The following is a 109,601-nucleotide window of genomic DNA, read 5'->3' as shown; positions in this document are numbered from 1 at the left end:
GGGCTTAAGGCCCCCTTAACGACGACTCGTCTCTTTGTTTTAAGAATGATGAAAAGTTAGATGGAGATAATTTGCAAGAGGGTGACTGCTAATTTTTGGCTTTGGAACAGTTCTTGAGTTTTTGGGAAGAAAATCGGCGGTAGAGTCCAAAAAAAAAAAAAAAAAAAACCCCAAAGAAGATGGCTTTCCATGAAAAATACAATAAAGGTTAAGCACCCCTTCAGATTTTCATCCAGTCACTAAAATGGTAAGAAAGGGGAAAAAGTGGGAGAGCAGGAGAAAGAGAGGGGGAGAAAAAGTGTCAGGGAAGAGAGAGAGAGATGGCGTCTCAGACAGACTGTCTGGCTGCAGCAGGATCTTCAGCACTCAGCGTCATATGATTCTGGGGTCAGAGGTTATCCCCACTGATGAATATCGGGCCGAAGCCTCTTCTCCCTCACAAAAGAAAGGGAGTTGTTTTCACTCCCTGAGTCTGGAAAGTTTATTTCAGGAATCCATCCTGCCAGCTCGAGACTGTAAACCTGTCTCAAGTCAGAAGAGTTACGTCCCCAAATATTACACTCTTTTTTTTTTTTTTTTACGATTTCATTGGCCTGCCAAAACATCAAGAGATGCTCTTTCCCATTGAAATGCATTTGGTGTGTAATCACAGTGCAGAGAAAGGTATGTACACACGGTGTGAGTGTGTATTTCCGCATGAAAAATTCATTCCTGGGATTTTGACAGGATTTGGATGATTATAGTTTGCAGACTGTGAGCTGTGTGAAAGTACACTTGTGTTTTGTGTTTATCCTTTCAGACTGAGCGTCTAGTTCAAAACGCCATCTCATTATATCCCTCCGTCTTAAAGGGGGTAATACAGCAGCTTTATTGGCAATGAGGATGACAGCCTCATTGCCTCAGGAATAGACAACACACATCTTATTATTTCCTTATAAAGAACATACAAGTTATTTTTCATCCAAAAAGCTGTCCTATGTGTGCACATCTTTACAAATCTTCCCACAAATGTGCAGACTTGTGATAATGAATAATAACAGGGCATTTCAAATAACACTGTCAGCAGGATTTCTACTAAAAGCTTCTGGGAGATTATAGCTGCCCAGGAGTGACAAGTGTGATATATGAGATCACACGTGAACAAACGGATTGTATTTATGAGCCTACCCGAACAGTCTGCCCCCGGATATACACAATCGTTTGACAGGCTTGATTTGAGTAATGAAAAACCACACAGGCTCTCCATGCAGACTGAGAAAAGGTCGGTCTGAAGGGTCAAGCTGCAAAAAAAATAAAAGGAAGGCAGGAAGGGTTCAGATGAAGATAAATCTGTAGGTTCCCCAAAAACTGTAGGTAAATTGGTTTTGCTCTGGTGGGTGTTAAAGAGGCAGGGTGCGGCCAGGTATGAGGTTTACAGATCATTAACAAGCTGACAACAAGATGAGTGAGCGCTGGAATTTGTTGGGATATAAAAAAGATCGAGTTTGAGGCTCCTGCAAGAGATTTTAGACTTGAACATCTCTCTCCACCGCACCGTCTTTATAATTAACAAGGATAAGCATCTTAAGACCCGCCGTGGCTTAAAAACGTCCGGACGATTCTTTGAATTATTTCAACTCTTCGGTCGTGCACAGAGAGAAATAAACACAGAATTAGAAAGAATAGAAAAGACCGCTCTCCTCCGGCGACACACCTTCAACCCCCCTCTCCTTGCGTTTGCACGAACAAATGGAGATAACAAATGTAACGCAGCAAAATTAAGCACCCATAAGCACTCACACTCATGTTCCATACCGTGATTAGATTCTCCCCCCTCCTTATAACCCCGCTGGGCTGCACTCACACCGGACCTGAGCTCGGTTATCTCTTGTATGTAAGGTCTTAACCCGTTTTTGTTTGTTTTCATCAGGGAAGGATGGAGAAGACGATGTGGACTACAGGAGGTGCTGTAGTCAGATCAAGAAAAAGAGCAACTGTCAGATTCTCAATGTCGGAGCAGAAATCCTCCTCTGGCCTCGTTTTTCATAATCAGTGCCTCAACTGCCCCTTTATCCCTGGCAGGCCTTATCTTATCCACACCATCGACCTGAGACACGATGAGCTACGGAGCCACTACCATACCAGCTCTGTTGTTTTAATTCCCAGGAGACCCCCCCCCCCACACACACACACACACAGACACACACACACACAAACACACACTCTGCCTTTTGCTATCACTGTGGAAAACATAATGAGGGATACTTTCCCTTATTAGTGACAATAGCGCTATTTAAGGCCCAATCATCTGTCATACAGAGACGCATGCTGTTGCTGTTTGATTATTAGACCTGTTTTCCAACACATCATGTAGCTTCCACAGTTTCTTTACCTTAAAGCCATTTCTACTAAAACATGTATTAAAGTAAAGCTTCTTTGGATACACATTCTGATTCTGATACGTCACAAGTAGTTTAAATAAGAACAAAAACGATGAAGTATTTTTAGATTTGTTTTCCGGCTTGTTCTTCCCAAGGCTGTCATTACATCCAACATATTTTTTGCACAGCAGTTGATAGAACTATAAAGTATTTTTAAAAAGGCATCTTTGTCTCAGTGTTTTACTTTGATCCGAAATTAAACAAAGTGATAAAAACTACAAGTCACACAAAACTAAGCTAGGTGTTTGCCCTTGTCTCCAGTAGTTTGCCGAGCTTAGCTAAACATCCCCAGTGTTGTATTTAACCCACAGGCACAAGAGTTGCAGCAATCTATTCATCAAAATGTCAACAAAAAAAGCAAATAAACGTACTCCGCAAAATGCAAAACCATTTCTGTAACACGTAAAAACACCCAGACACAAACAAAGTAATGAGGCTTTAAAGAAGTCAGACAAAACAGGGACCAAATGAGCACAATAGGTCTTGGGTCTGCATGTGCAATTGTCCCTAATTATGACTATGATTCAAGGGAGCTCCACATTCCAGTGCCTCTTATGGTTTTGCTGCTATGTATCTTGGAGCCTGTGGAGCCATTAACACGATACCAATCTCACCAATGGCTCCAGTTTGGGCCTCCCATGGGCTCCTGAATGCAACCTGTCCAACTCGAGGGGATCCAAACATCCACCTCCCCTCCTGACTCACACACAGGAGGTGGGCATCAGAACAAACAATCAATGCCACTGACAGATCCACGTCAGACAGAACCTAATTATGGGAACGGCGCTCTGAGAGATATTTTGTCATTAAAACCCACCGTCTCTACTCCAAACCAGATTCTTTCCTGCTGCCTGTCCATGCTGTGAAGTGCATTTTCATGTGTGTGTGTGTGTATCAACCCTTGTCCTCATGTCACTCTTTGTGGTGCAATCAGATCACTCTTATCCTGAACAGGTTGTTAAGTGAACCTGCAAAGATACATGGACGCAGACAAAAGAGAGACATGACAAACAACATTTTTAAAGGCCATGTCTGACTGAGGGAGGCCTCAAAAAGTCCTCACAGCCGCAATCTGAGAACTAAATGACTGAAAATACTTACATAGCTGCTGTCTGATTTTGAAACCATTCTCACCCAGACACCATAAATGCAATTGTTTACTCAGAGGAAGATATGACACATTCAGTTTGCAAAGACTGCAGAAAAGTGGTCTTGGCACTCAAATTGGACAGGTATATCAGGTTAATGACCTGCAGGCATTGTACAAAGACGTGATCTGTGTTTGTGTTTCTTGTCTTCTGCGAGGCAGTATTAGAGAAGCTGAGCCAAACTACAAATCATGTCAGCCTGGAGGCAAAACAAAGCTGAGCTACAGATAAATGTCAATAATCAATTGTCAATCAATAATAATTACCTATCTATTTCAATTTAAAGTCCTGTGATAGATTGGTGAGATGGCAGCTGAGCAACTAAAACACAGCATGAATCACAGGCTAACACTGGCTGTAGGCTAGGTAAGCTATTTTCCTATTTGCAGACAGATTGTTCGCCTCAGGCAAATGTTTCTGCCATTTAGCCAAAATACGGTAACTGAAAACTTGAAATTAAAGTTCAGATTTGCCTTTGATCACACCTTAAAACACAACAACTTTAAGAAACAGAAAAACAATCTACAATCCCCCCCCCCCACCTCCAAGCAGTTTGCCTTCACACATGCAGCTTCCCCCCAGAACATTTCTGGAAGTTTTTAGGAGTTTTGTGTGAAACCCTCAAATGTGAACGATTTGTGTTCGGTAGCAACAAGTTGACTGACTAAACATCAAAAAAGACTAAAATAAATACGACCATTCATTTTGGAGTTGTCTTTCTTGATGCCTGATAAATGTAAATCCAATATTTGATTTCTTTTAGCTCTGTTTTTGGTCCCCTCCATCTTCTGAAGAACAAATTTAGCCAATACTGTCTTTGCTATAGCTTGTTGCTATATCTGATGGCCTTTTGTTTTTTTGTGCGATGTAGTGTTTTTTTCAGAGGTTTTCCTTTTCTTTTTTTTTAAAGTGTATGCTGTAGCCATAAACAAGAATATGAGAGGGTTGAGTGAGAACCAAAACTGTAAACCTGTGGGCCAGAAAACCAAAACCCTGATCTGTAAACACTAGACAGCACAGTACAACTTTATACTATCAGAAGTTTATTTTCAGCAGGCTCATCACTATAAGGAGCCTGACACACTTTGACACGCAAATATTTATTTAATCTATACTCAAATGTAATTTTGAATAAGTTATCTAAAAAGCAAGTTGGGCACAAGTTCTTAAAAATTTGACTTTTCCAGGTTTTTCTTTACAATGGATTAAAAGTTCAATAAACACTAGTAAAGATTTGTTTAAAATTAACGAACTCTTTTTATTTTAATCCTTTAGAATTTATTGGAAAGATTATCAGGAAAACAAGTACAATCGTGCAAAGATCAGCAAGGAACAAACTCCCCTGCATTGCATTTTCTCTTTCATCTTCTTCCCTGCTTGGTGAACACAGGGGACGGTATCGCAGCAACAGATTTGTTTGGGGGCAGCCTCGGTATCAGCAGGACACGGACTGCTCGGCTCTGTTTGGAGTAACTTAGGCTGCTGTGAAAAAATCCATGGCATGCTAAAAACATAATATACAGGAGCCTGGCATCCCTAAGAGAGAGTCAGAATGTCTGTCCCTCTCTGCAGGTAGCCATGTTTGGAAGTGCTGACAAACAGAGAAGAAAGACAGAATGCACAGAGGCTGGACACTCTCCAAAATGTCACCTCCTCCTCATATTTGGGCTCCTACTATGGTAACAATAGTCATAACCATGCTTGATTGTTGAGCTTGTATTCAGCACTTTTATTAAGAACTGGAAAACCTCTGATAAACTTACTGCTTTATATGAATTTTCCCATTTAAGTAAATTACATAATGTTTGGTTTTAGCTGGATCCATCTCAGAATACTCAAAAATGTTCCCAGACTACACGTTTAAAGTATTTCAAGTTGTTGCCATTTTTTTTTACAACATCCCTTACTTAAGTGGAAGCTTTTGGCTGGATAGTGAGCTGGAGTTAGCTAAACTTGCAGCTCCCAAAGTCCTAAATAAAGCAACGATTTTAAAAAGTTTTTTTTTTTCTAAATAAAAAACTACTTCTTTTTTTTATAATTTAATGGTGCACAGAAGACTTCTGTGTATGAGTCAATTGACAGCAGAAACCATAACTCTACAGAAATCTTATAAGCTAATACGCTAAAAAAAAATCATGCAGTTCCTTGGGTGTCCACTTGAGTCTCACGACCTGGAAGACACGTACACACTCATATTAAAGTGCCCATCGTGACAGCAAAAGAAAAAAAGTGTCTACAGCCTGGATTAAGAGATGAAGTCGTTCTGAAAAGCTCAAAAGTTTGTTTACCAGCACACAGTGCAGGGGGGTGAATGTTTTTGGACTTTAAAAAGAAGACAGGCGAGCATGTTGTAGCTGTTTGTCTCAGCTCCACCTCTTAGTCTGCTACCAGGTTGACTCAAAGTTAGTTTTATTTCCAAAATTTCGACAACCACCCATTGATGGGTGTCAACAGTCTGCTTCAGATATTGGTGTCTGACATCACTGAGACTTTGTCCATGTTTTATACAGTCTACTGTTTACAGGATAACATTCGTCAAGACGTCACCAAATGACTCAGTCACTAAGGTAGAGGAATCTCATAATTAAGGCCTCATTAGATAGATAGATAGATAGATAGATACTTTATTGATCCCGAGGGAAATTCAAGCAACATTAAAGCTACATATACAAACTATGTTGGTTTACAGGGCAGACAGGGCTCTTGGATTCACAATGAGGCCATTCATGATACCTCACTTCTCTGAAGGAAAAGAGAAAGAGCAGTTGGGCTCTTAGCATTTGGGCAGATGTAATTGCAATCACTCAGCTTGTCTGATGCTGATAATGGGGTGATGGGAAATTCCTGTCAGTCATGGCGCAGGGTGGTTTCACAACCACTTTGGCAGGCTCCGTGTTCCACTGCAGGGCAGCGAATGCGTTACGGCATGCTCACATAGCTGTCATTAAACACATTTTGGAGAAAATAAAACACACAAGGCAATCAAAACTTGTAAGTGTGTACCAGTCTGTCCTGCTTCTTTAGCAATACAAAGGCAAATATTATGTAAACGTATATCGTCTGTCAGCTCTGCACTGTTACACACGTTGAAAGAGTAAAGAAAATAAGAAAAGTAAATGTGCTTCTGTAGTCCCACTCACCTTATATACATTATCCTGGTCGAGCTATTTTAAACATCTTTATTTTCATTTGTCATTCTCAAAACATTTTTCTTTACTGGAAGTTTATGTGAAAATGAACCTGTGGGGAAATAAGAACATATATTAACTGCTGCCTATAAATGCCGGGAAGTTCATTTTAAATTAAACAATGTTTGTTTTCAAAATTTTGGGCGTGCTTTCCAACAAGCTGTCCATTCCTGTCTGAATGTGTGCTGCAGTAGGTGGCTGAAATAGCACGTGGGTGCAACGTTCTTGTGGTTGGTCCTCGGGTACAGTATGTGACACTTGGCATCCCAGCAATGCTTCCATGAGAAGCCTCTATTATAAGGCACTCATGCAATGATGCTAACAAGCTCATTTTACTGTCTGGACAAGCATTTGTGCAATAATGTCCGAGAGCTTCTTATTACTGCCTTCAGAGACCACCCAAGGTTAGAATTGGTGGTATTGCAGATTTTCTAATAATCTCTAAAGAGTTGCAATGAAGTCCCTTTTTATACTGACCTTTAGTTTGTTGTGATGGGCAACAGCTATTCGGCTTCAATCACAAGTAAAAAAAAAAAAAGAGCTCTGGACACATGATCCTGAATGACGTGCATGTTATTGTTTCTTACAGATTAGTTCTTGATATATTCAACAAGTAGATAGATAGTAGATGGAACTGCAGCCATGAATTCACCTGGCAGACTGCCAGTGTTTGCAAAGGTATTTGAGGTATTTTATGATTCAAATGATGCCACAAAGAAATCCTAAGTATTCATGAACTCCAGATGATGCTTTCATACACAGGGCAGATACTAAAAAACTGGGGGGGAAAAAGGTAGAAATTGAAATAAAGTTGTACAAGTGTTGTTTCTTTCCCTTGAGCTATTCATAATACAGTATTAAATAATTAAACATCACTATGATTTAAATCATCATGTGCAGAGACCAAGTGACACCATTTAATAAAAGGTTTAATTTCAAAATACAGCATAGTATTGTAAAGAGAAAAAATATATATACTTTTTGCATAATGTGGGGTTTTGAGTTCAAAACATTGGAGTGAATCATATAAATTCTCAAACATAAATATCAAAACATCAATGCTCTCCAATGTTATTGGTGTATCAGATATGATAAATTACAAACATCTGTATGTCCAAAGTTTTATTTTTATTTAACCAGAAGAAAAACGTGTTAAGTTCTCCTTTTCAAGAGTGTCCTGACCGAGACAGGCAGCAGCACAGATACCAACGTTTCGGTCAGACAATGAGCAGCTATACATACACACAAACCTAATATAAGGTACATGGACACATTAAAGAAGTAAAGCAGCAAATATTTGTCAAAAGGGATATAATACAGTAAAACAAGACAGTCAAAATGATACCAGGATACTTTAAAAAAAACTCTGAAATAGAAACTTACTGTTAGCAACATGTAGCATATAGCTAAAGCCATGTGTGTTGCCGAGAGCGAGGGTATCATAAATACTGTGCTGACCAATGCAAACCACTCAGCACAAGATCTTTGTTTTTCATACTCATAGTCTACATCAATGCTAGTGGCTGTTCTGTTCTTTGTGCTAAATAGCTTGCTAACAATGACAATGCTAATATATAAATCTTTTGCATTTCAAATGTTTAACATGTTTTCAACTTCTGTTGCATGTTAGCATATTTACACTGGTGACAATTCTTCCTGAGGGGAGCATGAATGTGTGTACCAAATGCCATTGTCTTCATTCAATAGATGTTGCAACTATTCAGCCAAAAACCCCAAAGGTCAACCTCGTGGCGGTGCTGGATGAAAAATCCAGTGGGATTGCAGAAAGTTGGGAGAACTTTTTAGTTAGTGAACCACAAAACTGTTATTGGAATCCATTAAAAAAAAATGATATTTCTATCTCAGAAGCAGTGGACCAAAAGAACCACGTTGTGCTGAGCCATTAGCATTGTTGGAAAGGCAATTATAGCTGTTACAAAACAGGTAGTTTACAAATCATTTTTACAAGATCTTTTGAAATTATTTCTGTACTTTGAGCATGTGTCCAATGTCCAGTGTACTCACAGTCTATGTACCATATAACAAATATAAATGTGATATTAAATCCAGGATAAAAAATAACTATAGTTCATGACTGTGTACATTATAGAGCATATTGACAAAAAAAAAAAAACATAAACATGTCAGTGTACATTGAACATACAAATGTACGATTAAACATCAACAACATTGATATTTGGTTTTCTGCCAATGCCTTCGACAACCACGAAACAGTTACTGAAACGAACGTGTTCACTGCTTTGTTTTCAGGTTATTTTATTGGTGAGGAGACAGTCATCAAAGTTCCTTGAGGAAGTGGCAGTGCACTGCGAAAAACAAACTCCGTCCTTGAGTTCTTCACACTGTCCTTTCATCGTCTGACAAACAGTCAAGTCAAAGTTACTTCCTTCAAACCTTCCTGTGGTTTGGTTCTGTGTTGTGGTGCGAATTAGCAGTCCTTTGCAGAAACAGGAAAAAGGCAGCCGTGGATGGCTTGGATGATGCCCTTTTCATGTTTGAGGCTATACACCGAGCAGCATGCCCATAAAATCTGAACCGTTCTGTATCGTAATGGAAGCGCCTGCTGCATTATCCACAAATATGGACGTATACTGCCCGGCCTGCAGAGGAAAATAAAAAACACAGATGAAAAATATCTCAAAAATTCCACATTAACCATGTGTGTATGTCTGTGTGCTGCTTACCTGTAGCTCAAGCAACCCCTGCACACTGACAGTGAATATCTTGCTGTTACTTTCTAATCCAACAATCATCTCCAGTGATCTGCAGTCAGATGTAAAAAGAAAATTTCTGATTAAATGTTGTGTTTTTTCAGCAATCCAAATTTGCATTTTTAAGACCACATTAAAAGGAAACGTTTAAAATGTCTTCAAAATAAAAGCTCTGCATTTTTAGAAGTATTTCAAAACTCTAAGGCTATTACAACCAGAAACTTAGCACAAAGACATAAACTAGTTGCCAGGATGTGTCTCTAGGAAGAAGCATCAATTAAGCTCCCAAATGAACGTGCTGTATCTAATGAGAATCATACATAGTGCGTAGGGAGAGTAGAGCAACTTCACCATCTGTGAATCTACTAAAGATTTATTGAACTGACAAAGCGGCCAATTAGTCTTAAAAATATGGACGTAAACCACGGGAACAAATTTGGTTTCGCTTCAGTGAGACCAACGGAGGAAAAGCTGAATGAAAGTTTGCATTGACTAACAGCAGCTTGTGGAAGAGAGACAAGTGGAAGATTAAGACTTTGGCTCTCCACTTCTCGGACAGCCACGCCAGCTGCTCCTTCCTGTTTCCAGTCTTTCGGCTAAGCTAAAGAAACAGAGTAATGGTGTGTTCGTACAACCTCTAAAAAGCATCCAAGCCATTAAGAAATTCTAAAACATTTCTAAAAGCCATTTTCAAAGGAAGCTGGCAACATAGAACTACACGCTTTGACATGAAGGCTATTGGTTGAGCTTTGCTCCAATTGTGCAGAGAGGCATCAACCAATCATATGGTTTTGTTTCAATTCAATCCATGCCTGTTCATCTTGAGCAAAGGCCTTGGTCTATCCCATGTAAGAATGGGTGGAAAACATATTCTCCACCCAATTTTTGTGCACATTCAACAGCAGTTCCCAGTCAGCATCCCCTTCCAGTACTGAGTGCCTCCTTCGACGGGGTTTAAAAACCAACCCTCCGCCAGTGTTCAATCCCAAGAATGAGCTACAAAGCTAACAGCTAACAAGCTAACACAACTCTATCCTACACATTTTTGGCTTACTGGGGGAACAAATTCAGAACAGCCCTAGTTGCGACAGGCTGTGCAAAAGGCTGCTCGTAACAGTTAGTGGTCGCTTTCCCAGAGTTTGCAGAGGACATCAGAGGGGGAACCAGAGAATATTTTCTCCATAAAATTATATCCAGTTTCAGTGAAAACAGTTATTAAGTTGTGGTTTTGCACAGCAGTCAGTGAAGGCAAGACCCCAGAAAACACTCTGCTTCACATCCAAAAATCCCATGACAACATTAGCATGTTAAAAACCTTTGAGTAGCACCATCTGTACCAATAAAGCTGGCCAGGCTTGGCTGTTTTGTACCTTTGTCACTTGTTGTGGGAACGGTTAGTATAAAATCCCAAATGTCAAACTCCCAAAACACTGAGTGCTCTCAGGGTCTGTATAGATGGTTATAACATGACTACAGGCTTATAACCACACAGTGCGAGCACTGGCTCCTGTTAAGTGGAAAATGCTTCATTTTTATGGCAAATCAATCATGTTTGTCTTCACTCCGACTGCCATCACAATGAGCCTCATTGCACATTCTCTGCATTTTCATGTGTGGGAGCGAGACTGGCTGGGGGTTTGGCTCGAAAAAGCAAGAGTCAAGGACTCATTTGGGTTAGGTAACCCGTCATAATAATATTATTTATCCGTTCCCCTCATTGTACCACGCTCGAAGAGAGGCTGTGGACCAAGGACAAGTCTGGGAGAGACTTCAGGGAGCAATTCATATCAGACATTTTCACGGACTTTATGTAAACAGAAGTTTAGAAATATTCGATAGCATGGCTTCCCAACTGAATTTCTATTTTTCCGCAATGTTGATGAATGAGTTACTTCATGATGTGTCTCTCTCATCCCAAAGAAGGACATTTCACTGCAGTGCCACTGAATAAAACAAGCTGTCTGCAGAGTCAAAGGTGATTCTATAAAGATTAGTTAGGCGGCCGGGCTCTTAGTGAGAGGACATTTCCTTTAAAGACCTGCTCTGCTTTTACACAGGAAATGCCACACTGGTTCCACACAAAGTGTAACAGACAACCACTTTAACAGCTCTTAAATTCTGGTGAAATTTAAGGTACCATTTAACACCAAGAACATATCGCTTTTACATGGAAAATTAGAATTTCAATAATACTAGTATGGTTGTAATCGGCTTATCTGATCAATGTGAATGATGGCCATGATAAATAAAAACCACAAGCATTCAATCAAAGTGCCAGTGAGCACTGACTGTTATTTCAACGTTGACATGTGGTTTAAAACAGGGTGGTACATCCCAGAACTCTTTTCAACAATTTTTCATCCGTCTCAAATCAAGTCATAACATCAACGTGTCATGCGTCATGTGACCATTTTGCAGCAGTTTGAAAAAAATCTCATCGATGCAACGATATCATTCAAATGAACGCTTTACGGGCTGTGTGGTTTTTAACAGGAAGGTTCAAAGACATGATAAGGGATCCGTTTTCAACGTTCCCCACAGAAGAAGATAAAAGAGAATACTCAGGAACTTAAGCTTTGACGCTCTTTGTACCCCGACAGACAGCCCCATGGATGTTGACGAAGTTATTTGATTCCAGACGAGAAGAGTTGAGAAGAGTGCGGGACTTGAATACAAGCAATGTGGTTTATATATAAGCATTTAATAATGCTTCAAATAATGGGTGATTATGTTTTATAAGTCGTTTCACAGGACGCCGTAGCTGACTTTAAAGCCCCCTCAGAAGAAAAATGATCCCGGGGAAAGGTAAGGTACTAAGATTCCTCCAGCACATTTGACTATTGCTGTGTTTATAATGTGTATTTTTGTTGTGCTCAAGTTTTTTGAGTGTCCCAGTTATGTGGTGTGAAAAGGCGGGGTGCCGGTGGACGAGTGGTTAGCTCGAGCTTCTCATGTGAAGAGGATGACGTCTTGGAAAGCAGGGATTCCCAGTTCGAGTCTGAACTGTGGCTCCTGTCCTCCATGTCATTCCCCACTCTCTCTTTCTCTCTCTCTCCACGATTTTTGACTCTAGCTACTGTTTTGTCTTTAAATAACTGCATGAGAAAAAAAACTATTAAAGACTAAATATTGGGATACAGGTGTGCATGTAGACACACTCAAAGGTTCAGAATACCTACGTGTATCTGTGACAGAGCGATTCGATGCAGATCAGCACACGGACATTGTCCCTGGCCTTCAGCTGACTCTTGCTCCTCTTCACCTCATTGTGGTCTGTAAAGATTTAAAACAATCACATGAGGATACAGCTTCACCCTCAGTTCAGAAAAAGAGATAAAAAAAGAATAGAAAGTAAATTCCCTTGAAGTGGCTGCTCGTTAAAAGCCCACAAAGCTGATCGTCTTATCCAATCACAGGAAATGTAAGCAGGCCTGTCACGCTCGGTATACACGGAGCCTCAATAAGAAAGATGCTCTGTTCATGAAGAGTTCTGTAGTGGTGTGTACTTAAGTCTTTCCAAAACCAAGAACACAAAAGAAAACACTGCAAGGAGCGGATCCTACTGTGTCTCTCTGTTAACGATTTAGGACTCTTAAGCTTTGTTGTTTACATTTTATTTAATAACTTATTGATGATTTTATTTACCTTCTTCCTTCTAGTTTTAATATTATATAATGGGTTTTTTTGGTTGCTGCTATTTTTTCCGACAATTTGGGGATATTTAAATTTACAGGTCTTTCTTTTGCCTTATGTCAATCTCTCTCTTTGTGCAGCACTTCAGCCTGCATGCTCGTGTGTAACAAAGGTAGAAAATGCATACTGTTGAGTTGAGCTGAGCTGAGCTGAGCTGAATATAATACACCATATAAGATATTTAGTTTGATTTACCGATGTGGACATTAGCAGAGAACTGGTAGATCCCGGTGATCGGAGCCGTGAATCGTCCAGTAGACTGGTCCATCCCCGTCCCTCTGAGGAAAGCTCCTTTAGCTGGAGGCTGAAAGCAAACAACATTTGTATTTAATGTGCTGATTAACCTGTTGATAAGAAGTCAAACTAAGGATCAGATAGAAAAGTACATTGTGTTTTGCTTAAGAGCACTTCAGCAGAGCTTCTGAAAAAACAGTCCTGCCAGCATTTCAAATGAGAAAATAAATCTACTCCTTTGTGTTGAACGCGGAGCTAAACTTTGCTGATACTAAAGCTTTAAATTTGTTCAGAGTCAATAGAGACATGTTGAAAAAATATAGCGCAGGTCCAAAACGTGGAAGCGCTCATTCGCTGTGTTGCACAATCCACCCTTCTTTGTTGGAGTAATACATTTTAAAACTTTAAAAACTCAAGCGATGGTTAGCCCGTCGCTGGACTTAGACTCTTAAATAGATTTAGTGATCGCACGTCCAATCAGTGACATGGAGAAAAATCACCTACGGTTGAAAGTTTGCAAGCTTTCAGACAATCTTTTCCCCTGTTTCTCATTCTATTATGAATGAAAGTATTAACAATCAAGTGAACAAAGTAAAAGACAAAACATAAAATTAGAAGAACCCTGCAGAAAGATATTTTGACTGACGAGGGCTAGCTTGGCCGGCTAGCTTGTTAGCTGTTAGCTTTCAACTTCAAGTCGTTCATGTATGAAGACGCACGTTTTGAAATATGTGCAAAAAAATGTCACCACTTCTGCTGTTACCAGGAGTATTGTTCTTTAAAGACCTTTGACCTTGTGTTGTCCATTGTCTCTTCTTAACCTCTAACTTTACAAAACATGTAGCATTTCAAAAGCCTTGGTGACATGTATTTTACAATTTTACACAAAGTGTGCTGTGTTAGCATGTTAAATAATTTAGCAAAGATTTATTCTCTCTCCTCCAGCCCTGTCAGCCCATCCCAACAAGGCATAGTTCTTCCACTACAGCATGCCGTTTTAAACAGTGTCTATTTCTGTCCTCTCCACACTTTATTCCAAGTCAGAAACAGAGTGCCTTTTGTATGCCGCCCAGAGACTAATGTGTAGAATTGAAAAAGTGGGTATTTTTGACCAAAGAGCCAGCTTGAGTCTCAGAGTGGCAGTGCATGCTTTGCCAGTGCCAGTTACCAGAGAGGGGATGATCCTCTTATAATACCCCCACATGCAAACCAAGCGATGATTACCAAACACTCCCTCTTTCAAACACAGTTAACACAGAGAAGCAAATGGGTCAGAAACAAAGCGTGTAACCATGCAGAGGAGGATAAGCCAAACCTTTTTTCTTTTTTTTTTCTTCAAGCATGCACAGGCACCAAAGCTGAACCAGTTCATAAACATTTACTTGGTTTCAAACAAACATACTGTCTGAAAGTTTTGGAGCTCCACCAGCGTCTTCTTGTCGACCAGCACCGGTCCCTTGAGTTTGCAGTGGAACGCCTCTTCAATCCGCCGGTAGGATGTCATCCCTTCCAGGGTGAGGAGAGCCGTAGGGAGCTGGCTGGGGCTGGTTGTTCTGTCCAGTGCTGCTGCTCTTCTCTCTGTAGCCTCTGACAGAAATGAATCCATGTTGTTATCGTGTAGAAATGGGTTCAAACACACGTAATTTGATCAGAAAGATTTCACATCAAATTGCACATTTGAACTGAGAAATAAAATGAAAGAACAACCTCTCAGCTCTGTGAGGAGATGTGATGTGTTTAGAGGTTTCTACCTTTGATCAAGTCTTTAAACTCCTGCAGAAGAACTTCCTGGGTCACTTCAGCACCAGGAGAGCCAGGAGGTCCCTGTGGGCCAGGAGGACCGGGAGGACCAGGTGGGCCTGGCTAGGGGAAAAAAGATGAACAAAACACTGTAATGCAAAGACTTGATGTGGAGTTATTTTTGAGCTACTTCAATTGCAGTAAATACTACAACGAACCAATCATCATTAAGACTGGAATGAAAAAAAGGAAGGCACACAGTCCATATATTGGGTTTACCAGGGGTCGTTTGCGCTTGCGACATTTTCCAGGGAAGTTGCCAACAGGTCTTTTTACAAAGTCCATCCATGATCCCAGCGGATCCACTCTCGTGTTGTCAGGAGTCTACAGAAGAAGAAAACACAGACAGAGAGAAAGAAAATGTTCAGTCATGAATTCCCCATAGGTCATTGAAAATAACACAAAAACAGAGAGACGTCGTTGTCTTCGCTTTACCTAACAATAGTTTTATCAATGAGAGATTTTGGGAATCAACTGTATACAATGAAATCCCTAGTTCAGTAATTTTGTTTTTAACTAGTCTCCACCAGTCTTCACAGAGTGCTGAAACCCCCGTCTTCTCTTCAGAAAGACCCGGCCTTTTTTTTATCCCCAATTATGTTACCAACCTGCTACTACAAACGTATTGACTGTGAGATGTTCCACCAGGTGTTTTCTTTTTCTTTTAAGATGAATTTGGGCTGCCTATGCCTTTACTATAAACACAGGACTATTGGACAGAGTTGGAAATCAGTGAGAGAGTAATAATGTAGAATGACGAGTGGGAAAAGAGCCACAGGTCGGATATGGACCCGGGTTATCCACTTTGAGGATGATAGCCTCTGTACATGGGGCATTATTGTAAAATAATCAGGGATTTTAAAAAGCAGTATTTAACACATGAATGTTGCGATTGTTTAAAAATCATTTCACCCAACAAAAAGAAAAAGAATAATGCAAAAGAAGGTGAAGTCGAGGAATCCTTATTTCTTCCTTAAAACCATCGCTGGAAAATATTTTCCGAAGATACATTTACAGATACACATTGGCAGACACAGAGGAAGGTCACACAGGGAAGGCCTCTTTCTCTCTCGATTTAAATTCCCAGTGGAGTCTTTTCAGTAAACTCTCTAAAAGTAGTCATCATTCTCCTCAAACAGTCAACCTCATGCTTATTTTTTCATTCCCATATAATTCACTCAGGTGCCACGTCGGTTCTTATTTGCTCAATAGACTTGGATGAATGTAAACAAACTGTGTCAAGCAATTCCTTTTTTCAGCACATTAAAATTTCCATGAGCACTGTGGTGAAAAATGAGTCTGCTCACGTTGGTGTGATGTAGATTCTGTGGATTGCAGACCTCAATGACTGTATTTTAGAACAACATGTCAAAGAGGCTGACACGTTCTCCCTCTGCAGAACACATAACAGGATTCTCTTTTATTAATGTAAAGTTATGATGGAACATTTAAGAAACAAGATAACACATGGATACATGGTATGTGCAGTAGACTAGGGTTGGTATGCATGATTTAAGATTGTTAGTCTGTTTCCTTATCATGTGTATGCTCCATCTTCTTATCTGAAACAACATATGTATAATAAATCACTGGAGAGGAGACTGGGATCTGCTATGGAGATATGAAGAATACTCCAAGAAGTTTCTCTGGAAGCAACATTTTTATGTTACAACTGGCATGTTTTCATTTCAGTAAAATGTGAGGCTGAATGAATTCCAATTAGAGAAAGCCTGAATCTAACCCCCGACCATTCTCCAAAATGTCAAGTGCCCTCAGTTGAGATAGAAGAGGAGATAAAGACGAGCCATGGAGGTGAGCTGCCTGAAAAGGAATTTGTTTAGGTTTTGGCAGCGGGACATGGATCACTTATCTGCAAAACCAACATGCCCCTTTCTTCACTGTCAAAGACTCGCCTCTTGTTCCACCGCAACAAAGTGACTCCTTGTTTGTCTTCGCAATATACTGAAATAAAAACGTTCTTTATATTTGGGATTTCCAGCAGTCCCCCTCTCTCTGCGGGTCTCTCTTCTCTCTGACAGCAGACAAAATAAACAACTTAACAGGCGCTGCGCTGGCTGCGTGTTGGATCACTGTGTGTTTTTGTTGTGATTTTGAGGCTTGGAAAGAGATAAAAGTGAGGCTGATTTGGTCAAGACAAGAGCACTTTTACAGCCCTAAATGCTGTTTCCATAAGACTGGGAGTCCTCAGGATAAACTGCTTTTTCCTTTACTATGTCAATTTTTCATTCTCATAAACATGCCAGCTCTGAAAGCTTTATAGGAATATTTTAACATTTTAAAAAGGACTGATTAGTTTGGCAACTTAAGGACGGCATAAAAACAAGTGAACACACCACTGACTGATCATCACCTTTTAAATTGGTAAGATGAACAGTTACTTGTTTAGACAGAAAGCTGTTATAGATCATCATTTATTTGAAGTGATGTTTTTGGACCCCTGATGAACATATTCACAATCTGCCGTTACACATTTTAAGCTCTGTTTTGGTCTCCACCACCTTGTAATGAAAACCACAACTTTTTGACCGCAACCAAAATATATAAAGCGTTTTTTTTCTTTCTTTCTGATAACTGTGTTAAAGCTCCACTGAGGAACTTTTGGTTTGTGTGTCCCTTTTTCGAGGCCTCACATCTCTTTGCTGATTTTGTCCTGTACAGGCGTACAAAGTGTTTTCTGATTTAACATTTTATTTCTGCTGTCTCTAAACAGTCAAATCACTCATTGAGAATCTCTTAACATTTAAAGCTTAAAGTCAACCAACATATGACACCTACCACGCAGCAGTGGTTTGAGGCTTTTTGTAATAACGATATTGAAATAATAAAATTGTTGCAGATGCTCTCATTTGCTTTTTTGACTCATACAGAGGCATCGGTATTAACTTTAGTCTGTTTCATAATCAGCTAAAATAATCATCACAGGGGCTTTAAAATAAGGAGACCAGATGTCCCAGATTTTCGGGGACAGTCCCAGATTAGGCCGCCCTGTCCCCAAAAATGTCCCCAATTTGAATGGGTGAGAATTCTGGTGTCCAGAATACTCGGCTGAATTGTTTACTTTTGCTTGCTAAAGAGCGGAAGACAGAGATAGGTGACTGTGTTCAGGTAGTTGTGTAGTATGAAGCCATTTGTTTTGTAAGCTTGAACTAGACTTGGCTGTGTTCGTTAGCTGAGGTAAAATAAGGATGATTATAGTACAGTGCGCCTGTTTATCTGAATTGAAGACCTGAAGTGAAGCCACAGCGCTAACGCCAAACTGTCACTGCAGTTAGTGAGGGTGTAATCTGTGATTAGACAACTATGACAATAATATTATTTTATGTTGCTCTGTCTTAGAATAAGACAGTGTAAAGACAGAGGGATGAGTGAGGGGGAGAGAAGAAAAGAGCAGAAAAGTGTAAAGGAAGCAAACTGAGTAAAGGCAGGAGCTTTTGTTTGAAAAGTACAAAAATTCCAAAGAGTGGTTCATAAATCCATCAGCTAAATAATAGATAAGTTAAATAAGATAAGAATCAGTTTTTTTTGTTTTATCTCTGTTTTTTAACAACTCTAATGTCAAATGCTGCAGTGCAGATAAACAACTCACGCAGCCTTAACAAAGGTGGCTATACTTTCATTTTAGTACTACAAAACTACAACTACTAACTACTGAGGCTACTGAAACTCCTTATTGGCTACTCATGTGCTTTAAAACACATTAAAAATACCAGAATATATTGACACCAGTGGTTTTGTAAGGGGGGGACACTAATAAAATTCTCCTCATATACTTTTAAAGCCAGGTAATAACACAGCCCGCCTCATTTCCTAGTTTAAAAAAAATCAAGCTTAAAAATGAAATATGGTTGTTTTAGAGATTTACAGAGGTTATGTGTGGGATTATTTCTTGGTTAGAGACACACTGACTTCCTGTATGCCTTGCTGTTCAGGAGTGTTGTTGCTGCTGCAGGAAAGGGCTGCATAATATCAAAATAATTTTGCTAGTTTAAACAGATATTTGCAAGCTGACCACTGGTTTAGGTATTAATCGATACCTGTGAATCATCATCATCACATCAGGCATTTTGAGCTCGTCAGCGCTTTGACCAATAAACCCAGACCTTGGCATTTGTTCTTGTGTTTATAAAAGTGCCATAGATCATCAGCTTTCTTTTCCAGAGATAGAAAACACTGCAAGTTGGACCACACATGTGACTTATAATTAGTCTTTCCTTACATCATCATAAAAAAAAGACAGCATATCATTGCCAGGAAATCAGCCTCACTCTGAACTTGTTATTCTCTATAACACACGCCATTATAATTAAACCATTAAATCTCTACCCTCAAGGATTTTCTGTGCTTAAGGTAGAAGGGCTACCACCGAGGTAATTATCACCTCCATGATCACTGGATAAAAAAAACTTAATAATTAGCTTTAGGAGTTCTCAAAATGTTCTATTAAAACCCACTGCACTGTAGTTTTAAGACTCTACATGGTCTGAGCATAACATACTCTACATAAACATGACAGCTGGGATGGCTCACACAACTTGCCAGAAAGTATTCTGATTCATTGTAACCAGGTGAGGTTCTGTCTCGACTGAAAACATCAAAGACTCCACACATGCACATGAAAACCATATTGCTCGATGGCGAAGAAACGCCTGTCAGAGTCATTCAATCTATCACATGCTCCTTTTGACTGCAACATAAAGTAAACTATAGATGCCCAGTATCAGCACATACAGCTCATGAACAAAGTGTGGAGGGAGCACATCCAGCTATCAGTCTGTGAGAAGATGAAGAATTGCAGGACTCTGGCTTTGATCATCACTGATGTGTGAGTGCCTCAAAGTGGGCTCGTCTGTCATCAGGCGTGAGCGTACGCTTTTCAAGCGAGAACCGACAGAGAACATGTCAGGTATTCTGTCAAAAGGTGAGAAACTTTAAATCTTCCAGACAGTGTTTATCCTGGTTGATGGGGCTTTAAATCATGACACATTACCGAGGCTCTGGTCTAAAGAATGGGATGCATTGTCTGCAGGGTTTCGAAAAGGTATTCAGACCCGTAACTTGGAGTCCCATCACAACAGCGTGGGAGATTTTCCATTACAAGAGAAGTCCAGAGTCTGGAGTTTTACATTGAAAAAGTACAACGTCGTATCATCAGCAAAATGGTACTATAGCCTCCACACATGGGACGTGCGCACCAACCACTAGGCCCCCATCGCGTCAACTGTTAGATCTGTTTTTTTTGTCACATGCTACAGAGATTTCAAAGACCTGCATCAGTCTATACAATGTTTAGACTTAAGAAATAATCCTTCCTGAAAAGCCAGTCAGATAAATGGAGCCGAGCAAAAAAATTACTATACGAAGAAATGTTAAAAAGTTGAAGTAAACAGAAGCATCAAATGGAAAAAATCAATAGTGAAAATATACACACAATTATTCCGAGAGTTTTTCAGTTAGTTTACTCTCTCCGACTGATTGTGTACAGAGCAAACAATGAAAGTGAGCAGAGTTTGTTTTATCAGCCTGCAGCGAGTTTGGAGTTTTTGGATCAATTAGTGGATCAGTTCTAATCATTGCTGAGATTTCACAGAGGCCTTATGAGATTTTATGACCCAGGAAAGAAGGATTTGGGTCTGCATGAATAATCTTCTATGTGCACTGCTTTAAGTGTGTTTGTCATGTAGTTTAGGGAAAATTAGGTTGAATTTATTTGCAGCAATAAAAAAGCAAAATATTTCCCTGGGGCGGCGTGCCACCAAAAACACAAACACAACTGTTAAAACACGTCTCTGGGGCCTCGAGCAGATACTGAAACTCTACTCCATCGCAGGCAGCTCCTGAATTCTTCCATGTGCACCACTGAACTTATCTTGTTTTCTTTTACGCCTTATCGGGTTTTCTACCTGTCTTTAAACACCAGCAACATGAAACTTTTTGCTGCTGATAAAAAAAAAAATGTTGCACAGGCAGGTTTAAGGTTTAGACAGGATGACGGAGGGCTTTCTTTAATCCCTTGTTTTTACATCCCAGCACTGCTCCCTGTGCAGTCATCCATGCATGGGTGGACAGGCCTAACGCCGGGCTACTCCCATCCCACGAGGTAGGGATCCCTGGGCTGAGTGGGACGAGGGGATCCTGGTAACCTGCGTGCATCCCAGTCGTCATGCATCCACCCCGTGTTCCCCACCGCTGCGCTTCATGGACACACACCGCCTCCAGGACTTAACACCGCAGAACTAAACACTGTTAGGCATGCAATGTTGACTCTGTTCTCTTCTCACTGTTATTACTCAATTGGCAGGCGGTGTGTGCACAACATAATTACTCTACCACACTCTGAGGATGTTGCTATTAGGTCAACAAATGTAGATGTGGCACCATTTTTAAGTGCAAATGGAACATTGTTGCTATATAATGACATAGCTGAACATGCTTCTTATCAGTGTCCTGATTTTAACTTCACTGTTGTCCCAACAAAGGTGCACTGTATGCATTCATTAAGTGCGAGAGAAAGTGAATAAATTTGTGTTTATGCCTAAGAAATCACTGGAGACAATCTTGGCTTCCTCTTGATATAAAAGGGCAATATAAGCTGAAGCAAACCTCGAGCGCCGTGTAACATCTGTTTTGTGTACGAATTATAGCTTTGAAATTGGAGTGAGTGCTCATTTTCCTTGTGGTAGGTAAAATGAGCTGTTGAAAAGCGCCAGTGATCCCGATCCATCTCAGGTAGACAGGTTTGTGCCGTGATTTGACTGTAGGCATATTAGATCCTCCTCCTTCTATGTGATTCATTCTGCACTCTGTTACATAAATACACAATGTCAATATCTCATTTTTATTTTCCTGCTATAATTACGCAACTAATTGGCCCCTTGTGTTTGGCTTATTGAAGTTATGAAAGCTGAAGAGACTAAACAACTGCAAAAACTACAATCTTTTTTTTTAAAGGAACAGTACATTCTTTCACAGTCTGCTGTGTGCACTGCTCTGCACCTACATGAGGTGCGTATCACCACCTCCTTTTTCTAAAGGACTAGTTTGACTGTTTTAGATTAATGCAGAATTTGGTTCATAAAAAAAGATTCATAAAATATCACTTTGACTCCACTTTTCAAAATACGAGCAGTAATCAGCTTTTTTGAAGCTTGCTTCACACTTTGCTTGTTTATATGTTGGTTAAGATCAAGCAGCAACTTCCAGTCTTGAAAAATGAAGGCAAAGCAGAAGTGCAAAACCCTGCAGTTTCATCGACTGTCTGCTTGAAGCTGGCTCCTGGGAGTAACATAAACATGACAGTAAAGAAGCTGTTTTTACAGCATAAATAAACAATCAACATTAAACGGCTCTGTTCTGAATTTGAAAATGATGTGTGTAGCTGATATGATTGACAGGTGGGCGGGATGTAACGGTTTGTCAAGAGGCTTAACACCCACCTCAGCTCTCAGCCTGTTGTGAGGAAAGAGAGGCTGAGACAGCATTTCCATCATGGCTGCTGCCGATGAGCCTCCAGAGCCCCCGGCCATAACAGATGGGTGACATCACATAGGCTTCGTCCGTTAATATTTAAAGTATAAGGATTATAAATTATTTTTACAAAATCTCCTGTCATAGCAATAGCAAAAAAAAAAAAAAAACCACAAAGAAAAATCTGGTGTTTGTTGACATTGTAAAACATTGCAATCTGAATGCTAAGCTAAGCTAACCATCTTCTTGTAGCCGCTTCAATTTTACCATACAGCTCTTCATCGTAAACGCGAGGAGAAATCTCTATTGACAGACTAATATGTGCTTTATCTTCAATTTCAACTTCTCCACAGAAACACTAAATATGTCAACAATCACTAAAAGAGTTTTATTTCATTTTCCTGCATATATGACTGCACATTATAAATCACATTAAACTGCAGGAATGTTATGTTGTCTCGTCAGCGTCGGACTTGTTTTCACTTGAAGCCACAGTCACCAATGTACTGTTAAGAGCAGCTATAATTTCAGGAACATGACCAGCACATGATAAGAATCAGGCAAGATTAAGGGATTTCTATAAATCTGGCATCAATCTGTAGCTATTATAAATGAAACGTAATCCAAATAAAACAGTCCCTCTCTGTCTGTGAGCTCAAAAGACAACACTGAGGTTTATTTTACTTGCAGATTTTCAGATGTAACGACCAAAGACTGTTTATTATTTGTTTCCCTTTCGGATGACTTCATTAGTTAATTAAAATGTTAAATAAGCGTGACCCTTTGAGTCGTCTGTCTTGTTGAAAGCAGAGTTCACCGTCCTGCGACACAGACTGAAGGTAGTTCACGCCATCAGCAGAGTATAAAAGGTGTGTGCTCTCACTGTGGTTCTGTTTCCTTTGGGACTCGGTCTCGTCTCCCATGTGTGGGTAGATCCAAAAGGTCCCACACGCTGCCGCATTAATCATCACTGGGGATGAGAGAGAGGAAACAAAAACCCTCGCCTGGGGATAAAACCCAGCCATTACTCAACACGCCAGGCGTTATGTTTGACTTGACTCCCTCAATTACAGCCATCACAGATCCCTCGCTGCTCTCAGCAATGACAGATTCCTCTCATCTTCAGAGTGCAGAGCAATAAGGTTTACATACGGGACATTTTGCTTTTAAAACACAAAGATCACACTTGTTTGAAATGCACCTCCGTAATCACGTCGTAAAAAAAGAAGAAAAAAAAAGAAATTCCTCTCGGCGCACAACTCCACACCTCACTATTGTGATCACTTTCAAATGGAAAAAAAAAATCTCCTGAGGAATGCAGAGTACAACTGCACAGTGCCAACAGCCCACACACGGGATTGGTGAGATAGAAAGCAAATGCCATCATCAGAACTGTTTCCACTGTTTCCATTGGGCACAGGGGAATAACATGTAAACGTGGAGTGTAAATGTTTGGCTTGTTTGAGGACACACATTTCCTGCCAAGACAGCTCCAATGGTGGTGTTGTTTTCTGTGGGAGCTCACAGATGTGTAATAGGATAAACTTACAAACTTAACCAAGAAAAGCAGCTACTTTTCACCGTGTGTGGCATGATTTTCTTTTTTTTCTTTTTTTTTCTTTTCTTCAACGCAGAAACATGGAAAACGGTGACACCTACAAATGTGTCCACTTCTTCAGATGTCAAGCTAAAAAGCTCAGGTTCTCATCATCACAGGTGACACTGTTTGGCCAAGACACGATCTGGCCCAACACAGCATCTTAAGAGTGATTATGTCATTACCCTGTGATTGTGAGAGATGAGATGAAAAGAATGTTAGAGAGAGAGGCACAGGGGGCTAATCCTCACCGAGGTGTTCTCTTTCAGGACCCTTTCTATGGGGCTTTGTGAGGGGCTTACACGGCATGCTGCCCCAGTTTTCAGGGCCGCACCGCCCCTATCGGATGTCCCAGACACAGCGGAGTCAGACTGGGGCCTGTGAATGACAGAATCAATGGGCTGGGAACAACATCGCCATAGGTCTTTAAATGTCTGCCCACCTAACTTTCCCAGGAGTTACATCATGGCAGAGGGCCCCCGTAAGGGACCTCGGAGGGAAACTGCAGAGACACCCAGCTCCCAGTGGGATGAGGCTGAGAAGTGAAATCCCAGCAGGGTGCAATATTCAGGGTTGACACAAGGTCATCCTTCATAGCCTCTGCTTTTACAAGGCGAACCAAGTCAAATAAACACCACCAGGCCACAACCACCTACAATGTGTTCTTAAAGATACAAAAGGAGACCTCACTGCTTGGACTCAGGAGGAAGGGGGGGGGAAAGGCGGCGATGGTTACAGTTAGGATTCCACAAACCGAGTGCTGGTCAGAACTGCAGGCTGGTATATAGGGCAGTGAGAGTTTTATGAGAATGCCAACATAATGGGTGGGCTGAAAGCAAAACAAATACACCGTTGGAAACATTCGCAAATATGCAACACCAGCAATAAACCAATAAATAACAGAGTCAGGGGCCAACTGTTGCTCCTGGAAATGGAATTGTACCACTGGAAAGCAGTTTTGCAAGAGGATAACAACACCGGTCTACGGTTACTGAATATATTTTGTCATGGTGAGAATTCTCTCAAGCTATCAGAAACTATAAATGTTGAATCTTTCATTCTTTGTCAGTCTGTTTATAACATCATTTCCTGCGTTTGAGAATATTTCCATCGGCTAGATATTTGAAACTTTCCCTCTGTCCTGATGTTTTCACAGCGGATGGAAAAATTTTGGTGGCAGACACCCGCAGCGCGCGCTAATTGATGCATTGATCAGCCTTTGGACATCCACATTCCTGGCATACCTCCGGAAGTCATCCATTCAGTGTTTCACACATTTTTGGTCCTCCTCACTATCTGAAGCTTGACCTGGAAGGGCACACCTGTCCTGTCGTGGCTTCTACCTTTGCCACAAGTCATTTGCCCTGCATATTGCCTGTGCTGACAAGTTAGGTTCACGTCTCGCACACAGCGCCTTTCATATTTATTCACCCCACTTAGACTTTTTCGGTTCGCCGTCATGTTACAACTTCAAATTAAAATGGATTTTTATTGTGTTGTTTGTAATGGCAAAAAAAGAGAGTGTGATATTACCCAGTTCTCAAAATAATATATGAACAAAGAAATGTAAAAAGATCTGAGCTTTTTACTGTGAAACTAAGATCAAGTGCAACAACTTCCTTCAGGTTAACTTTAGTCGATGTTTGGCTCTTTAAATGCTCGGGTAAAAAGACAACTATAAAATCTTTTTGAATTCCAGTTTAGAATGATGTCTAATGTTGAAAGTCCAATGTGGGGGGAATTGATACCATCCTAACGGCATATAAAGCTTAAATATATGAAGAAAAAAAAAAGTGATTCCAACATAAACTTTGTACATTTCATAAAAAGTTTGAGTCAGTACCTTGATGCTTCCACCGACCTCCTCACTGTTGGACAGAGTAGCGTTGAAGGATTCTGTGTGCTGCGGGGTGGCCTCCTTTGGCCTCTTTCTCTCCTTCTTGGCATCAACCCCTTCCAGAAGGACACACTGAGTCCAAAACACTGCAGCCACCACGGCCAGAGGCCCAGCCGCACACCACATCTTCACACTTATTTTCAATCAATCCCTCGCAGGAACTACCTGAATCTTCTGCAAAGGATAAGATGAGGGATGCCCACAAGGCTCAGGAGGGAGACCAGAGGAATGCAGCTTCAGGGACTCCCTGTCCAAGAGTCTGTCAGACTGGCTGCTGCAGCCGTTGCTCCCTTCCTTGATGAGCTCTCAGGCAGCACAACGTTGCAGGGGCGCTGTTAAAGCTAGCCAGAAATCTAGAGGAGACTTACTCAACTATGAAATGTGTCAAGAAGAACGGTGCAAGGGAATGACAGATCGGCGCAGATCTGACAGCAAATAAACCCATTAGTGAGATTTTTCACGCTTTCTGCTCTGTTGGGGGGTGAGGTATTGAGGAGGAGGGGATGAGGAGTGGGTTGGGGGGTAGAGGGGGCAAAAGAAGACAGGAGGAGGGGTGCGTCCAAAGCTGAGGGTGGGCTAAAGATGGATGGCAATATTCTTTTGACCCAGCTCCCACTGCTTCCTGCACTGAGATCCAGGCTGTGCAAAAGTTGGGTGGCAGCTGGAAAGGCTGCAAGATCCAAACAAAAAATCACCCCCCCCTCCCAAAAAGAAAAAAAAAGATGCAGGTCAGTGTTCAAGTCTGCAGCTTTACTCCCAAGAGGAGATGGATGAGGTCCAGTTGTGAATTGTTATCTCCTTTTAACGTTTCTTCCTCTATCACGAATCTAAACAGGTGTGATCTTCTGCTTCTGTCTGAGACAATTATCTGACACAGGTGCTTCCCTCTAACTAATCCAACAAATCATGAAGTCCAAGGCCACGTGTGAGACTGGCACGAGAGTGATTTGTTGTGCAGTTATAGCTCCTGTTTCCCTCCCTGTCCCTGTTCTCTCATCTGCTCCTTTGCTCTAACTGAGCTTACAGGAGGGCTCACAGTGGAGTTTTATCACCACCCTTTTCTCTCTCTCTCTCTCTCCCCCCTTGCTATTTCTCTCCTCCCTTGCCTCTATTGGCAACCTTACTGGCTTACTCTGCTCTGTTTTATCTCATAGATGAAATGCTGGGGCTGAAGAGGTTATTTGGCAGACGGTATTGTGTGTGTGTGTGTGTGTGTGTGTGTGACGTGTATAAAGTTGTGTATCTGCGAGTTGAGGACAGCTTGGCTCAATATTAGCAGATTCTAGCAAAGCCTTGTGTTCATATACGAACAAGAAAGAACAACCTAATTGTGTAAGGTTATTGCCAAATTATTTCATATAATCTGTTGCTTAAGTACTATGAAAGATTGATGAGTGTGTCATTTCCTGTGTGTTGATGTTCAGCAAAAGTCTAACCTTTCTGGACAGCCTAATAGAAGGTAATACATGTCCTCTAAGTTGTGTAAATTGCAGGTGTCTGTAAATACAACACAGCTGATGTGAACAAATTGGCAGTCTGGGTATTCCTACTATAAGCTAATTTGTCTAAAAAGAAGTCAGCACTCTCAGTCTCTTATTGGGATAAATAACATGTTAGCTCATGAGTACATCCCATTACAGGCTAGGACTGTTTTCCTGGTCTGTTTGCTTTAATTATATTTTAACACAGTGCCACCCAGAGGCAGCAGCTTGCAGTGCAAATATCTCACCAGTACCTTTCCAGTATGGCTCCCTGCTGGTGCCATCCTACTTCCTGATTCTGCTGACATGCCTGCAGGTGGTAGAAGCAGAGAGCAAAATCCTCGTCCATGGGAAATGGACTAAAGCCAGAATTTGTTCCTTTTCACCTTGAATTTTCTTTTTTACATTGAATTTTTTGAGACATTTTATTTATTTAAACATTGGAGAAAAAAAACAGTGCTAGAAATATCGTTGGCTTTTGAAATTCAAAGTCTTATTTAGATGCTAAAAATGCAATGTAAAAAAAATTCACAGCTAAAAATTCGAATTCAAAATTCAATGGCAGGTTTACTTCCATAGAACTCAGTTTATCGGAACACAGGTACTTCACCTGGTTGTAATCAGTGGTTTGTGATTGGACTGGGCGGGTCCCAGTATCATGGAGGAGCCACGTGTACAGGAAGTGGAGTCTGACAGCTCGCCTGACTGGAAGCGACGCAGCTCCGTTTGAATAGGAAGTCCAGCTAACATTAGCTCACTGGTGCGAGCCGTTTCCTAATTAGCAGACTCGCCTGAACTTTCCACAGTGTCATCGTCAAGACAGGTCAGTCGTTTTTTGTTTTCTCCTTGCCCTGCATATATTCAGACCTCTTACTTGTACCAAATCGCGCTTGGATCAGCGATGATGTTATATTATCCTGCGTGTGTTAGCCATTCAGTTAGCATAGTCTGTAGCAGTTTAAATCGTGTGACGTGATGCGATTCAGTTCACCTGCTAACCGTTATTTACGTCCAGAACACTCGGTTGCTATGAGACCACATAACTCACCGCTGTTGAAAAACACGAAAGTAGACAATTTGTATATAAAATGCCTGAGAGTTGCGATGTTTTGAGGCTTTGCCAGCAAAGTTATTCTGTAATATTATGTAACACGTGACATATTTCCCGTCTGTTACTACTGGCCAACATTTATTTTATTTTTTTATGTTAAATATTATTTAAATAAAGAAGCTCCAGCTGTTATCAGAAGTGTGACGTTTCCTACAGTGCGTTAGATCGCGATCTCTGTGTTAACTTCTGCTTTCACTACCTCTTGGTGTTTGTCGATGTTAAAATATTTTTTGACTTAAGTAGCTAATGCTTTTCTTTCCGAGTCATGCATTCACACATCAGTAAGTAATGTGTGAAGGGAAATGAATTTTTTAGTAAGCATGGTTTAATTTTGGAAAATCCGAATTTACCTGAACGCATCATTGAAGTTGTGCGTGATGATCTGAATCGATATTGTCTTTTTGTTCTTGCGTTTTTAGAGTTGGTTCCTCCATAACTAACTAAATAAGAGTCGGCAATACGATTAAAAAATTGATCATCATGGGCTTCTGATTAAAAAGTGTTACATTCATCCAAAAAGTTAAACATTACTTACATTATTTTAAAGAACAGCATATATAGATATATAAAGAGCAAACCTATTTCAGGATGTATCAAATCTGGAAAAAAAACAACAAATTGATGAAATGTCAGAAATGATGGCACTTCCCTCCAGCTAAAATTCTTCCTTTTTTGTTTCTTAAGACAATCATGATGCTCTGGAGAAAACTGTGGCGTAGAAACTGCCTGGCCGTGTCCATGCTTTGCTTCATCCTGCTCCACAGCATGGATGTGCATGCACGGCCAGCCAACATGTCCGCCTCGAAGGAGAAATCTCCAGCCACCAAAGACGAGAACGAGATCCTTCCCCCAGACCACCTGAACGGGGTCAAGATGGAAATGGACGGCCACCTGAATAAAGACTTCCACCAGGAGGTGTTTTTGGGCAAAGAGATGGAGGAGTTCGAAGAGGACTCGGAGCCCCGAAGGAACAGAAAGAAGCTTATTGAAATATTCTCCAAGTAAGACTGGCTTTCCACTTTTGAATCTCTGGCTGGAGTTACAGCATTCCTGAATAGCAGAGGCTGCTGATCAGGTTCTGCACGAGCCACAATCAGTAAAAAACCCAGTTCAAGTGTAGGACTTAAAACGCTGGGCGTCTGAAGAGGTGCGGCCTGTGACAAAAATCTCAAATATGCTTTGATAACTATACTTATCACTTTTATGAGAAGCTTAGGGTGTGTTCGGATTAGATATCCCCGGGTGGCTTCGTAACAAAATGATATCTTAGGAGGCAGACGAAGCAAAAAAAAGAAACACTGTCATTAGACAAAAGATTGCAATTCAGTTGGTAATATAAGCTCAGCATTGTAATGGTTAATATCTCATGTAAATGTACCCAGTGCAGAGAAATTGCCCCTGTACATTTAGAAGGAGATATTAAGAAGCATATTTCCTGTGTTGGTGGTCTGACAGCAGGAAAGGACAGTGCATTTTCAGAAGTGATCCATGTCGTAACACACGTAGCTTTTCAGGAAGAAAAATGCTTCCCAGGAAACACGTGAGTGTAAACAGTATCAGCGCTCAGGATTGGTTGTAAGCAGGACAGATGGTGCAACAAATGGGATGTTGCAGCTGATTGTTTATATAAAGCAGTGAAATGGAATAATGCCTTTTGTTAGTTTTAGTTCTAACCAATTTTTTTTTTTTTTTTTTTTTCAAACTCTCTCGTCCCAGGGTCGATTTCAACAGGGACCGGAGTGTGAGCGCCAAAGAGATGCAGCGCTGGATCATGGAGAAGACGGAGGAGCACTTTCAAGAAGCCATGGTGGAGAACAAGAACAGTTTCAGAGCTGTTGACCCAGACGGCGACGGTGAGAGAAAAGCTACTTTTAATTCTCTGTTTTTAAATCCTTCAGTCCAACAGCATGTTTGGGACATGACGCAACTCATTGTCCCTGAAATCTGTTTAGTCAAAACCCAAACATACAATTAATTTCTTGTCTGTAGGTCATGTGACGTGGGACGAATACAGAGTCAAATTCCTGGCAAGCAAAGGTTTCAATGAAAAGGAAATCGCCGAGAAGATAAAGAACAGTGAAGATTTGAAACTGGATGAGGAAAGTAAGTGTACAATTACTTGGAGTACATTTGAAAAGTGTCTCATGCTTATGTTCTTCAGATGCCGAGTTAACATCAGTATAACTGAGGTGGATTGTCTTGTTTTTGCAGCTCAGGAGGTTTTGGAAAGCTTGAAGGATCGCTGGTTTCAGGCCGATAACCCTCCAGCCGACCAGATCCTGAACGAGCAGGAGTTCCTCTCTTTCCTTCATCCCGAGCACAGTCGAGGCATGCTCAAGTACATGGTGAAGGAGATCGTGCGAGACTTAGGTACATTCAACTGATCGATCGATCGTCGTCGTAAGAATAATTTCCAGCCACCTGTAGGTCAGCGGAGACGACGTGTCACAGCCATGTAAGGCGAATGGGGAAGTTGCAAACAGAGGCTTATTGACACATCATCAGATTTGCAATATGCAAGTCAACACGGGGAAACATTTAAATGAAGGCCAATGTTTGACTCTGCTGTTATCTTTGTTTGCTTCTCCACCAATCTCCTGGGAGAAGAATGTGTCTGCTCAGCTGCTAAATGCTCCACTTTGTTTACCAGCGAGTCCCAAACATCGTCTGCCTGATGCTGGGTTCTGAGTGGGCCGTCGATTTTGAGGTGCTTTTACCTGAACACAGCTGTTTACTGCTGATGAGAGCAGAGGGAGTGAACCAAACACAGTCGACCTGCAGGCTGCTGAAACATCACCCGTTGTTTATATTACAAACCCAGCATTGGGGAAATAGGCAAAATCTTTATTTAGTGCCAGTTCATAACAGATGTTATCACAAGACACTTGACAAAATGAGCAGGTCTAGGCGCCACTCTTTGTTTCTAAAGAGTCAACATGGATCCATCATGAGCACAGCACGAGGACACATTTACCAAGTAGGAGTGGCAGTTAATAACTCAACGTAAGCTGGAGCAGAAGCAGACTCAAAGAGCTGCAGAAAGAACGAGATGAATAGAAACAAAGCAGCAACAGCAACTACGATCCTACTGCTACAACGCCTGAAATGTTGGTTAATGTGTCAAAGCGTCATAACAGAAACAGAAAATTAATGATGATCCATACTTGGTGTTTTTAGAAAAGTAACCGGCTTCCTAAAACATTGTCCTACTTCATGTGTGAGCTCGACAGGTTTTTTTTGCAGCATGATGTCAGTGCAGAGTGCAGTCTGTGTGCGACATCGTAAGAAGGAATTTTATATTTATGATATTTTTTAATTAAATGTCATACAATAGTAAAATGGAGAAAAGGCCAGCCGCTCCACAGAAGCAGTTCTGCAGTTTGAAATGAATTAGTAGAAAAGCAGGTAAAGCTGAAAGATGTGAACTTTACAGGATCAGACTCCAACACTATCCCAAAGGTTTCTGATTCATCAAATCATTACTAATGTTTCAGCCTGTTTGGCTCTGAGACAAAACCTCATTATTATGAGTCGTCATCAGAACTTGATCTGATAATATTGGCAAGTTACGGCACCTTGTGTTAGAAAGGCTCTGTGACAGATTACAGGGTGAAGACTCCGTGTGTGTGTGTGTGTGTGTTGATCTCTTTCTGCAGACCAGGATGGAGATAAGAAGCTGACCCTGTCAGAGTTCATCTCTCTCCCTGTGGGCACCGTGGAGAACCAGCAGGCTCAGGACATCGACGACGACTGGGTGAGAGAGAGGAAGAAGGAGTTTGAGGAAGTCATCGATTCAGACCACGACGGCATCGTAACCATGGATGAGCTGGAGGTCAGTCAGGAAAAGCATCTGCTTCGATTGTTCCTGTTTTTACACTTTTTCTGTGTTGTCAATGTACTGAACTCCTCGCTATTTCTCAAGATCTATGTGGCCAGACTATAAAGAGTACAATCATTTTTTTGCTGTGTCTTCCCGTGTTGCCGCAGGAGTACATGGACCCGATGAACGAGCACAACGCTCTGAACGAGGCCAAGCAGATGATCGCCGTCGCAGATGAAAACCAGAATCATAACCTGGAGCTGGACGAGATTCTCAAATACAGCGAATACTTCACAGGAAGCAAGCTGATGGACTACGCCAGAAATGTTCACGAGGAGTTCTGAAGACGTATCAGTCCTCAGGCATCCTACGTCAGCGTTAGGGACACGCCTGAGGGATGATCTAAGTGTGCAATCGTGTGTTTAAAAAGCCTAGCTTCAGCGGCCTCTTTCACCGCTGACTAAAATGAAGACATCCCCCCCTTCAGCTCCAGACCGTCTGCCTGATCAACGTCTGCCTTCTGTGTGCCACTGCTCCTTTGTTTCTTCAGTCTTGTTTTGTTTGTTTTTCCACTTTTCCACTTTGGGACTTCTTCCAGAATTTCAGGCACCTCTAAATGGCTTTGTGTGTTATGTTGTGAAATGTGTGTATATTTGGAATTTTAACTCTGACTTTGTGTTGCAGCGGTGAGAGAGACTCCAAGCTAGGCGAGATATGTGCTCTGCTGGACGTTTTTGTATAAATTAAATATGTGTAAATATTAATAGTCATGTACCAATGCCTCCATCAGAGAGAAAGATGAGAGTATAAAAACGATGCAGCTGAGAGGAAGAACCTTGACCAACAATTTCCACCGACTCCGTGGACGACGCGTTCGCTGATCGATGAGCACGCTGCAGACGCGTGTCAAGCTGGACAGAATAGAATAAGCTGGACAGGAAGTGTGAGCGTCCAGACGATTTCAAAATAAATGCAATATACGGACTCACGCTGATAGTTTCTGTCACTTGATCAACATTAGGCACCAAACGAAGTTCTCCCATCATGCGTGTACAGCTGCTCACAGCTGCGGGCGCCGAGTCGGAGTTTGTGGAAATTGGTGGTTACAGATAAATCAAACCAGTGTGAACAAAGTTCTAGGTTCTGGTTTAATTAACACTTACGTTCCCTTAATTTGAAAGGGGGATTTTGGTCATTAGTGGCTAACAACAACATCCGTCCTTCTTCTTCCAACAGGGTTATAACTTTGTAAAAAAAAAAAAAGAAAACTAGAAATAGCTTTAAAATAACTGCCTCAGTAACTTCCAGTTATCTTAGCACAGACTCTCATAAGTTATTCTCAAAGGTTTAAAGCTCATCATGTAGACAAACAGATTAATATATGATATATTGAGTGATAGAAGGTGAAGCACAGGTGTCACACGCCACTAAAAAAGTTTTTTGTTTTATTTAAACTAGCTTCACCTGTGTGTGTGTGTGTGTTAGCTCAAACGAGGCTTGTAGTCAGGGCTTACATCTTTCCTTGACTTAAAGAATGTCCAGGTCATACGTATCCTGCTTTTTCTGACTTGAGGGGCTCCAGAAGTTAATATTCTTAAAGTGAACTAAGAAGAATTTATCTATTTATTTTACAATTTGGATTTGATCATCACACAGATCTGTGCTTGTTTCTTTTTTGCCCCATCCAAACAGAGGCGGATTTGTTCTCCTCATTTTGGTTCACAAACGTCAGATCACACACTCTTATTCATGTTTACCTGTTAAATTTGAAATGGGTTACTTTATACACGTGCACCTTGTTTTAAAAAGCATGGACCAACAGTGTTTTTGTTGAAACTTCAGTGACTTGTGCTGTGTTTTTTGGATCCTGGTGCAGACGTCTCTGTCCATGGCCCTGTTTGGATTGTAAATGAAGATTTATGATGACCGAATGTGACACAACTTTATAAAAATCTATTGCAAATAAACTGGTGACAAAAATAAATATTTCTTATAAATTGAACAGGATTGTTGTATTATACTCAAAGTATCAATCATCTCCTCTACACAATGTCATTATTTAATAATAGTTGTCTCGACAGATATTGAGACAGGCTGTGGTAGCACTATGTTTTTGTTAATAACAGCCATGCTGAGCTGGAACTGCTGATAAAACACTGAAGTTTAGGACCATTAACAAGATTAACGTTTCCTAGCATAAATGTTAATTTTAGATTTAAAGCAAGCTGAGAAAACAAAAACAATGTTTATGCAAATATTCATGTAACTTTTGCTTTTAGTTGTCTGTAAACAATGCACATTAAAAAGCAGCTTTGTCCACAGACCTGAAGTTTTTAAACACAGTATAAAGACAGAAAGTCCTGTACAACAAAACTCAACACCAACATGCCGGGCATCATCTGCTGACTGTCATGTGAAAGAGAGGAGGATCTGCTTTGAGGGTCACATTTAACACAATTGTCCTCACAGGAGCAATCATTTTCACCTTTACCATAGCATGCTAGTCTGCTAGCATTTCCTAATCAGACATAGCACAAACCAGGGGTGTCCAAAGTGCGGCCCAGGGGCCATTTGTGGCCCTTGAGTGGATTGTTTGTGGCCCTTGACTTCAAATCGAAGAATCAGAAGATTTTGGCCCCAGGCCTCATCAGATGGCATATTTCGTTCTTTTTTTCTTTTTCATGTTAGCGAGGGAGACCTATAAAAGCCTGACTATTCTTTCCAAAAAATTAGAACACAACAGTTTCCCACTGCAATTAATTATTGTGTATTTACATTATTTTTTGTCAAAATACAAAAAGTTCCTTCCAATATTTAAAAAAAAACAAACCCTGTGGCCCGTGAGCGATTCTAATGCGACAATTTTGGCCCGCAAGAAAAAAAGTTTGGACACCACTGGCACAAACGATACTTACCATTAGACTAGTGCTTTTTTAAAATAGGGGTCCCGTGTGTTATTTTTTACGACATTCTTTTAATTGCTCAACAAAACTACATATATGTAGTAAATTACTCACTCTTACTTTGTTAATTCAAGATCTTGAATCTTGAATTATTGTTGGGACAGAATTTATAAAAGAGAAAAACACACATAGAAAGGAATGGACGAAATCCAAGCTGTTTAATTGTTAATAAAGTAAGGACATATAGCAGTTTATTTAATTTGGGATATTTGCAATCGTAATGTAAAATACATGTTTGGGAATCCTTTAAACTGTTATAAATTTCACAGAAATCCAAAAAACAGTTTTTGAACCACATTAACTACACTTAATCAATATTAACATTATTTAGTCTTATACATAGTCTTACCTTGAATTCCTTGTGTGTTAGACATATACATACAATCTTACATTGTTGGTGGCGATGGTGTGGCTCCAGTCTGAGGTTGAGATTTAAATTGGATGTATCTTGAATTGTGCGTCAGGTTTTCATTAAAACCAGTCAGTCTACGAATTCTGTTTGGAGAAGATTTTATTGCGTATTTAAGGGTAAAGGTTTATTGTGTGTCCCATGTAGCACGTCACAACACAGCAGGATTGTAAAAACAACGATCATTTCACCAAACCAATGATTTCAGAAGAGGTTACATACTGAACATCAATTTCTTATTCTTTTTTTTTTTTTTTAAATAAATGATATTTGTCAAGTTTTTTTTTTAAATCACAAATCAAAACACGTCACTGTGAATTGCAACCTAAACGGCTCTACTGTAAGTTTGATGGCAGCGTGACAGCCGATCAGATTTTTATGTGCACGCTTTACGTCACAAAAATCACAAGACAAAAGCTTATTTCACTTTTTTTCTTCAAATCATTTACGTGTCCGTCTTCAAGTTTTTGTAACATTTTTTTCTTAAGCGACACTAAAAAATAAGCGAAGCCCCGGTTTATGACGTTGTCCTGAATGCTACTCCGTGTCCAGACACATGCAACCTTAACAACTATTGAAGTGTCAAAAAAAAAAAACAGCAATCCTCTCTAGCACAACAGCCTAACCTTCAACAAACACAACATATAAATAGAATCTAAAACGTAAAAAAATGTACAACATGGAGAACATTTGTGACACATCCATTATACAGTACAGAGCTTACCTTCATCATCGTTTCCATAGTACAGATAAAACACACACGGTACATTCAAATAAAAACACACAACATGATCCATAGTATCACAACATCCTTACATAGTAAAGGTTCAAATAGAAGACGTTATTACTACAAATAAGTAAGGCGACTGTGAAAATGTAAATGCAACTTTAAATGATGATTTTGATACTTATAATAAATAAAGTCAGAATTAAGATGATGACTAGAACAAAGAGCAGCAGTTTCCAGATCACCAATATGTGTCAAATAAAACTATACTGCATTATTTTTGGTCCCTGAAATGTAGGGAACATAATTAAAGATGGCTGCCGTTTCTGCTCATGCTCAAGTATCTGAAAACAAAGCAGAAGTTCAGCTTTCTATCTGCATACTTGTTGTCTTTTTTAAAATGTAATTAATTGGAAAACTGAGCAAATAAGAGAGAACAAGAATGTGTCGCTGTTCAGATATTAACCGACTGCTTTTAACAAGCTGTGTTGACTGCACCATCATTCAGACCCTGATTAACTCAAACTTTTCCACAAATTAAAACAATTGATCGTGATTAAAATGAATGAAGACATTCTGTGTAACCAGAGGAGTAAGACTTGATCGGTAAGGGTAGGTTTTGGAAAAGGAGTCTGACCACAGTCGGTCGACGTGAGCTTGTGCTCCTCTCTAGTGTCGGTCTCGTTTTGGTCTTCATGCAGAGCTTCAGGCCAGTTCATCACAGGTAGGGATACTGGTTCAGTTTCCTCTGATAAGAAGCACTGGAGTGATGGAAAGGTGTCCCTCCCAGCGGCATCTGCTGCTGCTGCTGCTGCTGCTGCTGTTGTTGTTGTTGTTGGGGGTGGTTTCCGTACTGTCCCGCAGCAGACCCTCCCAGGGCCAAGCTGCTGCTCTTCTGCAGCAGAGCCAGAGAGGAGTAAGCCCCGCCCGCCCTGTTGTGACGCGATGACACGCCCTGCATCTGATCCACAGCCTGGGACACAGACGCTAGCGCTGCGGAGGCCGGGTAGGCGTAGAGGTTGGGAGTCGAGGTGAAGAGAGGGTTCTCATGAAGTCGGTAGGAGGAGTGCGAGGAGACAGGAGGCGGGTATGTGGGCTGACGCCTCAGGGAACTACCACTTCCTGTTTGGTCGTTGGATGAGGACAGTACAGACTGCTGTACCTGAAACAACAGAGAGGTCAAATGAGGGCTTGTATGAAGGTTTACTATGGACATCCTAAGTTTGTATTTAAATATGAATGAACATAATAGATCTGCTTTTAACCAGCGTCCTCTCATTAAACGGCGGTCTCAACACAAACACCAATCCAGCTGTCGGCTGCGATCCCGAGCCAGTTTCAGTCTAACTACAAGCTAAACGTGTGATTTGACTCAATAAGTATGTGAGGTTTCAGATAATAGAGAGAGGGCGCTAAATCGGCCAAACAAGCCGGATTTGAGGGGAGACACAGTGACCTTGGTTATCGTAGTCACAGCCAATCATATCACTTAATGTCACTACATGTACAGAGATAGAGAAAGCACATAAACGAATATTAACCCCAGAGTAAGGATGCTCGTATCGCATTGTTTTTCTTTCACGCTGAGATGAACAGCCCAAAAGCTTCCCGATGAGCTCATGTGTTGCCATAGCAACAGAATCAGGCTCTGTGTGTTGACTTTGGCAAGCAGAGATCAGCAACATGACAAAGCCGTTACCTGACTCAGGTTCAGAGGCTGAGACCTGCTGGATGCAGCTCGTTGATGCCGATCAGTGCTGGACTCTCCCGATCGACTGGGCTGCTGACCTGACCCCTTCTTGGACTTTCCAGAGCCACTTGTAGGTGGATCTACTGCTGTAAAACCAGGCAGAATACTGTCAGATTATCTGTGATAGACTGGTATGATAGATGAAATGGATCCGTGTCTTTTCAGCTATCAAACTGAGTTCACCATCAAAACACATCGTGTCAAATCAAATGAGAATTCAAAAGAGTAGAAATGGAGATGAATGCAAACACGTGGGCTGCGGACCTGGAGCTGCCGGGGCTTTGTGTGTTGTGCTCTCCCCCGGCTGGCTCTTCACAGAGGGCATGATGACAGCCAGAGCCTTGGCGGGCTGTGAGGCGGTCTTTGGGCTCAGCGGGCTGCTGGTGGACGAGTCTGAGTCATGAGAGTCGTGCACGGTCACACAGCTGATCACGTTGGGCCTCTGGCTTGTTCCAGAGCTGCAGGACAGAAATGTGAATAACCATTTCAGCAACAAACATTTTACTAGCAGTGTGGGGAAAAAAAAGAAAGCTTTTATAGAGGAGAAGTGAGCCCACCATGCAGCGGGGAACTTCCTGTCGTCTTCGTCCTCTGAGTCGCTGTGGATGGTGATGATGCTGACGGCAGGACTGGGCGTGTCGGAGATGACGATGGGCTGCGACTGATCACCAGCATACGCAGATGTGTTGTGGACCACAGTGGACGACACAGGCCTGAAGGACAAAGATGAAAACAAAAATCCATATCTCATTTTTATCTCTGACTCTTATATTGAAGCTCCTGTTGGGGAACTTTCAGCATGTGTCGACCTCTTATATATTTGCCCAAGAGAAGTCACTTAAATCAAAGTGAATCAATAACTGTTTTTTCTGATGGTTTGTTTTCAAGGACGTTAGAAAAAAGTTTGTTTTCCCGTTTTAAGAGTCAGCTGTTCTGAAGTGAAAATGAAGTAAATATTATCGGATGCTTTGTTGGTTTTCAAACACTAAGTGATGATGGCAGCTCTTTGAACTTCAATCAGTTAATTCAGCTGATAGAATGAAATCAGTGTTGTTTGACTCTTTGCTTTGGAAGCTGCAGACTGAGGGTTTTATTAAAGTTGCTGCAGCCTCTCTGTCTTGCGGGCAGAAGAAGTAAAGATCAAACAAAGCGTGCTGAGATTTATGGACCAACGCGGTGTGAATAATGTGAAGGTTTGTCGCTGTGACAGGATACCTGGCTCTGCTCTCTGCGTGGCGAGCCTTTGACCTCTTTCCCTGCTGGGTTCTTGTAGAAGCGGCTCCTGAGTTGTGGTTCTGCGAGGCAGCGTGACGGCCGACTCCGGAGTCCTGCTGACTGACTGCATCGTACTGGTTTCCATGACGACCCCTGTGAAAATAAGAAACGGGTCAGAATGACATAAATCTTTTAGACACAGCAACAAAAAAAACCAAAAAAAAAAACCAGAGAGTGCTGTTAAAAAAAAAAAAAAAAGAGAAGAAAATTATTCACCTCCAGCCCGAAGCTTGTTGGCTTTCAGAGATCGGAGCACCCATGGGTGATTCGGGCACCACAGCCTGCCCCGGGTTGTGGATTGCCATGCCAGGCATCTGCTGCCATGTGGAAGGGATGAGGATCTGCTGTGTGCCAGCAGGCCAGCCCTGCTGCACGAAGGCACACACGCACAAAAAGAGCTATTTCAATTTCTAACTAAGATATAGGAGAGCACCATGCATTTGCACTTTTTATGCATTGTCCATGTTTCTTTATTAAGTATACATGACTCTTCCAGCTACCAAATGTACCTGAAGTCTTTACAGGGACATTAATGTTGTCGCTGGTGGAGTAGGAGAATATTTGGGTTACCAACCAAGGGGTCAGGACCCCTTCAGTTGGTCCCAAGATAAATGTTCAGGGTCATGACAAGATAAATGAGGAAGGAGAGAAGCAAAACAAAGTTCTGCCACACAAAAATGTGTATTAATCTTTTTGTACTTCTCTTTAAACTTGACTGCTTTTCTTTCTTCAAATGCTCATTTTTATATCATTAGACTCCAAAAGACCAAATAAATGAAATCATCTGTGAGGCAAACACAAGAAGGTGTCTTAAATAGAACTGCAAACAATTCAGAGATATCTGAAAACATGATGAGGGACTCAAACTACACAAATGTTTCAGTGATTACAAGCCAAAAAGGGCTGGAAGCATTTCAACAATGTGTGTGATCCTGATCCTGTATTTGATTGTCTACAAACCCCTCTAATTCGGCCCTGCTCAGAACAGGCTGTTTCTGTGTCTGTAGCTTTAAATATGTAAATGAGCTGTGCCTGACCACGACCCCCCCCCCCCCCCCGGAAGGGCTCGGGTGAACTCAGGCTTTCTTGCTTTATGTCCTATTGTTCACAGTGAGAAGGCAGACTCAGAGGGCAGATCAAACACCTAGCTGTGGGAGTGTCACCCACCTGGGGGAGGGGCTACTGCCCTTTGTGATGTCATGAAGGGAAAATCTCCAAATTTGCACCTGTTTGAGCACACAGGCTAAAGACAGACTGTAGACCCATATTAGTGTTAGAGAAACCTGCTGGTAAAGTGAATTCTTTTTGCATAACATATGACCTTTAACATTGGGCTCTACCTGTGTCAGCATGCTGGGCTGGATGTGAAGAGACTGGGAGGACTGGTTCTGAGGAACTAAAGGAACAGAGTTTTCCATCCTCACTGGGTAGCCAGACGGCTTACTTGATGTTTGAAGACCTTTGAGCAGAGGATGATAACTGGTGAGACTTCCATCACATATATGAAGGTTTCTACTTGTACAGTTTACAGGCTGTGTGTGAACATGACACAGACGTGTGGCGTCCTCACCCTGGATGGTCGGGGGACACACGATAAGTGTTTGCTGGAAAGGCTCGGTCTGAGTGCAGAGCTGGGTGGGTCTGGTCTGCAGGGGGACGCCCTGCTGGGTCAGGCCCGGGATGTTTATGGTGGCCTGCTGGTAGAGGCCGGGTTGGTAGTTCAGCAGAGGGACGTTACTGCTGAGGGACAGGGACTGGCCTCCGGTCGACGTCATCTGTGACACAAAATGAAAAGTTCAAGGCCTGGAAATGTGAGTCGAGTTAATCTAGGACGGCCTTTAAACAAAAATCACACACAGAAAACCGAGCATAGAAATGAAAGGAGTCTGCAGAACTTAAAATAAATGCTGATGATTCTTATCTCTTGTACATCCGATAAGAGGTGAAAATTACGGCTCATTCCCTCTGAATTGAATTTAAAAAAACACCACCATAAAAAACCATCACTGAGGACAAGGCAAGAGAGTTTTTCATTATCTGTTAGGATTTAAAACACTTCAGGAGAAATGTTGCTTGTGTTGTTTTAGTCCATGACAATGGAGATTATAGTTGGCAACATTTATATTATAAAAATACCTTGATACTATTTCCAAATACTGATCGTAGAGAATTGACTTCATGACTGCAATGTTCACACACGCGCTGAGGCCGAGATGTAGATTACAGAAGTTCTTACCTGATTGTGCTGGTTGAGTTGGCTGCTGAAGGTGACGGTGAGGTTGGTGGCTGCACTCGGGGTGTTGTTGCTGGCGAACATATTTTTCCCGTTCTCGAAGGCGCTGCATCTGCGTTTACATATGTCCATGTTCTGGAAGCAGGACTTCACACTATCAAAGACAAAAAAAAAAAAAAATCAAACAAGAACACTGATAGAATCCTGCAAAGGCAAAACTGAACCAGCAGACACAAGCGTCGTTCCTGTTGTGTCGTCTTACTGCGAGCTGTGAGGGAAGTGCAGCAGGTGTGTCATGGTGACAAACGGGTGGTTCAGCGTCTTCATGGGAGTGATTCGTTTGTCTGCGTCGAGGGTCAGCATCTTCTTCAGCAGGTCGATGAACTCTCGCCTGTCGGCTTTCTCTGCTAAAATATCGGTGCCCTCCAGGGTCGTCATGTTCACCTGCAGAGGAAAGGGGGAAAGAGGTGTTTGTTTGTGCGAGACTGCAAAGCTTCCTCGTAACGTCAACGTATCAAAACACATTTAACATTTAAAGGTCTGTGAATGCAGCAGAGGAGACTTACGCCCCTGTTAGGATTTAAAAAGACGCAGAGTCAGTAAACGTCTCCTCCCTCACCTGCATCATGTCATCGAGACAGTTGAAGATGTATTTTCTCGCCTCCTTTGACTTGATGCCCATTTCTGCCTCGTGCTCTGAAGGCGTCTGCAGGAAAACAACAACAGCGAGAGCTCAGTAGGTGTGCTTGTGCTTGTGCTTGTGACGGGCGAATCCCCGAGGAGTGACTCACTTTGAGTCTCCAGAGGGGGTAGCTGGAGTCGGGGCCCCTGTTGAAGAAGCGGCTGGTCTTTGTTCCTGCACTCAGCAGGTACTCTGCAGGAAGGCCCTGAGTCTGGGATATGTACCGAATCTGAGAGAGACGACAGAAGAATGTCAGCAGAGACAAACTCAGGGACACCTGAGGGACATTTATGTTCGCTTCTTGTTGGGTTAGACAAGTATTACATGTGACGACATTTTTGAAATTCATAAAGTGACGAAAACTAACTGACAAGGTGGCCAGACATGACCTTTTACACTCAGCATGCATTCACAACCATAAAAAAAACAACAAGTGCTTAAAACCTCCTAAAGGAGAAGTTGGACATCTAAAAATTTTGTTTCATATGTAAGAGCCCAAAGATGGTTTGAAATGTTTAGCATAGAAACTAGATGGACAGGTGGCAGTAGGGACTTGTTCTGGGAGCAGGGGGGTTGCTGGTTCAAGTTCTGGTGCAGACCAGCTGCACTCAGGGTGTTGCTGCCCTTGAGCAAGGCACTGAACCCTCAACAGCTCTGGTGCACTCCCTTTTGCATCAGCTCGAGTCTCACATCTCTCCACTAATGCATGTCCACAGCTCCTCGCGAGTATGAAGGCAGAATTCCCCCTCTGCGATTAATAAATGATTTAAAGAAGTCAAATGAAAACCTCGTATTAAAGACCCAGCCTGGTAAACACCTTTAGATGTGCTTATATCGAGAATGGTATAAACCTACTGATCCTGCTCCTGAGAATAAAATGAATAAGTGAATGAATAGATGAGTCAGTGTAGGTCCTGTTCGTGACGTGCACATAGAAGAAGCAGGATCACTATAGGGTGTATACATGCATGCTGTGCAGCTGACCTGATCGTACTCGGAGGCCCCGGGATAAAGAGGCCATCCCAGGAAGAGCTCCGCAATGACGCATCCCAGAGACCACATGTCGATGGCTTCACAGAAAGGAAGGCCCAGGATGATCTCTGGAGCTCTAGAAGCACATGGAAAGTGAGCACAGATAAAAATCAAGGATGTTTGACTTGTAACGAACACAGAAGTTATTAACCAGGTCGCACGCTCACCTGTAGTACCGTGACTGCAGGTAGGTGGAGCACACCGCTTTGGACACGTGGCTGGCAGAGCCGAAGTCGATGACTTTCACTCTGTACGGCTGCCTCAGAGGATCCACTAACATGATGTTCTCGGGCTTCAGGTCGGCGTGGATCAGGCCGAGGCTCTTCAGCTTCATCAGCGCCGTGGCCACCTGCTGCAGGATGGGCCGTATGCACTTGAGCATCAGAGGGCTGAACTTGCTGTGCTTCAGGAAGTCGTAGAGGTTCTGCTCCAGCATCTCGAACACAAGGCACGTGTGGTTCTTGTGCTGGAAACACTCGTAGGAGCGCACAAAGTTGAACTCGTCTGCGTTCTCCGTGCTCAGCCTGCTGAGGATGCTCACCTGCAGACCAGAGAGGAGGGTGGATGTGCATGCATGTGTTAATTATTATTATTACCCATACTGCTTTGGGGGATATTTCATCCCAGGCTCAACATTCCTGTCAACACAACAAACTCACCTCAATTTGACCTTGCCGGGCATAAGAGGGGTGGTTCTTCAAAATTTTAATTGCCACTATCTCGTTTGTGCCTCTCTTCCAGCATTTTGCCACCTGACCGAAGGTCCCCCGCCCCAGGAACTCCAGCACCTCGTAGCTGTTAGACATGGAGCACAGGATCTCATGCTGCACCAGCTGGTAGTCGCCCTCGCTGTGGGAGTTGCTGCTCTTGGTTGTCGAAGTGGAGTGTGCTATGGACTGAGCTGTCGTGGTTCCTCCTCCTCCTCCTCCTCCACCGGCCGTGCGGTTGGAGACGACGGGAGCAGAGAGCTCCTCCAGGATCTGGACGCTGTCGCTGCTGTCCACCTCCTCACTCTTCCTCTTCAGGCTGTACTGCTTGTGGTAGAGGTCGCACGGGTGGGAGGAGGACTCTGCATCCTTCACACGCCGACTGGAGGAGGACGAGGAGGACGAGGAGGACGGAGGTCCACGAAGGCTGCCGGTGCTGTCTGCCGCCCGCACCACCGTCTGCTCCCTGGATGCAGCTGTGGGCGGCTGCACTTGGTTGGAGTTGTAGACCTGGTTGAAGTTGGAGTCAGAAGTGGAGGGTGCAGCTGCCTGGGATGGGCTCTGCTGGTAGTAACCATTATCTCCCAGCTGGTTCGACGCATCCCAGGTGGGGTTCTCCACTTTAAGCCTCTTGGAGCGAGAGTAGGCACTGGAGGACACGGAGGGAGAGGAGAACGCCTGGAGCTGCGACGACATGTCTGCGGATAAAAGCAAACACCGTCAATAACAACTTAAGAAGAATATGTTCATTTAAAGGGCAACATTGGAGGAAAACTTTTGGAGGAAATGCATACCAGTTAAACACGACAACCAACGTAGTGTAAGCTTCCATAAAAAAGTAGAATTACCACCTTTCTAAAAATGTTGAAAAAAAAAATGCAGAAGTTTAGTAAAAGTAGAATTGATTGCCGAGCTGTTTTATTATTTATTATTAACCTTTATTTATCCAGGAAAAATCCCACTGAGATTAAAAACCTCTTTTTCAAGGGAGTCCTGGCCAAGAGGCAGCAAACATTACACAGTCAGACTCACAACATACAGACAATTAACAGAAATGAGACAAGACAATGAGTAATAAAACATTTTTAAAAACAGTTACAAGTAAAGGAGTGTGTCTCAAGTTCTCTCAGCTTGGATTTAAAAGTTTGGTCTCCTATGCATTAGATTGCATAGGTGTTGTGGCGCATTGGGGTTTATATAATAGATTTATAAACAGTATACTATTTTTAATCAAAAAAAGATTTTTAAAAAATGATGTCAAATATTGTAAAAAATGCACAAAATGTATTTGTTATAATCAATATTAAAATGAATTATGGATAAATCTTGGACCATAGCCTCAGATAAGTTAAAAACATCATTGCACAGCTGCATTGTCTGCTGGTCTGTGCACGCCTCTCCTGCAGTCTGACAGTGAAAAGCTTCACCTTTACCTGTATGTGATGAGTGAACACACCGGCGCAGATCTGACATCTAAGGCCTCTCCATCATCCTCTCTCCGGGCTCTGAGTGCTGCTGCAGCGGATCAGCAGAGCTCGTTCGCCGCCTGCTGCAGATGGAGCTCCGTGGCAGGATGAGAGGAGGGCTCAGCTAACAGCCTGCGAGCTAACTACGAGTCACCGAGTCATATCTGACTCGAATCCGCCGTCACATCTCGAGTCAAGCGAACACACGGTGCATAATGTCCCTGGAGGTGTCACACAGCATCATGATGAGACAGAGCTCCATCACCAGCACCACAGTCAGTCTGACTGTTCAGAGGACTTCCTGCTCTGTCGACGTCACGGTGTGACGTAACGAGCGTCAACAGAGAGGAGAGTTTACAGAACTTATGATCAGAAGAGTGAAGAAGACCTTTCAGTGTGGGATATCAGTCCTCTTTTCCTTTTCCCGCAAGTGCCCAAAAAACATGTTAACATCAGAGCAGACATAGATTAGAGTCTTTACTGAGCAGGTAAATTACTGAGCAATAAATTACTATATTTATAAATATAAATATATAAATAAAATGAATATAATAAATTAATAAATAATAATAAATAAATAACAATAAATAATAATAATAAATAATAATAAATAAATAACAATAAATAATAATAATAATAATAAATAAATAATAAATAATAAAATAAATATACTATAATTATAAATTACTGAGCAACACACTCTTACAAACTGTACAGGTGTGTGTGTGCACTAATAGTCCAGGAAATATGATTATATATTATACATATTTCCCTGTATGGATACACATTGAACATTTTATTTTAAGACATCCACCTGTCTTCGCCACTCAGTTCTTCTAATTATACAAATAAAACCGGTACTATGTTATTATTTTATAATGAGGAGCTAATAAAATAAAATAAGATGTAATACTTCTCATGCAGGATGCCACTAGTCTCATATACCAGCAGAGGGCGCTGTTGTAGCTGCAGAGAGGTGGATGTGGATGTTTGCTTTAGTGTAAAAAGATCTTCGACTGCACAAAGTTTAACAAGGACAATGTTTATTTTCAATCCATCGTTCATCCGCATTCCTCTTCATTCTGATATATTAACATTTGATGCTTCTACAGCATGTAAACAGTAACAGAAGTATTTCATAGTGGTACTGCAGAGTCAATTAAACAAAACACATCACAGAGACTACACCAGCATAGTCGACATTTGACAAAATAGACTGCTTATCAGGAGAAATAACACTGCCACTTCAGAATGGTTGATGGTGGTGTGACACACGGCTGGATTCAAGTTTATGTATGGAATAATAATGGGGAGTAAATGCATACAAACAGGAAAAATGTGTAACGTATTGATGAATTTCCTTCAGTAAATCAAACATGTTGATACGAATAACGGAAAATATGCAGCAAACTAATTCATTAAACACAAGATAAACTAAAGAAGTGCTTCGTATTTTATCAAAAGTTTCATCTAACATCGTACAAAAGCTTTAATTTTATATACATGTAAGAGGAAAAGACCAGCAAATCCTCATGGAAAATAAAACAGATCTAAGAACAGCACACGACTCCTAAATGCAGCTAATCTGAACACTGACTGCATCACATAAATGCAACTATTTTTCACTATGATCCACTTTAAGTTGTACATTTTTTCTGTGGAATAAGACAAAAGCGAACTGATTATATACGTTGAAATGCTTTTTTTCTACATCCAAGTGGTTCATCTTCAAAGCTTGGGTTGACTTGTGATTTTATGTTTTGACTCAATGTGTGGGGAAAAAAGGATTTTCAAGTCTTTCATTCCTTTGCTCTTCCTCGTAGACTACCTGAAGGAGTGTCTGAAGTGCACACTCCTCCGTTTCAACTTCTCCGGGTTGTGTGAGGCCATGTGGGAAAATTCCCGGAAGATGTCAAGGTATGTGGCGTCTCCTAGGGGGAAAAAAAAAAAGAAGAAAAAAAAAAAGAACAGAAAAATAAGGATGAAAATGAGTCAAAACATCTTTTGTGAAAACAAACAGTGATGAAAACAGAAAGTAGAGGAGCTCTGGGTTAGAAAGAAAAGGCCTCATGAATGCAGGCGGAGGCACCATGAAGCCTCCCTCTTTCAACTCTCCAAATTCTGAGCCTTTACTTTTCTGTGTCCATGGCAGCCGCTGAATTTTCCCGCACGACAAAAGCATTGAACTCTTTTGTGTCCCATGAGAGCTCTGAGGCTCGACTAATTAAAAAAAAAGGAGGAATGAGCGTTCCTGGTTTTTCCTGTTTCTGTCTGTGTGAGAAAAGAGACGCAGACTCAGAGATGAAGGACGACAGGGCTTCTTCTAGGGTACACTGATTTAAAAGCCCACATTCAGTCATAACAGGTTATAAATGGATTATAACCTCAGGTGGAATATGGTACTAATGTGTTCATATGTTCTTATGTCTGCTTAAAGCTCTGCTTTGTGTGATTTATCTCTTATTGATTATCATGAACAAGGAGGCCTCAGGGGGAAATAGTCATTAAAACTTGTTCTTTAAACTCAAGCGTCTACTCCCGGTGTTTAAAAATGAAGCTAATATGAAAATGGAAAATAAAAACTGCAGTTCCTTGAGTGTCCACTTGAGGCTGGCTCCAAAGCAAAGAAATCCCCTTCAAGCGGGTGTAAGGGGGGGTGGAGCCCAGGCTGCCTGCGTGAGGACTAAGGCCTCGATGCATGGATGTGCACACGCTGCCGCTCTGCCCTCATCTACCTGCATACTTATTTAAGCTAAGATTTCTGCTTACATTTACATAATGAGGGGCAGGATGGTTTGTCTGACAGATGCATCGTAGTCATTGGTCAGAAGGCTTTCGGCTCTCTGCTCTACCTCTTTAACTCGTACCAGATTGATGGAAAGTTAGGTTGAGATAGCATTTCATCACTGGGATATTTAACGCCTCTTCAGAAGCCGCTGGGTGACATCACGGAGACTACATCCATCTATGTGTAAACTATATTCATGCACACACACACACACGTGGGACAGACATTAGTAATCACAATGAAAATCTTATTATGCCATGCTTTGTAAAGGAGAGGCAGTCAGAGTGAAAGTAGAAGTTTGGTTCTGGAAAAGGAGTTAAGGAGGATGAAGAAACAAAGACTCAAAGAGAGAGGGATTAGTCACGTCTTCAGTTTATTTTCAGTACCATGTTAAGAGGACACTGGGAGGAGTTATTGAATAAAAAGTTAGCAGTGTTAATATACACAGGTACTGTTCAATCAGAGACACGTCCTCTTACAATAGCCAAAGAGATAGCACAGTTAACAGTCAGAGACAGAAAAATACAAGGAAGTTAAAAAATGCATGTTAGAAGCAAGCAGTTAAAGTGTTAATAGTTCTTTAAATTTATTTACACAACAGTCAAATAAATGACCCACTGACTGATACACAGCAGACACACATCGTACTGTACAACACATAATCCCTCCGTGGCTTGATGCGAATCATTGTTTGCTCAGTGATGACGTCAATCGTCTAGTACACCCTGCTTCATGTTCCTAAGGTTGGTGTGTAACTCTCTATCACACCCAAACTGCACAAAGTAAGAAAAGGCTGGATTTAGTGTTTTTCTTTTTTTTAAAGTGCTCGGAGTCGATCGCTGACAAGCTAGCAGGACGTGGAGAAGGAATCAATAAGCTGCTGTGTCTGTCGCTTTCTAAATATTCACCGCTCCATGAACGAGCCTTCGTGAAGTCGTACATTTTCAGGCTCTCAGAAAAGCTGTGATCTTTGGTTTAAACTAAACCCTAACAGTCTACAGCGGTGGTTCTCAACCGGTGGGTCGGGACCCAAAGGTGGGTCGTGATGCTGTTTTCAATGTGTCGCCAGGATGTGAAAGAACTGTCTGTAAAGCGCTTTTTTTCAACATGTTAGTTTTGTCGTCTTTGAGAGGCACAAAACATTTGACGGAAGCTGCAAACTGCACCGCTTTGCATTCAGTAAATGTGATTGGTTGAAAAAGAACTCGTCGTTACTTTGTCAGTGAGGAGTGGCTGAAGGGTCCCGAGAACCACAGTGAGGTCTACAGCATCTTTCAAAAGTGAGGACATCTTTGGGGGAGATTTTATTCTTTAGGCCAATCTTGCCTCAGATTAAAGGCAGCGGTCTGTTCCAGCGATTTAACAAAGACTCGTGTCCGAAACTTTCTAAATCACTGCCATTCACTGACAGCTACGAAGGGGGGGGGGGGGGGGGGGGGGTCAAATGATGTATTCATGGGACCAAACATAATCCAGAGCATTAAAAGGATCAATAAAAACGTCTTTTTGGAAGCAGCCGGGCTGCTTTGTTCATTGTCGTGAAGCTTTTCGCATCGACATCATCCAGCTCATGGAAGACAGTGAGAGGAGTGCTCAGTCTGTTTGCATTCATTTCAGTAATGAATGTCTTTTCATGCACTGTTGTCATGATTTGGCAGTATATAATACGGACATCAACGTCATTCGATAATACTTAAAATGTCAAATATTCACAGACACCGGGCACAGAAGTAAAGGAAAGCAACGGGGGGAGACCTTGGCAACAAGCCGACCATGCACTTAGCACATCATCGTGATACATTACAATAAACAAACGTTTCAATTCACGAATACTGTACACACAGTAATACAGGTTCACTTAGTGTGATTTATCAAAAATGTCCATCTTCAAAGTGATTAAATAGTATGACACTATGGAGAACTGGCTCTCTCATTGGAATAGAATACTGTCGCCGTGTGTGTGTGTGTGTGTGTGTGTGTGTGTGTGTGTGTGTGTGCGCGCGCTCAGCAAAATGAAGGCTGACAAAATATTTCCAGCTTAAAAAAATACCATCTGCATTGTTGTCAAACATAATAGAAAAGATACAGATCATCTGTAGTGACATTGTCATTGCACTATTGCTCTTCTTGTTACCTCTTCAGTGAAACAAAAAAAAAAAAGGAATGGTACCATGTTATATGATCGAGAACAACTGGGATAAAACTTCCTCTTTTGATCCATCCATCTCCTGATCAGTTCTTCTTCTATGATCTTTTTTTTTCTCTCACTCACAGTTTGTGCAGCCTCACTGTTCCACTACAGAACGATGACAGCTCCACCGTTTTTTTTTTTATCATGACGCGTGCATGGACTTCACATTCACAGTTTATTAAAAAAACTCAACTTAACTGACTCAGCATTGACTTAACCCTGTACAAGGATGTTATTTGCAGCACAAGCATGTTTAGAAAATATTGCATTTTTCCTGTTTCTCATCTTCGCTACAAATATTGTATAAAGCTGTCGAGTGCTTCTCTTTGTTATTCTCAATAAAAACACAGGACTGTGTATGTGGCTCTCTGCAGGATAATGCAGAGAGCACTTTGTTTTTTAAACATCATTTCTATTTCAATGCATGTTGAGTTGGCAGGTTTGGATTGAGGTCAGCTATAAATGCTACAACACAAGAGGCACAAACTCAACCTTCTTGTTTCTGTCACAAGAGAAGATGTTTAAGCCGAGAATTTAAAGCTCCTGTGAGGAAATCTCTCGTTTTTGTCGCCCTCATGTGGACACAGTCGTGTGTGAGTGAGTGGCATTTTGTCATGAAAAATCTCCTTCGCAGTCAAAGATGAAACATTTAAAAAAAAGTTATAATCACCTTCCCTGACAGCTGACAGGCAGCAGCATTAACAGGCATTAAAAATGAACAATTTAGAGATGAGCCCTTTAGTCACTGACGGGCTCTTTGCTTTTGTCTGTCATATAAATGCATCAGTATTATTTTAAGCCTGTTTCATAACAACCTACAAACTCCTCACAGAAGCTTTAAAAATCTGACCTCGAGTTGGAGTTGACACTGACTTTGACCTTTTGGGATGATGAACTATTAAACTAGAATATAATCATCATCAAAAAAACAACAATTCAATTCCAGGATTAAATTAAATGTAACGAGCAGCGTCAGGTCTTTGGTTCAGAGCCTCCTGTACCCTCTAAACTCCAAATAAAGTACCCATAATTCCCTGCTGATGACTGTATCAGCGTCCTGTTGATTGCTTTAAAATAGTGCTGCTGGACGTCTTCTATAAAAGTGTCCTTCCCTGGCAGTGATTGGTTTGAAGTGCACAGGACTAAGATCATCTGCAGTTAATATTTGGCAAACGTTAGGTGTGACATCGTTAAAGGAGGTTAACACTGAGTTCCTGCGTGGTCCTGAGCGAGGAGCTGGCTGCTGCTGGGGAGACGAACACTGGACTAGTCTGATGCAAAGGAGAAGTGAGTTGTGGTGGTGGAAGGTCTCTCTTTTAGAGAAGACAAGAGGAGGAATCTCAGTTTGTCTCAGTCGGTCAGTCTAATATTTAATGGCACCCCCTGCACTAACCTGGCTAGACCTCTAGTACTCTGCTATAGTGAGACAGATAAACTCCTGAATGCATTTCTTATACTGCTGCTCAGTGGGGCTGCTGATTGGGTATTGACCTGGCTGTCCAAACGGTCCCTCCGACTCCCGCATCTCCTCGTTCATCCGCGCCAGACGCAACCTGAAGAAGAACAGGAGAGGGGAATAAAACAAGAAGAGATATTCAGATATTCAACAAAGCTGAGGGAGTGAAAAAAAAAAACATATTGGAAAATTAGACTTTACATACAGTGTGACGATATCTGCATTGGCCTGCTGCACAGCTATACTCAAAGGGTCCTGTCCGTCCTCGTCGCCGTCGTTCTGCGTGGCTCCTCTTTTCAGGAACAAACACACCTGCCTGAAAATTCACCAGACAGGAGATCGCACCGCACTGATATAAATAAGACATCTTTTAATCTGACATTAGACTCTCAATAAACTCTTCGTAGTTGACGTAGCCATGAGCACTATTTAACAAAGCCCGTTTCATTGAAAGACAAACTACATGACTTGGTGTGCTCCATGTTCATCCTGCAGTGATAGCCGCTGTGACTCACCCCGTGTGTCCCAGATACGTGGCATGATGCAGCGGACCCCTCCCTCTCGCGTCTCTTTGGTTGACGTCGGCAGCGTTCTGCAGAAGGAACTCGCAGGCGATCAAGGAACCCTAAAAATGAACAACATAGAAGGTTTCTTTGAATCCATTCGAAGATGTATTGCTTGGGCTTTTTATGCCTTTATGGGAGAGACAGGACAGTGGAGAAATCGAGGGGAGGGGGTAGAGAGAACGAGCTGCGGGAAACCCCCCTAGATACTACATATCCCATAATGCAACACAAAAGGATCCCAGACTGAATCCCTTTGTGATATGGAGATAGAAACTTGAGCTTCAAGATCTTTGCTTGAAACTCTACAAGTTCAACTGAAGACAACCCTGATGACATCACTATGACATCATCGGTTGTAATTTAAACATTTTGCAAATCTCCTCCAGACTCACAGGAGATGAGGATTTCAGACTTTTTAAGTCAGATGTGACTCACCCCGATCACGGCCTGTATGAGCGGCGTTTTTCCTTCATCGTCATCGTTGACAGAGTTGACATCGGCGCCGTGGGCCAGAGCTTCTGCCATGACGGGCAGGTTGCGAGCTTTCGAGGCTTTGTAGAGCAGCGCCCCGGGATGGAGGTCTCTTATGTCCTCTGGGTCTGACGTCTCTGGCTCCGCCTCCAACTCAGCTTCCCCGCTCGAATCCTCCGACACCTCGCACTCTTGAGGACAAGAGAGGAGAAACGTGGCGTTAGAGCAGCAGAACATTTCAGCCTGTTTACGAACGTCATTTCACCTCATGCTGGAGTACAGATCGAACACATTAAAGGACGATCTGTTCCACATTATTCCGCTGCACTCACCCTCTGTGACGCTGTCCACCACCGAGCCAAACACCAGGATGTCTGTGCTGCCGTCTGTGCTGCCTCCCAACCCGCTGTCACTGCTCAGGCCTGCCGGACCAAGAGACGCCAGAACAGGGACACATTAGTTACCGCCGTCTCAGTCCGCTGACTCATCACTTTGGTTTGAAAAGAAGCAGAGCGGTGCAAACAAAGCAGCGTGCTGTGCAGAAACACGAGCGTTTGATCCACAGGATGGTTCAGAAGATACAGCTACGCGCTTGAGAAGTGAAAAAAAAAACTAGCCCCTTACTTCGCGGCCCCGATCCAGTGTCAAAGTATGAGAAGAGCGAGTCCAGCTCGTCAGGACAAAACAGCGAGTCTCGTCTGAACTTCGCAGCTGCAGGGAAAGAAAGGGTTTAAAGTTAGAGGGAGAGGGCAAGAACAATAAAGAATACATAAGAACATTAGATTCACACAGTCTGTTCCTCCGGGATGCTTTGAGATCTGCCAGCTTCAAGACTGAGCAAATTCATTAAAAACATTAGCTTGGGTTGTACAAAGCGAGTGAGGAGAAACAGTCTGTCATATCTGGCTACAATCTTCGCACAATTCTTCTCACTTTGGGTTTCTCAAAGAAAAAAGGGAAAATGCTCCGGGCTGTGCATGCATTATTAACTCGCAGAGGAACAAACTGGGGCTAAGAAGGATGAAAGTTGAGGGCGGGTTGGAAAAACACAAAATGAACTCCATCACTAGAAAGTCCAGACAGGGGAGCGGGTTGGAGCACCTGCAGAGAGGGCGGAGGGGGATGTGCTTCCAGGCTCTTGGCGGTATCTTCGCCGTGTTTTGGGTACTGTTGTCGCACTGTTATGTCTCCGGCACTTCTTCACGCTCCAACGCCGCTCTGACTTCCTCTCGCCGTTGATGAGGATTTCTGTGGAGCCGAGTTTCTTCAGGAATTTCTTCTCGACGTACTTCGCCTTAATCCAGGCCTCCTTCTCCTGCCTGTAAGTGAAAACACAAAATAAACTCGACGTATTCAAAAGTCGTAGATTTTAATTATAGGTTCAGTGCGGCTGGTTTTAAACGAGTCCTACCTGGAACTGTTGGGTAGAGGTTTTTTAAGACCTTGTTCCTGGTAGGAGCCTTCGTAGATGTGGTTGATGACACTGTTTCCGAGCTCACACATTAACTGCACAACACAAAAAAGAAACATGTCATCAACAGTCTCCACACTATCACAGTGAGTTTATGATGCAGTATATAGCTGATACAAAATTAGCTTTGTGAAAGGTCAGATTAAAGAACAATTGAACACATCTAAGGAGTTTAGCTTGATGCTATATTGTGTAAAGCTGGAAAAATAACCCGAGGATTGATGAAGTCGGCGCTGAAACCATGTTCTGCTGCAATAAATATCTTAAACAATACAAACGTCAGCTGTTTGACTGAAACGCGTCTCAGGCGGATCAGTTACAAAATGCTGCTGAGACAAACTTTACCTTTAACAACTCTGGTTCCCAGGAGTCCAGCGTGAGTGAGCGAACCTTCGAACAGTGAACCCCGAGACTCCTGCAAGAAAACAAGACCAAAGAAAAGGTTTTAAGGATGCGGTCTAAATGTCCTGCAGTTAAATAATTTAGAGTTGAAAGAAAAGGAAATATAATTTGTTAAAACTACGAGTCAACAGATGGCAGCCAAGGCGAGGAAACAGAGAGGCCTGCACGCTTTAATGTGGGAAAATGTATTTGGGACTGAATAGCTGCATGCGATCTAAAATAAGAAGAGGGAAATGAGAGACCCTGCTTCCCTAATGTCATGCAAATCACCGAGTTCCTGAATGAAACGGTCTGTTGTCCTGGCAACAGTGAAACTATGTTTCTCCTCGTTCTTGCCCCTGCATTGTAACAAGCGGCCATGTATGATCTCACAGTGAGAGAACGAGGCCAAAAGAAGGGAACATGAATATTCAACAGGTGGGAACACAAACACGGAGGAACGGGGGTTTTGGGATTACATAAGCACTTTTTCTTTATTTATCAACTTCCAAAAACACACACAAACTTTGAAGAAAGACCTGGAAATCTCCCTTTACTGTTTGATGTAACAGAACAACAGCATGCTGCGCTGGGCAGCGTGGTGAGAGGATGTGTTTATCTGCAGTGTGATACCTTCATTCAACAGCATTACATCATATCCACTTTTCAATTAAGCTCCTCAATGGCTCGTTCTGTGTGTGTGTCGCAACCCGGCAGCTGCCTTTATCTTCTCACTTCACCTCCTTCAATGAAACTCTCAATCAAAGCCGGATTCAATAAGCAGCATACGGTGCTCTAATCCCCTCAGCGAGTGTGTGTGTGTGCGTGTGCGTGTGTGTGTGTGCCTTTAACAGCTCAAAGTGAGGCCGAGGAAACGGACACATGGCAGCACTCTCAGTTTTTAGTGCCAGTATAACACACAGCACCTGGCACTGAGAGACGGACTCAGACCTTTTACGAAACTTATCTTAAAGACAGACAGAAGTTCTTGGCTCTACCTGTGGATGCCTGAGCACTCGATGCACAGCAGGATGCCCAGATTGATGGAGGCCCAGCGAGGGTCGGCCTGGCCACAATCACAGCACTGCTCGTTCCCCGGCAGACACTGGATCCTTTGCAGGATGGACTCCCCTCGAACGCTGCGCTCCCGCGGCTCACTGGCTGAATCGATACTGCTCGTGGAGGGAGATGCTGTTCTGTCCAGATGCTAAAAAAAAAAAAGCCATTATTTTTGTGATCTTTCTGCCCATGTAGCAGCATGATGACGTATGAATGAGAAATAGTCTAAAAAGTATGAATACCTCAAATGTAATACTTAAGTGCATTGCTTCATTTAGTTTCATTTTCACAAATAACATCCAGTCACAGTTTTTTTTTTTACTTGACGTACCTCTATATAGTACGTGTCTGGGCTCTCTCTGTACGCTGATGCAATGCTGGCTTGAACTGCTTGAATCCACGCTTGTCGTAGTTTCTCAGAATCAGCCTGCAGCATACAGCTCCTGTCAAAAAAAAAAAGTACAAAATAATTTCAATAACTCTTCTGCAGATCAGCTAACCCTGTATGTAAAAAAATATATAATTTTCCCTGTGCAAAGATTCATTTTTTTTAATTTTTTATTTAAAGCAACTATAACATTGAAACAATAATCTGTTCAATAACTATAGCAATGAAGGTTTACAAAACATTTGTTTTACTCAATTCGACTCAGACAGCTACAGAGGAAAACATAACAAAAGCACTAGCACCTCCACATGTATGGTTTCTTTTAGCTTAATGCTAACATTAGCATGGTTACACTCTCAAAAAGTGTTGCTTACATCATCCTTTGAGCATTGTTATCAAGTTCACCATCCAAGGTTTAATGCAAACGAGTTCATTAGCGTTAAAGAAACATGTCAGCTTACACAAAACTAGCAAGCTAATATGCTAACATGTTTCCCTCTTGCTGTCCATTGTTTGCTGTGTTGTTTTAAATGCCATCATGCTGAAGGTTAGCAGGTGTATTATTTAACAACTTGGACAACTGAGTTTAGCAGTAGGCAGGCTAGCTAATTAGCGCTAATAACGAAGGCAGCAGGGTGAGCGCTAAGTTCAGGAAGAAGTATTTTTAAATTTCACATCACAATTGTGATTCTGGAAAACTATTTGAGCAACAGAAGAATTACAAAAACATGTTGTTGTCCCCAAAAATGTAGCTCTAGTTTCCAAAACGAAAACACATCATGAGAAGGCATCAGATGAATGAAGTGAGTGAAATGTATAAAACACATTTAAACGTTTGTTTTAAATGTTACTTAGATTCACCAAACATTAGAACAGAGTCTTTTAGGGATATTTTAATTTGTTAATTTAAAATTAAATGTTTTCTTTGACCTGATGGGGGCGCCAGATGGAAAGTAAAGGGAAAATTAGACCTTTGGGTAACATGGATTTTTTTAAACTAAATCACAGAGTGATCCATGTCGTATTTCAGTCTTACTTGAAGGGGGAGACGACCTCAAAGCAGAACCTCCTTTCGATGTCCTCACACGGTTTAACAGAGCACAGCCTGAGGTCCTCCACCACCACCGTCAGAGAATCCTACAAACGCACACAAACAACCTCTCAATTCTCCGCTTATCAACAGCTCCAACACAACAACAAAAAAACATCATCCAGCTGTTCCTCTTTGATAACACATTGCATCCCGGGAGCATGTGAGTAGCTACCCATGAGATATTTAAGCTGAGTGATGCCATGCAGAGAATTGAAAATGACCTGAAAAACCAGAGTCAGCCCCAGATTGAGCACTCAGATACGAGCAGAGATCTCTTTACTCGCCGTCACTGTGTGTTGATGGATGTCAGTGAAGATCACCACACGTTAAAAGACATCCAACAGCCCCCCCGTTAAAGTGCACTTAACCTCTCAGAGCCCACTCTACCCCAGAGGAGAGCTGATACCTGGAAGAAACAGTAAGTGAACTCACCTTAAGTTTCTTCTGATAGACCAGCTGACTGTTCTGTATGGAAAACCACCGTCTAGATGAGGGAGGGAGGGAGAGAGAGAGAGAGAGAGAGGGAGGGAGGGGGAGAGAGAGAGAGAGAGAGATGAACCTGATATTAGATGGATATCCCTCTGATGCTTCAGGGTCAGCACTGTGGATAGCCATGATCACAACAGATAAAAGCATTGACTGAAATGGTTTTAGCCCCTGGCAACACAGCATCAGACGTATGTGAAATGAAAAGCAGACAAAGCAGCCAGCCAATAGGAATACAGAGAACATATTTTTATGCACGTTTATTATGTATATAATCCCATTTTGAGAATTAGGTTTGCTATATGTTGCACGCCCCGTGTACAGAGGCTATAGTCCTAAATGCAGTGGCTGGGGGTTCAAATCCGACCTTTGCCCTTTATTCATGTCATCCCCCCCATTCTCACCTTCCAACAGTTCCTGGCTGTCTCTATTCAGCTATCCTTTCCAATAAAGGCAAAACGCTCCCCCCAAACTAACAAGCATATAAAAACAGCTTCAAAATCTTTTCATAAAGTGTGTGTGCGTGTGTGTGTGTGTGTGCGTGTGTGATTGGATCTCGTACTTTGCTGTCATTTATATGAACTGTATACAAACTGATGCTTTTAGACAACTGAAGTTTGGATAAAGACAGTCGGACAGTCGGCACGCCCCCCACTCCACTCCACACTCCCTCGCCTTCTGATTTCTGACTCTACACACTGACTGTCCTATCGCATTGAAAATTCAGCCTCTACTTATATTGATGTATATCCATCTCCAATTTGATGTATATTTTATAACGTTGCATTATTTATTTAATGCAAAAGCTCTTATAGTGACTGACACCAAAGGACTATGACAACATGTCTCCCTCCAAACACACACAAACACACACACACACATCATTTGTTTACACTATGGCAACTGAGCCATTTAAAATGAAACAGCTGTGAGCAGTTTTTGTATGTTCTGATGTTCAGACAAGAAATCCTCAGATTACTAAAATACTGAAGCTAACGTAAGAAGGGTCTGAGATGCGTCTTTTTGTCTTCTATACAGAAACTGCACATGGATGTTTATTCGCCCTGTACATCTCAAACCTTTGAATATGCGTTACATGTTCAGTTTGGACGAATGTGATTGATGTGCCAGATTCTCTCAGTTCTTTTTTTATCTCTCTTTTTGTCTGTTAACTCAGAGAAGCCGGCACAATTTTCAGCGCAAAATCTGGACAAAATCAGTAATCCAGACGATGACTATACCAGCTTTCTTCCTGCAGTTTGTCTAACACATGCACGCTCCTGCTTCTGTCATCTTTCGCAGTATGAACACAAAAACACAGCATGAAACATGAACATGAGAACTAAATAACGATGAATAAATAAAGAAATGCACATCAAACAAATAAAGATACAGTCATTATTAGCTTAAATCCCAACGTGATGTAGAGTTGATAAATCTTGGATTCTTTTCTTCCATACAATAACCCTTTTTTTCCACACACACACACACACACACACACACACACACACACACACACACACACACACACACACACACACACACACACACACACACACACACACACACACACACACACACACACACACACAGTATTAAGATAATTTAACGATGTGACGTAGAGCAGGAGAAATAGATGACTCCCATCCTCATTACCTGTTCCAGGTCTTGAAGGCATTGCTGGCCCTCTTGAATAAGTAGCCCTCCATCACCACACCATTGGGAGCGTCGACGTTGAACTCCACCTTAGAGTCGTCATATGAAAAGTCCTAAAAGGAGGAAGAAGAGACCCAAGATGAAGCAGGGCTGCACAACAACAGAGCAGATGAGAGAGATGCTTTCAAAGGAGACAACACACTCAGAGCCACAGAGATGCATGTGTGCGCCGTGTTCCTGGAAAAACCCCGTAGCCGCGATGGCTGTTCACTGTACTGTACTGTACAGTCCATCAGCCAGACGAATCATTATAATGTGTGTGTGCGTGTTTATAGTGCAATCATGTAGAAGCAGTCACATGTTGGTCCATGTATGCATAGGAGTCGCATGCCATGCCAACTGTGCGGCACACAGCTACATTTCATAACTCAACAGATGTGAGTGTGACGCAAAAATATTACATAAGTGTGAATCATGTGAAATTAGCCTCCAAGCTTTGTGCGACTTCTGATTTAACACCATTTTAAAATGCTAGTGAACAGGAAGAGGTGTTTTGATATTTAACGCTGCAGGCTTCGAGTCTTTCCCAAACTGTGAGGAAGCACGAGCATCATCTTCTAAATTCAGAGTTTCAGAGGAAAGGCTAAAGTGATTCAGTGCGTCCTCAGACTTCTTGTGCGTTCAGTTTAAAGAGGAAATCTAATGTGCATCAGGAACATTGAATCATCCTCATGTGGTTTAAACTTATTGCATGCAGGCTGCTCTAAGAAATATCAGGTCGACCCAACGGACTCATTTTAGATACTGCGCTTAAAACACAGAGATCACATGAACTGAGACCAAGACCAGAGTGCTCAGAGACAAGACCAAGACCAGAGTGCTCCCAGACCGAGACACGACCAAGACCAGAGTGCTCCCAGACCGAGACAAGACCAAGACCAGAGTGCTCAGAGACTGAGACAAGACCAAGACCAGAGTGCTCCCAGACCGAGACAAGACCAAGACCAGAGTGCTCAGAGACCGAGACAAGACCAAGACCAGAGTGCTCCCAGACCGAGACAAGACCAAGACCAGAGTGCTCAGAGACAAGACCAAGACCAGAGTGCTCCCAGACCGAGACAAGACCAAGACCAGAGTGCTCCCAGACTGAGACAAGACCAAGACCAGAGTGCTCCCAGACCGAGACAAGACCAAGACCAGAGTGCTCAGAGACCGAGACAAGACCAAGACCAGAGTGCTCCCAGACCGAGACAAGACCAAGACCAGAGTGCTCAGAGACCGAGACCAGAGTGCTCAGAGACCGAGACAAGACCAAGACCAGAGTGCTCCCAGACCGAGACAAGACCAAGACCAGAGTGCTCAGAGACCGAGACCAGAGTGCTCAGAGACCGAGACAAGACCAAGACCAGAGTGCTCCCAGACCGAGACAAGACCAAGACCAGAGTGCTCAGAGACCGAGACCAGAGTGCTCAGAGACCGAGACAAGACCAAGACCAGAGTGCTCCCAGACCGAGACAAGACCAAGACCAGAGTGCTCAGAGACCGAGACCAGAGTGCTCAGAGACCGAGACAAGACGGTTTAGAGGTTGAGAACGAGTCAAGACCATAAAAATGAAATGAAGTGAAGTAATACCTCCTTTTAGGAATAATCACAGTGATGATCTGAGATAACAGCCTGTCCCTGGTGGTCTTGATTTAGAGTCCACCCCGACCCCGAGACAGGACCGATTCAAAAGGTCTTTCGATTCATACAGAAACACATCTTCACTGACTGACACCGAGTGTGAAAACATACAGCAGCTCTCGGCTCACCATCGACGACTTCTTGCACATTTGAATATTACAAAGACTCACTGCTGTCCTGAAAATAACAGGTGAAAAAAGAGAGGGTGTGTTGAAGCACACAAGGACACGGCGTCTGGTTCACACGCCTTCATACCGCCTCAGACGTGGAAGTCGACAAAGTTTGTAGCAAAATAGAATCGTCATAAGTCATTTATAAAATCAATCAGAGAGGAGAAATTAATCTGACACAAAAACACACCAATCACTGATTAAACGTCCTTAACACAAGAGCAAAACATCTTTTTATAAATCATTCAATCAAAAAAAAAACCCAGAGAAGAAAAGATGATCTTTTTTAACTATTAATGACTCAAAGGGTGACGCAAACCAAGTGCAAAACTGTCTTTAAAAAAAGCCAACAAAAGGCTAAGAGTCATGACACAATTCTCCTCATCTTTAAAACCTTCAAAATAACAATCCAACATGCATCGCTGCAAAAAATGATGAAAGTATCAAGTTTGTAGTCACAGACGACAAAAACTATCAAGTCAGTATCATCAAATACAGAGAGAGAGAGAGAGAGAGAGAGAGAGAAAGAGAGAGAGAGAGACAGAGAAAGAGAGAGAAAGAGAGAGCACACACACACCTGCTATATGAAACCTTCAACAATCAAGAACATGTCAGAGATCATAAAAACAAGTTTGGTGACAATAAGAGAATATGCACCACAGTGGAAAACATCCAAACCATACCAAGCTGTGGTCCCAGTGGCACAGGATCTTCATTTTCAAACGTTTCGAGCGTTCCAGCAACATCGAGAAGAAAAAAAATAATCAAACAGTATGAAAAAAAAAATCCAGATCTGTCAGAGGAGTAGCATCCTCACTCACACACGGTACGGCTGCAGTTAGCACTCTGTGTAATTCCAACACTGACATGTGTGTAAGCAGCCTGCTGCCCTGTGAGCCTCGGAGGATTAGCACTGATTAGCATACAGCTGCCAAAGTTTCCACCAGCAGGGTTTCTGTGGAAGAGCACAGGACTACACTAACACAGTGCTGAAGACAAGCAGAGCTGCTTTGACACCCTGGTGACTGAGTCTGTTTGAGTTTTGCAGCCCCCCCCCCCCCCCCCCCCCCAAACACACACACACACACCTCCCCTCGCTGGAGGAGGTGGGAGTTTTCAGTCCCCTATTGACTCAGAAGGAATCTATCTGGCAGGCTGCCCGGAGCGCCAAACAAATACAACTCAGAGATTTATTCCCCGTCTACACAGCGATAAAACTAACAACTGCAATCACTGCAAATGCAACTATTTCAGCTGTCAGAGGTCGACGCAGCTTACCTTTTAACTGTCAGACGCCTTATCTTCTCGGAAACACAACATCACCTCCTAAAGAGTCGACACTGAACGAGAGGAGCGCCGCTCTCTCTCAAGAAGCCCACAACAAAGATCATCAATTTTTAATGATGCAACGTCACTCCGAACATCGGTGAATTATTGAACAAGCTGGGAAACAGAGACTTTCAAATGTTTTCAGCAAATAAGAAAAAATGTTCCTGCAGCAGGGAGGAACGGTGGATGATGCAGAGAAAACATGGCAGGAAGCGCAGCCACCTGCTGCATTGGCTCGAACGCCGAGATCTGACCCCAAATGGTGACTGGTCACTGATTACTTAATCTGCTGCATTACGTTAGCTTAGCTTTCTGTGTCTCATAATTACTCCTAGCTTTCATCCTTTACAGAAACAGGCTTTGTACCTTCATCCTGTTTTCAATGACGTACGTACGCACGCAGCTCACTGACAGCTGCTTCCGGTAATCCTCAGCAGACCGGGTCACCTGCATTACAAAGTTACAGAAGCCTGATATCACAACTATCCAAAAACAATCCTGACAAGAAGCTCTGATCATCAATACAGCAAGCACACACACCTCTGCTGGTCAGACAGGCTCACGTTCAAACTTCAGTCATTAAACAGGATTCAGAAAAGTTGTTGGGAGTATCACACTCTCCTTTTATTGACTATTATTCAGTTATTAAATGGTAAAGAGACTTTCACACTTCACATCACACTTATTCAAACCCTGAGGTTGCGATGTCAGACTGTCAGAAGTAACTAAACCCCGTCATGAACATTCAAACGCCGGCGACAAAGCAGCGGGAGCCATTCGGTGTCTTGCTGAAGGACACGTCGGACATGACGCTGCAGGAGCTGGGCATCGAACCCTCGACCTTCCAGTTGAGAGACGACCCTTATCAAAAGGTGTAATGATGTAAAATGCCGCAAAGTCGACAACATTTTCAGGCTAGCAAAGCCAAACAGAAGTCAGCCGCTAAACATGACAGTGTTTGTTTGTCTGACTCAGTATTATAACTAATGCAGAACAATAATCAGTTTTTTTTCCCGCTGTTTGTAAATGAAACAAGTGATGTCATCAATGCACCGTCATGTGACGAGATCATTCTGAAATGTTTCAGCATTTAGTCCTGTCCTGTTTCCAACACGTTTATTTTAATGCGGTGCACTGTAACTTTTACACAGATTCTAGCTTCTATTTTTTCTTATTCTATTTGAATTAATCTAATTATAATCAATGATTAAAACATGTTTATATTTCATCTTGTCTGTGACTAATTGCATCTTTTATTTGATTTTAAAGTAAAATTGAAATGCTCTTTATTTTATTCCTGCAATGAGAAATTGTTATTTTGAGTATATTAAATATAATGTTTAGATCGTATTAAAAACAGGTTTATATGTACTTACACTGTGCATATGAACTCTATGTGTATTAAATGTCTCTGCTCTCATGTTGTTTTGATTGTGTTCTATGTTTCCTAATGTTGAATATTAAGAATTAAAAGCGCCATACAACCAAAAACATCCGCTCTCTTTCTTCACTGCGTGTATTCGGAGTAAAAATAAACCCAGTGACGCACAGAGGCAGCATGCAGCAGCAGCGCCGCCGCCGCCGCGCTCCTGATGCAGATGAAGAAATATAGAGGAGCAGGAGGAGCCTGCAGCCTTGGACAGGACTTCTCCATTAAACCTGCGGTTAAAAATGAATGTCTGTGGCATTCAGAAGCTTTCGCTCTGCACTGTGTGCCCCGGCCAGTAATAGTGACAGTCCGTCGTTCGGAGCACTTTAAATCGCTTTCTGCTCTCCTGCTTTTACCGCTTGTACTGAGTAAAGCCCTCTCCCCCCCTTTTGTTCTGTGTAAGTTTACACAAGGCTTATTGCAAATGCTTTATGCAGAGAAGAGGACAAGAAACAAGAGAGGGAAAATGTCTGTGACAAAGTAGGGCAGAGTGTTTGTGAAGCAGTGGAGTTAAAGGAAGAGGATTAGCTTCCTGCAGCTCTGTGCACCAACACATCTCTTAGATCTGATTTTATATTTGAAGATGCAGGAAGATCCTGTATGTGGAGGGAGAAAATGACCCAAGAAGGTCAATAAGGAGAGTAAAAATGTGTGGTAGGAGACTCTGGTCAGCCCTTTGCAGAAGGTGATATAACAGACGGTTTGAATACAAGCTGTCAAACTCACTTTGGTGCTTTTAATTGTTTTGTATAAATGATTCAGGATGCACTCCAGCTCACCCTCAAGGCTTCAGGAGTCTGAAGCCCCGCCGACCCCCCCCCTAAACACTCGACCAAACATGTCGTTTTTTTCACATTCAAGTTGAACTTCTGAGGGGAAAAGAAAGGCGTACTCACCTGCAGGAGCGTCTGAGAGGAGGCAGCGTCACGGGGAGCATGTGAAGAGAAGAGGAAGAAGAAGCAGAGTCAGACAAATTGAGGTGGAGATTATACAATCATCTTTTCAGGTTCAGTGCACCTCAGATTATCTTGGTGACTCATCCAAATTCAATAACGACAAAAAAAAAACCCCCATCACCAACCTGCAGCTACACAACAATATTTTCATGCCATGCTCATTTTTCACGGCTTCAACTCCTAACCTCGTTGATTAACTTCATTAAGTGTCCTGCAACGAAGCTTAGCGGCTAACAGCTTTGGCAAAAACAGATCAATAACCGGCTCCACATGTGACCCGGCCCTCCCTCTGCAGGGCAGACCGCAGCGCCTGGAGGGAGAGCGCTGACCGGAGCGGCCTGACAGATGGTCACTGATCCGGGGTACAGTGGAGCCAGACACTGGGCCCCGCGAGAAGAAAAAAAAAGAAAAAAAAGAGGGCTCTCTGAATTATTAAATAACAACAAGATGCCAGAGAGAGAGAGAGAGAGAGAGAGAGAGAGCACCCTATATTAATGGGCTCCATTAACGGGGCAGAGAATAAACTCCGTGTATTTATAGAGACCATTTAAATGTGAATAGGAATAAAATGTGTTCAATGTGCTCATTACCACAGCTACGAAAAATAGTCTTTATTATTTAGACTGAAGCGGGTAACTTACCTTTTTATTAAATTTCAATCTGGAATCATCCAAGAAGTTTAAACATTTTACGAAGAAACAGACACTCAAACACATGTAGTGTGCGAAAGAGGAGAAGTAAAGTCAACGTAGAAGTGCCCAAAACCTGCAGTCCCTTCAAAGGCCAGCAGGGGGCAACGTTACCGTTTACAAAAAGACAACTTAACTTGTTCATAACAATGCAGGGTGCGCAAAGTCGGAGTGCTGAGGGTGCTGCAGCACCCGCTGACATCAGGAGACGATTTAAACTATCAGCTATTTAAACTATGACCCCGTTTGATGTGATGTGTGGATGTAGTAGCCTGCAACTTATTTACCTTAGTTACCTCCTAAAGAGCGTCCGACTCTCAGCTGTTTGTTTTTGATCTCTGCTTGGTACCCAAGATTTATAAACATGCTGAATATTTTTTTTTAGATCCTGTAGAACAACTTGTGACAGAGCGGAACAACTGCACAACTCCCCTTCGTAAAAAGACTCCATACAGCGCCGCTGCTCCCCTGTTGTCATGTAAAACTGCACATCAGGTTTATTTACCCGTGGAAACATTATGTCAACATTTGCTCGTAGCGCTAACCCGCTTTTTGACATCATTAAAAATAAATGTTTCTCTCAGCCGCCTAAAACTGAAACTGACTTCTAGTGTCCTCGTAAAAATGTGACACGACGACCATCATTTTCATGTTTTTTTGTTTTTGTCAATGAACATTTCCCTAATGTCTGATGTCACGGCGGCTACATGGATTTTTTTCTACATTGTATACTGTATGTGAATCACATGGTGGTGCTTAAGAGACAGAAGATTACCAGAGTCGTCCTGTTCAACGTTACTGATACACACATTTGGCAACAAGTGAGCGTGCTTGTAAATTCCCAGTAAAACTCGACATCCGCACTTTATGGACTCAGAGGATCCTGATGATGCATCAGCACAAACTGCAGTTCAAGTGCTGAGCGTCTCAAGCAGACACCAGTTGGATAAATAGGTCTTAGCTCCACCTGAATTAGTGCTTAAATCGATGCCTGGACGTTGTTAGGGGGATTAATCAAACACTTCCCAGCTGCTCAGGTCTAATCCCCGCACAGTCACAACAGATGTACGGGGAGAAGTGGCAGACTGGAGCCTGGAGGTGAGACGTGAGACGTGCACATTCACACCCCCCCCCTGCTTCGCTCTCACAACAGCGAAGAGGGCCAGCACGTGAAAGGATGACACTCCTCGATCGAGTAACGTCAGGTGTTTGTAGCCAAAATGAGCAGGCAGACTTTTCACTCCTGTTTTTAACACATCTCCATGTTTACTCTGAAGACCAAAACAGAACTCACCCTCTGCTGAATCGTCGCATGTTTGTGCTCCATCTCCCTCTTCTCCATGGCCGAATCAATCACCAGCTGGTCCAGCTAAAGGTCCATCACACACACAGTAACAAAAGAGTACAGTGATTTAAAAAAAAAAAAAAAAAAAAAAAAAAAAAAAAAAAGTGGGGGGGGAGGGGGGGGATCATGTGACACTCTTCATTTTGCAGTGAAATAATTCAAAGATATGTGAAGGTAGAAGAAGACTCAGAGCGGCAGACTGCTCAGGGTAGACCTCCAATGACATGTTAGGTCAGAGTGTTTGGTAATGCAGCATTGATTCAGCAGCAGTTCACCCGCTGTGACCACACAAGTGACCTCACAATGACACGCGAGTAAAACAATGAACTCTTTTTGAGGGGGGGGGGGGGGGGTGAAGAGAGGAGACTTTTGACTATCGGTCTACCTATAAAGAAATGAAATGAAAGTCTTACACACAAGAACATTTAAATCGACAGGCCGAAGTTCAAATGATACATTAGGCAACTGCTTCTTGTCAATAGTTCACATGGGGACGAAAACAATGCCAGTCAAGACAGAGTGCCTGAGGACGTGACACGGCTCGGCTGCGTAACCATGACGATATTTTTTTCGCTCACCTCAGCAGCCAGTTTCTTCATGTACGGGTCGATCTCATCCAGCAGGTTGTAGCCCTGCTGGAACAGAGAGTACTGGGCGTGCATGAACGACAGCATCTGGGTGGAGACGGAGGGAGGTTTTTGGGGTCAATGACAGCAGAGCGGCAATCAGGAAGTGAACGACGCGACTCAGCGCGTTGGTGCGTTTGCATTTTACTTACAGCATCCAGGATCTCAAATTTCTTCTTGGCCTGGAGGACGTTGATCTGGTGGAGGAGAGAAAGACAGACGGCGGGTTTGTAAATGGCTAAAACACTAACGGACTTTGAAAAGCTAAAAAGGAGGAGAGAGAGAGAGAGGGGCGTGACAGCAAGCAGCAAAGGGCTGAGGTCGGATTCGAACCAGCGGCCGCTGCTTTGGGGACTACTACCTCACACAACAGAACCACTAGGCCATCCAGCAGCTTGTCATGAAGCAGATATGCCGACTATAAGAAGGATTGACGATTAGAGCATCACTTTGTTTTTAACTACTGGTATCCGTTTCCATAGAAACCGAACAAAGAGCCTCCTTTGAAGTGTTTCAGGGGTAACGCCCTCGAGTGGTCACATTTTCCCTTATTTGAATATATCAAGATCAACTTGAAGTGGAGTTCAGCCTGACAAAGGCAGACCACAAGAAGTCCTTTTTATGAGAGAGCAGCTCAAGAGGAAAACTTAACACATTAACTGTGAGATAGAAAAACACGGCCCCGGAGGCGCTTCCTCAGTTAAAGCCTTCACATTGTGTATCCTAAGTGACGCTAACCTAAATGACATTTTGTGCTGCATTTAAGAGGTCACTCGTACGTACAGGGAATCCTTCCCTGCAGCTTTAACCTCGTCTGCCTTGAGACACTTTCAATTAAGGCTCAAAAGACGTCTGAGAGCGGAGAAAGAGGCAGACCAGAACCAAAGAGTGGGGAAAAGAGGGCACGGCCGTGACGGCGCTCGCACTCAATCAGCGTCTTTGTTCCTGCAGGCGGCATGTGTAGGAAGAGACTAAATAAAGCCACGCTGCAGACGGACGGAGAAGAGAATGTGTCCGAAAGCGGAGAGAGGGGGGGAGGGCACAGAGGACGCTGCTACGTCACAGAGATTCCCCCCCCGACTCTGCAGGCAGGATTTGTCCTTTAAGTGGGAAATTTATATGAAACTGCATCAAAGATTATTTGAGTGTAACACGTCAAACTGTTTCTTCTCAGTCAAATTCAAACACATAAAGGTCAAGCACAGTTCAAATCAGTCGGGCCCGACCCGTATGATTCTGTTGGTACCATGAATACATGCGATAAAACCAGGCGTTGGCATAAAAGGACAAATAGTCATTGTTGTGTCAGACTCTGCTGCTTTGTCTGTCAGCTTGGATTTTTTTTTTAACTTTAACTTTATTTGTAAAAGGACCATGTACAATATTAAACATATATGTTGCCATTTGATGTCGCTTTCTTACGTAGTTTCTTTTCACGGGAACATTTAGAGGACAGCGTGTCCTGAATATTTCCAGTAATTGTGCATGTGTGAAAACAGCTCAGATCGGACGAGACATCACACAAAACATTTCTAAAGTCTAAAAGTAATCCACCTGATTCTTGACCCTCCTGTGCAAACAGTAACTTCCACCAACCAAAGAGTAAAACATGCCTCGAACACGTGTGCGGCGCCTCACCTGGAGCACGTAGTCCAGGGCCAGGTGTCTGAAACACTTCCGGGTGATGCTGAGCGTGCCGGCCGCCTCTTCCACCTCGTGAGGTTTGTTCCTCGGCGCCTGAGCGTTCTTCACCTGCGCTATCTCCATGTCCTCTCGCACTCTGTCGAAGTGCTTCTTTGTGTCCTTGAACTTCCGAACGTCCCTGAGAGACGCAGGTGAGCAGAGGTGAAGTGAGACCAGATCAGCAGAGTTCGGCAGAATTTAAGGCTCCGGAAAACTCCAAAGAAAAGTCAAAAGTGAGGTTACAGGTCATCTACTTTGTCGACATTGTTCACACTTTGTCTGTGAGGTTGTTCTCCGTTTAATATTTCAGGACACAAAAAAGGGTTTTAAAGGGGTGACGAGGGTAAGTCTTCCCTTTAAGAGGTTGTGCACTTTGGCTTTTTTGTCTACCTGTGCTGAATCATTTATACATCCTACGTTCTGCACAGAGACCTGACCGAAGCATTACCAACGCTCGGGTTACTCACTCTTTCACAAAGTTGTGCAACTGCTGCTTCACCGAGCGCTGAGCTTGATCAAACAGGATCTGTGAGAGAAGAAGACAAGAAGAAAGTGATGTATGAATGAATCACTGAATGGTTTTTGTTTTTTTAATAACACGTAAAGATTTTTAAACAGAGGAAGTGGACTGGACGAAACCACAGGATTGTACTTTGGGAAACTGAGCTGGAACTTTCAGATCATTTGGATATACAAATTAACCTATTATTATATATTATATTATATACCAGCTTTACAAATATCAAAATGTGACAGTGATATTCTTTGGTCCTTGTGATAGAATTTTTTATAAATTTGATGGTTGGTTAAAAAAACAAAAAAAGCAATTTGAAGAAATCCTCGTTAAGCACCTCCTCATCACTGGGATGAGAAATGGCGAAATGCATGATGAAGAATTTTGGAGGGAAAACGGCAACTTGTTACTGTCATATATGTTTATGACCAACAGAGGGCGATAAAGCACAGCTTTTCCTCACACAACGCAGGCAAACAATGCAAATCAGGCCCCTTATCGCCTGTTGGAGTGAATGGTGGAGGAATGTCACTCTGAGTCAAACACACCCGCTCTAACACAATAACACTGCGCCTTTGGTTTGGTGTTTTACATTCAACATCGCTCCTCCTCTGTTTCAGCCTCTGAGCACATCGTCTGTGATCGCTGCTGCTGCTGCTGCTGCTGCTGCTGCTGCTAAATAGGTCACTCGGGCAGAGAGGGAGGGAGGAAGTGAGAGAGGAGAGGAGAGGTTTTTTGGTAGTGTGACACCGCAGAGGCAACGCAGGGTGCACAAACCTGCACTGACAAATTGTCAGAGCACATGTGCTGTCAGCATGACTGAGCAGCGAGATCGGTTAAAGGGTTCGCAATCCTCATCCTGTCTGAATAATTGGATGTAGGACCGTGTGGGGATTAGTTGATTTTAAAGGCTGTTTAAAACTAGGCTTACTCAGGGATTACAGACATAATGATGAGGAGTAAGACACTTTTCTGTTTGCTGCCGCTGAGGCGATGGAACGGCTAAAAGAAGCACAGGTGACTTCGAGTCGCCCAGACGTAAAAACAGAAAAAGGTGAAAAAAGGTGAAAAAGGTGAAAGGCCTCTGCTTCGGCCCTGAAAAAGGTGGCAGATGTGGAAGAGGTCAGCACCTGCTGTCAGCTGGACATCGGCTGCTGGCTCAGTTTTAAAAAAACCCAAAACATATTTACATAGATAAAGTATTATTGTCACATGACATTTGGAAAGACAGAGATAAGCTGAGCTAATACAGCAGCAGCTCAGCTCACAGCCTCCCGAGACAAACAGCTCGTGGTGTCGTGTCCTTTAATGTATGTCGTCCACTTTTAAAGAAACAGATTAGAAAGCTTAAAGGGCGTCATTTCAATGGTTGTGTTTTTATCTGCATGCATCCGACTCTCTTTGAAGATGATATGCACAACAAACACTGCAGGAACAAGCCAGCAGCAGCTCTGCCGGATGCCTCTCCTGAGTGTTTCAAAAATACACTTTTATTAAAGCTGAAATGAGTGGAGTCCGTGTTTTGACGGGTTTAAAACTCTGTTTCTCTGTTTGATGTTTGGGAGAAAAGCAGACCTGTGATAATTCGTCTCGCAGTGAAAACCTTTTGTCATTCTGAGACATTAAACTTTACAGCCCAACATGCCTCTGCTTCGGCCCTGATGACAAACTGAAGCGCACATTTTCTTGGCTTGGAATTCTCTCTCTTTGAAGTGTGGCGACCTTCTTGTATTTGTTATCTGACTGAAGCCATGTGCTCAAACTCTGCAGTAACACACTCATCAGGTGAGTCTAGTAAAGTAAATAAAAGTCTTTGTGTTCAAAGTCCGCTCTGTTTTCACTGTGGATCACCAGGATTTGATTGGTCACGTGTGGTCAATCTGTTTTTCTGGCTGCTGTTTAACGAGCTCCTAGAAAAGCACAAGTGAGCGACGCGGAGGACTTCCACAAACATGCAGGGACCCGAAACCGGACCGGCAGCCATAAAACACGAGGGTGTAAGATTAGGTTTGGGCAGCACGCCGTGCTCGGAGGCTCTGTGTAAACCACAACCTCTGAAAGAAGTCAACAACAGGCCCAGCTCGGTGTTTGTGAGGAGCTCGAGTGCTGGTGCTGTGAAACTCTGTGGGTAGTTGAGCCCGGAGCATTCCTGAGCTGCTTTGTGGCAAGTTGACACCCTGCTTTGATTGGACGACATGCAGGCAGGTTGTGTCTGTTGGACATCTCAAAAAAAAAAAAAAAGACTTAAAAGAGAGAATACATAAACAACATGCAAATCTGTCAGTCAAACAGGTTGTAAACTATCAGAATGCAAAAATGAGCACATTTATAGTCCGTGGATCCACTAACCAGACTGTAGCACCAACAACAACTTTTGCTGTCGGTGGCCTAGTGGTTTGCACGCCCCAGTGACCTGTGGCCACCCTACTGCCTCTCTCTCTCTCTCTCTCTCTCACACACACACACATCAATAAAGGCATAAGGAGCTAAAAAAGATTTTTTTTGTAGTTTTGAATGCTATCATAGAAAGAAAACTAATACTGACAACAGCGCCTGACTGTCTTACGCTGCAGTTAAGTGATGTATTTCCAATATTTGTATCCATGGGGTCCATAAGAAAGAAGAGGAGGAGGAGGGAGGAATACTCCAACAAACAGGTTCATTGTCCTGCTGTGTTTGACATGATGAGGGTTGGTTGCTGTTATTCTAACCTTTAAGCTGCTAACTGTAACTGTTCATCCTTTCATGCTAGCTTACCGAAGAGGCTCCTTTATTGCTCAGACAGATCTTCAGGTGTGTCTCTTAATTACGACTAAAACCCTTGAAAATCTCCTCAGCAATTATCGACTATCACAACATTTAATGCTGGTGGTTGACAGACTCATCGAGACACAGGAATGCGTTGAAACAAAGGAGCGAGTGAGAGATACCTGGCACATCATCCGTGACCTGATATCAGCGCAGAGGAACGTGACAGCATTAAGACCCATAACAATGAGCCACTATGCCCACTATACGTTGGCCTACTTCGCTCTTATTCCATCAACATGTTGGGACAGAAAACTAATCTCGGTGGATCAGGGAAGTCATTATCTGGAGCTGTTGAATCACATTCAAGCTCGTCTTTTGTCAAGCTAGTGTTGATGTTGAACTCACCTGTATTATATTTACAGGTGTTTCCAATCTTTAACCCACAGAAGGACAAATTACCTTTACCACTGTTAAATTTAACCTCAATTATAAACTCACACAGCTATCTATCTATCGATCGATCCCGTCTATCTAAGTCATGCACCTTACCATGTTGAACAGTTCGGACAGATTTTCTCTGTCTGCGCTGCAGGGCCTGTGTTTGGTTTGTGACATCATCATAGATGGACGTCATAGATTTTAACACAATGAAGATCTCTTTATCCTGCTTTGTTTTGAACAACACCGCACAGCGACGTTTGTCTAAACGTGTCTCTGTCAACTGATGAGGTTGTTTGTTTGTTTTTTTTCCCTGTCATTGTAGTGATACGTAAACCTGCCAAGTGAGTTCAGATGGGAATCTTCCTTTGGATACAGTCTGGCATGTTTATGGTCATTAATGTTCAGGCTCTATTTTAAAGAAATAAAAAAAATGCACTAAACAGAAAATGCTGTTGTTTTATAACGGCACAAATCCTTCCAGATGTTTGTTGATGTTGTTTCTTTAAAGTGTAAGAAGTGAAGAATAACTTGTTTTATAGAAGTAAATGAGCCTGTCTATGCATCGTCATAAACAAATACATTAAAATAGATTTGAATGTTGTCATCCTCAAGACTTTTTCCGTTTACGACGTTTAAAAAAATCACCAGCTTGTCATGTATTTTAAAACGTGTTGAGGCACAAACAGGAGTGTAAAGGGTTAATTTCTCTGAGAATCTCCTTCTCTCCTTTAAGGAGGCAGAAATTCACACATTTTCAGTTTTCAAACAAAAGGATGCGGTCACAGTTTCAATGGAATAAGAACGACTGCAGTGGCAGACGGAGAAGCCTTCCTGCTGCGTCTTTCTTTGTTTTCCAGTTTCCAAATATAACCGCGAGACGGCGGCGTTAGCATACCACATGGGAACACACGGTCCTTCAGTACGTGCAGCACAATGCACAAACATCGCTCTATTTTCAGCACAAAACAATTATGTTTTATTCTCTTCTCTTAGTGTTGGTTTAAATGGTATTGGGGAACCGGTTGGTTTTCTGCTCATCTTAATAAAAAGATTTTACATTTTAGCTGTATAGCTTTTTATTTCCAATTGTTTTTCTCTCCTCTGTTCGAGCCTTTGGCCTCTTGAACTCTCCCGATTCATTTTCATATTTTGGATTCCATGCTTGCTTGGTGTGCAATTATGAAAAAAATCATGAATTCATAATGAGCATCTTATGCTGCATGCATTTTACTGAAAGTAATATGTGGGTATGACCTAAATTCTTCCATCCATACATGTTTCCTCTCCCCATACTGTAAATCACATCATCTACGTATAATCCTTTCTGTGAGGGCTGTTTTCAATTCTTTAAGACTTGGCTGCTGAGCTGTTCGTCTCTCTTTCAAGCTCCACTCATTGCTAATGGATGTTCAGCGAGTCAAACGTGAGTCAATAATTCATTGAGTATTCATGTGGAGTTTCATGCCTGAATTAAACAGAGAGTGTTAAAAAAAAACTAAAAAAAAACTGTGGCCTGATTCTGTTCAAGGCTTCAGCGCCACACGAGAAAGAAAAATCTGTTGTGAAATCTTTGGAAAGAGAGAAAGGTTACGGAGCTGGAGTGAAAAAGAGCTCAACTTGGCTTGGCTTTGACATTCATACAAACAGAGCCTGCTTGTTCTGTTGTGTGCCGGTACCAGACTGGCAAAAAGAGTCAGGATATCAGGAAATGGAGGGAAGAGCGGGCCAAGACTCTTTTCTACTTGTCTTGGATCTGCTTGTTTGCATGTCTGACTTTACGTCTACGTGTCTGCTCGAACACGTGGTGCTGTCTGTGATTATTTCATGTAGAGCTGACTGAGGATTTCCAACAGTGGTTTTAGGGGGGGAAAAAAAATCACAACCATGGCAACAGAGAAAGGGAATAAAGAGAGAAAATAGACTGTTCTCTGATATGACTGAAGGTTTAGAGGTCCTAATAAGGATTCAGTGTAAAAACATCCATCCAGGCATGTTTGAATACTGTCCTTTTGTCCGTTTGGACAATAAACACAAAACAATGTCTCTTTTAAAAGCTAATGATCTGCAGTTTCAGAATACGCAAGAGTACTTCCAAAAATCAAAACAACTTTCGTCCTACTGTTGAATAAAGACAGGGCTTTGACACAGACTACATGTCTCAGTCACTGGCTGCAAGAAGCGTCAGTGATCGGCAGAGTCCGTAGCAATTGGCTGAGTGTAGATGCATCAGAACGTGGACCCGGTATTGTCTTTCTACTCAGGCTCTCAATGGTTATTAAAGGGTGGGAGCAGTGAATGGAAGGCCGTTATTGGCAAATTGAGGTTTTAATCCAATGGTCAGAGTTTGGCTGCTATTTTGATGTATTTCAAGTGAAAAAATAACAACATGAAATACTGTGGTTAAACTGGAACAGGTAGCAAATTTGAAGCAACTGTTCAGATCCAAATCAGATTTGCATCATGTTTAATTCTGCTCTAAAATGTACATTTTAACATGGAGTGTGTGTGTGAATTCTGGAGCTTTCACCGCCAACCCCAAGTGGACACTTGAGGAACTGCATTTTTTTGTGCACTTTTACATCGGCTTCATTTTTTTTTCAACACCAGAGGTTGTCGCTTGATTAGAAGGCATTCAAGCACAGCTGCAACACGGTTCGCTGGCACTCTGTGGTCCCACTTGCACCGTCTCATTTCATATTCTTGAATGTCTGCTGTGTGGAGTGAGCACAGTGGCAGCTGTACAGCAGAGCGTGCACACAGAGGGACGTCCGTCATGAGGAGCAGATATAACCGTCATCATTTCTTATTTATCGGAGCACTGCCGGGGTCCCTCAGCTGAATGAGCGCTGCACACTTTAATGCACATGGTGTCGTTTCTGATTAAAAGACCAACATGGAAAAGATGTCAGCAGAAAATGGAACTTCGGAACTTCACCACCAAGTGTTTAATACCAGCTCTTACAAGGCTCTACTTTCTGTGTTACGTTCACACTATGGCAAATATTATCTGTGTGAAATCGTTCATCTCAAGGGATTCCCTTTTACAACTTCAGTCTCACACTGCTCACACATCTCCTCCGTCCTCAGGTCGTTGTTCTGCTGTTACATGAACGCCACGCAGAAACCCTTCGAGAGACAGTCACATTCACGTCCAGTCACAGTCTTGGCTCTAACAGACTGAAGGGGGATGAGAAGGGGGCTAAAAAACCCAGCTGAGCCATCAACGGGCGGGGGCCAGCTGGTCCGGGGCCAGACCGCGCTCTCTTACAGTCTCTAACGTGTGACATATTGAACCTGACAAACAGAGAATCTGTCAGTCGGACAGAAACCCTGAGAGGCTAATGGAGAGGAGGACTGGGGAGCGTTGGAAGGAGAAAGAAGCATGCTGTCCGAAAAGCTGCCAAAGCTGTGATATGAAAACAAAGAAGCAGCAGAACAAAAGGAAAGTTCTGCCAGCATAATGCATTCCACTAAAACATTTTAGTCTGCAGCCTCGGGGAAAAAAAAAAAAAAAACTCACTGAATCCGCACTTTTCTAAGAGTGTAAAACTCACGTGAGTGCAGATTCCTACGTTTCCTCTGCTTTTATTTTGAAATACTGTACCATCTAAAACTGAGACTACTTTTTAAAATTGAACCCTGGTTTTATTTTGAAAGAAAAAAAGGAAATGTTCCATATCATTGGGTGGATATTACTTTGGACTCTGAGAGGTGTTTTTTTTAAAGTGGTATGGTATTGTATCCCATGGTATAGCATTGCACCTGACATGAACGAGAGAGCTAGGTAATAATTATCTGCTTTCTCTGACGCATGCGTGGTTCATCAATGGATCATTGATTATTTAAACAGAGTGATAATTAACTGATTTGAGTACAAGAACAAAGAAGAGAAGTTTCTAAACTGGAACGATGACAAACGCTGACTGTCCTGCTCTCCTTCATGTCTTTTATGTGTTGGGACACTGCTCTGAGTTTGTCCACCACGGACCGTCTCCATCCCCCACAAACACACAGGTCACTGTTGTATATACATACTGCACACTGGTCTGGCCATATGTTAACACGCTGTGACATGTCAAGGTTACTACTGTCTAACAGCTAATGCTAACCACGACTCGACCATTAGCCCTCCATTTGTGAGGCTGACCTCTCTCACTCTCCCTGCCTATAGACTGTGTGTGTGTGTGTGTGTGTGTGTGTGTGTGTGTGTGTGTGTGTGTGTGTGGAGAGTGACCAGCAGCGAGCAGCTGATTTGCAACGACACGCCTTTGTTGAAGTTTCAGGCAGGAATGTGATCGACACACGTGCTCAGAACATTACAGCGTCATTAAGCACGCGACGGGTCAGAGGGCAAACGACATCAAGCATCAACTCTGAAACTAAACTGTAACGAAGTGAAAGTACAGTGAGAGAGCTGGGAATGAGAGGCATATATCCGAGATGTTGTTTTTCAAGGTTGTAAATGTCAGGAATGTTATCAGTGTTCAGATTGATCAAACACCCGATGTGTTGAAACATCATCAGATAAAAGAAAAGTGAGATAACTGTTCGGGGCTCCGGGGTCGATAACACGGTCTAGACTGTGAGGGCAGGTTTTCTACAGGATACTGTGGGTGTTTTTTATGTGTACGTTTCCCGGGCAGCTCGTGTTTTAGACACCTGAAGCACATTTCTGTTTTGCAGGACTGCTGTAAACTACAATAAAAAACAAAAATACTTTTTAGAATAAAGCTTTTTTTTTTTTTTTTTGGGTGAAAAAAATGTTTAGAATTGGATAAATTCAGCAGATAAAGTTGTTTGTTGCAAAAACCACTAACCAGGTATCACGTCATTCTGTGGGAAACATTAAAAAAAGCCTGTTTTGTGCATCTTATTTTTCCAAGGATGCAAAACTTGGTCAGAAGTGTGAGACGTGCTACAGCTCTGACTGACAGGTACTGATCGTTACACAAGGACTGACGGACAGATGTAATGATGTGTGAAAGAGGAACACGTCCACGGGGGAATCGGTTCCAACACAGCTCAGCTTGACCTTCTGCTTGTTCTGAAGGGAATAAAAAAACCCTTTGTGAGGCCTTTAAATGCTGTGATGTGATGACATCAGCGTGCCGTCTGTGGATCACGTGGGGACTGTCTGAAACACTCACCATGTGGTAGTTGATGATTTCCTGAAGACTTTCACCGCACTTTTCCAGGCACTCCTGCAAAAAAAAAAAAAAAAAGAAGAAAAAAAAAGCACATCATGACTCCCATCTTTTCCTTTATGATATAAAAAAAAATCCCCAAACGGCTGCTGCTGTATTTGCATTAGAAAGCAAGAGATGCCAGTGAAGGCTTTTCAAACTAAAACCACATTTATTTGATTTCTTAATGGAGGAGAATAAAAAGTTCCACGATGCTTGAATGAAGTCAAAGCTGGTTCATGTCACTGAGGTGCTCCGGTGGATTTTTCCCCCTGAACTTTGTACGGGGAAAAAGGAACTTTAATTGAACAGCTAATCCGATCCTTTTTTCTTTTTTACAATGGAAAGTACAAAAATGAACAAGACTTTAATAAGAAACACACAATTAGTCGTACAGCCGAAGCCAAGAAGGCTTTTAATAGCACTTAATGTCAGCAGCAGTGAAAGCACTCCGAGACGCTGCTGCTGCACGAGGAGCCAGGAGGAAGTTTCCAGACGGGATCTGATCCTCGTCGAGCCACGCAGGAAAAAAAAAAAACACCCAAACACGCCCATCAGCCCCGAGAGACACTTCAATAACGACATGACACATTCAAAGCAGAACCGAGGCTTCATCGGTTCAACGTCAGGCCTGATGAAAACATCTGGACCTCACCGAGATCATCTCGTCCTTCTTGCACTGCTGAGACAGGTCGCGGATGCCGTTGACGAAGAGCTTGTTGGCGCTGACGTACGCCTTCCCTGCTTCGATCATCCCGCTGCATAGCTTCACCAGCTGAGGAGGAGAGAGAGAGAGAAGCACACACACAGGAGATAAATGATGGTTTCACTTTCACCACACATTAACGTCAGTGAAGCTGTTATTATTCAATGAAGCTCTTTTTTTTCCATCTCTTTAATTAAAGGGGTTTGGATTGTGCTGCTGGTCAGAATTTCAGAGGCGGGACTTAAAAAGCTAAATATGTGATAACGGTTAATCGCAATAGTTCACATGGCAACTTTTATACTGGAAAAGTAGTGAAAGGTGATTTTTAATGAAGTGTAGAAACAGCAAAACAATGAGAACCAAACTGATGATACAAACTACACGAACAAAGCAAAGGTCAAAACATTCATACAATTCATTCAAGAAGCAGTCACAGATTTTGTAATCTGTAAGTTTAGTTTGGGATTTCCATCACTTTTCTGTGACGTAAAAATGAAAAGCCTGAGCTCGTGATTTTCTCCTGTGAGAATCGGCTGTGATCCTGTAGTCAGGAAGAAAAATGAAAGGATGTAAAATGAGTCCTTTAGGTGGGTCCCAAAGAATTCATCTAAAGAAACGAGTCAGGTAAAACTAATGGTGAAGGACGGTGAGTGGGGCCGACCGTGGATCAGTGCTCGAGTCGGTCTTTTCTCTCTTCCAGAAGGTCAGGGGTTCGATCCCCAGCTCCTGCAGACACATGTCCACCGTGTCCTTCGGAGAGACATTTAACCCAAAGTTGTTCCTGCTGCTTCTTCGGCAGCGTATAAAGGAGATAAGATAAAACTGATGGACAACACTCAAGCTGGAATGAGGCGACTTCACATCATGCGCTCAAACGTCTGTTTTCCACAACAAAAAACGCCGACTTCTGAAGCACAAAACCACATGAAGATGACCGAGATGTATGTCTCACAGCTGAATGTTTGTTGTCAACTCATCAGCCGTGGTAACGTACAGAAGAAGCTGCATTCTCATGTGTGGTCCATATGTTAACTCAACACACGCTGGAGAAGCTACAGAGGCTTAATGTCATCCCGGAGCAGCCTGATGACTCAGTGTGTAGCTTCACTGTGATCCCGGACACGTTCATTCTCACTGTGATATCAGACATGAAGTCTGATGCCAGGGTTGACTCTCTCTTTGCATCGATTGGAGGGTTTTAGCAGCTTCCCTGCTCCAGGGACGTTTCCACTTCCTCTCAGCTGCTGACCTCAAACTTTGTTTAAGTTCAGAAAATACAGACTCCTTGTATGAAAAAAAAAAAATAAAAAAAAAAGAAAGAAAGAAATGAATCCCAGAACTCCAGATGTTGATTCTGACGCTGTAAAGTTAAAGTCACTGACCGGTCTTCATCGGGTGATTGATATGCGATATGCCAAAACCAAAACCTTCAAAGTATTGAAAGGAAAGTAACTCGATAATTGAAAGTGAAATATTCCAATAAACAGTGAAACATGTTCTTTTAACTGGAGCATGAACGTAGTTGGGGGTTTCCAACACTGACGGTGGTAAAAGTCAACACCAGCCCCTCCTGACTAACCCTGACTCTCACCGACTCACACACAGTCACTCGGTGTCAGACGCAGCAGATGGAGCGTTAACAGGCCAAGCATCTGGACGCCTTGTTACAAGGAAACTGGAGGCTTTGATGCAGTCATGATGTTTTCAGCGAGGCCAAAGCTCGAGCTGCTGACACGTCACGTTTCAGCCAACCCCGGCTGAACCGGTGAGCCGGCCCAGGAAACATGACTGACGGGAGAGTCGTCAAGACGCGGTTAGCAGCGTTAGCACTTTGAGTTTTTTAATGATGCTGGAAGAGAAACAGGCGAGCTGGCTTTTAATGTCTGCTGAATGAAGATACACTGCAAAGGAATGTGGAGAAAAACATACCAAACATTACTCCTTTATTGAAGCAAATTCTACCACTATTCAGTACGCTAGAGTTGGTTCCCAAGCACTGGTATAAAAGCTGAAAACAACAAGACCTGCCCATTTCGTACTGGGACGAAACAAGTCCAGAGGTGGCAGCAACTTTTGGAAATGAAGGCTAAAGCTTCAGGACGGAGGGTTCTGTGAGCCTGCTTAAGAGGGCGTGGGAAATCAATAACGACTGCACATAAACATCACTGATGAATCAAGATTAGAAGGGACACACTCATTAATATTCTGAACTGATATTTAAAAAAGTACCGCAGAGATTTAAAGATGCTAGCTGAGCTGAGAGAAGAGCGGGGAAAGCCTTTAAACGCTGTTTGTTTAAAGACTGCTGGAGGTCTTTTGATTGGAGCTTCTGGTTGGACGAGCTGCCGGGGTGGACATGTCCTACGACTTGGTTGGCCAAGTCTCGTCAAGTTCTTCATGAGGTTTCATTTAACGCAGCAGGAAACCAGGTCCAATGATAACGCTTCCGACTGTGTATGTTGTGTTTAAAAAAATTAATGTGGCCAACATTCAGTACTGACAAACTCTAACATTATCTATCTGAATATGGATCAGCGTCATACGTCTAACCGTCGACTACAATTTGGTTGATTTAGAAATCTTACTTTCAAAAGAGAAGTTACAAACTCTTTTACAAAATGAAGACAAAATAAAAGTCTTCAGATCAAAAGAACGCCAAAGTCAAAAAATAAAGGGTGTTCTTTCAAAGATCGTCTTCAAACCTGTTTGCAGTGGTTTGGTTTTTCTTTGACAGTCTAATTACAAGCGGAGATCAGTTCAGTGTAACATCTGCCGCCTGTCAGACAACTGAAGTGGTTTTTTGCTCCGCTTCCTTCTATACAACATATGGCATCCAAAGAAGCAGAGACTTGGAGGATCAGCTTCGACGTCCAGGGTCGAGGAGTAGCAAGAAGAACAACTTGAAAGTTTCAAGCACAAAACAAAAAAGTGAACGATAAAACGGTATCATATGTCTTACCTTATCTAGCTTCGCTTCGATCTCCACAACGTCATTCTCCACCTCATCGATGTTTGCCCTGGAAACACAAAAAGAAGGTGAAGTTGTTAAAGCATATGCAGCCACTTGTTACTGTGCCACTGAAATGAATTCCATAAAGCTCATATATCTTATTGGAAAGCAGCCGTTTCCCACGCTCTCCGAATGCACCAGGACACTCCATAAATCTTTGTGCGTGATGGATAGCTTTCTGCAGAGCCAAACCCCCGGACATGATTCAGCAGCAAGACGGCGAGACGTTGGGGCGTGCTTTTAAGTGAGCGAGACGCCGTCCAGGGAGCAGTTTGAGCTCTGTCAAAACAAAGTGACAGACCGCCTCTGCACAGTGAGGAGAACACGGCCGTCTGTACGCCGCCACAAAAGCCCAAATCCCCCTTACCGATTGTCAACACCAGCACCGCTAATGCCACACCCGAACGCACCACTGAGAGAGGTGTGATTTACACCCACAGGCTAACAGCCGCAGGATGGAGCCCCTGAAGACACCACTCCCAAGATGATCCATTTAGAGAAAAGAGCCCATTTACTTGGTTTTCGCTTCATGGGCCATCAGATAACAAGAAGTAGCAAGAAGACATGAAACATGTATATCAAGCAACCCAAATGCAGACGTGGTCTCGGACAGGTTTGACCACCTTGAAACATGTCTGCCGTGCTAAATGTCATCCTTTCTTGTAGCGTACTGCACAAGACCTTCGGAAATCTTAAAAACCTGTACATGTTTAAATTCTTATAACTTTTGATTTTTTTTTTAGTAGGGAAGTTGAATAGATCCGGTGCTGCTGTTGGCTCTCTAAAAAGAAAAACAATGAGATTAGAAAATGCTTTATTGATCTATAGACGACGGCTACAACAAATATGTTGAATTTATTTCTGAGAAGTAATCCGGGTTGCTCTTCATGGACAGACACGTACGTCCCTCTCCTCCTAAACGCTTTCCAGCACCTACCGGGGGGATCCCAAGGCGTTCCCCCAGACCAGATGGGATATATAATCCCTCCAGCATGCTCTGGGTCTACCCCAGTGTCTCCACCCAGTTCAGAGTGCCAGGAAAAAGGCTCCAAAAGGAAGGCGTCAAGGAGGATTACTAATCAGATGCCTGAATCACCTCGATGCGTAGAAGTGGCATCTCGACTCTGAAATCCCCCCCCCAGATGTCTGAGCGTATCTCCGAGGCTCGGCCCAGAAGGAAATTCATTGCAGCCGCTTGCGTCAGTGATCTCACTCTCTCCGTCACTACCCAAAGCTCGTGGCTACAAGTGAGGCTTGGAACAAAAACCCACCGGTAAACTGAAAGCTCTCAGCTCCCTCTTCATCACGACGGGACAGTATCACTGCAACAATCCCTCCGTCGACTCTTCAAGTCCATTTTACCTTCACTTGTTGACAAGACCCAGAGACACTTAAAGACTTTCTCAAGCACAACACACAAATGTTCTTCAGGCTTTATAACATGTAAACTCTTTTTAAGTGTCAAGCTTTACATTTTGAACAGCATCTCGGAAATCTCGTTCAGATGCGAAGACCACTTAAACCGTTTCTCAAACAACTGATAAACAGGGACTGTGTTGAGTTTTTAACCGGCGGGTTTGTTCAGCTCTTTATGCCATGATCTGTTTCCTGCTGCACGCTGTCGTTTCATTGGAGGATCTGCTCGATAAACGGGCGCTTCGTTTAATCACAGCTCTGCAGCCCTCAAGCTGGTTTCCCCATTTTTAGCCACCGTAGCTTCGCGGCTCCAGGGATGGAAATGTCGGTCAATGTGTCAGTTCATAGCTCTTCATCTACACTCATGTATCGCAACAAATGTTTGATTAATACCATACAGTTAGATTTCTGCAGGAATCAACGTTTCCCCAAGGATGAGTATTAACAGTCATTTTAAGTCATTTCTGTATGTACAAGCTCGCTGTCACGGTGGAGAACAGGTTGTTTTTCTGGCACGTTTGCTCGCCCCTTTCTCCTCTTTCTTTTCACATCAAGGAGATTGTGTAAAGAGTGACAGGGCTAAAAAACAAACAGCAGCTCCGTGATGAGAGTATCTGTGGCATATTTCGGCCACGTCTGGCAGGGTATAAAACTTGTAGCTCCGTCTCATCTTCTCCTCTCCTCTGGGGTGGATCAGCTTGCTTGGCCCCGAGTGCCCGGGGACGAAAGATGGCACGTGTCCTCCTCTTCCTCCTCCTCCTCCTCCTCCTCTTCCCCCACAGCTTTTTCCTCTCACCATCTCCTCTCGCTCATGATCTGAGGAAGTATGGTGGAGGAGGGGGGGATAAAGTCTCCAGGGAGGAAATATCTGTCAGGAAGCTAAGTCCTATACAAAATTAAATATAAAGCTTAAATAATCAATACCATATTATTTCACATGTGGACGCGTGTTATCGTAACCTCAGCTGATCTCTTGCAGAACGGCCTTCAGCCAACCACACCCCGGGATAATCTCTCTGTGAGCAAAGCTGTTTTCACTGCTGATGTCATTCCTGAAACTGCCCTTTTTATGAGTTGATGCAGAGCTTATCCAGCTCTCGCTTTCCAGGAGGCTTGATCGTCCTCACGCCTCGCAGCCACGGTCGACTGATCCTGAAACTATATAAATCAAATGTTTATGGACCTCTTTAAATTAACAACGGGCAGAAGCACTGCAACATTTCTGCACAACACCGAGCCGCTTTTTTCACATTAACATCCATGAAAAAAAAACGAGCATCATAAAAAGTATTACAATGAGGAAAATCTCTTTTAAATAAGCTATCAGTTCATTTGTCCAATACTGTAGTAGTTTCCAAAGCATGTTAACACCTTCCAGCTGTCACTTCATCTAAATATGGCATTAATGGTCATTTACAGAGACTTCAGTGATGCTGGAGCCTGCACACCTAAAGCACCACAGATAAATTAAGTTTTCTTGATGTGTGGTCATGAAAATGCTTCCTGGTAAGTTAGTAAACTGTATACTTTAAATGTACCCATGTGGCAATAAGACTCAACAACACACACAGGAAAATAGCTCAGAGTTCGTTGACAACCTGTTACAAGCGTAGGAATAGCCCAGCTATAAAAAGTCACAAGAATTATAGGAAGAAAAAAAAAATGAAATTTGAGTTGTGTTGGTCTATAAAAAGGGGAACAGATGGGTTTGGTCATGAACTTCCTCCACGGGCTCCACTGTTTGAATCTGAAGCAGCACGACTCCTCAGAGTGACAGCTTGGCCAGCTGCTGCAGATGTGCACTGGGGACAGCTGCTCCCACTGAAGAACCCTCCAGGCTGTAACCCCCGTCCACCCCCCGACTCACTGCACATGACTCCCATAATGGATGCACATGTTGCCCAGGGCCTGTCGCCACGGCAACCACCTCCTAAGTGGGCTGCAGAGGTCCCTCCCCCGACGTTACTCAGGAGTTGACCCTTATTCACGCCACGGGGGGAGTGGAGCGGCCGAGTGGAGAATAATAAAAATGACTCACAACAAGGCTACTGTGATTAGAGATGACCACTGAGACCATTCAGAGCTCATCAGCACGTCATTAAACTGCAGTTAGAGTGCTTCTCCTGTCGGCTGCCAACAAAGACACTCACTTTTATCATCTCACTTTTCTTAACCGCTGCCTTGATGTGCTTTTTTACCAGGTGCTTTGTTTATGTATTTTATGTTTAAGTACTTGTACTATTTTGTCACCATGTAACATGTTTTTGAAAGGTGCTATTTAATTACGTTTGTATTATTTTATTGTTCAAATATAAAGAAAGTTAAGTTTGTGTATATTTTTTTAATTTATGTGCCTTTGTCGTGAGAGACTGTTCAGATATCTCCTATGTTGGTGTTGGTTTTTGTTTCATTTACGTGTGTGTGTGTGTGTGTGTGTGTGTGTGTGTGTGTGTGTGTGTGTGTGTGTGTGTGTGTGTGTTTGGGTCCAGCATCTTTAATCTCACAATTTAGCCGTTTTTTTTTTCTCCCTTTTTTTGTCACTTTCATCAAATTCAGTTTCTCTCAATCAAAATTCCCTTCCTGAATCCTGGTATTTAGGGCACACTGTGAGGAAATCTAAAGCTTGTGTGTTACAGTGAGAGCAGAATCTATGATTGGTTTAGAGCCTGATTAGAACTGCTTAGTAACAACACAATACGTTTATACCGTCTGGGCAAACTGAAGTTGCACACCCCTGTTTGTGTGCAGGATTAGTCTGGGATCATTTATCTGACTTAGAACAGAGCACTTAAGCAGTGGTGTTAAAAAAACCCAAAACATAATAAACACAGATTGTGCTGAGTTAGCTGCAGCTCTGGTGGTTTCTGGCTGGTGACATGCTGACAAAGCGTCCAGAAGAACGTCTGAGAAGCCGTTTGGTAGCCCGAAGTCGTGAAACACCTCTGTTTTTCTTTACATCATCTGAAGCCACGCAGATGTTAGAACGTAGAATAATGATCCTTAACATGTCTTGAAGAGCTTAATATAAGCACAACCTCAGCTAAAATGTTTCACTCATACCATTAAACACCACTGGGAGAAATGCTCAGACCCCTTCTACTCAGAATGTCACTTCCTTTAACCGGGCTCAATAAAAACTATGACAAAAAGATGTCGTTTGATAATGTTGAAGTAGAGCAAGCGCTGGGAGTTTTTCCATTCAGAACATTTTACGTTCATAAATATACCTTAATTAAAGGTTTCAAATGTTACTTTTGCAAAAGTGGATAACTGCAAACAAAAACAGGGAAAATAACTCTGAAATGGAAGATGGACACTTAATGTTTACGTTAACATCCGGCACCAGACTGACCAACACATCACTAGATAGAGGATTTCAAGTTAAGTGAGTAAGTGCAGCTGGGCATGGATGCCCCTGAGATTTGTGTTTGGAAGGAGGAATTAAAGCGGGTCGCCCTGGTGTTCTCTATTTAGAAAAAGCAGGTGGGATGCACGCGAGCCAACACTTGGTCCAGGTAGTGACCCCTAAAGTACAGCTTTAGCCCTCAAAATGAACTGCCAGCTGGGGCCCACCGACTGAATCTACAGACAGCAATCCATCGGGGACAGTGAACGAGCCAATGAGAGACGCACGGAAGTCTCTGCGCCAGCATACAAATGAGCAGCTGTAGAGCAGACGACATAGCTAGCTTCAAATGATCCTCAGGAATCAGCTCAATGTTTGATATCAGTCCCTTTCATATACTCTTCAGCATCTTTCATCTCTTCTTTTAATCTCAATTCAAAGTCGGGTTCATCTTGGGAGTATCTCAGAGAGGACAGGATGGAGGAGGGGAACCAAGGGGTTGGAGACGGGGCGGTCCTGTCTGTCTGAGGGCCCCATTGTCACAAACTAGCCACGTCCTGTTTTGTCCTGTTTGAAGAAATGGCAGCATTTTGTGGTGATATTGATTGCTTTAGTGTCCTAATTGAGGCTGGGCAGCAGGGCTGACTGGGAGTGGGATATTTGAGTATATTCCCTACAGCTACGTTGAACAGCAGCTCGGGTTATTCTTAGCAGTGTGGCTCCAAATGCCCTGAACCCAACCCAACCCCTCCCCCTATTGACCACATTATGAGCTAATGCAGGGTCAAAGAGGCACCCCTGGCTATGCATTGTCACGAACTTAAAAACAACCTGCACTACACTATGCACACTGTAGCGACACCAGTAACATAAAGATATCTCTTTCCTCCTCACGTGTTGCTACGTGGTTAACCCACAAAAGAAAAAGAGCTCAACAACTTCAGGCAGAGCTCCCCTGATTTATTTTCATGACATTCAAAGACTTTAAACAGTAGAGTTTTTGCCCAGCCTTAGCTAATTTATAAACATAATAGCTTAAGGACTGTTTAAAACCATGTCTCTTTCTGTAGTTGTTAGCATATCAAGCTAACAACCTATTGTATTTAAACAAATATTTTAATATTAAGTCCTGTGAACACCTCACCTGTCCACCTTCCTGCATAGTCTTCTTCATGGACAATTAGCTGGTTAGCTTTTGAATTATTCAGCATGGCATTTAAGCTAATCTTTGAGCATCAATATGAAGTAGGAGGTCCCACTTTTCATATTTAAATCATTTTAAGTTAAGAAATTTTTTGCAGACCATTAAAACGTCACACATGAAACATCGTTTAGGGCTAACATGAATCCAAGCTAAATAAGCTAGCCTGGTCAAATCGACACGCTGTATTTGTGTCATATCTTCAATCAACCATCGAAATCTTAATATTCTGCGTTTGTTGTCCACAACACATAACCCCTCAACCCCTTAGACTGGCAAGTTTCTAAGAAGAAATTTTGGGCGTTTCTTTTTTAAATTCAAAACTAAAAAAAAAAAAGAGTGTCAACCTAAAACAGTAAATCCCACATTGTTGTCATTGTAGCTAAGTAAATACGCAGTAGGAATACAAAGATCTGAACATGCATTGCAACACTAACTAAGAAGGGTGGGGCTCCATTTAACCTCTTCACAATGAAACAGTCAATTTTGCCATCCTTAACCTTTTGCCCTCTGAAGAATGCTTTGCACTCATCCAGTTGGCGTCACACTCCCATCACCATGCTAACAATCTAAGAACTACAATTCCCTATAATCTGTCGAAACACAATCCTAATGCATTTAAGGCGCACAGGGAGTTCAGATGTCTCCAGTAATACCCTCACTGACATATGTTCAAAAGCCTTTACTATTGTTTCATACGCCTGGGCTTTTATTTCCACTTGAAAGCTTAGATGCATTCCTCATACTTAAACAGGCCTGCTTTCAGCCACTCTGTAAACACCGCTCATATTTCTGCACCAGACTGCATCGAGTGCACTCGTCTGTCACTGAATTAACCTCAAACCCTCTTAAACAACACATATCTGCACCAATGGCTTCCCTGAAATGACATGTCTGCTGCAGAAATAATTACTCATTTATGCTTCGATTACAACACGCTGCGGGTCCCAGCGTCAGGCCCAAGCATCAGGCCAGCGGTGGATGCGCAGCTTTGGTATCCATCATGAGGTTAAGATGTATATCTGAGGACAGGTGCTCATATCGGTTATGTCAGTATGGCTTGGATGCACTTCTTTAAGTGGACGTTAACCACCAACCCCTCTCCGGCTGTCAAATACTTGTGTGCTGCAAAAACAGCTGAGTGAAAGATATTCACCAAGCTGTGTTTCTACAGCAACATCATCTACCCAACCCTGACAGACCACCCACTCATTCTGTGGACTCAGTACTGAGACCACCAACACTCCCACCAAACCATTTCCTCACATTGGCCTCGTGTGCGTCTGATCTCCAAGGGTCTGTGAAGGCATCGTCTGGTGTTGGGTACAGATGAGTCCAGGTCCTCAGAAGCTGATAATCATGCTGAATCGGTAAATTTAATAAATCAGAGACACTGACCAAATGATTTCAACATTTAATCAGAATCCTAATGATGAATTTCTGCATGAAGAAGTCTATTGGACAAAAGTAAGAAGCTGAACTAGTTACGTCGGGCCCTTAGAAACTTGAATTGTTGAAATAGATTTATGAAATGTGCCATCACTATAACAGCCCTGACGCTGTAATAAGAACAGTAATTGTACAGCACAGCACAGAAAAATGCAGAATTAATAAACAGTTTTATATTTTACTAATAGTCAATAAATGCTGAAAATAGTGCAAAGAATAATAAATGTTCACAATATTGATAATATAAAATGTTGGTAAACTTGCTGATTAATTAGTTTGTCCTTCAAATGAAAGAAAAAACACAATCTTCTTTACTTCCTCTGTCAGTATAAAAAGAGCATGTGCATCATCTAAATCTGTCAGGATGAAATCCGAATGTCGCTCTGTCCTGAGGCTCTCAGTGAAGCAGTGACATGTCGACACTGACTTGTCTAACTGCCACCTGAACGACGATGTCCTTGTGTAAAAAAGCCTGAAAAAATAAACTGGGGTCTATTTTAGCAGAAGGACGCGTTTGTCCCCTCCGTCAGAACAACCCTCATAAATCACTGACAAGGCCAGAGCACATGAGACGAGGAGCAGAGCAGCTATATCTGCAAGAAGAGTTATTAAAACACCAAACAGAACCTTTATATAGCAGCCAGACATTCAGAATCTACAAAGAGGCATGCCTTTGATATAACAGATGTATTATAATGAACTCTATTAAAAGAGTTGCATGCAATGAGAAGCTTCTGAAATGTAAATTAGATTAGACAGGGTATCCAGTATTTTTTGTCGACACTGCGATTCCTTCAGAAGGAACTTCGTACATCAGAAAACCAGCTGAGCTCCCTGTATCGCTGTCACGACATCTGTCATTGTAAGAGTTGTCTGGATGGGAAATAAGAAGAAAACAGAGAACAAAAAAAAAAAAAAAAAAGGTCAAAGAGCAGGAAAAGGGAGAACCTGAGTCTGAGAATTCATTATTCCTCTCTGTTCTGACTGCACACCACCTGTCTGTTCCCTCTTCCTCCTCTTCAGTCCTGCCACGCCCCTTCTTCTCTCAACTCAACTCAACTTTATTTATAAAGCGCTTTAAACAGCCGTAGCTGTGACAAAGTGCTGTACATCCATGAAGAGCACAAACGTAAAACATAAGTAAAACACTAACAGGGTTAAAACAATAAAAACAATAAAAACAATAAAACACTAAAACAAGAACAGAGTCTCATGCTGGGTTAAAAGCCAAAGAATAAAAATGTGTTTTAAGATGAGTTTTAAAAATGGACAGTGAGGGGGCGATCATTGTGCAATAGGAGATCATTCCAGAGTTTGGGACCGGCAGTAGAAAAAGCTATCTTCTCTATCTTCCTGATTTACAGCTCTATCCACTGTCGTATCTCTCCAAAAAACCTTTAAAAAAAAAAAGAATTTAAAATCTGTTTTCCGCAACCTTTTAGTCCCAAAGCTCAAATCAAGATAACCGTGATGACATCACTAGTATCACCAGACTCTTAAAAAGCACTCAGAGGACATCACAGGGCTTCTTTCACTGGCTGAGTAGTGCTCCTTGTGATGGGGAAACGGGATCTTAATGTGGAAAATTGGTGGAATGTGCCTTTATGAAAAAAACACTCCCATGAAAACAAAGTGCATCTGTCTCTTCAAACTGTTAGTCACATATTTTTCAGCCCATCCAGGAGCAGAACGAAACGTTCAGATATAATCAAATATTCTTTGTGCTGTTACAAATCCTGTATCAGACTGTTTGTGTAATGCTGGACCTTGAACAACACGTGTGCATATTTTCAGTCCCTCCCTTGGCGAGAAGCGTTACTTCTGGCTCTGTCCAACAACCAACAGTTCACAGGCGGTCCCTGAGCTGAGGATAACATCTCAGTTTCAATTCTAAAAAAAAAGGAATCAACTTCTAAAAAGGGAACAAAGGCCAAAAAACAGAGAAATGTTCATCTGCAGAAACGTTCAAATCAAACAAGACTCCTGCAGCCAAGTGTCACGAAAAAACTCTGCCAGCTCAACTCGTTGATTATTCCAGGTAAAAATCAGATTCAGTTTTCTTTACAACATGACAAAATGAAGTGAAATCTATTAAATAAAAGAAATTGTATGCAGAAAGAAGGATGAATACACAACACCTGCCTTCCCGCCTTACACTTAGCTACAGCGAGCAGACAGCTAGCTTAGCCCACACGCCGACAAGAAGAATTAGGCTAGCCTAGGTCTGTTAGAGGTCCGAAACTCAACAACCAGCACGTCTAAAGCCTCCTTTTGTCTTCAGATAAATCAGAAGACTGACAGATTGACAGAGATGTAAATTACATAAATCTACAGCCAGCAGTCAGTTAGCTTAACTTAGCTGAAACACTGCTAACAGAATGAGAAGCTAGCCTGCATTACGCTATCTAAGTTTCATAGGTCTCCATCCTGCACTTCAAAAGCTTGTTTTTTTAAGTTTAAATAACCACATAAAGATATCACATGTTAAGTAATCTGTTTTTGTTTTTTTAGCTTTTCCCCACATTTTTGTCTTATCCCTAAGCTAACAATCTGGAGTCCATATAATAGTTGATCGACAACACGAAACAAAGATCTCGCCATTTCTAAAACAGTTCAAAGACAGATGGTTCAACTCTCTCAAACCCCTGCACTTTATTCATAGCCAAAACTTCAAGTACCAGCTGGTCTACGACACCTTGCTTTCTTAAGCACACAGACACAGACAGTAGACGTTAGCTGCCAAAACCCTGAATCCTGAACGCGCACTGACCCTGGAAGGGTGAGCAGGACCCTGGGGAGCGAGCAGCTGCCCTCAGCCCCAACTCACATACAAGAAGTGAGTAAGCCTGCCAAAAGAAATAAAACGTCCACCCCCTGTTTGCTTTACAACCGCAGAAATATTTGACAAAGAGAGAGAAAGGCACGCTGACCAACTGCAACAGCTGGAGTGGCCTTTCCCGCTCTTTTTGAAAATCCGAAGCACTGACAAAGATCCACAGTATTTAAGCACATAAACATCCTTACAATGGTAATAAAAAAAACAATCTTTTCAATGTTAACAGGTATAGGCTTCTTTATTCTTAATAAAGACGTCCACTTGTTTTCTTTCATGCCTTAAAATAATGAACACTGTTTCCGTTTATAACTCGTCTGGCTCTTGGATTTGAGCAGCAGACAAACGGCGAAACGTCTGGATCATCTAAATTTAGCTTGTACTCAGACAGATTGATTTAAGGGGTTCATGATGTTATTAGTTGAATATTAAAGCAGAACTCTGTCTGCTTGAATCAAAAAATGTGGACAGACACGAGTCAAAGCACATGCCTGAGACTCCACAATTATTTGAAACCAAAAGGCCCCTGTAATGTGGCAAGAAGTGGCTCTCCTGCTTCGACTGGAAGGGCTTTTTTTTCTTTCCTGTGTCAGCCTTTCCACTAATATTTCAGAGCTTTAACTACAGGTCAGCTGTGGAACAGACATCTTCTGCCACAGTATCGTCTTTCGTTCTCTCGTCAGACAGCTGGATACAGTTCAATAACGAAGACGCTCTAATGAAAAGTGTTAGAAAGAAGCTTCACATATTACTGAGTCTTAGAAGTTAAAAAGAAAACGTTCACAAAAAAAAAATGGCAGTTGATCCTTTTTGTTGAACTTTCAATGTGCACATTTTCATCTTAAACTGCACTGAAGCTGGAGATTCAAATGAGTGCGACGCTGAAAAAGCAGCTTCAACAGAACGTTTAATTTGGTCTCCAATTCTGAGAGATAAAACCGATCCACGCCAAGAACAAGAACTCAAGAGCAGTGAGCATCCACACTGATGAATGATGATGCTCTATGAATAGTGGCAGGAGCGTTACAGCTGAGCAAAAATGAACATTAATGACTTCTTACTAAAATATCACAGAGATCAAAAAAAGTTGTCAAAGTGCGCAGAATCAGGTTGGTGACGCTCCCAGGTCTGTTTGCTCCCTTTGGCTGCTTTGGGTATCCTGTCGGAGGAAGTCCGACCAGGAATCATAAAAACCAAACATGTTTGATAATTACGATTCCAGATCGAGGAGGCTCCGACTTCATTGGAAGCAGTAAAATAATCGTAGTGACACCACACACTTGAGGATTATTTGGACCAAAAAAATTGAAAGCAACAACCCTCCAATTGGGCTCCATAAATTTCATGTGTTTTTGTTTTTTTGTTTTTTCACAAACCATTCATGTTTCTAAAAACCTTTGGAGCTTTGTGGTCAGAGCTTTATTATCGACTAATCCATCTCTACTCTGTACCGAACTCTACGACCACAAAACACAAGATAATACAGAGATCAACGAGGGATGATACTCTGTCCAGATAAAAATAGCTAAATCTGCTGTGTCTAAAACGATGCAGATTGACGCAGAGCTTTCTGAAGACTGAACGCAGATGTCCATTTCAGCATTCAGAATTTACGTGTGTGAATTTTGGAGCTGCCGTGCGTCTCTCTCCCCTCGTGAACTTCCCGTTCGGCGCTCCGTTCTTGGAAGCGGAACTGGAATTCAGCAGAAAAAAGGAAACAATGAAGGAGAACGCAGCCAGAGAGGAGTGTCCCGCCGGCGACCTTGACTTGTTGTGGGGTCAACGATGAAGTCATTCTGGAAATTCCATAAACAACCACTCCCACTATGATCATATCAACAGGAAGAAACAACAAACCTGCTTTCACTCTCACTGCATCAGTGTGAAAAGAAAAAAGCACTGCGGCTGTGATGCAACCATCCGTAACTGCACTTGACCTAAAATCACATTTAGATGAGTTTCTTCTTGAGCAATGGTTGGACGCAGTCTTGGAAGAGGTATGGGGTCATTTAAGTCAAATATGGACGTTTACTAAGATCAGCTAAATGCACAGCAGATATCAAAAGTACAAGTGGTAAGGTGTTGTGTTGTGTTTTTCACACTAATAAATAAGTTTAAGATTCATGTTAGTGCTAAAGAAAGGTGCATGTCTCATAATACTGCAACCTGTGAAAAGATGAGCTGGTTCAAGCGTCAGTATATTCCATATAAGTTCCTGATGTTTTCACAATCACTGCCACGTCAAGAAGAAAGTCTCTCTTAAATGTCTGCTTTTCACGAGGTCAGAAAAAAACAGCCCCGTTTTCATTTTTGTAAAAATGCACTTTTCAAGTAATCCAAGCAAGGACTTTAATAGTTATTTAGCCTAATAAGAACAGGAATTTTCTAACCCCCCCCTTAAAAACATGCTTAATCCTGCGGTGGATCAGAAAAACAGCAACATGAACGGATTATGAAAAGGAGGTGTATAAGGTATAAAGTCACTTCAGAATACTGACGTGACTGAAAAACCAAACAAAGAGCTGATTTGCTCTTGCAAATGTCAGTTTTGTTTATCTGACGCATGAAATTAAACTTTGGGTTGGAAAATGTCCACATACTTTGAAAACAACTACGTCCAGTCTCCAGGGTGAAACTATCTGTATGTGGAAGCAGACTGGTGATAGAAAAGAAGGGCAGTGAGATGACGACAGTGTGACACCGGGAAGAGTCATTTGGCTGCTCAGAAACTCTCTGCTTGTATTGTGACTGCAGTGCAAGTCGGATCAAACTCTTCTAGATGGGGCTTTGACGTCATCCATTAACTGAACTGTAGTGAAACATGGTGAAAAGTCAGGTTAGTGTTAATGGCCTCTGTCTTCTGGAGACCATGAATCTGCACCGAATTCCACAGTAATTCATCCATCCAACCTTCTCGTGGCGCTGAATGGAAAAATCAGAAGATGATCAAATCCAGTCGGGTTCATCCTCTGGGACCAGGAATGGACAGATTTCTTATTTAATGGTTTTCTTAGACAGTTCAGCAGTCTTTGGCTCGAGTCCAGATTATTTCCTGTTGTTCGTGTTTAACAATCAGGACGGAGAGGACCTCTCTCTCTCTCGCTACACAATTGACAAATTTGGCACTCAGTTGGGAAAAGGTCCATAATATCGGCTGCAATTAGGCTTTTTGACAAACCAGCTGAGTGTAGCCACCATGCATAATCCAATGCCAGCTCCGTCCATCCCCCCCATCAGCTATTTATGGTGGTGGTGGGGTTGAGGGGGTTGTACAATTAGGCCACCACAGCCCACGGGGAAATGGCACTTCAGACCTGGAGCCAACAAAGACTTCATGCAGAGGAAATGTGACACAGATTAACCCTTTCAGCACAACGACCACACCTCTGACAGGAGCTGAATGGGCCGCCGGGGCGTCCTGTGCACCCTCGCAAGGGAAGCGCACATGAATGGACAGTCTCAACTTGTGTGTTTGTTATGAAATGGGATGCAAGAGGATGTGTTCGATGTCAACAACAAGTATTGTAAGAGTGGCTGGGTGGAGGGACGATGTTGATGTTGAGAATGTCAGAGACAGAGAGAGGCCTGGACGTCTGGCAGCGCAGGTTTATATTAACTCAGGGTGGTCCGAGATGACTACAGCACACAGAAACGTCACTCCAGATATCGTGGATGTTCTTAAGAAAGAACACACACACACACACACACACACACACACACACACAGAGGAGGATCCAGAAGAGGCCTAGACTGTGAGAACCGGTCTGGACAATGTCCCATTGAAGGGAGGAAGACAATAAAGCCTACAGACGTGGTGCTTCTCGAAGCCTTTTTCCGGGGTGCAGAAAAGAGCGCCAATCGGACATTGTTACACCCTGACATTTAGTTGAAATAGCTGAATTCCCTCGGTGAAAATCCCCACACGCACACACAGGGATGATGTGTCCGGCGGTGGTAGGGCTGAGCCGGGAGTCTTTCTCGGCATTTTTGTGGGCTAAACACGCAGCTTGGCTTGCACTAGAAAGGCATACCAGACGTGTGAAGCATTCAGCTCCTTCCTGTCTGAAGCCTGAGAGACGTTTGTGCACAGAAACAACACGCAGCTTCAACATGAATTACGCTGAAACATCCGAAGAGGCTCGAGTGGATGTCTGCTGTTTGACATTTAGTCCAGAGATGAAAACATCTCTTGGAGGAATACATCGAAAAAAAACAGATTCATTGTTTAGTTTAGCTTCTTGAGTTAGTATATGTTCACATTCTCTTTAACATGTGGACTCTGGGTGATCTAGACCAGTGGTCTTTCAAAGCGAGGCTCAGGAGCCACCAAGAGGGGGGTTGTGAGATGCCAAAAGCTCTAATACTGTACTAATGTTAAACAATTTAAAATTGTATATTTTAACATTTATTGTAAAAAAAAAAAGAAAGAAAGAAAAAGTTTGATATCAAATAAAAGCACATCGATTGATGGAAACCACCTCATAGCCTTCTGCTAGCTGATGAGCGTTTTGGCTAATTCTGGCATTTTCACCCATCGTGTGTTTTATTAATATGCACTGTCTCCTTCCTAAATAAACCGAGTGAACAGGTGGCATGTCAGGCTCAGAGGCAACAAAAGAAAAGAGGATAAAGTACCGTAAATTCCGGACTATAAGCCGCTACTTTTTTCTCACACTTCGAGCACTGCGGCTTCTACTCCGGTGCGGCTAATGCATGGATTTTTTATGGGGGACAATGAGCTTCTGCCGCAAAAACATTTGACTTCGTCACGTCGGATCTTAATATCAGTCATTTTGCGCTTCATGCACGCACCCTCATCATGGAAAACACACGGAGAAATACATATGATGCAGCTTTCAAGTTAAAGGCGATCGACCTGGCTGTCAAAGAAGCTAACAGAGCTGCTGCACGTTAAGATGACACTGACAGCGACAACAGAGACTGAGGAAGTGAGTAATGAAGTCATTCTGAGGCAGTGAATGGATGGACTTTTTCTTGTGAAATATATTACGGTCATCTTTTTCATCAGCCGTGTTACAGACACCGTCGGCTAGGCTTCGTATTGTAACGGTTCATGTTGTAAAGTCAGTAGTTGATAATGTGTTCATAATTCCGATTATGTGGAGAGTCAGTGAATGCACCAGCGAGAACGTGTTGAGTGGCTGTATGAGAGAACGCTGGGGGAGAGAGTTGGATTGTTAGGGCAAGTTATGTGTTGCTCTCTGCTGTAAACGGCGTGGTCACGGCCGACAGTGATCGGGTTATTATTTGAACGCTCTCGTCGTCCTTTAACGTTCGTACGGACGCTACAGTATTTGCGGATGTTACCGGTAGCCTACGTCTGTGTAAATAGCTCTTGTTATAGCGTGGACACCTGCGGCTTATAATCAAGTGCGGCTTATATATGTACAAATACATTTATTTACTTATTTTTAGCCGGTGCGGCTTATATCCAGGTGCGCTCAATAGTACGGAATTTACGGTATTCACTCCCTCGCAGAAAACGTTTCAGACTATTTACCTGCTGCGTTCACACATCGGACATTTCAGACGCCGTGTACTCGGGTCACTCGCAGGTTCATGTGCTTTAAAGTCCACGTCGCCGATTTGGATATTTGCCTTCGTACATGCAGCCATCCCTGGTTCGTTTCTGTCTATTTTCCAGGAGTACAGCTCATGTGTGAAAAGGTCACAGTGTTATATCAGCAAAAAGAGAGAGAGAGAGAGCGTCAGGGACCACGGGGAAGCTGATAGATCCTGTCACTTCCTTCCCAGGTGTTTCCTCTGCTCTGACGTCACTCTCTGGCTCTCCTTCACGACCTTCGACCTCTCTCCCATCAGTCCATCAACCTGAATGTTGATGTAACTCATGTGTCAGCCAACCAGGAACTAACCGGACCCTGACACCATCACAAAGGACACACAACATGGAGAAAAGAACGAGGGAGAGTCAAGGAAAAACAGGAACGCTAAAAAGACCGACATTTCTGTTGCGTCGCTTCCGATTGAAGCGCGACATGTGGGAAGAATGAAAAGACAATAACAGCCTTTCATTGCTCATTTTCCTTTGTGAAACCTACAAATGATGCAAGAGAAATCCAACTTCACGACACAACATCAACAGCGACAATTGATGTGCACCAAACAATGAAGCTACGCATGGAGTAGCTTAACACGGCACTGAAAACGACTCTCTGGAGAACGTCAGTGTCAACAGATCTGCCAGACTCAAGAGCGAAGAAAGAAAACAGCTAAATTATACCGTTTTGTGAGAAAAATGAAGTCTAGTCACGGATCATTGGTCTTTTCACCAAACCACATTCTCCGGAGAGAACCACAACAAACGTCCACAAACAACAGCGAGAAAAAAAGAGTGAAGAGGAATGTTAAAGTCAGTCTGATCCGAGTCCAGAGAGAAGGATCCAAACTAAGGCTGAAAGTTAACACGAGTTTTTAAATTTATCTGCCGATTACCTAAAAGTTAATCCAAAGTTCAAAAGATAACTGAAATAGAAATGTGCTCAAAATCTTTCAGGGTTTGCTCCAACAGAAAGACCAAAATCCACAACAGGCGTTCAGGGACTGACACTCCCTCTTCCCCGTTATTAATCCACTGTCCAATCATTGAAGGCATAACAGCAAAAAATACACTTAAAAAGTGACTCAAATGATCACATAGAGACTTTTTTTATTTCATTTTATAGTTAAATTAATGTTCCGAGTGTCACCCAATGATCGGGCAAATCTAAGAAATGCTTCTTCCTCTAAACTCAAACCTTGTGTCTTACGTTAATGCATTCTTGTAATACCTCATTTTGTAGTTTTGTTTTTCAAACATCAGATAGCTGAGGATTATACCCATCATTTTACATAAGAACACACCTTAAGATAAGATTCTGTCAGTCAGCTAAGTGACCAAAGAGCTTAATGCTGAAGCTCTTTCATTTTTCTCAATGACATAAAATTGAAGAAAATCTCAAAAATCATCACATCTGAAAAGCAGGAAGTCTGTGGTTAATAAAACTCCTGTCAATCATTTCAGCACTTCTAAAAATACTGCCTCGTACAACCATTCAAAAACCACTAAACCATGTAGTTCAGTCGCTGGATAAAAGAATTCAATAATCTGTCTTCTTCTTGTGGTCAGCAAAGATTCCTGTTGTATTGATGCTGGAGCATCTTTAAGGGTGTTTAAGGTTCATGTTTGTGAGTCAGGGCTGGGTGTCATGAGTGTGAGAGTCAGCGACTTCCTCACACGTATCTCGTCTCTCCGGGGTTCTAGCCTTTACCCTGGGCCTGCTTTCAATATTCGAGCGGACTGACGCATTTCCTGGCCTGTCCCAAGACCCGGGTTCTGGCCCGGTGTCGAGCAGAAGCCTGCCCCCGCACCCAGAGGAAGGCAGGGAGGACGGAAAAGGGGAAGAGAGAGGAGTATGAAGCCGGGATGGAACTAATCAAAAACAGATGCTTGTACACGTGTGATTCAGCATTTCAAAACGGAGCAGAGACGGAGCGAAGGGCCCGTGGAGTCCGACGATTTCTCTCTCTCTCTCTTTCTCGTCTTCAAATGTTCATGACGGACGACAGAAAAGTCATGACAAGAACACATCTGTATGGTCAAAATCCCCACTGCTGTGCATAACATTATCCATTTTTGTGACCCCCCCCCCCCCCAAAAAAAAGATATAGCATGTCCTGATGTTGAAACACCTGGAAAATACCGAACTACTTTTCCCCCAGATATTGTCGATTTCCAAGCAGCTGGGTCATCAGGGGAGACGTTTCGGAGACACGACATTAAACCGAACAATCTGTTAGTCATGACTCTGTTTCCAGCCCTTTTTTTTTTTTATATTCGCCCTCGATGGTTTTTATTTATCCGGAATGAGACCAAATTGGGTCATTGTGTCTGCTGTTTGTGAGTCAGCTGACAAATCACACACAGCCAAAACTGAGAGACCAAACCCGATCTAACAGACGGGGAAATTTCTCACATGCTGCCCTTGACTGGAGGGCAAATCTCCTTCAGTTGAGTCTTAATTACAGCGGAGAGGTTGGCCACGAGATTGGAGAGATGCGAACGCTATCTGCTAAGAAAATTGGGAGTTCTTTCCAATGATTGTTTTACATGGAATATAAAAAGACTGCCCGTAGAAACAGTCAAGGCTAAACACAATGGCAACCCCTAACAATAAAATATACTGTATGTTAGTTTTTCACGTTAGTTCATTGATTCCCATTGCAGTTTTTCCCAACACATTTGTGCTAAGCTAAGCTAACAGACTGTAATTTCACCTTTTTAGCAATATAACGATATTTCTTAAACAAAAAGTTTCGAATCACAGTAGAAATGGAAAAAACTGCCCAGCTGTCTGTTTGCATTACCCTACTACATCGGACAGCTCTGCTTTACTGTACATATAATCCATCAGGAACATTAGCATGACTATTTACATTCACTCAGAATTACATCCATTTTCACAGAGGCGTGGCCAGCAGACCTCCTGGACGTCACGTTGCAGCTGCAGCTTAACTCCCTCCGTTCAGGGTCAGGGAGGGTTGAGGGTGAACAGATGATGACCATCAACATATATGAGCGATTCCAGCGACCCGTTGTTAGCTAGGCGTTGGCACATTTTAAACGTGTTTTCTAGATTTTTCTGGTTCTTGCTATCATGGGAGAAAACGCACCATCATGCACCGTCTCTGCAGAAAATTGGAGGCCTTCTCTTACATATCAAGGGGAAAGTGGATTTAGCCTCCCAAACGGTACAAGAAATCTGAGCTCCACAGCCAAACGAAATTGAGATCAGATGTTCCCTCTCCATTACCATAATCCAATCTGCAAGGGAAAACAAATTCTGAGTCTTGTGCAATTTTTATTCGGCCACGCTGGGAAGTAAAAAACCAACAGTGTGGGGTTATCGGGGTTTAAAATCTCCTCAGTGTGTTGCAGTGTGTGTGTGCGCGAAGCTGGCCAAAATCTTGTTTTCTAACTCCCCTGCCTCGCATTAGTCACTGCTGGTCTCATTCATCCTGGGTTGTGATAGGAATACTAATGCCAATTCACTCAACTCATCCATCATTTAAGGCTCAGGATGTTACCATAGTGCTGATTCAATGTCTGCAGCTCAGCATGCGCAACCTGTGGCAACACCGGATGGCTGCTTGGAAAGACGGACAACAGGAAGTGGTTATTAGATCCCAACACGCTTAATAAACTGTTCGCACTCTTGGCCGTTGCTGTGCGTCGACCGGTTTCAAGGTCTTTCACATCACGCAGGATGTTGGACTGAAGCAGATTAGCAGAGTGTTCAGACTAACGCACAGCTTTTAGCGAGTCTTTGTGCGATCAGTGTGTGTGTGTGTGTGTGTGTGTGTGTGTGTGTGCGTGCATGTGCGTGAAACGTCTTGCTTCTTTCATTGAAAAGAAAACGAGAGGGGAAGCCAGGACTCCTGCAGGGAGACCCGTCCCTGAACACAAAAGGCTCAGGGATGACATCATTTCTGAGTCCTGAATCATTTCAGGATTAATCTCCATTTACACAAATCATCAATTAACTTCCTGGATATGGACACAGTATAATAGCTCCTGCGTTACCACAGAAAATAATAAAAATGCTCAGTAACCTCATGGGGAAGAAGACGTGAACATTTCTGCGTTACAGGTTTGCACACATGACTGTTCTGGCCTTTTAAACGGGTTCTTTTGATTATCAGAGAGGACAAAGTGAAGTTAAGTAAGATCCATGTATGTCTGTGGCAAAATCTAGAAGTTTCTGGAAACAATAATAGACTTTGATATCACGGTCTGTTAACTTTGCCGAGTCGAGTCTTTAACGTCCTTTACGAACAAAGAACAGAACTATGAACTACCTGTGGTAGATACTGTTCTTAGACCGTAGGCTTGGAGCTCTTTGGGTGCGTCACGATTCAATTCTTGGGGTCTTGATTGGATACAGAATTTTGAATTAGTCCATACTTCAGAACCTCCTCCAGTCCAGTCGTATGTGAGACTGGCTGAATTTCTTGCCTTTCCATTTGCCATTCTCCTGAGTTAAAGAGCTAGCCTTAGCACTTAGCGGGTAGCAACTGATGAGCTGAAAAGAAAAGGTCTTTTAAAGTTATCAATCTATTGAAAATCTCAGAAGATAAAAATCTACATTTTTGATTTTGATTTTTTTCCCCACCTCTTGTTAGTGGCAGACGATTTATCAAACCAAAGCTACATCCGTAATGAAACAACAGTCTTGTCATAAATCCAAACCGCCATGAAGAAAACAATGTCCTTCAGCTCTGTTGCATTAAACTGCATTCATTTAGTACTTCAGAAAATTCCTTCTAACTCTCTCAGAAGCTCTGGTCGGTGAAAGCCCGTCATCTGGTCTCATTTTTAAAAGATGAAAGCTTTTTTTTTTCCAGCTAATGGTGCTGAGCCGCCGCAGTAGGAGGGCAACAACGATGTGATTAAGAAATCATATTGCTGTCTGCATCATTAGATCTTTTTTTTGCAGCCCCTCGCATCAGGATGACACCAATTGGGACGTTTAAGCCTCCAGGTGTGACACCTTGCCGTCCGGGGATTTGAGCGGGAGAGAATGTGGGCCAATCCCTGATTAAGACACTCTGCCTGCTGCTTTAATCCCTGTCACTTTCATTACCTGGAGCCGTTAGCGCTCGTGCTGTTAGCGCTCGCGGCTCGGGGATGGTGCTAAAACGGCCGCAGGCCAGCGCCACAGGGCTTTCTGGGTCATTAAATCAAGAACGAGGATGAGAAATTAAAATAGCAGAATTAACTCATGTGGGTGGGGGAGATGAGTAGAGCATGAGTTTAATACACCTGAAGCATTGAAGCAGAGGTCATTAAATTGATGCCAAACAGGACAAAAGCATACTGGATAAAATCTTGTTTTAGGCTCAGAGCTTAATCATTTCCACGGTGTATTAGGGCCACCATAGTTATATAAATAAATACATGAACTGAGGCAGCAGGGGAAAAGGGTTACTATTCAAAAAACTGACACTCCTAATAGGGTGAGGGTAAATGGCCATGTTTCCACCCCATTTTAATGAATTCCCATCAAACTCGAGGTAGCTATCAGCAATATTTTATTTACATTTGCCCTAATAGCCCTTCTTGATGAGCATGTGGAGAGACCAGCTGAATATGAACGAGCTGGTCAAAGTCACAGTGATGGGAGGAGCCCTGAACAGAAGGACCGCTGACACAGATTTGAAGTTGGAAGGAGGTCAGTCTGAAATAGAGCAGAAGCAACGAGACCACACAGTCGCTAGGAGAAAGGCCTTCCAGCTCCATGCAGCTGGAGAGGCAGATCTTCCAGAAACACAAGCAACATCCTCCAACGGCATCATAATTTATTTTTTTTTAATTTTTTTTTCAACTATGAACCGAGATGAACCGGATGCCTGGAATTCAACACAACTCCTCCAAACATTAAGGACTATCAAAAAACGACTTCAACGTTAAGAGTGCCTTCTTCGGTTCCTCTGAGTAAATGTGTTTAAAATATGGAGTCAGTTTAAGTAATCCTGCTATAAATTCTTTTCCCGCAGAGACAGAAACAGATGGTAGAACAAAATCAAAATCCAGAGGCGCAACAAGTCAGGTACTTTCCCGGTCATTCAAAAAAAAAAAAAACAACAACAACAACAAGCTAAAGGAGCTCAAACTGTCAGAAGTCGATTTGTTGGGACAATTTAAAAGCTTTTTATATTTAATATCCAATGCTGAGAGCCAACTTGATCAGAGTTTGTTGTTTTGCTGCATTATACGTTTATGTATTTAGCTGATATAGTTTATGACTCTTGAACGTCTGTTAGACAGTGGAAACAAGTTTCAAGACGCTGTCCACAAGAGACGTTCTAACCAAGTCAAGGTCAGTAAAGACGGCAGACTTTGGATTTTCCATCTGATGACCGAATCGTCTTGTCGTTTCGATGGCTCCTACTTCCTAGCTACTGATTGTGTTAAGAGACGATTTATAAATCAAATGTGGACACCTTGACCCCCACCTCTCGCCCAGTATTTGACAACTCACCACAACCCTACTTAGTGAGTCCTCATAGTGACGCCTCTGACATCATTCATGCTAGCGTGAATGGAAAGAAGCTAATTGGTCAAAGAAGAAATTGGCGGCTGGATAAATTAAAGACAAGACAGCGAGATAATGTCAGACAGAAGTGAAACTGACAACACAATACTCATCAATCCTGCAACTTGACCTTTTTAAGGACATTTTATATTCTTCAGTTGATCAGATTTTCTATAATTATTCTGTAATATATGAATTATTGCAGAATAGCTGCATTCTCCTGGTATTATGAGCATCGTTAGTCACCCTCTGATTCCCTACTAGCGTTTTTTTTGTAGTTTCTTCAGCCCAACCTTCTCTACATGTTCTCATCTCTTCTCAGATTTGAGTCCTCAGACGAATGCAATTTCATATTTTCTCAAATTTCCAGCAAACAGACGTAGTTAATCCATCTCGAACAAAGCGAGACATCACATTAGATGCTCTAAATTCTGCTAAACCAGTCATCTGTTGGAATTTGACACTGACCCCCCCCCCCCCCCCCCATCATCCTGTCATCTGACTTTGTGTCACAAATCTATCTTTCTACTGTTTCTCTCACAGACAACACAAGCACTGAGTCCCCACAGGTCAGCGGCCTTGGATTCCCCCGGCTTGTCGAGCCTCTCTGCTCCATGATTCAATGAGGGACACATCACCATGAAGTCCGCCTCGCCCCAACTCTCCGCCTGCAGCTGTTCACATGAGAAGAGAGGAAGTATCATCGGGGCTCTCTCTGCCCCCCGGGGGCCTTTCACACAACACGGAGAAGAATCCGTCTCTCAGAGGAAGCTCTCTGGACAATCAACATATTGGGAAGAAGGTCGGTTGGGACACATGGACGCTCCATCGAAAGGGTAAAACACAACAAGAGGAGAAAGTTCTTGTAAAGTGTAACACCTGACTCATTTAAAGTGTCTCATGTAGGATCCCTTTAAACAAGACATGCGAAAGTGCATCCTGACCGGCCAACTCAGAAGCAACTCCTAAATTAAACAGGTTAAATCCAAACCTTATAATTTATGGTCTGGGGGAAATTCAAAAATCTTTATAGAACTAAAAGAAGTTTGGTTATTCAAAAGGAAAATCTGGATCCTCTTTTGATACTCCTTAACGAGCGCTGTTCCCAACCATTTCAAAAAGCTCAAACTGCTTTGTGAGGTCGCTCGGTGTTGTCCTGTGTGTGTGCGAGCGTGACCTCAGATTAGCACGTCAGCGTGGAGAGAGGAAAAAAAAAAAAGCTCAAACGTCAATGTTGTGCCGGAGCAAACACAAACACACGAGTTCCTGCGGCCGTGTTACCATCACACAGCACTTTCTCAAAAACAGATGTTGGAGCGATGAATCACTGAGCTGCAATCTCACATCTGTCCGAGTCGAAGTATCCATAGAGACCAAACACAGAACAGTTTGTTCAGAGAGACCTCAAACTGGACTGCTGATTCATTGTTTAGCTGGCATGCGAGTGCTTGAACTGCGGATTTTAAAGGCCCAGAAGAAGAGGCTCTCCTGTTGTTGTGTTGATGTCCCATGCTTTGTTCTAACAGGCAGAAAAGCATCAGACATGCGAGGTAAACGCAGGACTGATTTCCTCTCTGATTCGACGTCGGAAGCGAAGAGCGTCACGCCGAACCTCATAAAGAAAAGCCTTGATTCTGTTTGCGCTCTGCGCCTGTCGCTTCCTTCCACTCGTCCACCTCCAGAGTTCTTACATAACATCACACAGCGCTGCTTTTAGCCCCACAAAAGGAGGCATCTGAATGCTCCGTGAAAAACGCGGCTAACAGGCCTCGCTGTGGCTGCAAGAACATGCATTTACTCTGCCCTCTTTTCTGGTCATTTGAACGCCTCCGGAGTCTTCACACAAAGTGCAGGAGAGCTTGCAATGAGCGACCTTGACGCTCGTACTGCAAGCGTTTGATCAAAGGGAAAAGAACGAAAGTATAAGTTTGTGATGTGATGTATTTGTTCGAGATCATCTTCTCTCATTTGTTCACAATTAATCAGAGTCCATTTCTTCACATTTTTGATCACGAGACATTTTATAGACTAAAAGATTAAGCACGGGTAATATAACAGACTAATTGATGACGGAGAGAATTATTCATTTCCACCCTGTATTAAGAGCAGAAGTGATCCTTTTAGAGAAATATGTGTGTTCAGTACATATGCAGAGGAGGATGAGGAGGAGGACGCTTGTTTTCATTCCACATTCACAGCTCCAGTCCGTTGAGAGATCACTTCATCAAACTGTTCAAAGCGACTTCACAGCGAGGAATCTCCGAGCTCCAAATAATGAGCTGGGTCACTCCTGGGCATTCTGTGGCCTTCCTGTTCAGCATTATGAGACGAGGAAGGGAGCTGGCCGGTCAAAAAAGAAATGTGAAGTCAGCGCTTCCTGAGACGTTCCTGTCTCCAGGTGTCTGTCATTAAGGACGCTGCTGCCAAGTCAGGAAGACTTTGATTCGGGAACAGAGATGTTTATCTCCAGCAGGAGCAGACAGGTTCAGTGACAGGAAAGTGAGTTTGAAAGTTGCAACATAACGATTACTGTCATTGCCAATAAACCGGTACGTTATTCTCCCAATCAAACAAACCTTTTAACAGTACAATTTGAGAAAATGAGGAAAAATTAAATCAGCGTCTCCCAAATCTAAAAATAAATGTACTTGTTCAACTTCTCATGTTACTAAAATGCTTATTATTATTTTATTAAGTACAGCAAATCAACACAATTGGTTATGGCAGCTCCTGTATTTTTCCTTTCTTACTGATCTTAAGTAAGTTCCTGAAAGTTTACTTGAGTAAGGGATCTCCTGATTACTCCCTTTCAGCCTGGGAGGCTCTGGGCTCTTTGGGAGCAGAGGACCGTGCAGGTTCAGATGTGGGTGTAGAAAATTCCTGCCTTATTTATGTAACCTTTGGAGCACCACGGTCAGGGGGGGCTTTGGTGCAGGCTGTGTGGGGAAGCCTTCAGTTTCCTCTGATCCAACAATTACTGGCACCATTCAAGCTGCAGCAGAGCACATACTGACTGACTGACTGACTGACTGACTGCGGAGGGCAATAACCCGAACCCTGAACCTCCGTTAACTCGGTGTCTGCTGATGAATTCACAAAGGGAGAAATGCATGGAAATGTCTGATAATCGGATATGACTTAGCTCACACTCAGCCCTTGTGACAGCTCATATGGCCGCATTGCTCATCACCATAGTGCAGCCTGAGACTTGAGTGTCTTTGAGGCTGTTAGGATGACTCAAAACTGGCTCCAATCAGTCAGTGCAATGGTACAAAGTGGACACATGGAGAAGTCGTGCATGCATTCAGTGCACAGAGGTAGCCTAATAACAGCACTGCAGAGATTGTGCAGCCTCGCACCATAAGAAGAAATGTGGCGCTCAACAGTTCAATGAGCTGGATAGTTTCATGCTCGTCTTACCTAAAGCGGGGTGAATCTTTAATGCATTCTTCAAAATCCACCGTCATCTTGGGCTGGAGTCAAGTTATCAACGAGTTTAAAAGACGGGTTTCATGTCCCGTGTCAGTAGAGTAAGAAGCGCAGATGGAACGTTAAGTATCCCGTCTCGTGCGCGCGAGGCTGCTCATTCGCTCCCTCAGTCCCGCTCTGAAGCTCACGAGCTGCTTCACCCAAACAGGACCACGTGCTGCGTTCAAGTACTCCCGCTTTAACTCGGATTTTTCAGCAACGCTCGACTTGTTGTCTTTCTTAAACTTTGTCATTTAGTAGGAAATTAGGAACGGAGTCATATAAAGTGATAACGTAAGTACGATTTAAGGTACTTGGAGATAACGGGAAACATATTCTGTCTCTATGCTACTCTTTCCACGACATTAAATGGGAACGTTGCAGACTATAATTAGTATGTTTTTCTTTTGTCATAATGCTTTTGATAAATGTGCTATATTAAAACACATGACTTGACTGAACTGACTTCATCACCCTATATTATTTTCTCTGAAGATTGAATGTTAGACATCACCTTCTCTTTAATGGTTTTACAGCGTATAAACCATAGACTGTAAAAATAAGTATGAACATGACGTCACTCAATGGTTTCTAAGGTGGACTTTTAAGCCTGTCGATTGCAGTTGCCATATTAGAAATGCTTTCTCAAAGTAACTTACGGTCCCTTTTTCCACCATATTTACAGAATCAGGGTCGTTTTGCGAACAACTTATTACACTGTAAATATGCCTGACGACACTTGAACGCAACACAAGCTCAGCCCTCTGCATGAGAACGAGTACGACGCTGACGTCACGATTCAGCTAATTTAAATGAATAAAACCTGATTTTTTTAGACGCTGTCTGTGGGCAGCCTAAATATAAAAAATCTTTTTATTTTAATAATTGGACCTAAAGAAGTTTAAAGTTGGGACAGTCAAAAACCAGGCTGATTCTGCTTTTTTATATATACATGAATAAAATTAAGTGCTATTCAGTATAAATAATCAAAGTACTTTATACCCTCTGGGGTGTTAACTCTAGCAATAAATAAGAAAACACCCGCGATGGATCAGTCCCTTCTCTTGATGCTACACTCAGATAAACTCGTCTCTTCATCTTTATCACACCTCTGATAAAGTGTGATAGCTATTTATCCATAGCGTCATATCAGCTTGTGTTACTGCTTTGCGAGCTGTGCCATCTATTTAACATGGAAAAACATGCCTCAGTGGAACTAATTGCTTAATTCCAAAACACTTCAAAGAAACCTTTATGCATTTAACTCATCGTAGGGTTGCCGCTATATCCGTCTACTTTCCCATTCAGCTGTTAAATGAAGTGCATCCATTTCCCCAGTCAGGCTATTATTAATTCACAGGAAATGGGAAAGCTTGGAGAAGGAGCCCCCTGCTTGGGATTCA

At 42.5% G+C, this 109,601-nt stretch overlaps 4 protein-coding genes and 1 long non-coding RNA gene across 13 annotated transcripts; 2 read left to right on the top strand and 3 right to left on the bottom strand.

The window, feature by feature from the left end:
* Positions 1–7,667: 7,667 nt before the first annotated feature.
* Positions 7,668–29,205, bottom strand: c1qtnf12 (C1q and TNF related 12). Of its 4 annotated transcripts, none has more exons than XM_079358836.1 (9): positions 28,526–29,205; positions 26,141–27,985; positions 15,435–15,539; positions 15,167–15,278; positions 14,818–15,002; positions 13,377–13,485; positions 12,668–12,761; positions 9,462–9,540; positions 7,668–9,377 (listed from the first exon to the last, which is right to left on the bottom strand). In XM_079358836.1, exons 2-9 carry the CDS (start codon positions 26,318–26,320, stop codon positions 9,279–9,281), a joined length of 963 nt encoding a protein of 320 aa, XP_079214962.1. In that variant the 5' UTR covers positions 26,321–27,985; positions 28,526–29,205; the 3' UTR covers positions 7,668–9,278. The 4 variants fall into 4 exon arrangements, with proteins under 4 accessions (XP_079214962.1, XP_079214963.1, XP_079214961.1 ...); XM_079358837.1 differs by having other exon boundaries at positions 27,930–27,985; positions 28,526–29,201; XM_079358835.1 differs by lacking the exon at positions 28,526–29,205 and adding an exon at positions 28,286–28,374.
* Positions 28,364–34,608, top strand: sdf4 (stromal cell derived factor 4). Its single transcript, XM_079358834.1, has 7 exons — positions 28,364–28,498; positions 29,471–29,787; positions 30,503–30,639; positions 30,776–30,889; positions 30,998–31,156; positions 32,443–32,618; positions 32,774–34,608. Exons 2-7 carry the CDS (start codon positions 29,477–29,479, stop codon positions 32,948–32,950), a joined length of 1,074 nt encoding a protein of 357 aa, XP_079214960.1. The 5' UTR covers positions 28,364–28,498; positions 29,471–29,476; the 3' UTR covers positions 32,951–34,608.
* Positions 34,609–36,062: 1,454 nt separating this feature from the next.
* Positions 36,063–46,176, bottom strand: hipk1a (homeodomain interacting protein kinase 1a). Of its 3 annotated transcripts, none has more exons than XM_079360417.1 (16): positions 45,818–46,176; positions 44,337–45,082; positions 43,845–44,218; positions 43,630–43,753; positions 42,755–42,874; positions 42,583–42,669; positions 42,226–42,407; positions 41,967–42,117; positions 41,301–41,505; positions 41,071–41,189; positions 39,947–40,098; positions 39,671–39,823; positions 39,013–39,168; positions 38,720–38,913; positions 38,405–38,541; positions 36,063–37,867 (listed from the first exon to the last, which is right to left on the bottom strand). In XM_079360417.1, exons 1-16 carry the CDS (start codon positions 45,855–45,857, stop codon positions 37,424–37,426), a joined length of 3,384 nt encoding a protein of 1,127 aa, XP_079216543.1. In that variant the 5' UTR covers positions 45,858–46,176; the 3' UTR covers positions 36,063–37,423. The 3 variants fall into 3 exon arrangements, with proteins under 3 accessions (XP_079216543.1, XP_079216544.1, XP_079216545.1); XM_079360418.1 differs by having other exon boundaries at positions 38,405–38,538; XM_079360419.1 differs by having other exon boundaries at positions 39,947–40,095.
* A 700-nt stretch (positions 46,177–46,876) lies between these two features.
* LOC306834339 (arf-GAP with coiled-coil, ANK repeat and PH domain-containing protein 3-like) lies at positions 46,877–108,361 on the bottom strand. 4 transcript variants are annotated; one of them, XM_079360196.1, is made up of 25 exons: positions 108,151–108,361; positions 82,322–82,379; positions 79,312–79,431; positions 78,621–78,674; positions 70,235–70,293; positions 69,723–69,906; positions 68,237–68,281; positions 68,037–68,132; positions 67,408–67,482; positions 65,365–65,376; positions 59,857–59,969; positions 58,147–58,198; positions 57,658–57,758; positions 56,565–56,676; positions 56,173–56,381; positions 55,139–55,208; positions 54,734–54,828; positions 54,424–54,641; positions 53,947–54,033; positions 53,655–53,753; positions 53,287–53,513; positions 52,801–52,910; positions 52,491–52,601; positions 52,321–52,382; positions 46,877–47,781 (listed from the first exon to the last, which is right to left on the bottom strand). In XM_079360196.1, the coding sequence occupies exons 1-25, from the start codon at positions 108,195–108,197 to the stop codon at positions 47,675–47,677; spliced, it is 2,523 nt and encodes an 840-aa protein (XP_079216322.1). In that variant the 5' UTR covers positions 108,198–108,361; the 3' UTR covers positions 46,877–47,674. The 4 variants fall into 4 exon arrangements, with proteins under 4 accessions (XP_079216322.1, XP_079216323.1, XP_079216324.1 ...); XM_079360197.1 differs by having other exon boundaries at positions 53,655–53,744; XM_079360198.1 differs by lacking the exon at positions 65,365–65,376.
* On the top strand, positions 47,797–50,632 carry LOC306834345. Its single transcript, XR_013780478.1, has 2 exons — positions 47,797–49,699; positions 49,732–50,632. It is a non-coding gene; the product is annotated as an uncharacterized lncRNA (long non-coding RNA).
* Positions 108,362–109,601: the final 1,240 nt, after the last annotated feature.

This window comes from Symphodus melops, assembly GCF_947650265.1.
Source record: "Symphodus melops genome assembly, chromosome: 13".
NCBI lineage: Eukaryota > Metazoa > Chordata > Actinopteri > Labriformes > Labridae > Symphodus > Symphodus melops.
This window is presented reverse-complemented; position numbering and strand designations above follow the sequence as displayed.

What these genes read in the sequence shown, in the direction of transcription:
- c1qtnf12 (XM_079358836.1), bottom strand. Translation starts at nt 26,320, where the DNA reads ATGTGGTGTGCGGCTGGGCCTCTGGCCGTGGTGGCTGCAGTGTTTTGG. An exon ending in AGCTCCAAAACTTTCAGACA is followed by an intron (nt 13,486 to 14,817) that starts GTATGTTTGTTT and finishes GTTTGCTTTCAG; the next exon opens with CCTCCAGCTAAAGGAGCTTT. An exon ending in TCGCTCTGTCACAGATACAC is followed by an intron (nt 9,541 to 12,667) that starts GTAGGTATTCTG and finishes ATCTGACTGCAG; the next exon opens with ATCACTGGAGATGATTGTTG.
- sdf4 (XM_079358834.1), top strand. Translation starts at nt 29,477, where the DNA reads ATGATGCTCTGGAGAAAACTGTGGCGTAGAAACTGCCTGGCCGTGTCC. An exon ending in TGTTGACCCAGACGGCGACG is followed by an intron (nt 30,640 to 30,775) that starts GTGAGAGAAAAG and finishes TCTTGTCTGTAG; the next exon opens with GTCATGTGACGTGGGACGAA. An exon ending in TTTGAAACTGGATGAGGAAA is followed by an intron (nt 30,890 to 30,997) that starts GTAAGTGTACAA and finishes TTGTTTTTGCAG; the next exon opens with CTCAGGAGGTTTTGGAAAGC.
- hipk1a (XM_079360417.1), bottom strand. Translation starts at nt 45,857, where the DNA reads ATGTCAGATCTGCGCCGGTGTGTTCACTCATCACATACAG. An exon ending in CTGCAGTCACGGTACTACAG is followed by an intron (nt 43,754 to 43,844) that starts GTGAGCGTGCGA and finishes ATGTGCTTCTAG; the next exon opens with AGCTCCAGAGATCATCCTGG. An exon ending in GTGTCCCCCGACCATCCAGG is followed by an intron (nt 41,190 to 41,300) that starts GTGAGGACGCCA and finishes CTCTGCTCAAAG; the next exon opens with GTCTTCAAACATCAAGTAAG.
- LOC306834339 (XM_079360196.1), bottom strand. Translation starts at nt 108,197, where the DNA reads ATGACGGTGGATTTTGAAGAATGCATTAAAGATTCACCCCGCTTTAG. An exon ending in TCGAAGCGAAGCTAGATAAG is followed by an intron (nt 79,432 to 82,321) that starts GTAAGACATATG and finishes TCTCCTCCTCAG; the next exon opens with CTGGTGAAGCTATGCAGCGG. An exon ending in GAGTGCTCAGGCATCCACAG is followed by an intron (nt 55,209 to 56,172) that starts GTAGAGCCAAGA and finishes GTTTTCTTGCAG; the next exon opens with GAGTCTCGGGGTTCACTGTT.